This window comes from Papilio xuthus, unplaced genomic scaffold (genome assembly GCF_000836235.2).
Source record: "Papilio xuthus unplaced genomic scaffold, Pxut_1.1 DF827777.1, whole genome shotgun sequence".
NCBI classification, from domain to species: domain Eukaryota; kingdom Metazoa; phylum Arthropoda; class Insecta; order Lepidoptera; family Papilionidae; genus Papilio; species Papilio xuthus.
The window spans coordinates 2,763,258-2,898,844 of record NW_013530872.1 but is presented as its reverse complement, the minus strand read 5'-3'; the positions used below and the strand labels follow the sequence as shown (position 1 = coordinate 2,898,844).

At 33.1% G+C, this 135,587-nt stretch overlaps 11 protein-coding genes and 1 long non-coding RNA gene across 15 annotated transcripts; 7 read left to right on the top strand and 5 right to left on the bottom strand.

Moving 5' to 3' along the window:
* Positions 1-14,884: 14,884 nt before the first annotated feature.
* LOC106115664 (ras-related and estrogen-regulated growth inhibitor-like protein) lies at positions 14,885-27,801 on the bottom strand. The gene is made up of 6 exons (XM_013309113.1): positions 27,508-27,801; positions 19,715-19,771; positions 17,220-17,296; positions 16,175-16,356; positions 15,883-16,069; positions 14,885-15,578 (listed from the first exon to the last, which is right to left on the bottom strand). Exons 1-6 carry the CDS (start codon positions 27,569-27,571, stop codon positions 15,510-15,512), a joined length of 636 nt encoding a protein of 211 aa, XP_013164567.1. The 5' UTR covers positions 27,572-27,801; the 3' UTR covers positions 14,885-15,509.
* Positions 27,802-36,490: 8,689 nt separating this feature from the next.
* Positions 36,491-38,062, bottom strand: LOC106115650 (uncharacterized). The gene is made up of 2 exons (XR_001227765.1): positions 37,805-38,062; positions 36,491-37,026 (listed from the first exon to the last, which is right to left on the bottom strand). It is a non-coding gene; the product is annotated as an uncharacterized LOC106115650 (long non-coding RNA).
* Positions 38,063-42,704: 4,642 nt separating this feature from the next.
* On the bottom strand, positions 42,705-44,916 carry Adat1 (Adenosine deaminase, tRNA-specific 1). Its single transcript, XM_013309020.1, has 2 exons — positions 43,743-44,916; positions 42,705-43,175 (listed from the first exon to the last, which is right to left on the bottom strand). The coding sequence occupies exons 1-2, from the start codon at positions 44,675-44,677 to the stop codon at positions 42,776-42,778; spliced, it is 1,335 nt and encodes a 444-aa protein (XP_013164474.1). The 5' UTR covers positions 44,678-44,916; the 3' UTR covers positions 42,705-42,775.
* Positions 44,917-50,048: 5,132 nt separating this feature from the next.
* Positions 50,049-52,601, bottom strand: LOC106115595 (quinolone resistance protein NorA-like). Its single transcript, NM_001311837.1, is given in 5 exon segments — positions 50,049-50,785; positions 51,117-51,335; positions 51,722-51,851; positions 52,281-52,412; positions 52,508-52,601. Coding segments are annotated over 5 exon segments (1,224 nt in total). The 5' UTR covers positions 52,550-52,601; the 3' UTR covers positions 50,049-50,084.
* Positions 52,602-52,907: 306 nt separating this feature from the next.
* Positions 52,908-54,596, top strand: LOC106115596 (complex III assembly factor LYRM7). The gene is made up of 4 exons (XM_013309026.1): positions 52,908-53,092; positions 53,174-53,317; positions 53,746-53,827; positions 54,388-54,596. Exons 1-4 carry the CDS (start codon positions 53,072-53,074, stop codon positions 54,507-54,509), a joined length of 369 nt encoding a protein of 122 aa, XP_013164480.1. The 5' UTR covers positions 52,908-53,071; the 3' UTR covers positions 54,510-54,596.
* A 536-nt stretch (positions 54,597-55,132) lies between these two features.
* On the top strand, positions 55,133-56,349 carry LOC106115661 (NADH dehydrogenase [ubiquinone] 1 beta subcomplex subunit 2, mitochondrial-like). The gene is given in 3 exon segments (NM_001312098.1): positions 55,133-55,309; positions 55,814-55,940; positions 56,197-56,349. Coding segments are annotated over 3 exon segments (312 nt in total). The 5' UTR covers positions 55,133-55,211; the 3' UTR covers positions 56,284-56,349.
* A 657-nt stretch (positions 56,350-57,006) lies between these two features.
* On the top strand, positions 57,007-74,028 carry LOC106116001 (CIN85 and CD2AP related). 3 transcript variants are annotated; one of them, XM_013309699.1, is made up of 15 exons: positions 57,007-57,187; positions 58,633-58,813; positions 60,456-60,561; positions 63,011-63,149; positions 64,241-64,423; positions 66,917-67,046; positions 67,565-67,694; positions 68,269-68,372; positions 69,196-69,438; positions 70,267-70,352; positions 70,621-70,825; positions 71,255-71,366; positions 71,493-71,601; positions 72,030-72,364; positions 73,151-74,028. In XM_013309699.1, exons 1-15 carry the CDS (start codon positions 57,163-57,165, stop codon positions 73,301-73,303), a joined length of 2,241 nt encoding a protein of 746 aa, XP_013165153.1. In that variant the 5' UTR covers positions 57,007-57,162; the 3' UTR covers positions 73,304-74,028. The 3 variants fall into 3 exon arrangements, with proteins under 3 accessions (XP_013165153.1, XP_013165152.1, XP_013165155.1); XM_013309698.1 differs by having other exon boundaries at positions 60,450-60,561; XM_013309701.1 differs by lacking the exons at positions 57,007-57,187; positions 58,633-58,813 and adding an exon at positions 59,870-59,940 and having other exon boundaries at positions 60,450-60,561.
* A 6,662-nt stretch (positions 74,029-80,690) lies between these two features.
* Positions 80,691-85,351, top strand: LOC106116038 (retinal dehydrogenase 1-like). Its single transcript, XM_013309751.1, has 11 exons — positions 80,691-80,782; positions 81,363-81,467; positions 82,009-82,276; positions 82,485-82,601; positions 82,913-83,100; positions 83,182-83,284; positions 83,459-83,643; positions 83,878-84,042; positions 84,359-84,516; positions 85,078-85,152; positions 85,225-85,351. Exons 1-11 carry the CDS (start codon positions 80,756-80,758, stop codon positions 85,292-85,294), a joined length of 1,461 nt encoding a protein of 486 aa, XP_013165205.1. The 5' UTR covers positions 80,691-80,755; the 3' UTR covers positions 85,295-85,351.
* A 1,812-nt stretch (positions 85,352-87,163) lies between these two features.
* On the top strand, positions 87,164-91,577 carry LOC106115672 (aldehyde dehydrogenase, cytosolic 1-like). Its single transcript, XM_013309123.1, has 11 exons — positions 87,164-87,288; positions 87,971-88,075; positions 88,366-88,636; positions 88,716-88,832; positions 88,948-89,135; positions 89,214-89,316; positions 89,727-89,911; positions 90,090-90,254; positions 90,666-90,823; positions 91,262-91,336; positions 91,482-91,577. The coding sequence occupies exons 1-11, from the start codon at positions 87,187-87,189 to the stop codon at positions 91,549-91,551; spliced, it is 1,539 nt and encodes a 512-aa protein (XP_013164577.1). The 5' UTR covers positions 87,164-87,186; the 3' UTR covers positions 91,552-91,577.
* Positions 91,578-96,082: 4,505 nt separating this feature from the next.
* Positions 96,083-102,610, bottom strand: LOC106115999 (retinal dehydrogenase 1-like). The gene is made up of 11 exons (XM_013309696.1): positions 102,503-102,610; positions 100,781-100,885; positions 100,099-100,366; positions 99,664-99,780; positions 99,244-99,431; positions 98,041-98,143; positions 97,634-97,818; positions 97,265-97,429; positions 96,869-97,026; positions 96,580-96,654; positions 96,083-96,210 (listed from the first exon to the last, which is right to left on the bottom strand). The coding sequence occupies exons 1-11, from the start codon at positions 102,527-102,529 to the stop codon at positions 96,141-96,143; spliced, it is 1,461 nt and encodes a 486-aa protein (XP_013165150.1). The 5' UTR covers positions 102,530-102,610; the 3' UTR covers positions 96,083-96,140.
* A 2,255-nt stretch (positions 102,611-104,865) lies between these two features.
* On the top strand, positions 104,866-116,358 carry LOC106116047 (leucine-rich repeat-containing protein C10orf11). Of its 2 annotated transcripts, none has more exons than XM_013309767.1 (6): positions 104,866-105,055; positions 109,453-109,538; positions 111,021-111,162; positions 112,471-112,610; positions 115,356-115,496; positions 116,002-116,358. In XM_013309767.1, exons 1-5 carry the CDS (start codon positions 104,957-104,959, stop codon positions 115,492-115,494), a joined length of 606 nt encoding a protein of 201 aa, XP_013165221.1. In that variant the 5' UTR covers positions 104,866-104,956; the 3' UTR covers positions 115,495-115,496; positions 116,002-116,358. The 2 variants fall into 2 exon arrangements, with proteins under 2 accessions (XP_013165221.1, XP_013165220.1); XM_013309766.1 differs by having other exon boundaries at positions 115,291-115,496; positions 116,002-116,171.
* Positions 116,359-125,632: 9,274 nt separating this feature from the next.
* On the top strand, positions 125,633-132,230 carry LOC106115561 (neuropeptide Y receptor-like). The gene is made up of 7 exons (XM_013308990.1): positions 125,633-126,267; positions 127,011-127,209; positions 127,973-128,041; positions 129,108-129,266; positions 130,851-130,938; positions 131,559-131,690; positions 132,157-132,230. The coding sequence occupies exons 1-7, from the start codon at positions 125,633-125,635 to the stop codon at positions 132,228-132,230; spliced, it is 1,356 nt and encodes a 451-aa protein (XP_013164444.1).
* The last annotated feature ends 3,357 nt before the right edge of the window (positions 132,231-135,587 follow it).

Here is a 135,587-nt window from a genome sequence, read left to right as displayed (position 1 = left end):
TTAGATTAGATTAGATTAGATTAGATTAGATTAGATTAGATTAGATTAGATTAGATTAGATTAGATTAGATTAGATTAGATTAGATTAGATTAGATTAGATTAGATTAGATTAGATTAGATTAGGTTTCTTTACAGAGAGCTTTTATGATTTTTAAATAGCAATAAAAACGTTTGCTAAACTGGACACTCTATAAAATTCCCAGCTATAGTTGTTCTGTTATAGGACTCGAATCTTATCAATGTAGTGGAAACTTACAGCCAAATTGATTGATGAACACGTTCAATACAATCCTATAATGAGTACAAGGTTGTCAAATCAAATAGAGATATGAGTTCGCATTTCACCGCCACATCAACAACCTGATGCAATCGGGAGTCTATAATGTTTTGGCAAACACTAGCTTTATCTGCGACTTTGTTTATCTATTCAGGATTATTCTATTTCAAGATTATTCATTTACATTTCATTCATTTACTTAAATAACAAAAGAATAAATATCCTCTAATATATGCAACCAGTTGGTTACCACCAAGGTTAACACTCAAATTTTCATGACTGATCGAGAATTTGCCTACAAAATATGTTTCTCAACAAAAAATCTAACAAAGCTCAAATTTGTTAAACAACTCGTTTACGGACGTTGAATTAGAAGTTCAAGTTGTCTAATTTTCTGTCTGACGTTGCTTTTGAAAAGAAGAAAATTATTACTCCTTTACTCGACAACAACTGTCGTAGATTTTGAAAATTTTAAATATACACGTATTCAGACATACAGATTTTGATACCTCTATTATATTTATCATATTAAAATGTACATACTAGTAAGTACAAATCATACAATGCGACCTTCAGATCTCATGGACTCATTGCTACATGTCTTCGTGTAAGTACAATGTTTTGTTTCTAAAGCAAAACATCGATTTTGAAATGCTAAGGTCTGATGTTATCTGTGCTCGTGTGTTTCAACACACTGACAGACAGACTCTTTTCAAACTGGGAATCATATTCTTTTTGTTTCATTTGATAGAGACGTTTAATTTATGATCAAATTATTTTTAATGTTACAACACGGCGGCTTTGACTACGCATCCAGTGTATAAGCAATTTAGACCTTCCATTCAATACTACATACATTTTAATACTGTAGAGATATCCATTTTTTTTTTATAAAAGACAACCAAATTACTGCCTCAACCTCAAAATTATTTAAATCACTCTCAAAGATATCAATATAAAATACACCCACGCAAACATCCTTAAACTAAATAAAAGAATAAAATAAATAAACGTACTAATAACAATAAAAATAAACATAATAGCGGGTAAAAAAAACGGTTTCCGTAAACGATACGTACTAGTCATATAATAATATTTATAAAATAAGTTGGAAAGGAAACAAACAATGGCGGGTATCGGATGACCGGAGTCAGATTGTAATCAGTCGATCCCGGATTTATGTTGTGTCCTGGGGCTACCGTTATCTGGGATATCGACTCGTGAGCTCCCATGGCCTGCGAGCCAAGCATGCCACTAAGAACACCTGGTCTAGACCATGTACTACAATATTGAAATATTTTGGATGGATGGATAACATACTTTAACGTTTATTATTCAACAAACTAGCGACCGCAGACCTGAACATTTGATATAAATTCCAGCTTGATGCCTTCACGCGTTTTTGAGAAAAAGGGTCTTGACAGACGGACGGACGAACAACAAAGTGATCCTATAAGTGTTCCGTTTTTTCCTATGAGGTACGAAACTCTAAAAAATTTCGTAATGTCTCGTCTAAGTTTCAACAGTAACATCATTTAACACAATTAAAGTACGAATATACTATTGAACAATAGTACTAAATATATAATTGCGTTGTTTATAATGAAATTAAATATAGTCTTAATGTTTAATACGACACAACGCAACAATTAACGACTTATTTGTGAGACAATACAACTGCATGATAAAAAGGTTTAATATAACTGCATGTAGAGACAATTACAGAGGTACTAAACATTTTTTTGTCTTTTAAAACATTGCTATATGGAAGCTACTCATCGAACTAGACATAACGAAGATTAATTTAATATATTCGATGTTTCGTTAGAAATTGTATACGCCAAGAAAAAGTATAAGAAAAACTTTCAACAACTACACAATCTTAACACGTATAAATGACACGCCTACATTCACACATATTCATATTTTATGAATTGGTTATATCACAATTTTACAATCAGAACTACATATTTAATCCTTCGAAGCTATTTACTAAACCCGTCTTGAACAATTAGTGAACTCGATAACATTGTTTTATTTGTTTAATTAATTGAATTAATTCTAGCTCGCAGTGGTATCAGATGAAAAGAAAACAAAATACATATTAGTGCACGTTGTATGTGGGAACATAAGCCCCATTTCCATTAATGCGACTAACCGCGCGACTTCTATTCAACCACTATCATTAAAAGGAGTCGCGTGTAATGACCTTGAATGCTATGCCTATTCGTAACAACTATGGCCCGTGGAAGAGAGTGAGAAGTGGAAATAGGCTTTAAATACCATTGCTACTAAGGCCGCACACAAACAAATAGCATTTGCGCACAGATGACTGCTCAGTACTAGTGGAAAAAGGATGTTAAAGCTCGTGTCTACGGAATCTTAATTACCCGGCGTGCTGCCGGGGGAGCACGACGACATCATAAATCTTGCTCTAATTACCAACAGACTAACTGTGATATCTTTATTGCATCTACATTGAACTTAATAGCCCAACATCGTTCATAGTGAGACGTTAGAATATTAATTATGTAGCGAAACGGTCATCTTTTATAGGCAAGGTTAAGGCAGGTAAGACTTGATCGCATGTAATTATTCTTCTAAAAATAGATCGCTTTTCTCTTGTCTCCGTCGCATGAACGAGTTTCTCTATGGAAAAGTGGTTCTCCTTGAGACATTTTAAATTATATTTCTAAGCGTACTTTTAACTTATTCGTATCTATATTTGAAATGTATTATTTTTAAAGTATAGTAATATTAACAGCGTTAAAAGGTTATTAATATGTTTAATGAAAAGTCACATATCTAGTCTTTTTTGTATTCCACAAAGAAATTCACTTTATCGTTAACAAGCTGGCTTTCGAACATCGGTCGTCAAATCGTAAATCGTTTAACCATTGATAATAGTAAGAATGAGCTGTCTAGACAGTGCTACCACATTGTAGCGGTCAAAAGTAAACGTGTTTAATTTTTCATTTATTAGTTGCCACCCGCGATTTGGTCAGAGCGTTATAAATAAATAGCCTGAGTTACCCCTGAGTCCCGGTAAAATCAATCAAGCTGTTTAGAAGATTACCCTGAACAAACGAAGATTTACAGACAGCGATGAAAATAAAAAAAAAATAATAAGTAATGCAAATACATTGTGTTCTCGAAATATGATCTTTTTCGATGTTACATATAGTGATTTTATTTCATGCCAATAAAATAGCATTTGACTTTGATACTGTAATATTCCGAAAGGGAATAAGAATCGTACCAGAGGAACAAACGACTACGGAGGTAACCATAAAACTAACTAACAAATATTATACTATCGATCACATTAACGTCTTATGGTATTTCATACAAGATATTCATCAATGCTAGTTTATTCATTTTTCCTTAATAAAAAAATTTATCAGATTTTTTTTGTAATTTTACTAATATTTCTTTTACCACTCCAACTAAGCCGTAAAGCTTGTGCTAGGATATGGTTTACGAAAATAGTCGAATGGCGGGATTCGAACCCCCGACCTCGTGATCGGAAATCCGTACCCTTTATCATTAGGCTATTGACGCGTTTTTATCATTTGACATAGTAAAACAAAATAGACATATAATGTGCCCGTGTAAATGATTACCTTCCTGACAGTCATTCATAAAAAGTACAAACGCTCTTTCTAAAAATATCTTCACAATCTTTCATCTAAAATAGCAAAGCAACATTCCTTCAGCTTGTAAATCTACAATGAGAATCAGCAGAAAATTGCTTGTAGAGATACATCTCATAAAATACTACTTTATTATAAAATGTATACAGCCTCCTCGGATGAGAAGAGAAACAAAAAAGAGTCGTTATAAACATTGGAAGTGTGTATGTACTTATCTAGTCGTCTAATCCAGTGATTCTAAACAACTAATAACCCTAAGCTACAGGCTCACTGGACACTAAAGAACAGTAAAAAAATAAATTAAAAAGCGTACTAAAAATAAAATAAAATACATAAACATAAAAGTAGAACGGACAAAAATCGGTTTAAGAAAAAAGAATAGGAAATTATTTGTGTATTACAGAAGAACTTTTATAAAAAATGCAATAATAAAAAAAAATCTTTTAATTATTTACGAAACACTTTCCTACACCTAATCTGTATTTTCTAACATTGCATTCAAACTATTGTTTAAAAAAAACATTTTTTTTTTCATCATAAAAATATCGTAATAAAACAAAATGCAAATATCAAAAAGGTTGAGAAGCCCTGGTCTAAACAGACTATGAAATATGCCGTATGTATGTAATAGAGGTTGGCGCCAGTAAACGAGTACTTGATAAAATCACGGTGCGATGCGAGGCGTCAACAGACCTATAACAGATAAAATTACCGTAGACTTACACTGCCGTGATTCTTGTACACCTATGTATTGTCATCTCTTTCATTTTCTAGGAATTAAAAAAGACCACAATATGTTCTAATACTAGTGACATGGCCACAGTAATGTTGAATAATCTATTTTTGATTAAAGGAAGCTGTCAGGATGTTCAATTAATTTACTTGATATTGGGTATTTTTATAAAGTCATAGGACTTTTTTTTAATTTATCATTATTGACATTATCTAATGTTATTAATTGTAAGTCGTGAGTAAAGGATTTCTTAAAACGTAGATACGTATTGTAAAAAAACAAACATTAATCGAACAAAATTCCAAGCATACAACAATTTTTGGGATTTTATTTTAAAGTTTTGACCTTAATGACATAAGAATATACGTGTAATAGGTATCGCGCGCGACTCTGTACGCGCTTAATTAAAAACACTTAATTAGTAGCTTTTGTGTTCTTCCAGACTATGTTCTACGTCTATGCCATATTTCGCTGAGATCCATGCAGCTATTCTAGAGATACTTTCTAACAGACATCCATTCTACTTTGGCATTTATAATATTAGTAAGATTTATTATATTATGAAAAAAATGTTTTATTTCCAATTTTCCTGTGTATATGAGATTTCCAGGGTTTAATCTTGCCCTTAGATATAAATAACATAATTACAAAAGCTTCACCCAGCTGACGTTAATTAACTCAGATCAGTAATATGGTTTGTATATATTAAGAATAAACGAAAGTCCCTCTTTCGTTTGTATTACATTCAATCTCAAGGTGAAATAAAAGTAACATTTAACGTTCAATGTTAGCAAAGCAAATGAGTAATCAACCCTTTGTTTGTCCGTCTGTCTGTCGGCGCCAATATACGACGCAAGGACGTAGAGCTAATAAAAGTAAGCCAACAATGGCGAAATACGACGCGAAACAAAAACCCAGCGTTATGATTGGTCCGAAAAACCTTTAAAATATTTACCAACCAAATAACAATAAAAACTGAATGTCTCCGGACATATTTAATATTTAAAATATTATATTTAAAAGTTATAACAAATTAATATTTTCAAAAGCAACTAATAACTACTAACAAAGAAGAAAAACAATAACCTCGATAAAACTGCTTAATTCTATTTATTTAAAGTTAGAAACGCAGCATCCAGATTTAAAAAAGTTTTTTTTTAATGCGAGAAGGGCGCAAAGCGGCTAGAATACCAGGTGTCATGAACGCCTATAGACACCTGCAACACTGGAGGAACTTTAGATGAGTTACCGGCCTCATAGAAGGTATACTTGCTTCTTGAAGGACTGGAAAATTTGTAGTGGTATGGAAATACTACAGAGTGCGTATCACAACGTGGCTGTTCGACGGAAGGTTTTTGTTTAAAAAAATCAATAGTGACAGTACATATTTGATTTTTTTAATTTTCTGATTATAAAGATAAAGACAATTAATGTCATTTGTTTCAAGCAGTAAAGTTTCCTTTGTTATTTCAAATCTCTTTAAAATTGTATAAGTTTTTTACCGCATTGGTAATCGACAAGAAAACATAGTAAAGTGCAGTATTCACGTGTTCACATGATTTATAATTTCCTCTGGTTAATGAACTATTCAAGCGTATAATGAACTAATAGCTTTGCTCGTAAACTACATGTTTAAAGCCATAATTTTTATGTTACATAATATTTTATAAGTACATCTTTTGCGATTACTTTTTATTACACGATAGGCTTCTGTTACAAACTTTATTATAAAAAGAAATATCTACAATATATCTATAATAACATTATTACTTGATTTAAATTCTATACTTTTTTTATATCATAAGGTGGCAAACGAGCGAGTCACCTGAAGTCGCTAAAATAGCGAAGTGACCGTTGCCCAATAGACATACGCAATTGCATATGCGTTGCCTACCTTTAATCGACGGTGGAGAGGATGCACAGAAAGAATAGATCTTCCCTTCCCATGCATCCTCTCATCCGGAAAGTCCACTTCCACTTCCCATCCTTTCCTTATGAGAAAAAGGGTGGGAGGGGAAAGAGGACTAAATTAGGCCTCCGGGACGTACACTCAACAAACGAAACGCGGAATTGCTTCCACTTCACGCCTGTCTTCTGTGTGGTCGTGATATTTCGTGGTATGTTAAAGCGGACTCTACCACTGTTAACAACACTTATAATACTGTTATTGTCCGATATAAAAGATATTGATGTAAATTATCAACGTTTTTCTTTCTAACCATTATACATATGGACTTGTTCCTTTTTTATGAAGCGCTATACCTTATTTTGTTTTTAATTTCTTTGAGACTTTACAAGCTTCAATAAAAATCTGCATACACCTTCATCGTTTCCCTTTCCTTATTTATATATCCATAATTCTGCTACTGAAGCATCTCTTACTTGTTTTTTTGTAACTAAATCTTACTAATATTATAAATGTGAATGTTTAGATAAATGTTTGTTACAAGGTATCTCGAGAACGACTGCGTAGGTATCATAATCTGGAAGAACACATAGGCTACTAATTAAGTGTTTTTTTTATAATAATTCCGAGAAGACGGATTCGCGGTCGACAGCTAGTCTTTTTATTAAATATTAAGATGTAGAGCTACTACTAACGCAGAACTAACATTTATTGGCGTACCGTTTTCACTTAACATGTCCATTCTAATGAATTTAATATATCAATTTTAATAGTTCGATGTCTACGAAATACCGTACGTCGTATTAAAAATATAATTGCATATACATTACTTTGTTATTAATAACGGTCAATTAATTATATCTAATGTATTACAACAGTAGCTTGTCTGTCAGTACATACATCAATGTAACAATGTCTGTATTAAATTGTACTGAAGACAGAAGCCGGTTGGATTGGTTGGGTGACTTGTATGGTTTACGTAATGTACCATACAATTACAAATTAGATATTTAGTGTTATCTATTGATGGATATAAATTATATTATGAAATGAAGATGTATTATTGCGTACTAACTAGATATGGCTCTTATAACGATTTAAATTTCTAGGGACAATTTTTGTTAACTAAATTTCTTCGTGTTGATCTACTTATTTATAGATTACTCTTGAATTACATACTGCTATATTTTTATCACAATAGTTATTTATTATTTTCTAGTCCAAATAGTTCACTTTAATTGTAATAATGAGGACACAAAATACGGCAGCTGTACCTCATCGTACAAGGTCAAAGTAAAGCGAAGTGTAGGTCAAAGACGTATATCCTAGCTTAATAACCTACGGTAGTGGTTTGGAAAGATTACTCATTTTTCAAAGCCGAGGTGTTAAGGGTGCAATTTGCCTTAATGATAGCCATCGAAAGGATTTAATTTAACCATTCCAGTAACTATAATTCGACAATTTATTTTCTCCGATGAGCATTTGTCCCGCGTTTGTACCGCGAGTTCTCATTCGTCAAAGTTTGGACAGGTGGGCCACTGATTATATTAGAGTCCATTAGCGTTTAACTCGATACCATTTGCCTCAACGGTTACACAATTCGATTGTATATAATTTTAGATCTTATGAAACGTAAGGATTCAAATGAATTCGTCACTGTCAACTCAAGCTCACTTGGACCAGTTTTTTGTATGATGGATTTTTCGGTCTCTAAACGTATTCCTACATATTATTAACTAGCTGTCTGTGTAAATTAAAAAAAAAACACCTAATTAGCCAAGCCAATGTGCTCTTCCAGACTATGTTCTATATATCTGCCAAATTTTGGAAGATCCATTCAAGCGTTCTGGAAGGACCTTCTAACAAACATCCATCCATCCATCCATCTAAAATTTCGAATTTCTAATATTAATAAGATGTATATTTTAATATATATCCAACGTATTTTTTTTTTATTAATTTTTATATTTTGCAACTTTAATATGTTCTCTGCTAGCATTTCGAATTTAGACGCATTGTCACATTTACCTAATCCTACATTGATTTTGCTTTTTTCTTTATGAACCCACTTAGCTCGAATATCCAACGGATTTTTTTGTATAAGAAAAGTTTCTAAAGCATCTTAATAAATAATTTAAACTAAATATTATTAACTTCTATATAACCTGTTAATTTTACTATGGCGATGTCGTTGAAGTCTTTTCTAAGAATTTTTCTATTTATTTTGAAGGATTAGAATATTAATGATTATTTGCACAGACACACGTTTTTATATATTGATTTACAAATTAAATTCCATAAAAAAAGCTTTTGCGCAGCTTTCTTGCAACCATATCAAATAAGCTTAAAGCTTGTATTGGGAATTTTAGATATTGATAATTTCGCAAACCTTTTTACATACAAATTGTTTTGGCTGTGCAAATAACTTTCTTTTTAAAATTACTTATACTTTATTCTTTTAATAAATGTCATTGAATAGGCGCTAATTGAAGCCATCGCTTAAATTTATCAAACGCGGATGTCAGAAGTCACTTTTATTTTTATTTTATTGAATGTCGTAAGATATTAGTGTACGTCGCATTAGATAATCGTTGGAATAATGTCATGTCTGCTTCCTGTCATGCATGTGTATAGACGGACAAACTTATCTGACCCGGTGAGCATTAATCAAATTAATTTCAGTAGCTCATGAGCGCCCCCTGTAATATCACAAATACCTTAACGAACTATAGCTGCCTAGTCATATATTTTGTGTTTTTACTATGCCATAGTAGGTTAGCTACCGCGATAGTATTTTCTCTCACCGGGCCAGATTAGTTTGTCGTACTATACTTGCGGCGAGCAATTAGACGACATAGGTAATCGTTTAATCTAACTCAGGAGATGAAAGTGTAAGATAATGTTATCTGTTCTATCGACGGTCGCTTTGCACGAACTTCACGACGCAGCCATGTCTCCGCGTGTCAAATTCTTTAAGGTTACTTGAGGTCGCAACCGTTCGATCGATCGTATTTTTATTTTTCCTTATATCTATTTGTAGAGCATTTGTTATATTCAAATGTTTTTGTACGTAGTCTAAAAGGTAGTCGTTTTAAACATTATTATATAAAACTTTTAAAAGTAAAAATTTGTTCGATTTTTCGCAGTTCAAAGTCTGAAATTTTAAATCAAAATATATACTCTCTTACACTCGTTTGCTACATTAACAATGTTGTTAATATTTGCTGCTTCTATTATGCTTTAGATATAAATATGAGCATAAAACTAATTTTATGATGGTGAATAGAATTTCACTTTATTTCCATTATTAAATAAGCTAATTTTAAATCTGGGTCGAGAAGGATATTGTCGTAAATTTTAAATTACGCTAACTTCATGTTGTCAACACAACAGACAATTTCTATTTGAAATACCAAGCTCGAATTTAACTGTCAACATTCTGTTGGTTTTAACTTTATGAATATCGCCATTTAACACTACGATTTAAGATCTTTTCTATTTTCTTATAAGAGAAAACGAATACTCTAAAATACTCGTCGATTTAGTTCGGTATTATTATAAACTCTGCTAAGATCTTTTATACGAAAGAAAAATTCAGAATCGGATTGTGGAGGTTCGTTTGGCCACGCTAAATGGCGATCGGTGGTACTCTTCCTATCCCTCTGGGTTGACGTGAGTTGTGTGTGTGCAAAAACCGTCCGTCAATTTCTAACATTCCTTAGCAAATGCGGAAAGGTATGATATACTAAATTACGTCTAAAGATCTATAAGTTTGGACGTTCACAGAGATATTTATTCAATAAATCACCGTTATGATCTTGTAATTTTCCCGCCATTCTTCGCGCAATCAACTGAGCCACATTTAAATGACACGGGCCTCAAACATCGACCGACTTTTCTTATAGTTGTGGCTACCTCAATACATGATCCAACTAAGCTTCCAGCAATACTGTTGACACGTCACTGATAGTTTATGAATTTCGTAAATATAAAATTTGACTAAACTTATTACTATTCAATTATATCAGAAAAAACATCGGATTTGATTAACGTGTCGTTGAATATTGACTTGGACTTTACTAATATTTTACTTTCGCTATAAAATTTTAAAGTGAGTTAAACTGTAAATATACGCAAATCTAATAAAAAAATAATCAAAATAAATTATTAAAATACTTTGTGTCTGTAATCTCCTAAGTAATATCTAGATTAGTCAGTTTATAAATTATCGAAGTTCATAATCTATCGGTGACATATCCTATCTGATTATGAATGCTTTCACTTGAGCTATCAATTCATCATTAATTCATATATCACATACAATAATTGACGCTAAATTTGCGCGCAGGTCACGTGTTCATAACCTTTTCTATTGAATAAATTACAACAAACGAAAGTTATAACTATTCATTAAAATATTCAATTCACAATACAAGCATATGCGTAGATTTAATTATAATAATTGTTCAAATAATAAAGGTTAAAGACTTTATAACTGCTAAAGTTTTTTTTTTAAATCATAAGGTGGCAAACGAGCGAGCGGCCACCTGAAATCGCTGATATAGCGAAGTGACCGTTGCCCATAGACAGACAGGATGCACAGAAAGAAAATATATTCCCTTTCCATGCACCCTCTCATCCGGAAAGTCCACTTCCACTTCCCATCCTTTCCTTATAAGAAAAAGGTTGGAAGGGAAAGAGGACTAAATTAGGCCTCCGGGACGCACACTCATCAGACGAAACGCGGAATTGCTTCCACTTCACGCCTGTCTTCTGTGTGGTCGTGGTATTTCACCGGGCGAGCCGGGCCAATCCGTGCGAAGATGTTAAAGCGGGCTCTACCACTGTTTCTTAATACAATGTGTAAAGAGTAGCTGTAATGATAGACATTTCACTAGTATTAAGTCAAATGCAACTTATCATGCGTCTCCCGTCACCCAATGTTTTCATACCTAGTGTGCTTCATTGATATTAATCATTTCAAATAGAATGTCACAACTAATTACTCTATACAGAAATACCTATACCATGAACTTGCTATAACGAAAGTGCCCAACGTGCTCTTCTAAAAGTGATGTTCAGGTTGCCTTTCAAACATCCCACTGACGAACTTTACAACAAACATAATATTTTGAGAATTCGTAAAACTTTCATATTTGAATGCGTCAAGGCCCTTCATAAAAATAAAGATAGTAATACAACTACAAATAGTAAGAGAATTCATAGATTTAATTTATCTACTGTTAAAAGTACATTTGCCACAAAACATTTTAAATTCCTTGCACCCTACTTATATAATATTTTAGATAAAAAGTCCAATGTAAAAAACCTGGAAGCGTATAATTTAACAAAAAATTACAAAGGAATGGCTGATGGAGTTGGATTATAACACATGTGAAAATGTATTCCAATGTAAGATTTTCATTTTTCATGTACTGCATCAGTGCAGGGAAAATCTGCCCTAATGGTACAACAAAAATACGCGTTCTATCGTTTCGAGTGCCTAAAGTTCATATTGCTATAATGATCGCCAACATTCGTTGGCACCAAAAGAAGGACATCATGAACTTTTTGTGTTTCATCAAAAGATTTTCCAAAAATATCAACCTTTATAACGTTTGGAGTCAGGTGAATGAACCCTGCTAGCGCAGTATAGGTATTATACAGATAAAACCTTATTACTAATATTAAAAATGGAAACGTTAGTATTAATGGATGGATGGATGTTTCTTAGAAGTTATCTACAGAGCGGCTGCATGGATCGCTGAAATTTGGCATACATATAGAACATAGTCTGGAAGTACACATAGGTTACTTACTATTTTTTTTAATTCCGTCCGGTCGAAGTCGCGGGCGTCAGCTAGTAGGTTATTATTTTAAATAAATGTTAATTTTTATTATTACATGACATTATATCGTAAGCTATAGAGCATGTAAGATGCAACACTAGATAATTTATGAGGTGCAATAAATAGCTAAAAGTTGAACAGTTTCTGCGTCCGCATGCGCGGCGGAAAGCTGGCGCCACTACCACCATCTAGACACACCATTTATTTATTACTTTTATCTCGGCATCGAACAAACACCTGTATACGTAGAGTATCTAATAGATACAGGATGATATAAAAAATTAAAGAACTAAAAAAATTATTTGTTAAAACAATACAGATTTCGTGAACTACGAACATGTTAAAGCGTTGATGTCATACAAATCTTATCGTGTACTAGAATTTAAAATATGCATCATATCTCCTTGTTGTTTGTTCTATCACACTAATATTATAAATGCGAATGTTTAGATGGATGGATGTTTGTTTGAAGGTATCTTTAGAACGGCTGAACGAAGAAATTTGGCACACATATAGAACATAGTCTGGAAGAATGCATAGGCTATTAAATAAGTTTTTTTTTAATTCCGCGCAGACGGAGTCGCGGTCAACAGCTAGTAAAGAATAAATCATACATATATTTTTTTTCTCCTTAAATGCGACTGCTTATGCTCAACCATGGAACAAAATATTTTAAGGAACATTTAGCAAAGAATAAAACTAAATAAAAAAGACTTATTAAGAGGCATAAGACAAAGATTGAAAGATTAAAAATATCTATAGGTCTATGTTCGGACCTCCATGTTTGTATTCGATTTATATATGAAGCAGGGAACAAGTGAAGGAATTATTTATTGCATTACGCAACCGCGTCTCGCCAATTATTTACCGCTCTCATGCGCCCATTCATTCCTAACCCGCCAACCGAATAAATTACGAGCCAGTTCACAACTGACGTGCACTTGAACTTGTTAAGGCTTCCGCTTCCACGTCATCGGTTCGGTTATCGGTTATCTGTTCGCCTAAAGTTTCCGTTCAACTTAACCGTAACTATTGCCAGATACAACCAACACTTTCAAATCACATATATTAGACTATCTATTAACAAGCTTTTGCCTGCGACTTCTGCCCGGAATGTTTAACAATACTTAGCCTGTACGTATTCTCAAATAATACAGTGCAGTATACCGAACTCTACAGTTAAAAAAAATCTTCATGGTAAGGAACTCCTTGCTCTCTAGTCTAATTTTATTAAATAATACAGTACAGTATACCGAACTCTACAGTTAAAAAAATCTTCATGGTAAGGAACTCCTTGCTCTCTAGTCTAATTTTATTTTTATTATAAAAAATTGCCATATCGACACGTAAATGAACTTCGACCTAATGTAAATGTTTGTAAATTGTAAGCCAGATTAATTAAAATTAATTATACTTCATAGTCTTAGATTATGAAATTAATTGAGTTAGAATTTACGATGCAATATGTTATCGTTCTCTAACGGTTTATATAATTAAATTATTTTATTGCGCATCGGTAGTGTGCTTTGATAACCCGCCGATACATTCCATCTCAGCAAAATCAATGGAAGTTTTTCTTAACAGTTTCGATTGTCGAATCACTTGTGTAATATAATATTGATGTCCCTTTCATTCTCTTTGAAATAGACAGAGACAACATGTGTGTCATGGAGGGATTCAACGGTTGGAATCGTAAAATCAATTAGGTTTTACGACGCACTTGACAGCTCTGAACATTTCAACACTCTGTAGATATTACGTTAGATTTATATTATTCCTTTGCCAAATGGATAACAATTAAATACTGAACTAATGCACTGTAATAAAATAAACATAAAATTAATTAAATTATTAATACAACGCGATGTCTGTAAGGATTACTATAATTATAGGTTAAACATAAATTGCTAAATAAAATACTCTACTGAAAAATACAATTGCATTTCAATAATTTCATTTTCCTTTTTATCCTTAGAATAGAATAGGATATCCTTTTAGTGTCGCATAAAAGTATATAAACAAATTTAATAAAGCAAACATTAAAAAAAAACCAAATCTTGACAAAACACGGCCAAGGCCGATCCTGCGCTGGTTTCTGCTATCTCCTTTAGTTACTTACGCCCCCCATTGTTTCCCTGTTTTTAACACACTCTATGTAGAGACGTCTTTAAATCACCATTCCCTGTTTAGATTCTTCTTCTTCTGCAGTTCTGCTTCTAAATTTTATTTAAACTCTTCTCTTAAAAATGAGCTGGGAGACTGGTCAGATAATTCCTTTTTCATTTGTTTTAACGACAAGAAACAAGTAGTTTGTATTATGTCTGGTCTTATACTGTTCTAAAGAACAGGATTACTTAATTATTTTTTTTGTTTTTTTTTTAAGCCTGCGCGACATCGCGGGCAACAGCTAGTTTTAAATAAAAATGCTTAAGTAATAATATACAAATTTATTTCATAATCAGCCATCAAATTGTTCTCACATTTTTAATGAGACTTATTTTAATTATGTTTAACTTAATTTTAACTTACAAAAAGGCTCTTATTTCTTAATATTTACAATTATCAAAGTAATCGTTTACACTCCATCTATAACTAATGCGAGGTTTTTTTTACAAAAACAAAAAATAAACTATCGAGACAATGTTTTTATGCGACAAAAACTAAGTTACTAACTAAAAAATTTAAGGTGGATACAATCGTCTAACCTAGGCCCAAAAATCTGATGATTGTTGAACTATTAAACCAAATAGTTAAATCTATTTTATAGTTAACTGAACAAGGTTTTGATAAACTATGTACAAAAGTAGTTGAAGTCTATATTGCAGTTAAATAAATCAAAAAATTAAAATCAGTTATAAAATATCAATATTTCGCACATGTATTTAGGTAGCAAATTTTATAGTTTATTACTTAAATAGTAGAATCTTTTACAATATTTAAATTTTACTATCGAATCATAGACAAAAAAATAACGTATTGAACTCCACATTTAATATCAAGTAATGTTTGCAAAATATCCAACTATTCTAATATAAAAATTAAACAGTCTATGGTTTTAAAAATAATATTAAATTTATAAATAAAGTAAACTTAAATGCTTAACGATGGTCGTTTCTTTCGGACGCTTTTGCTGTTTTTGCCGAATATCGTGCCGATGACCTGTTGGGAACAAAAACATTGGATGCATTAGCTTGAATTACGGCTTCAGTGCGTGAAGGAATCTCGTTTATGGGAACCTTGTTTGCTACTACATGTACACAGGACTCTTTCAAAATGACCCTAACATTTTACTGCAGTTTTCCCTTACACGAAAACAAGAAACTACAAATTTAACTTAACTACAATGGCCCATCTTTAAATTGTCACATAATTCTACGAGATCCGGCAACCTTTTAGTAAATGTGCTTGACGGTTGTCCTGGACTCTTGCAGACACCTCGTAGATGTACTACGATTGGTCGTACCTTAGAGACGGAGTAGGCCGCAAGCTTGCGGCGCGGCGTGGGCAGTAACAACGCCAGCGCACGTGCCTCGCGTAGCAGCGCATGGAAGGCGAGCGCCGCACCCGCGCAAGACTCCGCCGCAGACACCTCGTAGAACTGGCAACCGAACCGCAACGACAACTCTTGACCCTCCTCTGCGTGGACCTCCCTAAAACATTCCAGTTTTATAGCAACACGGACTTCGAAGCCTAAAAGTCTCATACGACGATTGACAATGTGGTTGATTGGTTAATAAAAACTTTTCTATATTTACCTGGCGTGTTCGAGGTCTCGTTTATTCCCAAGGAGGGTGATTGCCGCACAGCCTGGCAGCCGGCTGCGCACCAGCAATGAGAGCAGCTCGGCAGCCGCCACGAACGAACGCCGTTCGCACACAGAGTACACCACCGCGAACGCATCGCCCCATCGTACGTGATCGCCGATGCAACCACGAATCTAAACAACAATAATCTGATTTATAAAACAAAAATTAATATACTATATGAACATAAGGAAGAAGAAGAGTGTACATTCTTGTTGTTAAAACCCGAATTCTCAACAAAAACAATCGACAAACGTTTTCATAGAACATTTCTTAAATGAAACTCTACTTGAGAATCTTTATAGCAGACCTTACATTAAATAATCGTTTTGTCTCTATGAAATATATGCATGCGTTCAAAATAGTGAACGTACAAAGGAAGCAACGCACTAAATCAGTAGAGTGCGCAGTATCAAAGGCATTAGTTAAATAAGCTGTCTCCCAGATGAAAACAAAGCACATTGCTCCGATCTTCATAACGATGACTAAGTATTTCGTTTGTTAAGAAGTATCGATGTTACGCAACCGTCGGTCAGTCGTGAAGACTTTAGACAATCGCATTGTAAATGCCGGTATGCATTGATGGTAAATAAGTTAGTTACAATAGAAACATTGCGACGGCTAATTAAGCAGTAGAAGCTAATATTTTCTCCAGGATTAATCTAGAAAGTTCTTTGATGCTCCCGACTCCAAACCACTACGTAAGGTACGCTACAAAACGAGCATAGTGTTTCGGAATGACTTTTCTACAGAGCCAGTATTATTTTTATAATTAAATCGTTCATCGTCTATCAGTGAACTGCCAGCCAGTGTTTATGATCTTTATCTACAGTTAAATTGCTGTTTGTCTTGTGAACTACGTAATTCTGAATGAGAATGCAACTATCCCTGCAAGCACGTAAAGTTTTTTATAATCTATAAGAAATAATCGACTCTATAACCAACAAACAATTGAAAGCTACAATAATAATGAATGAATTTTACAAGTGGTAGTTACCGCGCAATTTGAGGTGTCCAATATTTCTACTTCTGAAACCGCTCCATCGAATGCTACTCTATGTTGGTAGAGGAAATCTGAAACAAAGGAGAATGCTTTAATTTTAAGGTAATTTTAAAGACTCGTTATTCTTTTATGATCTAACTAACTGTCGCCCGCGACTTTGTCCGAGCGGGATTAATAAAAAGTTAATTAGTAGCCTATGTGTCCTTCCCGACTATGTTCTACGTGTATGCCAAATTTCATCGAGATCCGTTTAGCGGTTCTGGAAATACCTTCAAACAAACATCCATTCAAACGTTCGTATTTATAATATTAATAAAATAAACGAGAGAAAACATTGATCCATTTGCCGTTACAAAAACAAAACGATTTTTTATAGTATTTAAGTTAAAAGTTCATAAAAAATAATTAGATATCTGAAGGGTTCTCGACAACAAAACAAGTACTAAACTTTTATCCGTGTACATAGATGATATTGCCACTTAACACGGCATTGTTATGATATAAAAAACAAGAGAGCTGGTTTTTTACAAGCATATGACCTTAATGGGATGGTTAAAGGTGTGTACAACTTTAGTCGACTGTACCCACTTTTCACCGGAGCTTATTTGGACCGTGTAGGTAATGGTATTTCTACCGGTCTTGATAGCTCGTTTCTTTCCTTTCTTAATTAGGACAAACATAACATGTATTGACAATAATAGTGATTGAATATATGTTAAAATGTATACAAAAATACAAGTTTTTTTTTAAATATTAGCAGATTTTTTGTAAATTTACTAATATTTCTTTTACCTTGTACTAGGATATGGTTTACGACAATAGTCGAATGTCGGGATTCGAACCCACGACCTCGTGATCTGAAATCCGTACCCTTAACTATTAGGCTATTGACGCTTAATTATAATGTTACTTGAGAATTTTTATGTCAAACAACGTAATTTATCCTCCTCTAGTCTAGAGACGCTAGACTGTTTTAAGGAAGAAATTTAATATTATTTTTTCACTGTTTTTTATTTTAAAATTTTAATGCATTTTACGAGATGTTTTTAAGTAAAATATTAGCAGATTTTTTTTTGTTAATTTACTAATATTTCTTGTATCATTCCAACTAAGCTCTATATTTATGCTGAGATATGGCTTTTGACAATATTCGAATGGTGGGATTCGAACTCTCGACCACCTGATCAGGAATCCGTACCCTTTAACCATTAGGCTATTTGCGGTTCAATTTGTAAACTATACTTTTCTTAAGGATTGAAATTAAAAATTGTTTTCTTAGTGTCCACTTAGTGCACTTTGACCACTTACAACCATCCTTGACCATACAAACAGCCAATTAAAACTTTCTTATAATAATCGACATTGCAAAACGTAGCTTTCGTTTCGTAATACATTTACAATCACAAGAACATCATAAAACTGTGATAAAAAACAATCGTAAATGTTGTAATCGACGTATTCAATTTTAAAGTTATTTTAATTAAAAGTGAACAGAAATATCTGACTCAAAACATTATTTGGAAGGGAAGAGACAAATAGTACCAAAAAAAGGGTCCTGACAGACATACGGACAGACAACAAAGTGAGGGGGAATCCTATAAGGGTTCCGTTTTTGTCCTTTCGAGGCATGGAACCCTAAAAACTAACGTATAGGCCAAACGGTTGATTGTTGAAAAGTTTGTCTCACCGTAAATTTCCACTGCCATAAAACTTGTATACAAACATGTTGTCTCTTTTCTTTCAAAGGGAATGACAGATAATGCTTATACACAAATGTTTCGACAATGGAAACAGACATAAAAGCGGCCGAAATTCAAGTCATGTTTTACGGAAAATTATAATAAAATTAGTACTTATATTCAAGGATTATGTCCGGTTACAAGAAAGATGAGCGTCATTATTAAACGTGTCTGCCCTCACCTTATATATATTGTATATTTATAGAATATTGATTAATAATTTAAGGTCATTCAAGGTAAATATACGTGTTAACAAATAATTACAATGATAACATCGTACTGGCTATTTTTGACCATGATAAAGTGTTTTAAACATAACTATAATAGGCATTGGTGGTAAAATAATTATGCTTTTATCTTGAATTAAGGATTGAAGATTTTTAACCGATTTAATCTTACTAATATTATAAATGCAAAGGTTTAGATGGTTGGATGACTGGATGTTTGCTAGAAGGTATCGCCAGGACTTTGACAGCATGGATATCTTTGAAATTTGGCATTGGAAAGAACATAGTCTGGAAGAACAAATAAGCTACTAATTAAGTTTTTTTTTAATTCGCGGACGGAGTCGCAGGCTAGTTATTTTATAAAATTCTTGTATATAAATAGATTGTAAATATGTAAACGAAACTTGGTGCTTTGCTTAAATCTAACTGATGCATACATTCCACAAATTACTTAACTTAACTTAACTTCAAAATACAATAATATGTCGAAAAGATTATGTTAAAAAAATTATATAGAACTCACCCCCTGTCGAGCTGTACTCTCCGATGTACCGTTTTGTAAGATATCGCACAACCACCGCTGTAACAAACAGAAAAAAATATTATTAAAACTAACCAAACCTAGTCTTTAACAAAAGCGTCTATGTTTTTTTATTACAATTTCTAATCTATCATTTACGTATACCTTATAATATATAATAAACTTCCAAATGAATCATCAATTAGGAGGTTATTGACCTGTACTTTCTATTCATCTATTTATGTTTACAAAAGGAATGTATTGACTCCTGGAATTTAAATCATCAAGTACAAATAGTCAATGACAGCAAGAAGCTTGAATAGGACCGACCTTACTAAATGAAGTGTGGTGAATCCTGACAGTCCCATCAAAGGCTGAGCTGCGTATTCAAAAAGCTGATTACTACGGGTACGTGCTTGAAGTAATATTAGATTACAGTTACGGACATTAATTTCCTACCCATCAATGAAATATCATTTGACGACCATACTGCAAACGAAAAACTTGTCATACCTTCATACGTACTGAATTATAGCTCTTATTGTACAGTTGTATGAAATTCTATCCTAAGTGGGAAGCGAATTTAATTCTCTTGACTACGTCCTTTGATGGATAGTTATTATTGGAGTTAGTATACTTAGATAAAAACCTCATCACCTTTATTACACTAACGTATGAAGATACTGTAATGAATGTACGCCCGTTTAATAACTTCCCGCCTTTGGATAACAGTGTTGAGTTAGATATCTTTTTTATAAAGCTACTAGATTTTCTTAGATAAAGGGATGTGCAGGAATCTTTCGAACCGGTTTAAAAGTCAGGTTTTGAATAAGGAATTTCGAGAAATATTTCTTAAAGATTATTTGAGAAATAAAAATATAAGTAACACAAAAATTTATAAAGACTATATAAAATGCCACACAAATAAATAAGGAAGGTATAATAATAAAAAAATGGTACCTTTACATTCAAATACAAATAAAAAACGATAAATACTTTTAACAATTCAAACAAAAAAAAAATTTAAATGCCAATATTTAGTGATCCACATAAATTCTACAATATTTATATCTTGTTATTTTATATAAAAAAACACATATAAAAAGCAGTTGACAATTGTTGTAATGATACAAGAAGATCAAACATTGGCGACAAGCAAAGAAACTGGTCGTACCAAGTTCGGAGGAACAAGGGAACGGGTCCCGAGGAAATCGTTACCCATTCCCGACCCAAAATGGTTGCACAACCGGAGCGTCTACCTTACGTAAGTCAACTTACGATAGTTTCACACTAGGGTACAACAGTCACGCAGAGCAGTAGAGTGCGGTACAGCTATTGTTGGAACACACTACAACTACAGATCATTAACAAAGACATAGCATGTTTGTAATATACTCAAATATTAAGAAACAAATATAAGAAAGTTGTCACTTCCATACGTCTTTGAATTTTCAACTAACGATATCGCTAATCTAATTTTACTTTGTCTCGTCGGAGTACTGTTTTGAACGTTTCTGTCCTACTGTTCTACCCTCGTGTGAAACAAGTATGACAATGGACTTGAAGTGAATTCCTTCGACTTTCTAGTTCAATTCTCGAACTGAAGTAATAGCTTCCTGGTTTACCTTATATATGAATTAGTTAGGTTATCGATTTTATTGTTAGAAATATCGAGAAAATTGTATTTAAAAGAAACTAGTACATTGTTTTTTGTATAAAATGATCATCATTTCAAACAATTGTTAACATCAAAACTTATAATTTAAACTTATTAATATTATAAATTTGACAGATAGATGGATGGATGGATGTTACACGGTATCTCCGGAACGGTTCAACGGATCTTGATGAAATGTGGCTCAAATGTAGAACATAGTCTGGAAGAACACGTAGGTTACTTACTAAGTTTTAAAAAAAACAACACCACGCGGTCAGAGTCGCGGGCGACAGCTAGTTGTGGTTCTTCGCGTAATAAATTGTACCGTACTTATGTATAATTATATTTATTATAAAAATAAGCATCGTCATGATCACACTTAAAGGCCTTGGAGTTTGTTATTACAAAAATTATTGTGAATAAAAAATTACTTTCCCCTTTGCGGATATCGGTCCTTAAAACGGTCTCGTTAGTAAATTATTGCGGCGCGAAAATTACAACCGAAAAGGAAATTTTAACCTATAAATATTATTCGAAAGTACATCGTAATCAGGACTGCATTGCGCAGGACTTACCCATTATCTGGTCAATAAAAGTCAAACTTTTGCTAAACAATTTGTCATAAATTATTAAAATTTAATAACACGTAATAAAATCTTGGGACATAACATTACAATGTATTTAACGCAACAGTTTTACAATGGCAGAGAAACAACACTCTTATTTTCGATTTGATTTTAAGACTGTAATGGGTATAAGGAATTTTACTTTCTCCATTCGATCGGATTACGTGCAGTATGTGATAAAATTTCAACAGTCCTCCTTAATCGGGAAATCGTGAATTCCAATAAAATAATTAAAAAAACATTTCGTAGATGCTTGCGTACGTATTTAATTTTGCAAATATAAAAATCTTCCAAATATTTTGAATTATAAAGATTAATATAACTTTAATTTTAATTTTATTTTATTTTAATTTTAATCACAATGTATTTTTAAAAATTAAAAACTTAAAAGTGCACTCCGAAAAGTTTTAATTCTTTATTAATTTTAATTTAAGAATGCATAATTTTTACTAAATAAGTGTTCTTTAAACTAACGCTTATTTCCAGCTAGTTACAACATTGACGAAATAAAAAAAAACTTTATCTATGACTATCAACATTATCACTGATCGTGTTGTAATCGTGCTGTAATATATGACTGGCTGTAAACTGATTGACATTTGACACAAGTTTAAAAAAAAATCAAAAATCTATTAATAACTCATAGAGGCATGAAAGACAAATTACAACGGCGGAACAACATGGCATCACGTGGGTTGATAGATGGTGCACCATCAGAAGAAACAATGGTCGTTATACGAACAGGAATCTAAGGGTAATTAATAGATAGCCAACATAATCCATCACCTGTCGAAACGGAAAAAAATGGCGTTGACACGTGGCAATGGAAGTACTACACCAACCATAAAAAAATGCAGATTAGGTGATTTTTTCAACAACAAATTTTTACGGATTAAAGTCTGCCTGCCTTTAACATCGTCAGCTCACACCTTCAAGTTGTCTCCTGTGAGGGGCTTGAAGCCTACCCAAATTAGGGTGACAGGGCTTAATCAATCATGCTGGAATAGTGGATTGTTTGACCTCACACATAGCTCAGCTGCTAGTTATTACAAATGTACTGCCAAGTATATTAAACGTAACTCTTATATTGTTTGCGAAGGAATAAGCTTTGATAACTACGCATTCAAAGGAGTTTATTTATAATTTAACTTCTTGGTCATAAATAAATTATAGTATTCTAAACACGTAATTCGTAATTTACTAAAACGACTCTTCCACGATATTACGATTCTTTAGATATATGACGTAATATATATTTGTAATTCTTCTGCAGACCGTACATACCGTACTAACAAATTTGTCTGAATAAATTCATTACATAAATAAATTCAAATGCGATTTATTTATTCGTATTTTCATTAGAAAGTTAACCAACTTTTTATAAATATGAAATGATATTTTCTCTTAAATCGAATGTCATTTGTCAAGATGGCCGCGCTCTACCAACATATTTAATTCGCCGTGAATTATGAGCGTAAGTGTTACCATTTATAATAAAATTTATGTCCAACGAATAACCACAGGGTACACGAGATGCATATCATATTTCGTAAACGGACCTGTAATATGACCTAAATGTCGTAGGTGCATATATATTTTCCTCGGCGGTTAATGTTTACGTTAAAAGCTTTTATAGTATTGTTACTATGGAGAATTAAGTCGGAGTTTAAACGATGTTAGTCGGACAGATATCCGCGATAGCCCCTCCCATCTAATACGGCAGGAATAGAAAACAATTTAGCGTGTACGATGCGAATGAGTTAAGGTAAGACGCGACATGTCGCTTGTCGGTTGTCGGGCGGACCGACAATTAGGGCGGTGCAATTACGAGCAGTCGGCCGACAGGCGAGCCGGTGCAGTCCGTCCAGTCGGCCGGTGGGTCAGCGAAGCGATTTCCCGACGGCTCCGTTGGCTGGCGCCGGCGCGCACGTTGTGTAACTCTTAAACGACCACGCATTAACACGCCGGTAGTCGAGGTCGTTGCTCCACACACGGACACGGCCTACACTATGCAAAATACTTAATTATAACCTCTCGAAGCTATTTTTACATTATAGAGATCACAATCTTTACAGATTCCCAAACGAGGCGTAAACCCATAAAACTGTAAACGAACAAACATAAAATCAATCTACGAAAGCACCGAAATATGGGCCTTAACCTTTTAATATAAACTTTAGCTTACGTACCCTTGAAGGTTTATAACAAACAATTGTCTTGGTATTAAAAAAAATATAATTAGTAGACTATGTGTTCTTCCAGACTAAGTTCTCATGTATGTCAAATTTCAGCGGGATCCGTTCAGCCGTTATGGAGATACCTTCAAACAAACATCCATCTATCTGTACATGCGCATTTATAATATAAGTAAAATAGACAAATACTAGATTCAAACACGTCCTTGTTCTTAGTGTAAATCTTTGCGATACTGACGCATCACCTTTACAGTTACCTAAGTGCCTTAGGACGTAAGTTATCTTGGTCGTTGTAGAGGTATATAAAATGTTATGGATAGAATTGTGATATTCGATTCTCCGATACAACTTTGATTCCGTTACGCGTTTGTGGTAATCCGTTAATCTTTGTCGGCGTGGGTGTCGACATATGCGTTTGTCTCTCACAAATGTCTTGCCTTTTGAGTCATATTACTTGCCAAAATGAAAAAGAAAAGATTTACATCATACTAATCTTACTAATATAAATGCGAATGTTTACATGGATGGATGTTTGTTTGAAGTTATCTCTGGAACGGCTGAACGGATCTCCCTGAAATTTGGCATAGATGTAGACCATAGTCTAGAAGAAGACATACTTATTAACTTGGGGACGTAGTCGTGAGTGAAAGCTAGTTTTTAAAATAAAAGTTGTATATATTTGAAAGTAAAAATTACAAAATAAATATGACATGTTATTACAATTTACCCTACTGTGAGGAAGAATTTTGTTCATATATTATATGAAAACGTACAAATGAATATTAGAAACATAATGGTGCTGCAAACGCGTCTTTCGATTACTACTGTTAACATTTAACGATTTAAGTAATTCACATAATAACTAAGGTATTACTAAACGGTAATTATTGCAAATAGAGGAAACGTAAATTACCTCCTAGTCGTACGTATATTCTGACCATCTCAATATAGTGATTAAATAACCATTGTTTTCTGAAATAAAAATCTTTGTATAAAACATATTGTTATCCCTATCATTATCTTTGAGAAAACAGAGATAACGATATGTTTCACACGGGGATTTTAGTCTCAGAAATCCACAGTAACTCAGCTAAATATGAATAAGTCTCATACCATTACGATTATCACCAGATTTCACTTATAGACTTGAACATACCTCGCAATAGTATAAACGATGTAACTGGCGAATGATTGCTATTAAAAACTTCACACATAAATAAACACGCACAAACACCATTAGCTAGCCATGAGTTATCCACCGTACAAATTCCAACTATTATAAAACAAAAAGCGGTCATTGATCCCTTAAGTAATAAATTATTCAAAGATATTCTATAAAAATGCTTACCTACTTTTGTTTGATGGATGTAGGGATAAAAATAATTATTTATTTATTTATTTTCTCTCAAAATCTTTTAAAGTTGGCATAGTTAACACGGTACTTTGCGATCTAACTTTTACCAACTTTGTTATATTTCGGGATGATGTTAAATTACTTGTTCACAGTATTAATTATCATTCCCTCCATTCGTCTTGTCATGATCCATACTCGTACAATAGTAAAAACGTACACCTCGGTTTGAATGGTTACTTTATTTCTGTTTTTTTTTATAAATATAATGTATAAATAACGTATCATATAAGACGGCACTTACATTTCTTGGAATCAGTATCACGAATCACGATCTTCTCCTTCACAACAAAGAGTGGAATACATCGCTAAAGAATGTGATAACACATACTATGTGTAAATATTAGCACATAGTAATGCTATCACAAACGCATATCAATCTTATGATACATCTATACATATTTAATAAAAATGGACCGTCTGTACGTAATATAGAGGAAAAAATTATATTTCGTATGTCTGTCCGCTAGGCCGTGTTTGTTCCACGTAATCTCTGGAACGGCTGGACCGATTTTGACGAGACTTGGACTGGAAGGTAGCTTGCACGCGGACATGTTATAGGCTACTATTTTTATTTTTATTTGCGCTGTGGAAGTCGCGGGCGATCGCTAGTTCATTAATAAATATATTTTGTTACGGCATTTATAAGCTAGTAAAGATAAAAAGATAAATAAAATCGTATTTAATTTGCAGTTTACATTTGAGTAGTTGTTTTGCATTTGGGTTGGCAACCTCTTTACCATGAAACCCGCCAGGCCTTGACCTCGATAACTTGCAAATTATTCTACTTACGTCAAGCAAAAGTTCTTACGACTCCATCACGAATACGTTTCCAAATCGATTTATTTTCTTTTCTCGTAATTATACGTTGATAACACAGTCGTTATAAATTCTCATTAAATATACTAGACAAACTTAAAAATTGTATTTTTTTTTAAGTATTCTTACACTTGTAGTTGTTATTATTTTCTAAGGAGTTCATGGGACTAACATAATCAAAACAATGAAAATCCCTATAAAATAAAGAAAAAACTTTATATCGCATTTTATTTAAAATGTTATGAAGGTTTTAATTGAAAAATTAATGAATTTTATAAACCTTTTAGCATCTATTAAAAGCTACTTTTTCTAAAATTCATGTATATTCTAAAATTACGTATAATCTTACTAAAATTATAAATACGAATGTTTGGATGGATGGAAAAAATTTGGCATAGATGCAGAACATAATATGGAAGAACACATAGGCTACTAATTAGAACGGAATCGCGGGCGACAGATACTACTAAAAACATCTAATTATATACGGATGAATACTTCTAGTCTTTAAATTAAGCGTCCAAGTTACCGCTATTCGAATAAACAAACTAATATTTAGTAAAACGTTCTTTAAATATCGTAGAAAACAGAAAGGAACTAGAACAATAACAGTTCTTCGTATCGATTGTTTATTTAATAATACTCAGAACGTAATTTATCTATAAGCGTTATTTAATCTGTATTTATTTATTTGACTCCAGAGATAAGCGGGCAAATGCAACAAAAGAAAAACGAAATACAGGTAACTTGATTATATCAATAAGTCTGCAAACATTTTTATCAATCTAGTCTCATTTCACACATATGACACAATTTTTTTTTTATCGTAGACGACAAAAGTATTCTTACCCAACTTAACAACGCGAAAAATGTGTAAATTTTTCGCGTGAAATATTTTACTGTAGTATTTATTGCTTGTATTTAACCTTATTTTTTAAAATTTAATTTGTAACTTTTTATATTTTTTGTAATGGAATTATGACGAAGTTTTACCAAATACATTCCGTGGTGAAAAATATAGAAATTGTAGTTAAATATTTTTTGCAGCCAAGAAAAAATTAAATAGAGTTAAAGAAATAAATACTAACCCGATTTCCCGCTCCGCGGGCTTCCGAGCACCACTACCCTTATACGATTTACAGTCATCTTCATTTAGAAAGTTTATTTTTTCACGTGTAAATAAAAGTCTGGATTAACCGATCATATTTCTAGTATCCAATCACATCGGTCCGAATTAACACTTTAATATTCACGGTACACAAATTTTTACACGCGGATTATCGTAAATGATATCGTGAATACGGTGGTTGTGAAAGCGCGTGGCATGTGGGCTCGTCCGATCGCCGCGACGTTCCCCGTGCGACTGACTGGAAACCTCGCATCTCGCATCAGCCTGCGCAGCCTCCGTTCTAGATCTGCGTACGCGCATACAATAAGGAATGCATCACCGTTTAATTTAAAATCCGCGTCGACGTCGACACCGAGACATTCTTACGATAATTTATTCAAAAATATTTTTTACTGTCCGATTGTGTTCCGATAACATTCTTTCTTTTCGCTGATGGTCGAAGATAAGCAGAAAATTAGTTTCACATGTGATTTTCATTAAAATATTTACATGTTTTCCTTCCCTTATATCTGAAACGGAATTTGAAAGTATATGATTTTTGAAAACGATTTTGCCTCTAATAGAAAGGGAACCATGCACCCGTCTCTATACCTATTAACCATTGGGAATATAAGTCCTTTCTGTATATTCATTCAATAAACAACTGCTACGTTACACGAGCACGGAAGCGGAACGAGTTTAACCATCTAAACACGACTCTTAGATATTTAACAAGAGAGAGTGCAATTTGGTATATCTAGTAAAAGCTTGTATACAAACCGTTTAGTTGTCGGAAGGTCTGGCCATCATCTAGATGTCGTGTCTCAATGTGAGAGCGACTCGGAGGCGCCTTTTGCAATAAATTAATTCACACTAAGCCGTAATTGGATCTGATCCGCCTACGCCAACCTGCGCTAAAGTCAGATTAACACCGGCAGTGCGCAGCGCCCTCTGCGGGGGCAATTTGTAATTGTATTGATGCTAGACGATCATGCAATGCTTTTCGATATAAAATAATAATTATGCTAGAAAATATCTTATATATAAAGTTATTGTGTCACAATGTTAGTTATACTCCTTCGAAACCGCTTGACCGATTTTTATGAAATTTAATATGCATATACTGTCGGTCTGAAACTCTGCTACTCTCTCTCTCTGCCTAGCTTGCATCTCACAAGGTGCTGGGATCAGCTTTCCCAATCAGTCTCTCCCACTTCGCTCTGTCCATGACATCTTCTTCTGAAACTTGGCACTCACACATGTCTTTTATTTACTACATCTTTCCATCTCGTTTTGGGTCTGCCTCTGGTTCTGCGACCAAGGAGGGTAAGTTGGAGTGCTAAATTACCGACGTAGTCCGGCGGCCACCTCCTTACATGACCATACATCGCAGCCTACTCTCCTGCATCTTGTCGGCGATGTAGAATCTGCTACTATCTACTTTTTAAAACCCGCGCGAGCGGAGCCGCAGGAGAAAGCTAGTTTACAAATATACTGAGAGAGAGACATAGAGTTACAAAGTAATATACATGAACAAATAGAAAGATTAAGTGTTACTTACTATTACTGAAATCCTAGACAAACATTGATCTGTTCTAAAACTTCCTAATTCTATATTAACGGTACGCCTTTTACCGATTCCTCTAATAGATTTAACATCAAAGCTAATTCATTGAATATTTATTCCTAATTACCGTTACCCGATATTCCATTTAAAAATTAATTAATTACTTTATTTATGCTCTTATAAAGTAATTTCGATTAATTAACATCATCTCAATGACTCACGGTCGTATAATCCGAGAATTCTCAAAATAGATAACTGTAAAAGGAAGAATCACTTCACCTATCTCTTCCACGTACTGTTCTCACTGGCTTTCTGTTAGGTTTCTAAGCGTGTTTCCACTGCTAAAAACATTAGTTCAAAACATATTGCCACCTCTCTCATCCTGTCTAAAAGAAGTGCGATAACACGATTTTAATAGAAATCTACGGTTAACGACAGTTAATGCCCTCACTCGTCCACCAACGATCTTTAAATGTTACAATTTAAACGTAATTGTTTTGCAAAGTCTTTAATAATGCCCTAACTTTTTGTACATGTCGCATACGGGGTTATTAATTGTTTTAAAGTGTTCACTTTACGTCTCTGCGTGTCTCTAAACTTTAAAATTATGTTTGTATTGATTACAATCACTTTAATAAATACACAAACCAAAACTCAACAACAAACAACTCAAAACGAATCTATTTTTATACCTATATAGTTATGTTATCCAACACTTTCAAAGGGCATTATTTATGTGTTCAAACTATTTAATAATACAGCTACAATGATTACGTCACAATACGTTATTATAATAATGCAACATAGCAGATATTTTTAAAACTTGTATTGCATAAACACGACGAAGCTGTTTTCGAGGAAGTCGCGCAGCCACGATCAATTTGCGTCGCCGACCAGGCGGCCAGCTTGACTTTTTTCCCGTCGCTGCCTGCCCTAATGAGTAAAGAAACATATAACAATATATAAACTTTATCATCATATGATTAAAGTTCATAATTCTTTGATGTTTAAATAACGTAAATCTGGAGAACCCGGATGGCGCCTATCAATGACTTTTTCAGAACTTATTTACCAATGAAATAACTTTATGGCGACGATAAGGTAAAATATACAACCTAGAGACTAATATGACAATTCGATAATATAAAACTCTACCGAATATAAAAAATGTAATCGTTACTCTGGTATAAATATCATAAGGAAGCTGGGTTATTGTTTTAATATCTAAAATATTGTTTTCAACCGTAACTATGTTAATATCTGATCTGGGGACATTGTACCGACCTCGTCATCCTTCACCTATGTTATGATCTACTTGTCTAGTTTACGGAAATTGGAGTAACGGATATATTCCTCTTTGACCTTCCGTAAGATAAACTTATTTGTTTGTTGTACCAGACTAAGAATTACATGTTTTATATTGGATAGAGTTTTATATTTAAAATGCGTACATTTAAATGGGAATCAAGTCCAAACCTTTGTTACTTTAAGATTGTGCAAGAAATCGTACCAAGTTGTTCGTCGTTAGTTTCGTCATCATCAACAACAAGAAGGTCTACATGATGCAGGCTTTTCTCCTTCTTCGATAGATTTCAACACCTTCAATCTTATTTTCTTAATCTTGACATGACCTTGAAACTTCATCGTCTTATTCTTGGCATTCTAGAACTTATCGCCAGTTCTAAAAACCATGCCCGCTTATTGCCTTTTGGTTTGGACAATGTGTAGCAATATCTACCAAAATTGTTGATGTTATTATATAAAAATCGAAATATTTCCAATCGATATGAACTAAATCCTTTTTTTGGTTAATTGTGCCATAAGTTTGCATTGTGAAAGGATTTTATTGTGTTGTTTGTTATTGAGTTTGTGTCGCGGCCGGGCGTTTCGGTAACACAATTCTTAATGTAATAATTTAGCATTTTATAATGCATATCGTGTTAAATATTTAATACAATTTATTTCCTTTGTTAATGTTCAGTCGGCAACATTTCGTAAGATCGTCTCGTAGAGTGGCGCTTGAGTTAAATAGGGCTGTCGAATCAGAGTTAAATTTACAGCCAAGGCTTGAGATAAGCTGAAAAGTTTATTAACTAAACAATGAGTAATACTATTTTGTTAGAAGTAGAGAAACTGTAGGAAAAGCAAGCGTTTCTTGAGCTTTGTAACGATAACTAAACAAAAGATATTTTGATTATAGTGTTCTTCCAAAAAAATATATAAGTAATCTGTAATAATTATTGACTAATATGACATTTGAGAACCAACACACAGATATAGGTTTTTTATTATTACGGTATTTCAACCCTGACGGCAAAAGACCTAACTAGAAACAAGGCTTAAGTAGACATAAGAACCTAACTTACAATGCCGCTGATTTGGACAAACTTTAAGCTTCACAACAAACAAATCGTGACTATTTTCAATTTGTGTACACGAAATCATAACTTTGATATCAAATATTTATACATCATGTATTTTCATTGCCTCATCCTGTTGAATTATGAATCAACCTGTATATGAAACATTGGTATCCGCTGCTGAAATATCTCTACAAAAACGTATTGTTACCTCTAATTTTTTAATGAGAATGAAAGAGATGACTATCTATTTATGTGTGACTACTAAGGATTCATCAGTGTTTACGGTTAGATTGACAACACTCATCAGAAGATTGTCAGCCCTCTTCGCGTATGAGAACCGCTAGCGTGTAAATCATATTTGATTAATTCGTTGCGACATCGCCGTCGCAGGGCCATGTTATTTCCAATATTCAATTAAAGCCGTTCTAATTAAATTACTTATCAGCTGCTTGGGCAACAATGTCAATACGAGACTATTTATTTAGTTTTAGTCGTGAGCGGGGCGTTTCGCAAAGCAATCGCGTGTCAGAACTCGTTTATAATATTCAACAATAGCGGCCATGTTCACACTTGCCTATGAAACAATTGATATCTATTCATCTTTAACCTTTTAGGGTTCTTTAGTTGAATGCTGAACGAGAAATGATCGGCCAATTTATCTAAGTTGCTTGTTCTATAAGTGTACATTTTGTCTTGTCTATAAATAGTATTTGTGATAATTTTATGTCTACATTGTTAAATTCAATGCAACAAATATATTAAGTGTGAACGATTGTATCGTTTGCAAATCAAATACATTTTAACAATATTTGTGTAAGGAACCCAAAAAAAAACTAAGTTTTTTATAGCTATATTTCCGTTGTGTTTCAAATCTTTGACGTTAAAAATTCTTGCTAAAATTATGAAAAGCTACAATGAAGAAAGAAAGCAAAAATGAAGGCTTTCATAGTAAAAGTTGAATTGTTAAATTTAGTAGAAGTTATTATTGAATGGTTTGCAACATACGAGAATTTACCAAAGAGTAGATTTGCGTAGATTTATAATCTTTAATTTTGGTATTATAAAAATACTTTCGCTGACCTTGCACAATAAGAGAATTACATTCACAAAATAATAAGGTTATAAAGTAGTTATCAAGATTATTATGTCGCAGATGTACACAATTTTGATCTTTATCAGAATACATACCATTACAAAGATATCGGATCTTTATTGAATAATCGGTTACTTCATTTTACCTTCTCACTTAAATCGTAATTTTTATTAATAATAGTATTGACACAATTCTCTTTTAGTAATTGTTAAATAAGAACATGCGAATAAAAAAGAATTTAAATGTTGAAAGATTGTGACCATCTTAAGAAAAATTCTACACTGATCTAGTTATGAAAAAAAAACATATTTTAAACCATACTATCTTTGAAAGCGGGGATAGTTGATGGATCTTCAAATTTATCGTTCAAGTTTTTAATTTTTTTTATTTATTTAAAAACAACTGCATAGCGTCGTTATTGTATACAACTAATGTGACACTATACACGCTTTACATAAGAGTTTACATGATAACATATTTTATAATAACAGTAAATAACACATAACAATGACATAAAAAAATACATAGATAAACACAGTTATAGCTGAATTCTCCTGTGTAAAAAAGTTTGCAATATGGAAGCTCTGTATCTCCGTGTACCATAGAGAGATTTCATAATCCAAAATGTATTTACAAATGTGCACTTTCATAATTCAGTACACGAAATTCAAAACATAGAACTTTGTACTAAGTTAGGACCCTTTCATGTAATGAGGTAAACGTGAATAAATTTTCATCACAAAACCTAAACATTCGTGACTTACTTGCACCAAAATGAATGCGACATTTCGTCCACGTTTCTTTATGCAAAGTTCAAAGGGTATTTGGGGCGTTGTTTTATTTTTAAAAGAATCCTCGTGTTCAGAGATGAGGTCGGATGATTATACCACAGATTTATTACTCCGGTCCTCCCCTCTTCCTTTAAACTAACATTTCAAATTTCGCAGGACCATGCCACTTTCGTTAACATCATTGACCCAGTGCCTTACGAATACATTTAATAAATCGAGAGCGTCAAATCACAAAGAGTATTTGATTTCCATGACACGGGTTTACCGTGGTATTGACAATGGAGGTCGACGTTAAAGTAACATCTCATCATGTCAAATATCTGGACGTTGCTAAAATGTACTTCTCAAGCTATCAGTTTATCTTAAAATGGAACATTTAAAGCCGTAAACGCAATCATGAACCTTGATCGCGTACGTACAAGTCACTTAAAATAAATAGCGATATAAAACCGTTGTCATCCAATGATTGAAGACTATAAATTCATAAAATGAAATGCAAAATGGCATGATTATTTTAAATATTGACCTTCAGCTTTTTTTAATTACGACGATATCGGTCAGTTTTAACTGCCGATTTTTATTATTATACAATGGTCCATTTAGGGCGAATTAAAATGTATTGTGCAATACGTACCAGCAATTTAAATCTATATTAATTAATTCTTATAACATTTAATAAATTTAATTAAAATAGTTACACGAAGGCTTTATATTATAGATTATAGATTTACTTATTTAAGTAAATTCAAGCGTCCATGGCCTAATGGTTAAGGGTACGGATTTCCAATCACGAGGTCGGGGGTTCGAATCCCGCCATTCGACTATTGCTTAGTTGGAATGGTAAAAGAAATATTAGTAAATTTTTTATTTAAAAAAAAATCTGCTAATATTAAAACAAAAATCAACATTTATGTAAACAAATTACAAGTTTGTTAAAAATTAAGATTTACAAAGAAAAAAAAACATTTGAACTGCGACAACACAATGAATCCTTTACTTATTTTTGTGAAATAAGTTCAACTTGTAAAATTAGTCGATATTATTTATTTAATTTAATTATTCGTAGAAATCTTTCTAGATTTAATTATTATTTTTGTGTTTAATTTGATTTCAATGTGTTCGATGACAATAATATCTACGGAACCATTGGCTCTGAAATAGCCAATAAGTAATAAAGTCGTCGAAACGGAGACACTAATTATAATTTTTACTTTTAAAATTGGCAACCAGTTAACAACGCGCCGGCCGAGTACACGAAAAAAAAATTTTACTTTTTCGATATCGATTTAATTACGTAAGTTTTAAGAAAACCAACTACATGTTTCTTTTATTGTCTTGTTCAGTTGATAAAGACATTTTATTTCATCTCCAGTGTGTATCTTCATAAGTTGCGTATGGTCCCATTACATTTCTTGAACATCTACACCGACAAACATATATAAACATTATGTTATAGCCGAAAATATAAAGCCAAAGATTTAATTGAAGACTAGCCACTTTAATAATAATAAAAAAAATACTTTTATTTCATACACACGTCTATACAAAATCAAATAAGAAATTAAATAGGAGTACACCACATAGACGCGTCCACATGGCTAATACTGGACAGTCCAAACCCACTTTATCAATAATACGTTGCAGGTTAATGCCTGATGATTTATACGTATACCTTAAAACTTAATTGTAATTATGACTCTATTGTAGAGGCTTGGATTTCCTCAACATCACAGCTAGCGCGTATTTTGCTTGTAAACAGGACATAGTTTCTTTCCAGACCAACACTCCGAAGAATTGCAACAGCCTTTATATTAAAACTATTTTTTAATATTTTTTACATCGATGCTTAATCACTTTTTTGACTAATGAACATAGTAAATTTTACTTTATCAAAGTAAAATTCATATATTCAGCCCTTGTCTACCAACCTCTGGACATGCCGTCCTCCACAATTTTATTATTATAGTAACAAAATCAATTGTAATTAAAAGTTTAATGCTTATAGCCTTGTCTATATTTTTTATAATCTTTGGTAACATCTTGACATTCCACAATAAAGCAGAAGACATCGTTATTTCACTTGTAACATCGGGCAGTATGTCACGCGGAATTTCGAACATCGCATAATCAGTTTGGTATTTCTTACGTTAACAATGCATTCTTTGTTACTGGAGCTATCAAAGGTTTTGAAGTATCTTAATCAAGCACACTTTCCATACGCTGCAATTGTGTCATATTTTGTTACCCTTTACCTTCGTTTACGTCGTTAAGAAATGATACATGACCTATTGTTACTTTTCTTTCGTTGTAACGTTATTTTGTTATGTATTGACCAATCCAGTGTTTACTTTTAAAACAACAATATTAGCTGTTCATGTCATTTTCAACAGCTTTTTTCTATACATAAAAGTTTCTTTCATGAAAAAAAAATCGACTTTTGACACAGAAATCCCTTGTCCTTTTAGTAAAGGTGTTGTAAGATAAAAAATATATTAACAATACAATAAACACCCACACAAATGCATTTCGACTGAAAATTCGTATCATAAATCTGTATAAATAAGTGATGTCATCCAAGTTTTCACCATATAATCCTCACCCGTGGCCATCAATTCATAATGATGAAGTAGGTATCGTAACCCCGTTAAACATTCGACATATCTTTCAACGTTTCGAAAAGGCGCTATTAAGAACTTTTCAATAATAAAACGTTATTTAATATATGATAAATCGCAACTACTTCAAAACCGTCCGCCACAAATACGAACCACGGCAACAACAGTACTCTTGAGTTATTTTAGTATCTGTCTCGAGTTACGAAAAGGGATATCTCACAATGTATCTGTTAGTAAAATAAATACCTTTGACCCAAAAGCGTCAGAGTGAGCGGGAAACCGTTTTGTTGATGCGATGGCCCCGGGAGCGTTGGGCGCCGGATAATAATCCGGTACGGTAATCCGGGAAAATGTTTACTTGATCAGTCCAAACGTACCCCGGCTCGTTTTCCCCGTGAACCTCGAGGCTACGTAACTGTTACTTGCTGTACATGGCCATACAACTGGATCTCTTCCTTAAAAGCTCTATCGAGCAAATACAGTTGTCTATCGACATTTTTCTTCGAACTATTAAGATCAAGAAAAACAACATCGAAAGCTTTGGAATAAATTCTCTTCTATTTATAGGTCGCTGTAAAAAAAACATATACCAGTGGAATAGTGGATGAATGATTATAAAGCAGAAGAGTTATCAGGAGCGCGCTAAATGAAAGTCTGTTTCTGCCTACACCACTTGGTTACATTATTGTTGTAGTCGATGAAAAGTATAAATATTTATTTATCCATAAAGTATGTCAAGCAATATAACACTTCAATCCTTACTTTGAATGAGACAGAGAAACTTTTCTTCGTAGTAGGCCTACCAGTGGGTTTAATTCAACCATATAGAGACACCATGAAATACAATTTTTAAGTTACAATGTTATGAACATAACTCTTTGGTCGACAAACATAAAATATTGTTAGCAACGGAGATGTTATAAGATACGTATTGCAAACAGAACAGTTAGGTCGTAAATTGGCCGCAGTTCGTTGAGGCCGCATCAAGGGGTGTGTCCTGTCACGACTCATTGTTCAACCACGATAAATCTCCACGGTCAAATTCCGAAGAAAGCTGACACCACTTAACACTGAAATAATATTTACAACAAACAATTTGAAAATGTAATTTTGCAATGATTTAATGTATGATAAAACGTTTTGAATGATATGTTTACGGTGATATCATAGTTTGTTCAAACTTGATTGTATTGACATATTATGATACCTTGAATGCACTTAAAATGAGCTGACTATAGTAGCCTTACTTTTAAAATAGGCTAAAGCGTAATAATAATAAGCGTATAATTCATAATAGGACATACACCTGCCAAAAATTATTTTCCTTTCAGTAGGTTCCTAAATCTTTATATATATAATTCTTTTGTGCGTGTGTATGTCACTGAACTTCTCTCAAACGACTGGACCGATTTTGATGAAATTTTTTGTGTGTGTTCATGGGGATCTGGGAATGGCTTAGATTCACAATTTTGTCCACTGGACAATGATTTTTTAATTAATTTTTAATTTATTAGTAGTTGTTGATTTTGGAATGTTTTACATTGGATCCGACAGACGGCGCTACCGTCGCAGTATCAAATTTTAAATAATATTCGAATTAAAGACGTGTAGACAGGACAACGTCTGTCGGGTCCGCTAGTAACTATATAAGGCACTGAAACTAAATGATTTACCTTTGTCTATAACTCGAAAAAAAATACTATTAACATAAAATATTAATAATACCTACATGTAGTTTTATAAAAGATGTACTAAAAATATAGAATAGACTCCTAAACTAATACGTCTATGGTATTACACCGTTACGAAACCTAGTAAGCTTAAGCCCAAACGAAATCGAGTACCAACCTGCTCATAGCGACCCGTACACGATCACCTGCTATGATTTATACCACGGAGCCGGCATTGTGCTGTCACGGCGACTGGGACAACTAGACAGACTAAACTTATGAACTATCTAACCTCAAATATCTTGCGTTCGAAATAAACAAATCACTACGATCCTTACAAGCGCAGCCAATTGCAAATGACTTAAATCAAACATAGGTATATACATCTATAATACTATCACATTATTTATAATAATAACTGTTTTATTATAGCGCTCATAAGACCTCTCTTATCATTGGTTTCAGACACCACTCTCATGATCTTTGACAAAACAGAGATAACAATATGATTAATAGGGATGTTGTTCTCAGAACATAACGTTTAATTTACTTTTAATACGAAATACACTAAGGGACCGCTTAAGTAACCATTTAACCCTTATTAGCCTAGAGTTTCAATTTTGATACCAATCTTTTAAACCGAATGTTCACACTACTATTAGTTTTTTATAGGTTGGCTGTACCTATTTTACTGTTGTATAATATTCTTTCCAACGACAATAAAAAAAACAAATTTCATTATTGTTTTATTTTATCAAGCAAACACAGTAGTATTAAAAATAAATCACTTTCGTTTGTAAATCAGGCTACTAAGGGTTAAACTAGGGTCGCAGTTAGACAATTAAAGACAACAATTTCATGATACAGAGAGATTTTGAAAAAAAAATTAAACAAGGAGGGTCTAAAATAGCGCGTGGATTTATTTTAATGACGTAAATTTAATAAATAAATAAATATTTTAAAAATAATAACATAAAAATAAGAAAATAAAATAGCTTCAGGATATTAAGCATTTAACATATCTCTACGAATTCCGATGAAAGTTGAATACCTTTTAAACTGTTGTATTAATTTATACCGTAAATGGTTAACTCCCTATACGGAAATGCTTGAAACAAAGAACGAGAAAATCAAGGCGGCGAAATCGGAGCACTCATTAATTAACTATAGAGAGACGGATCACAACACAATAAGACAAAATGACAGTGTAAACAATTCACCTTTTTACTCATTCAAATAAATTTACCAAGAAAAATATATTAAACACTGAAGCGTTTAACTGCGTTTTTATACAAAAAGAGCGATCGGCTACGACTTCGTCCGCCCGGAATAAAAAAAAACATAATTAGTAGCCTATTCTTCCAGACCATCTTCTATATATGCCAAATTACATCGAGATCCGTTCTGCCTTTCTAACAAAGATCTATCCATCTAAACATTCACATTTAAAATATTAGTAGGATTAAATAATTTCGTTACCAGGTGTCTCGTTAGACCGGATTGGTTTTCCAAATTGTTCTAAAAGAATTTACACCGCTCGAGATGCTTCCCTAAATTGACTAGAGGGTTTTTATTTACGAGTAAACGAGGTTGTTTAACCTAATAAGACAAGACATAATACTCGTAACAAATGCGAATATATACGATTAAAGAACTTCGAAGTGTATCTATCGTATTTACCGTAATCATAAGCTTCATTTGTCGAAACAAATGTCACTCTTCTGTTTTTCAACAAGTTTTATATTAGTGAAAACTTACGCTTAACACAATCTTGTAATTTAAAAAGCAATAAAGACATTATACATTACTGTCGTGAGTAAATATAAAACATTCCAACACTGATAACTATACTTACGGTCATTTGATGGATGATTAAGTAGAACAATTAAAATTATATATACAAGATTTACCTTATTTACATTACAGACAGCAGTAACTTCCCGGGGCGGTGTTCTTAAATGGTTCTTTGTTCAAGTTACATTTAAATAGTGTAAATGGTCCATTATCTTACTTTTAACATTTAAATTAAGAAATAAAAGAAGATCGACGAACATTCAATCGGATGAATAATAAAAGAAATTTTTTAGACTTTACTGTTTTTAATCGTCATACGTCATATAATATAAAAGTTACAAGATGACGTCGTGTGCCTTCTAGTAACACTGCACTCTGTAAGATTAACTGTGGGTTTCTAAGAACAAAACGTCTACATGAAACATATCATCACTCCTGTCAACTTTGATAAGACGTAAAAAATATATATCTATCGGTATCACCAGAACAGCTGCATGGATCTCGATGAAATTTGGCATAGATGTAGAACATAGACTGCAAGAACACATAGGATACTAATTAAGTATTTAATTCCCCCCGGAAGGAGTTGCGGACGACAACTAGTCTATCATAAAATACGGAGTTTTGGTTTAAGTGCCCACCTTCATTGTTAAATTTGTTACAATCATAAATTTTTATGAAAACTTACTGTTACATGACAAACAGGAAACAGGCCTTATACTAACTTCGTAGAAAAACTAACCAAACATTATCCCGTTCACGCAATACATTTAAATAAATATGTACATTATTTATTTTTATAATTTGACCATAACATCATATAATTTCATCGAAATATTTCCTGTTCGCGAAAATTAAATTCAAATTAACTTACACATCATCATCATCATCATCAGCTCACTATACGTCCCCACCGAGGGGCTCGGAGCCTACCCTAAGTTAAGGGTGATTAGGCCATAGTCAACCACGCTGGCCAAGTGCGAGTTGGTTGACTTCACACATATCTTTAAATTTCTTCTCAGATATGTGCAGGTTGCATCACGATGTTTTCCTTCGCCGTAAGAACGTCGGATAAATGTACATATGTAAATCGGAAATCGAAAAACACATTGTGGTACATGGCGGGATTCGAACCCACGACCTGCAGATAGCAAGTCAAGTGCTTGACTCCTGAGCCACCGACGCTCTCTAACTTACATAATAAATATTAAATAATACTTAATATTTTGTCGCAAATTGCTCATTTCCCATTTAACACGCAATAATCATTTATTACTATTCTCATTACAAAACTTCCGTTACTGTTCATAATTTCTCAATTGAAAACATTAATAATTTGTTTATTGATATTATTTAAATGACATTACTGCATACTTTTAGCGCAATGCCCTACGGCCAGAGTATTGAAAAACAATATAGTAGTCGAAATATTACTAATATTATAAATGCGAATGTTTGGATGAATGTTAAAAGGTATCTCCAGAATAGCTGCTCGGATCTTGTTGGAATTTGGCATAGATATCGAAATTAGCCTTTAAGAACACATAGGCGACTTAAGTTTTGTTTTATATCGCGGACGGAGTCACAGGCGGTAGCTAGTAATTAATAAATCAAACTGGGTTATAAAATACGGTCCAATTTTTTTTTTATTATTTGTAACATTGGCCCCAAAGATGACGTGTGTAAATACATAAAGAGAAATGCAAATTATTTTTAATTGCCTTCCGGTAGAAAGTGGGTGAACCTGAAACAAGGTACTGGACGATACGTTTTGTATCCGAAGTACTACAAAGAGTTAATACTTGGCATCGTATTCGCACTTAGCAACCATTTATACTATTGAGGTCGATTATTCAATGTCATATTTTCTCCATGGCAACACTGAGTCATGAGGAATGCGGTGTACACGGCAGAATATAAATATCTAGCTGTCGCCCGCAACTCTGTTCGCCAGTTATTAAAAAGAAACATAATTAGTAGCCTATGTGTTCTTCCAGACTATGTTCTACATCGAGATCCATGCAGCAGTTCTGGATATACCATCCATCAATCCATCTAAACATTCGCATTTATAATATTAGTGAGATATTAAGATTAACACTACCATACCATAGATATCAAGCGTAACGTAACGAAATAGAAAAATTGCAGGCTTACAAATATCCAAATTGTTCGAACTATTTCAAATATCGATTTCAGTTTATCATATTCCTTTGTCGGGGCCCACCTTATTGAATGATCAACGTTATTGTCTAATGCAAAATCCGTAGGCGTTTGAGATACACAGTGAACTCATTTGTTTTACTTATAAATACAGAGCCAACCAAACTTTATGGTGGCTCGGAATATCTTATTACACACATAAATACAAAAATGGCTATATTCAATTACCTGCATCGACTAGTTTTAAGTCCATCTCCGGCCTTATTCAGAGTGACTACGACTTTGAAAATTCCGCAGTCGTAGCCCGTCTGTCAATTGTGAGAAAGTTGCATCGATACCGACGCTGGATTTTTTTGTATTTACTTTATAATACCTTACAAGTTCACAAAAAGTTTAAATAACGCTATAAAGAATACCATTTTATCTGTAGTGGAACGTAAAGGCGAGCATGTGCGCGCAATTTTCTCTACTCGCAGCGGTCGCAACTAAACACAAGCTTCAATAAAGTTTGAATCTTATAATACCTTTAATACTCTTACATGATACGGTTCCTCTTACGTCGGATTCGTTATCTAATTTCATGGTGGTCCTTTCAGGCTTTAGGGAGACAGTCGGAAGGTGTAATGCAAGATTAAATAAAATTATGACCTGCATAAAACACACGTAAATACAAACATAACAAAAACTATTAGAAACAACGACTTACATGATTCCATTCCCTCAAATTGCTATGAAATACATATTAAACAGAAATAAAATGGCACACAGAAGGAATTAAATAAAAATCAGCAAGAAGGAAGCCGATATTTTTTATGTGTTGTGAATGCGTTTTCCGATAAATAATACACAAAAATAATATTTAATTTTTTATTAAACATTCAAAACATAATTACATAATGTATTTAACTTAATGGAAAAAATTTGCCTTTATTATTAAAAGTAGTTTTATACACTTCTACACAATAATAACTGTGCCAATGTTCATCCGTTCGCTCAATTTTCTTATAGAGTACAAAGTTTTTTTTCCACATATTAATGTTTTACACAAGCATATAATTGTATACAGCATATAATAAACAATATAAAATTATCACTTAAAACTATATTTCTCGCACAGCTGTTTAGCAAATCTCAAAGTCATGTTACTTAGATGCTCTTATTAGATTTAATAAATCTACAGTAATAAACACCTTTAGAAAACAATAGGTGTGTCAAAATTTGGGATCATTATGCTTCTTCTGGGATCCGTATAATGAATCATTTTGTTTAGCTCAATAACATTTACCGCTAACTCGTCTTCTGTTATACAGAAAGACCACATATCCGGTTTAACTGTCCAAGATTTAAAGAAATTTTCTTTCGCTTTATGCCAGTTTTCATAATAACGTTGAGATTTCCTTTTCATAACGTTATATGGTATACACTCTAGTTTATCGAGTGCATATTTTTCTTTTAAACTTGGATCAAGTTGAAATAGAAATAAGAATCTTCTATACAAATAATATTTCGATATGCTTAACGCGATTCTCCTTGTTCTTTCCATTTTCTTTGTTACACCTATCCTTTTACCATGGACTGCAACCTCAACCAGACTGGAATCAAGACATTAAATCAAATACATGAAAAATTGTTTATAATTAATTAAATGACGTCTAATAGAGGGTTAGTGGCTCAGGGGTTAAGCACTTGACTTACAATCTACAGATACCGAGTTTGAGTCCTGCTATGTACCAATGTGCTTTTAAATTTTCGATTTGCATACGTACATTTATCCGACATTCTTACAGTGAAGGAAAACATCGTAAAGCAACCTGCACATATATGATGAGATGTTCAAAGATATGTGTGAAGTTAACCAACCCTTAGCGGGCAAGTGTGTTTGACTATGTCCTGGTCACCCCTAATGTAGGCTCTGAGCCCCTCAGTGGGGACGAATAGTGAGCTAATGATGATGAAATAAAATCTACAAGTTTAGAAGTGAGTAAACACCAAGTTTACGTTTGGATAAAAGCATAGTTAAAGCTATAAATGAATTAAATATTGTTCTATACATATTTCAAATTTAAGAATATATCAAATATGCTTCTGCACTTGTAAGTCTATGATTTAATTCCTTCATTCATCCAGTATGTAAATTGATGACAAAATTTAAAACTTACCCAAAATTAAATACTAAAATACTAGTGTGAGCAGGCCGAGCTCTCTGTTCACTTTTCATATAATAAAAAATTGCTGTAGCTTGATAAATATATGGAATAACAGGTACTGTTATCTGTTCCTCGCCATTTCTGTTCAGAAAAGCCCGAGTGAGTGATTCTTTAGAGTATGGTACTCCACCGCCAAAGATAAAATGTTTGATATAAATAGGTTCAGTTAGCAGCATGTCCAAAAGTGCTCCTTGGATGCCAACATGAATCCATCTAGCAATTTTGTCACTACATGATACAGAAAGAGTTCGGTCACCTAATCCTGGTTTAGTCCGAACCTGACCTAGCAAGTGATACTTTGCACCCGGCTCCTTAGGATCCTGTTCATTGTGTGGCAAGCATTTTGCTCCAGTCCTATGAATATCATCTATATCATCACTCTTTAATATTTTACGTTCTTCCTCATCGTGACCATCCTCGGCTTCACGTTTACGTGAAGTTACAACGTTTCCATGGTTATTGTCATTTGATTTAGGAATAATAGAAGCATCTCCACAAGGCATTTGGGATGAATAAAATATAAATTGAATATTTTCTTTCAATCGAAATTTTCCATTTTCTTTTATAAATATACTCTCCTCTGGTGATGTTATTGCCATTTCTAGGTTTTTATAAATGTATAACATAAATCCTCTTCTTGCAAACACTTCAGCATGACTATCATGGACTTTAACCCCTTCGGGTGACATTTTTGTGGCTCCAATACATTTCGAACCAGTACCTAATGATACAACATCGAACTTTTGAGTTTCTGTATTTAACCGTACGACGCTGGATAAAACGTTCCATTCTCCTGCGGCGGGTTTACCAATTTTCGGTACCTTTCTATATAATTCTATACATTCTAGTGCAATTTTATCTACTAATTCTTTAGAAAGCGCTTCCATATTGCACTTTTATAATGTATTCCGGTTACGAATTATTCCATAGTTCAATTTCTTATGGTAAAGAATAGAGTCTAGGTAAAACGCGGAACAATAAACTAAAAGTGTAATTACATCACACACACAATCTCACAATTATAATAATAAATTGTAAGTTTAAATTAAATAGAAATTGTGAATTTATTTGTAGCAAACAGCATCGTTCATTTTATTAACCAAATAAAAACCGAATAATGATAACAAAGAACTCTCCTCGTTGTGTCACTGTCATCAGTGACGTATGTCGTCGCTGCGTTCATATTTCACTATATTACTGCGTATCACAACTAATTGTTTTTTTAAAGATTTATGTTTTTTTTACCTTAAACGCCTTGAATAATACATGAACTTCGTATTTTAATGCGTTTATACTTTTTAACTATAACTTTTTTATTGAAAGGAAAATAACAAGTTCATTTACATTTAAAAAAAGACCAAAAATATGTATTACAAAAGATAGACCTAGTAACACTATGTTAGGGATTACCCGCTAATTATGGTCCAGTTGTGCATGATCAAGTGCTGACATACAACTGGAATAAGGTTAACATTATCTGGCGCCAGTGAATTCATATCGTCCTAGGCAGGCCAGCAATACTATTCTACTGTATACTAGCATAATGTAAACCAGGCATTAAAAAAACTGGTTAGCTTAATTACAATAGTACCAAGGATATATTTGACAAAATTTCTTTTTCGTTCTCAACAATTAAATTATTTAATTTTTTTTTTAACAGCTTAATTATTTCTATTAATTTCCTTAATTATACGCTTCGGCGTAAATACTATTTTTTTATTTTTAAATATTTCTCATCGCTACAATATAAAATGATACAGTAGTCTACGTAATGTTGCTGGCCGCTCGAGTGCACGTCTGCTATATCCATTGTACTGAAAATATGTGGGCGGTGATAAAGCAGGGTAGTTTCTCATTTCACGCCTCATTATATTACGTTGTGATATGGTCTATCCTTATTCCAATTTAAATTGTAATATATTCATACCCATACCTAGATACCCAGATACCCAGTAATGAAGACATCGTGGCTTAATAAATAATTTATATTTATATGTATTTCAAAACTTGGCTTATATGGCAACACTGCATTTCTTTATTTTCTTATCATCTTTTTTTTATTACAATGTCCTTTGTGATAAATGCAGTATAAATAAAACAATTGGACAAAAACAAATAGAGGGAGCGTGGCTATAGAAAATTTATTCAAACATTTAACATATCTTTATGTTTCTAATAGTAAAATTGATTACGGAAGAAATTGATGAAGTAATAAGACAAACAATAAAGCGACTCATAGAAATCTCTAGGAAACAATCAGATCGTCGTGTGCCTTATTTCCTTTCCTTTCACTGTTCGCCCTAAGCTATGTTTTGATTTTACCATCGATTAATCTTTTTCGTGAGGCAACGCAGCTGATTAACGCAATTCTGTATTTTTATATATGTAAGTATATAATCACATCTGTTACTGCTCGTTCGTTTGCCGCTTTATGATACAAAAAAAATACTATGAAATCAGATCACCTATTCAAAGGTGTTAATGCAACATGAATAATTCAGTTTCCCAAAATTTATGCAATAGTACAAATTGAATTAATTTCGATGTGGTTGGAATTAAAGTTACCCCCCGCTGAGTGAGATAGCTGGGAATATATAAATAACAAAAGGCTCAATGTCATCGATCGGAATCGATAAATTGGCTGGTGATATTTCATATTGAAAAAGCTTTACAAATCACTTTGTAGCTGTTTGAAGGTTAAATTGTGGCGCTTTTGTTAAAGCTTTCAAATATATGTTTTATATTTGCTTTAAGTATTTATCTATGATTTTTTATACGTTAACCGTGTAACTAGCAGCCTTAAAGCAAAATAACATCTCTATTCCACAGAGCTCCGGCAAAACCCTTCATAACTTACTTCAATCTTATCAGATTCGCTCTTACATTCTCTCAGTTCAATGGAATTGGAATAAAACCACATACACTTAAGTGTCTCTTGGATAGTACGTGTAATAACTTCTACTAAATGTCATGATAGTAATAAAAACAACAAAAATATACAAGTTTCAATAACGGCGATAACAAATCGGAATCGTGACGAGCTCGCATTAGCACGCGGCACGTTCCGGAGCGCACGGCATCAGATACCGCGTGGTGTTGCCACACGCCAACCATTTCCCAAGACCCTTATCGATTATACAGTATTTTTTAATTTTTAGAATATTTTTTTTTTGTAATTATCTCCTATACCGTAAATTATAGTAGTGGCTTAGTCATTTTAATCTTGTAATCGAACAGTTCTGACTGTTTTGGAGGTCATCGAAAAGGACTCCTATTACATTTTATAAGTGAATTAAGGCACTGACAGAAGTTTATCAAAGTAAAGAAAAAAAATTATTCATAGCAGCGATGACAGTCGCAAAAGAAGAATGAGCTAAAGTAAAAGACTGACACTAAATAGAAAAGTCTTAAATAATTTATCCTGGTTATAGTGTAAGCATTGCACCGGCAGTAATGCGCTCTCTGATATACTATTTCATGCTATTACAGTTGTTGTGTGTTCGTACCGCGTAGACAGCTAATATCGTTTGCAATGATCGCAGCCTCCGCTGCCCGCTCCTATCCGATGTAAAACGTATATTTCACGAAACGAGGATTGCGTGGGGCGGAAGCATAAAGCACTTTATTTAAATAAAAGTATTTTTATTTGGAATCGACAAAAAATAGTACCTACGATAATAATAGTCACGCAATTCGAATGTTTTAATGATGGTCAGTTTGAAAAATCCTAAATATATTATACTATATACATACCTTTTTAATTTATATGTAAAATTTAATTGATTAAATTATATTATACAAAAATATATACGCCTTTGATAATGTTATCTGCAAATCTATGATCAAATACATATGTAAGTATTATTTTCGTAGGTGTTTAACTTTGTCAATGCACCAACATACTCAGTTTTTATTCGTATAGAATTTCTTATGTCTACTTTCCAAGAAATTTCACAGCGAGTCGCTAAGATATCAACTGAATTATACAATATTAGCGGTCACCCATGACAAGTGGATTAAAAAAAAGACATAATTAGTAGTTAATAGCCTTTGTGTTCTTCCAGACTATGTTCTATACTATGCCAAATTTGATTGAAATCCGTTCAACCTTTCTGGAGGTACCTTCTAACATACATTCATTCACCAATCCATTCATACATCTAAACAGTCGTATTTATAATTTTAGCATGATAAGTAAAATATTATCCAATAGGGAAATGCGTATGGAATCTTATTTTCAGTCGATTTACTCTAAAGTTAATATAACTTAATCCGATTACGTTATAATAGATTAAGTAGGAACTATTTAACAGGACAATTTACGAGCGCACCTAACATGTCTCAGTATATGAAAATAGGGTTGTGACATCCATGGTTAAATGTATTTTATTTATTAAAGAGTTATATACAACACTTTGTTCTTAATTACATTTGTAATATTATACTCATATGAGCGGTATACGAATAGTAGTTAGTATTATCCGTAGAGAAAAGGGCTGCTGAGAAAGTTTAAAAAAGCACATTTCGATACGTTGAAAACACTGACAATACTTTTTTATGACATTTAATGCTATCCTGTTTCTTGAACAGTCGTTAATCAAATAAATTGAAGATTCTTAAAAGCGATGTTTACGTGATGACTTTAGAAAAATCCAACTATAGAATATTAAATAATACTAATATAATAAGCAAAGTAAAGGGTTCTAATGAGGATAATTTATTAAGTCATGTGTAGCAGCCCTGTGTAAAAGGGCAAAGCCGCTAAAGTTACCGGTGATCAATTAATTCCACACTTACTATAGAAGGACATCTTTATGCCCGACGCTAACGGTTCTTTGCTTTAAGTATCCAGCCATATTGGTAATCTGTCAACAAGGTATTACCGTTTTAAGATACACTTAAACAAAAAAATGTACTTTAAACGACTTATAAACCTTGGAGCAACAAAGTTTATTAAGTCTTAATTCTTTGGACTTAGTTACAAATTGACTTCTTTAAAATCGGTCGGTATAACCACTACCATAAAACTGCTAAGCTGCCTTATTGCAAAAATTCTAATATATTATATATGTATATACTTTTAAATATATTTACCTAATTGATATAACATGAACATGAAGTATGTGTTTTGAGCGAAAAACCTACTTATAAAACTTTTGTCTATCTGCTAGGAAGTCCACTTTTGTTATAGGTAATCGCCGAAAAGACTTGACCGATTTTGATAGGACTTTAAAGAAAAGGTGTGCTGCGGGAGAGACTTAGGATGTTTCCATTTTTATTTATTATTACGCTGAGGAAGTTGCGAGCGATTTTTTTTAATGCCGCGGACAAACTACCAACTGACAGCTAAAACCCACATAAAAGTAACCTTTAACATATTTAATGTTTTTCCGTTACATCATTCAATAAATAATTTCTATATTAATATTTTCCAACTTTAAGCAGTATTAAACAAACTAAATGAAATCACCTTTGCTAGACATGGAATTATGACCCGTGTTTGTAATAAAAAAAATATTATTTAGGTCATAAAAACCCTTAAATTATTTGAAAAGGTCTTCTGATTAACGTGAAAATGTTATTTAATTCAATAACAAAGTAAAATTAGTTAAAAACGCTAAAAAGAAAGGGCAGGTAGGATAGTAGCATTACTTACATAGGGTATGGTAACATTTTTATCACAACAGCTGACTGAACTGTCAAATCCAAAACTTCAAATAAATAAATTTAATCACATTTTACAAGCTGGGTAGAATAATATTGTTAAAAAATTTATTACATCTTACGTTACAACAAAATGGGTAACTGGAAACTAGAGGTTGGGAGGATGGCAATGTATACCACATTTCCCGTGGTACTCTTTTTCGTGTTCAACCAACCAAAATACTTTGAAGAATGGGTTACAAATACGAAACGCCAGATATTTCCTCCTGAAAACAAACAGGACAGAGAGGCCATTCAAAATCTAATAAAAGATATGAGAAAGAAACAAATGCGCGCATTGGAAGGAGAATGATTGGTATATTAACATATATAGACTTAATATTTCTTGTTTATTTAAATTAAAATTTAGTTGATACGCATTTTTATATTTTATTTTAAGTAACCTTTATAAAAATTAACAATTTCACAAATTAGGTATTTACAATTCAAAGTAGAAATTAAATAATATATTCACATGTCATGATGATGAAGATTCAAAAATTAAACAAAATTGTCTAAAACATGTATAAATTTATTAAATTTACAATATATTCAAACCAACATTATGTAAATCTATAATTATATTTTATCTTAATCAACTTTGTTTTTCCTTCTATATTGATAGCTCAATGCAACTCCGAGTAGTGTTGCAAATAATGATGCATATAAACCATATGCAACCCCAAAGTATTGACCAATAAATCCCGCCACCATTGGAGCAACAACTCCAGATAAAGATGTCACACTATTTGTAGCTCCAATAAGAGTTCCTCTATGTTTCCCTTTACATCTTGTTAATACCATTTCTAAGGAAACTAACCTACCTACAGCACTACCAACAGCTAAAGGTAGCAGACATACAATAAACATATAAACATTTGTAGCTAAAATCATTCCCGTCAATGAAACACCAACAAGAATAAACATATGTAAGTTTCTTACACTATAATCAGTATCATAAGAATAAAACTTATTTATATAACCTATAAAGAAACTAGAAACAGATGATATTACTCCTTGAATTGATATAACATACCCTATATATTTAGGAGACAGTTCATATATTGTTTTTAAATATAATGAATAGTTAGAGAAATAAACAGCCATTGCAAAACTTATTAAGGCCTTTAGTAGAAATACATCCCAGTATTCAGCCCAAGGTATTTTTGACAGTTCAACTACAGATTGCTTGCTGCTGGTTATAATTTTATTCATTACACTTTCATGTTCTGACTTGCTCTTTGTTTCTTTTGATGTTTTCTTAATGGTTGCTGGCAGGAAATAAACCAGTCCTGAAAATTATCATTAATTACTAATGCTTATAATTATGAAGACAAACAAGTCGCAAGTGGGAGTGGTAATAGTAACTGACTGATATAAATGCAAATTTTTGTCAATTATATTGGACTGTCTTATGAATAAAGTTACATGACTTATCGGATGTCTAAATAAGATGTAACTCTTTTCATTGACTTGTGTTGTTGAGTTATTTACAAAATTAAATCAATTTATTTCTTGAATATGCGTATGTGCATTGTCTTATTATATTATTTTTCGTTTATAAATCTAGCAATTTTATTTCATAATTTTACTACATCTAAAATCAAATAAAAAATGTCTTACCGGCATTAACAAGGAAACAAAACCCGACTATAATTGCAATATACATAAAACCATTCTCTGGATGATCTTCCACTATGTGTCCTCCAATAACAGGTCCTAAGGTAATCCCAACACCAGATATGGCTGCCATTTTACCATATATTACAGACTGTTTTTGTTGATTACTCTCATAATCCGGCACTAAAGCCTTTGTCAACAACTGTGTTTGTTTAAATAGACCTGAAAAATATATATATTGTAAGGCCAATATTATACATCACATTCAATACTTCTAGATTCAACAATGTGTGTACCTTATGTGCATTAAATATTCATTTTTTTGAAATAAGAACTGCACAATTGCTTAATGTTTTTTTTTAATTATATGTACATTTGATTGTGATACCTCAAATTGATTAAAAGTGTGTTTGTACAGTTCTTAATATGTTTGAAAAACAGATTATAATGTTCCATTTTAAAGTTATGTAATTGTACAACTTATTAATTAATTACCATCACATTTATGACCACAAAATTGTAATAAAATAAGAATATTAGGCAACAAGTATAAGCATCAGCAAAATGTCTTTCCATTTATAAAAAAAAGTAAATAGCATTTTAATTACCAAGCATTCCTCTTAATATTAAAATTACAGCTATTGATGAAATGAATCCCATAATTGAATAAACTCCTGCACACAAGAGCAGTGTAAACATTAGTATAGTTCTACGACCTTTTAGGTCACTTAGACTTCCCTAAAAAAGAAAAATACAAGTTATTAGTTTTAATTTAAGGTAACCTGATTTTTATTTACATCCATAGATAAGGTGTAAAATTGCATTATTGCAAATAGCATTGCATCTGAAATAATGTGATCCTTAAAATAAATCAAGGTCTTCATCTTTGCCAGCAGTATTCCGTAACTTAGTGTTAATAGTATAAAATATATAGTATGTTGGTTGCAAACTGAAACACAAATTTTAAGTAAATAGAATTGAATATTGAGCTAAATGCAATTTACATACATCAAATTTAGAATCATGTAACACAGAATTTTAATTAATGTTATGCAGATAATTTTAATTCAAGTTTTTAAATGCCAAATGTCAAATACATTCACTTTTAAAATTGTTACATTGGTTCTGGCCTTCATATATAGTTTAAAAAAACCTCATTATACTTACTATGAGAGGACCTGATCCTAATTGAAATCCTGAATATATTGAGCCTAACAAGCCAACATATATGTGATTTCCACCCAATTGGCGAATATGATTAGGGACCAAGGGAACAATTAAGCCAACGGCTAATAAATCCTGCAAATAAATGAGTGTGTTTGAAAACATATTACTTTCTACTAAAATTGAGTTATTTTTCATATATTAAATTGTACAAAATAAAAATTACTTACTAGGAAAGCAACAAATTGTAAGAGAAATATAGAAAGATCCATCTTGATTAATATATACAATTAAAATCACCGAATAAACCTTAACATATTTTTGTGTAAATAATACAGAGGAACGTTTAGGCTTACTACAGATGACCCAGCAAATAATTCAGTTCGAAACGGCATTTAAAGTTGAACTTTTAAAACTTGTGATTTTACGATACAATCCTGCTGTCACTGTCAAGTGTCAAAACGTCATTACAATGTCATTTTACTTTATGGATTTCTATTCTATATAGGGAGCGGCTGTTTTTAAGTGATGTTCAATCAGTTAATAGTTTGATAGTCTGTGCTGCATGTTAAATGTCAATCAATATGAATCCAAAGTACTGAACATTTTCCAAATAAGACATGACCTAAAGGTCTATGGTACAAGGTCATAAAATTAAAAAAAATCAATCAATATGACATTTGTCACCTTGTTATTGTTGTCATCTGTCAAGAGCTTGGTAGAAAAATCAAATAACCAAAACAGTATTTCTATTCTTGTGAGAATTATAAATTAATTATTCTAAAATTAATAAAATGAGTGGCCTTCGGAATAGTGTAATGTTAATTTCTTACGAAAAAGATTTGCGATATTTGTGTAAAATAAAATTTATTATCTCATGCTCAATGTAATTTTAGGTATTACAAAGCTTTAAAAAATTACATCGCACTAGACTCAAAGTTTTCGAGGGAGATTTAAAAGCATTGATTGCAGCTAGAGCAAAAATTAATGAGGAGTATAAAAAGAACAAACATGTTACAGAAGAAGGTTCAATAAGGGCTGTAAGTATATGTTCAAATTTGAATTAGGAAATATTGTTTTCTTAATACTAACATTATTTAAAGTGTATCTATAAATACTTTACGGTTATGTAACATTTATTTAAACATTGTTGCAAGCACCATAACATTATAACTCAATAGTATAATAGTGAGGATTGATCTTTATACAAAAAAGTGTCTAGTAAACCCAGTAGAACTTAGATTTCATGCCAGAATGATTAATTTAATCTCTACTAGACAAATATATAAGAAGAACAACATTCCCAAAACACAACAATTTTTTATTATAACCCAGTATGGTTATTGAGATGTTTCCAATACATCCTATATGTTATTAAAATCTTACGTTAACATTAAATGCTTTTATCCTTAAATAAATTACATAAATGTATGATTTATTTTCAATATAATGGTAAAATATGTTTCAGATGATTAAATTTAGCAAAGATGTAGAAACTGAATTAAGAACACAAGTTATACAAGCTCGGGAAGTGAGGCCTGGTGTATTTGGTAATACCATTTATTTAATCATTTAATCAAGGGAACAAACATTCTTTGGGGCATGTCTTAATAAATTTACATTATTTATCGTCTTTTATATTATAAGGTGGCAAATAAGCAATCAGCCACTTGAATATTACAAAATAGTGAATTAACCTCTGCCCATAGACAATTGCAGAAGCTTTGCCTAATTTTACTCAATACTAGAAGGGACACACATACAAAGGATATTTACCCTTCCTCGACTCTTAAAACAAATTCCACTTCACATCCTTTCCTTAAAAGAGTTGGGTGGGAATGTGAAAGAGTCTATTTTTTTTTAATTGACATGGGTTTTGACAAGAAATGTTTTTTTACATATTAATTCTTTCCACACATTATATACTTACAAATAACATTTTTTTTTTCATGAACATCCTTATGTAACCTTTGACCAAATTTAAATGTAATTGCAGAGGGCTTTTATTTCAGATCATCAATTTTGCCGAAACATACTAAAGCTAATTAGATAGTACCAACACGGACTAGGTTTTGAAATTGAAAATATAAGACTCATTTTTTTTTTTCAGAGGCAAAGATAACCGAAGATACTCTAAAATTGGATAATATTCCTTATAATGACAGTGCTGTACCAGATGATAAATTAGATGGTCCCAGACCTTGTTGTAAGGATCAAGCAAGAAGTAAATGAATATTTTTGGTATCACTAGGATATTGAAGTTTTGTTATATAGAATGAGTTATATAGTTGACAGTTATTTATGTTATCATTAGTAGTAAATAGTTAAAGATAACTTTAAGTAAATTTGATTTTAATCATGTTTGATTTTATTTACCTACTTATAATTAGTAGCATTTCGAGATATATATCTCATTTCTTTTCAGAGCACCATCACATAACATGAATATATTTGCAAATGCATGTAGTTATAAAGTGTGTTATAAACATTTAGAAAGATAAAGGAAAATAAATCCAATAATATTTATATCTCTTGAATAAGTTTGGAAAAAAAGTAAGAGATCATTATTAGTATTTGGATGTTAGAAATTTGTGTGCCAAATTAATAAAAACCTTACAATGCTAATCAAAACGTAATAGGGAAGAAAGCGTATAAGATAATCAAGAAATAAGTCACAGAGTACTTTATAACATACTAAAAGGAATGCCCCAAGAGCTTTGCAACCTAGGTAATTTTTTAAAGTGCAGATTTTAATTTTGTTGACTTGGGCAGAATCGTTTTACCTTTTTCCAAATTCGACCTCGAAACAAAAAAAGATAAATTTTGACAATACAAGATATTTTGACAGTGACATTACGTTTTAAGAAGATCGAATATATATTTTGCAAAAGGATTTCAAAATTGTTATTATTGCGGGCCCGAAAACCCTAGAAAATGTTGGCACGAACTTTAGTTTCGAGAGCCCTTTTATCTAGATCCGCAAAAGTAGCTGCCGACCATGTTAAGCAAGTGAAGAGAAACGCAGGACATGGGTAATCATCTATGCTGTTATGTCATACCAAAGCTTAATTTTGTCACGGAAACAAAAAACAATTAGAATGCATATTTAGGTTATTACTTTAATTAAGTTGCAATTTAATTGAACAACACAATTTAAACTAGATATGATTGATAAAGCTTAGTATATTAAAAAATATCATGCAATAGCTATTAGTACAGGTACAGTAGTAGTAGTAACTATATTTTACATGCGCTAATCTTACTTTTGAGTCAGTCATTTATTTAAGTAGTAGTCCAACAATCCTTACTTAGACATTCATCCCATACTGAACTTATAATTTCTATATGCTATACATTTAAGAGAGATTGGAGCCATTTCATAAGCAAAACATGTGCCATAGTTTTTAGTTTACATATATTTGAAACGATTCAGTTCTATGAATAAAAGCATATTTAAATATATACTGATGGCAAAATCATTGACATGTTTTAAAATAATTGTGCTATATTCAAATTGGTTTTTTGTATGTTTTCAGGGTTTGGACATACCGAGTACCACCTCCTTTACCTTCCAAAAGATCGTTATGTTTAGCTCAAGTGCTTGGGGGACTCTGCTGGTACTGGATTCTTTATCATTGTGCAACCGAACCGGAACATATTTATGTTAGTACATATAATTCATAGAAAACATTTACTGTTTACTTAAAGTCCTTTTGGTGAAATTAGTATAAGAAATATAAATTAAGTTCCCCTAAGTGACCAATTAACAAATGTGATCTTAGCAGAACTATAAGAATTTTAAATAAGTTTTCATCTTGTTAATAATTTGATAAAATTACCTTTAATTAGTTTTTATCTTATAAAGCCATGTATTCTAACTCCTGTTTCCTTGTTATATAATTTGTATTTTTTTATATAGGGTGAATGGCCTTATATTGATCCCATCACTTGGACCGATGAAGAGCTGGGCATCCCTCCGGATTCTGAAGGACCATTGAGAAAGTAATGGAGAAATGCCAGAATGGAAGTGATTGATTACTTTAGCAAAATATAGTTTAAAGTCTTTGTTATTTAATTGCTTATTTTTCCTGTCATTATTTATTCTCAAATAAAAAATCCCTCTTAAGAAAATGTCATGGTATACCATGTTTATTTGTTACATTTCAAAGGTTTACACAAGTTCTAAGAATTAAAAAATATACATTAATCAATGGTATTTAAGAACCTTGGAATGTCTCTTAAAAACCTCTCAATCTTGGCACATTCAGTTCACTAACTCCTGACTTAAAATTTGGATATGGACATGAAAAATGTGTAAAGTGGAATATTTTGCTGTCTATTAACAATGTCTGTAAGATTATCATAATACTAACATTATATAAGCAGAATTAATCCTAGCTTATGTCCTTAGCTGATTTATAATTAAAACAAAGGGCAAAAACTTTTATCTTAACTAATTTGTATTAATGATTTTTTTACCCATACCTACTCCAAGCCACATTTGAAATTCGTGGTAAAGGAATATCTGTCCGAATTATACCTATTCCAATATAAGATGAAACCTGAACAAAACTACTTCGATTTGTTAAAAAAGGAATTCCATTATTGAATTACATTTTTACTACCTTTTCCTACTGACATGATGTCATGTCAAGTTAAAATTTGTAGTCTGTGTTTAGCTTTCGAAATACTTTTTTGTTATCTGTATTTAGCTAGTGACTTCTTTGATTTGACGTGAACGGTTGGTGTTGGTGAATGGAAAATATTTTTCATGAGATCGCCCTCATTGAATTATTTAGTGAATTTTGGTGATTTATTATAATAAATTAAACATATTTCGTGAAAATGTTGTGATGATGTGATGTGTCGTATATTTTAATAAAAAATGGAGTCTACAACAAGCCAAAAAGGTAAGTAATCGTCATCAGGTCCAAGTTAGGGCTAACTCTTGTTTGTGTATGAATAACTGTAACTTGCGACATTATTTAGGCTGACGTACGGCACCTGCCTCAAAATATAATTTAGTTTCATGACGAGTAAGATGTGAGAATATTGATAAAGCGCTTAGCCGTACCATTATATTACAAAAATGTATTATCTTTTGTCGAGTTATAAAAACGATAATCAAAGATGCTAAGCTTTATAAGCATTGCGCTTTCCATTAGTGTATCGAAGTGTATGACTCATTTTCTTGACAATGTGATGTCATGTGCATGTTAAAAATATTAAAATCCAATCCTCATTGTTTGACTATATACTTAAACCATCTATAATTAATATCCATCAAAATAAGCTGCTTCGTAACCCCTCTCTTCTCTGTTTGTTGTGAATTGTGTCAATAATATATTAAAGGCCATTATTGCTTAAATTTAAAAAGAATATAAATACATTCATAATTTGAAAAATACATTGCAGAAATTTAACTATAAGTTTTCCTGTGCTCATATAAATTCTTATAATGAATTACATATATACTTTTATAGGTTTTAAATCTAGTATCTAGAAAGGGGTCCAAATAGTGGAAAAAAAAATCAAAATAAAATACTTTTAAAACTTACTTTAATTAAAGAAAACTAATTGAGGTCAATATTTTCATACATATGATGACCTATATAAAGTAAACTTTGCACATATGGTCATTAGGACTAACGTTACCAATAAGCAAACTCATACAACACTTTAAACTAAATTATACAAAAAACTTGAATATCACTATAAACCAAAATAAGGAATATATAGAAATATTAAGGAGTATGTATTAAGTATAGGAAACAATGACTGCCACCTGGTCCTTTTAAATATATTGATACAATGCATATTTCTAGAATGATAAAGTACACAAAAAGAATGGCATCCTACAAATTCTTTAATAACAATAGCATATTAAGATATGGTCACTGATTTCATATTTAAAATATTCCTGAAATTAAAGTATTCATTTTAGTTAATCATTAAAATTATTTATTACTTGTAAGTACAATCACATTCATTGTATTCATCAACAACTCACTATATGTCCTCAACAAGGGGCTTAGAGCTTACCATAAGTTAGTTGTTTAGCCCATAGTCAACCACGCAGGACCAGCCCTAGATATGTAGTCAGTAAATTTTGTAACATTGGCATTTTACATAATAGTGTTACATTGAGGTACCAGTGTTTTTTATTTTATCGAAACATTGGTAGTATCTGTGAGAAGAGGCAGAGTTTTGTTTATGGCAAGGAAAATTTTCTGTAACTGGAACATGGTGAATGAAGCTCACTGTATGATTTCCACTGGTCTAGCAGACTAAAATAAATGACATGCAGTCAGGTAATTAGTTAAAAAGGGGTCTAAATGTCAATATTGTTTTGCAGTGACATGTGTGGCAAACTATGCATATGATGCATCCGAGCCAGATGAGCTAAGCATCCGGCCGGGGGACGTGGTGCGCGAGGTGGAGCGTCTACCGGGTGGCTGGTGGCGCGGAGAGCTGCGTGGCCGCCGCGGCATGTTCCCAGATAACTTTGTCTCTGTCAACAATGAACATAACTCCAGGTATGTACTTGATATCACATATTCTATGTATTTTAGATAACTTATGATTCCTGATTTTCAAGAACGTAGTATTTTACCTGGTATTGCTTTAATTGTATGACAAGTTCAAAGAGGTATACTTCATTTGTTTTGCATCTGGATAAGGCCCTAGCTTGGGGTAGGCCCAAAAGTGTCAGGATACACATCCATAAGTTACATCTATTACTTACTAGCTGTCGTTTTTTTTAAATTAAAACAAAATGAATAAGTAGCTTATGTTCTTCCAGACTATGTTCTATATCTATGCCGAATTTCACCAAGATTCATGCAGCCGTTCCGGAGAAACTTTGAAACAAACATCCATCCATCTATCCATCTAAATATTCGCATTTATAATATTAGTAAGATACTTATTTTAAAATATCATCCTAATTGAAATGCTTTTTGTATTTTAAAGTTTAAGGAGTATTTCTCATTCGATCCGATGAGAGATAAGATAATTATGTTACATTATGAATATTTTGTTTCGATCTTAATAATTAAAGACTGATAAAGAAATAATATGATAAGCACATACTATAACTTCGCAATATAAGTGATTCATAAATAAAGGAATCGATACATTTCGCTACTTATTGATATTGGTTTTCAAGTTTCGGCTCGGCCGTAGACGTAATAATGCGTGACTTAAATTTAAATCCAATAGCAGCTGACCAGCAGCTGTGCCTGTATTTTAATAAAACTGTTTCTTTAATAGATTTCTCTAATTATGATAAAGTAATGAAATATAAACAAATAATATAACAATTTTTTGCTTGAAGTTGTTCTTTTAGGATTTAGGAAATCACTTAAGATGCCATGTAGATGTAGGGAGATTGTGTCATCAAAGACTGTTTGTTTTTTGATCTAACAATTATCCAAATAATGTAGCTACGAAAGTCGTTTTTATATGTATATTATCTTACCAAATATTAATATGTTTCTACGATTAGTGGAATCAAAATTATTGCCTCTAATCTAATCAGTTCAGATAAGATCGTCGCACGTTGTTGTAGCCGTCAGTTTGATTTTGTGTCCGGTCTTTGGTACTCTATGAAATGCTATAAGCATATTATTAAGAAAATTGGTAGCGGATTTAAAAATTCAAGGTATAATAAATTGTGGTTGTAGTCTTGTCTATTAGTTTTTATTCGTAGCGTGCGATGGAGCCCTGTTATCACTATTCTGGTTTAAAAGTAACATACACTTTTCTGTATTTTGTTAAGGTGTGTGCAAAATTTTATTATGAAAGGTTGACTCATTAATTTGATAGAGTAACAAACTTACGTTTGTATCTAAAAGTGTATTTACATGTTCGAGGTGTGGTAATGTATATGGATTGTGATAGTTTTTTTTTTATGTTTATTAAGTACTAGCTGTCGCCCGCGACTCCGTCTGTGTGGTATTAAAAAAAAGCTATTGATCGCAGCGTAATGTTATATAGCCTAAAGCCTTCCTCTATAAATGGACTATACAACAAAAAAATAATTTTCCAAATCGGACCAGTAGTTCTTGAGATTAGCGCGTTGAAACAAACAAACTCTTCCATTTTATATTAGGATAGTTTTATGACTGGTAATATTTGCTTGTCTGTTTATTAATATGTTTTTACGGTCAGCAACAGATCGGTGAGTGCACAAGGCCGATGCCGTGCTGTCTTCAGCTACCAGCCCGCTAATCCCGATGAGTTACCACTCTGTGTTGGTGACGTCTTAGAGGTTCTTGGTGAGGTAAGTCTGATATATTTCTCTTAATTATTTATTAGCGAAATTATTATTTTAAATACGTGTAACGTTCCATTGTCATACAAATTATTTTTCGATGTTTATATAAAACACGCTTACGTATAAATCCTTTTTTCCAGTTCCGTCACATTTTTTAATTATAAATTTACTTCATCCTGTATCAAAGACAACGTAACCACAATTTTATTGTTGAACATTTTTAGGGAAACCCCCTTTTATTGTAATTTTGAATCATACTGTTGTTAAGTAAAAACAAGCAATAATATTCAATAAAAATTTGACGTTGGATTGAAATTTGTACCCCTTAAGATCTTGTGTTTTCTAATCCTAGCTTCCTATCGTATTTATTAGTTCATTAGTTCTTGACTGTCTACTATTAGTAATGTAGTAATGTTTACTTAGTGACCATTTAAGGAGTCTATAAATATTTGTTGTCAAGATTAGTTACAAGGATAAACGTACGTGCTATAAAGATGACGTAATTGTTTTCATAAGCAACTATGTCTTTCGATCGTTATCTGAATTAATCATTTATATTGTTTGTTTATGATTGTACGTATTATTCGTTTTATAATTTCTTGGTTAAATGTTCGATTCACTTGACGATTTACATTATATATAAGTTTTTAGGGAGATTTGTACATACTTATCAGTCCCATCTGTGCCGTGACTTGGTGCAGCAATTATATCTATGTATTTAGATCTATCTCTAGCCATGGTCTACCAATTTACATTGCCAGCTAGACTCGTGTCACGATTTACGTCGTCTTTCTACTAGATCTTTGGTTTCCCTTGACTGAGATGCCTTTCTGGATTACTTACCATGTTGCACTTTTGTACTCTTGTAAGTAAAAAAGATAGACTCAGAAAAAACACAAGTTCAAAGTTATAAATATCATATTTTAAAGTGATCTTTGTATAAAATAGATTGATTTAACTTTCTAACCATCATCTAGCGTCAGTTATTCAACGTAACAGCACCGGTCGACCGTAACGATTTGCCGGAGATGGCTGTGGTTGCAATTCGCTATTGCCTCGCTTTCCAATGTCTTTACACCTGAAGCAGTAATCTTTAATCATCTAGTTAGTAGTCTTACTCCAATTCGAAGGTATCCGCATGGAACTTGCTGAATTTTCATGTAGAACATAGTCTGGAAGTGTACATAGGCTACGTTCAGTTTTTTTTTTAATTCCGTGAAGATGGAGTCGCAGGCGATAGCTGGTAACTTTATAAATGTAATGCTTATCATTATGGTATTTATTTTAATATATTCATCAAAAATTACTTTTTATAAATTGTAAGAGATATAAAAACCTTTCGTGAAATGCAATGTCTTTGATCGTGGTGAAATTTTTTTTGTTAAATTATTACCAGATAAATATTTTTTTTTTAAATATTTTTAACCTTGTTTAACATTTCACGGAACCGAATGTAATTTTACGACATTGTGATAGTTGTGAGCCTTTCGAAATTATTTGTATTGTGTTTCAGAATTAATTACTTAAAGATCACGTTTTATGTATACATATCCGGTTTGTATACTTAAAGAGTAAAAGGTATAATAATATGACATACATGTTCAAAAATATTCACATAAATAATGTTTATAATATAATCCGGCACTGCGCCGGTGTACCGGTGCAATAAAAGCCGTATTAAAATGTCGTTTATGCCCCCTCAGTAATCATTCTGCACTTGACTTTGTAATAAAACGTCCTATTCGCGCCAAATGATTCTAACTAATAAAGTCCAAAAATACTTATCGAATATTTTGTTCGTTATATATTTCAAGTTTTGCCACATAAACCTCACATAATTAAGCATATAGAGTACAATTAGACTGAAAAAACAACAAATCTGTGTGGATCTGAGAGGAAAGATATAGATTAATATTAAAAATAAGGGACGCAACATCACAATTCCAACCAATCTGTGTTTAAAATAGACTAATTAATATAAGTAAGGAAGGATGTTGTACCCAATTATAGGTCGTAAATGTATCGGGTCGGGATTACCGAGCGGTTATTATTAAAATGGTCGATACCAAGGCAATATTGATGCTGTAATTCTTTAATATGCAATAAAGAATCTGTATTATTATTATTATTAATGTCTTATTCGGTCAGTCCGCAAACCGGCGCGAGCGCTGTCTCTAGACCAACTCTATCACTTGTCAAACGGCCAAACGCACTAATGACTTGCAGTGACACTGACAGACGTCAATCACACATCGTACAAGCGATGTCGCCATTCGAATAAAATAATTAACGTCATAAATTGATATTCTCCGACATATAATATGTAAACCGCGAGTCATATTAACTGGATAGTGATACTTTCGAATTACACAAATGTTTCTTTTTTAAACAATGTTACTTCAAACGCCACACGAATACCAAATAAATAATTGTAGAAATGTGTACCGTTTCGTAGGTAGAGGAGGGTTGGTGGCAGGGGCGCCGCCAGGGCCGTGTGGGCGTGTTCCCCTCCAACTTTGTGGTGATGTTGGAGCCCTCGCAGACCCAGCCCGCGCACCCATATGAGCCCGCGCCCGCTCTGCCGCCAAAACCTGGTAACTGATACTATGATATATTCTCAAAATATACATTGGTAAAGAATTAAATTCCCTCTTCACTTAAGATGGAAAAGATACAAATTAGCACGTATGAGTGTTGCTATGATTAAGGAACATCCCCATACTACGTTACCCGTTTAGGGGGGGAGCGGTGTCTTTAAAATACTACGGTAAGTCACAGGAGCGAGTGGGGTGGGGTGGCTCTGGCTTTTGTCACGTAGTCGATTTTACTGAGAGAAATCTTGTATTTATTCGACCTGTATTCGAATATAGCGCGAAGTGTTTAGCGCTTTGTAAACTCACAGGTAGTGGCGCTGGCGCACATATGCCGAGCGAGCGTTGAAATGATTAAAGATCATAATTTGAATTACCACGTAAAACTAAAGGGGCAGAGGGGGTATTGGCATATACTACGAGTGGTCACCGAGGGGTGGGAGGGGCTGAAAAAACTAAAATAATATGTTACGAAGTATGGGTATGTTCCCTTAGTTGTAGTTGCTATATTTCGCTGGAATGGCTAGAAGGATAAACATTCTCGACATATATAAAATGTCGACGAATAACCCACATCCTTTTTATACACATATATTATCATAGTTTAAATTATGGTAAATTAAAAAACGAACAATACCATTGTGTCCGTATTAAATATTCTGTGCCGCAGTAAATGGAGATGGGTTTTCATTATTATTCCCTGGGGAAAAAATACTTAAGAGCCGACGTTGCAGTGAGTTGACACTCTCGGCGTAAAGCTCTTAAGTCGCTTAGAGCTGTATTTGTATATCTAGGACCTAGTTCTAGGTGAACCCCGCTTGCGTTGCAAACGCGACGCAAGTTAAATATGTCAAAAACTCACTGTTATATTAATTTTTATGCCATAAACCTTCAAAGGGGTCCTTAAAAACCCCTAATATTTCTTCACAATCTCTCTAGTTGATCAATTTCGGAACTTATAAGCGACAAACATTGATTTTTTTCTTAGAAAAAGACGGCTTTAGCTTAAAAAGTTTAAGGCTCTAACTTTAATATCATAGTCCCAGATGTGTTCGATGTATCGAGGTCCAAGTGTAGTATTGTATGATGCGTAGTGAAGGAGCAATGCCGCGTGCTGTTTCCGTACACGGCGGTGAACGAGGACGAGCTGACGCTGGCGGAGGGCGAAGTGGTCACCATCCTGTCCAAGGATGCGCCCGACCGCGGCTGGTGGCGCGGCGAGTTGCACGGCCGTGTCGGACTATTCCCCGACAACTTCGTGCAGCTTCTCCCTCCTGGTGAGTACCCACGAATCGGAATTCAGATCATGATTTTTTTATAGTTGCTACATTTTTATTTTAATAATATTATAAATGCGAATATTGGTTTTGGATCGATGGATGTATGTTAGAAGATATTTCCAGAATAGCTGCATGGATCTCGCTGAAATTTGACATAGATGTAGAACATAGCCGGAAGAATACATAGGTTACTAATTTAGCATTTTTTTTATTCCGCGCGGACGGAGTCGCGTGGTTTTTTCATATTGCAGTATTTTGGTCCTTCGAGTCTATTGTCTCTGAAGTTGAAATTGCTCCAATAAACTTAAATTTTCTTTCAGAGACTTTGTTTTTTTTTTATTTTATTTAACTGTTGCTAGCTTTAAACTTATCACATTTCTCTCCTTTACTCATAGTTTTGACTTTTCTACGATAGACACTGGCTTAAAGAAATAAGATTGATTCTTCTTGTTGAGGATCCTCTCCGAGTAACGTAGGTTGGCGATCAATTCTCCATATTTTCTCTTGTCTCTTGCAAGGCGAAATAGTTGAGCGGAACTCGCAACCAAGATTGATTACAAGTACTTATATTAATAATTTAATAAATACTTATGTGTTAAACGTACAATTTACCGTCTTATATCATATATCTCGTATCGAAGCTTACACAAGCTATGTGTCACCTGCTCTGATGTAATTTATATGTTATTTTTAGTCATGTGCGAACAATTACATAAAGTACTAATGACAATGTGATTTTTTTAATTAGTAATATACTACGAACTACAACTTAAGAAAACTTATGATAAAGAAAATGCAGTAAAGTTATTGAATAATTTCGTTTGATACTGTCTGGATAACTGTTGGTTTCTGAGACTACCCTGTATAAAACATACTGTTATTTCTGTTTTTATATTGAGGTTTTAATCTCAGAAACCAACGGTAAGGACAAGATAGTCATGTCTGTTTATTTTGTAGTTATCAAACTGTTAGCACTTCAAAGGAAATTTTATTAAATTTTTAATTTTGCCGTCTCGACGTTAGTACTTTACGTGCGATGATATGGTTTTAAAGAATGACGTTAGTTTAAGATTATAATTTATTTTTATAAAAGATACTTAAATCGAAGATTAATATTTAAATTACCGTTAGTAAAAATTTTATATCTATATTTAATAAATTAAATATATGTATATTAATATATCCGATTTGTCTTGATCCACTTTCGTTATGAATTTAGCCTACGCAAATAATAAGACTGTTTGATTTAGTTGTGCTTTAGTATTTGATTGAATTTTAAATATAACTTGATAGTAATAATATTTATTTATTATATCTCTAATATTATATATATTATCAACTCAAATTAAAGCTACCAAACGGGATTTCCCTTTTTTATCGCATCCTTTGCAAATATCAAATTATTAAAATACTGTGATATTTAGTTCCTGTATCATTTACTTCATAACCGTCTGTATATTAATTAGTAATAATTAATTTAAATATTAATGTTTAGTGCGCATCACTAATTAACTAAAGTTAGTAAACTTAACTATTTAGTAAGTCGGTGTCACTATTGACATTTCGTATGAAGGTCGAACGAGTGGAGTCGTGATTTTGCGTAACTTACCTCATCGACTTGCTTAGTCGTATTTTTATAGTTGGACAGTATTGACAATCAGTTGAAACTATTACAAACTTTTTTTTTGTGTTGAAAAATGGGTGTTGAAAGTGAGTTTAGTGAAAATTTTACTCGTTTTTTGTAATACTGGCAAGTTGTAGGTTTTACTTTGTATTATGTTATTATATTGGTATTATAATTTATTTTTATTTCGTTTTCATTTTAAATGTTGCTCACCTTGATAATGTGAATTGATTTAAAGTTATCAATATATAAATATTTTGTTTTGGTTTTGTCTTGCTTCAGAGTCAACTCTTTAATATATGTAATTGTAAAACATTAAAAAAAATAACGTGGCAAAGGTAACCATATGTCTAATTTTATTCGTGTTTAATTGTTATTAGTTTTTTTATTGTTTTTATTTTAAACAACACCGAAATATGTCTTGTCGAAATTCTTCCAACGCAAAATTCATATTATGTATGAATATATTGTTTGAAATATCATCGTATCAAGACGTCTATGTTTCTATAATATACGTGTTAAATACTTCGTGATTTTGAAGTAGGTTTTTTTTAAATTATTGGGTGTCAAAGGAGCAAGTGGCCTGAATTCGCTGAAACCGCGAAGCGACCGCTACCCATAGACATTCACAATAGCAGATGTATAGCTTTAATCGACAAAGGATAGTCGAAATCTATATTATGTTAGGAAGAAAATCCGACACTGTGCTGGTGTACTGGCGCAGTACTAGCCTTACTAAAATGTCGACGTTTATGTCCCCTCACTAATCATTCTGACACTTCGCTTCACTGCTGACAAAGGATTCTAACTAATAATGTGTAAAAATTAAGAAATGTCAATAATTTTCCTAATTATTTAATTTTCAGTAACACAAGAAGTAGACGAGAAAAAGCCGGACAGGCCGCCAGTTAAGACAACAAACGCCATATATCCAGTACTAAACAAGTATTCAGAGAAAACGGCGTCAGTGAAGGAGCTGAGTACATCGAAAATAAGGTCAGTTTAATATACAGCGATTTTACAACCGTTTTACTGCTACTGTTATGTTTGAAAACGGTTTTTAATAATACGTTATTGATGCTGTCCGTACAAAGTAATAGGTCCGTTTTGACAGCTGTCAGTTTGAAGTAATTATTGACAGTAAGACATTTAAATCTGTATGTTTTTATATATTAGTATGTAGTAGCTTTTTCATCAATGTTTTGTACGTTTTTTTGACAATTGTTAATGATTTATTTCTCATACAAGGATATGAGTAATTCTTTTTTTTGTTTGAAATTCAATATTTCTGAATATTGTTTTTTTTTTGCTTTTTTAAATTCCTAATTGTAACTAAATACATAATGTTTTGTTGTTTTAATTCATAGTAACCGATCAATTAAAAAAAACGCTTTGTTTTCTATATTTTTCAACAAGTTTATAAAAATAATCTGATTTTTTTTGTTAGGGTTTGTTTTTTTTTTATTTTTATATGGTAAGCAATAAGTTATTCAAAATGTATGTAATAATTTCAGCCTGCACAAAGAGAGCACGACTAGCAAAGAAAGCAGTACAAGCAGTGCAAGTACAGTGACACACTCCAGTAAGCTGGAATCAGAGAAGATCGTACACAATGACACCGTCAATGACACCCCAGATGGACAAGTTAGTAATTTTCATATGTCACCGCCCTTCCGCTTGATCGTTTGTTACGAAGAATATAAAAAATATTAATAACTCGATATAACGTCCACTCCATATAACGACCTAAATTACACGATCGCATGACCCGACGTTATATAGAGTTGACATAACAAAATGAAATTTTGATAAATCGAACTAATCATTACCTATTACAAAGTAATTACGTATTTAATTTTAAAATTCATTAACAAATGGCGGTTTACTTTGTTGAACAATCATGTCACTGATCAACTATCATTGTTGATAACAGACTGTGATTTGTGATTGATAAGTCATTTTGATTACTTCAAGTGTGGAACTGTCAATATTTTAACATTAAAAAAACGTGAAAAAAATAATAATTCACTTTAATTAAAATAGATTAAGTGTTAAAATCGCCGTAAACAATTAATAATTATAAATGTACTTAGTTGTGTATTCTGACGAATAACGAACATCTTAATATGTTATGAAGACATTTGAATTTTATGAAAAGTTATTCAAACTGTTTAAAATGAATAATCCGTATATTGATAAGTTTATAAATCGTTTGAAGGTAAAGAAGCCACCTGTTCCCTTGAAGAAAAGTCCGACTCCATCGTCCGGAGTCAGCGGACTGTTTAGTGGTCTCAAGAATAAAATGTTGTCATCCTCCGACAAGTGAGTTTTAATACTTTTTTTTTCGTTTATTAATTGATAAGGTATACATGGTGATTGTGTAATTTAAAATGTTCAATGAAATAATTAATATTAAATTATCTAATTATTGTGTTGCAATTTGAAAGCAATTAAGAAGTTAGTAAATTGGTTGTCGAGCTGAAATTACCTTACCTTAGCAGAAATTACGTCTATTCTTGTCACATATATCTTAAATACGGTATTATTTTTTTAATTATATTGTAGTAAAATACACCAGATTAATTTTTTTTATTAATGTTTCTTTTACCTTGTGCTAGAATTTTTTACAATGGTTGATATGGATTCGAACCCACTACTAAGTAATCGAATGATACTTAACTATTAGGCTATTGGTGTTTCATTATAATTAAATTTTACATATTACTAATATTATAAATATTAATGTTTGGATATATGAATTGTTCGTTAAAATGTATTTCTAGAACGGTTTAACAGATCTCAATGAAATTTGACATAGATGTAGAACATAGTCTATACCAGTGGTTCTCAAACTTATTTTGTCTATTGCTCACTTTGAGAATAAATATTTTTTTAGCGCCCCCATATTTTCACATATTTTAAAACCACTATAACTTCAAATTAAATTAATTATTTATTGTGACCTATATATAACGGTGAATTCTAAAGGAAACTTTTACTATAACCCGCAACTTGATACCTGCAGCGCCCACAAGGGGGCGTTATCGCCCACTTTGAGAAGGACTGGTCTAGAAGAATACATAGTTTTTTTTTAATTCGCGTTTATTCGCAGGCAAAAGCTGATTGAATATATTTCCTGTTTCAGAGAGAAGTCATCAACTATATCGAGTGGTAGTAGCAGTAGTGGAGAGTGGGATAAGATTGATGGTGGTGTTTCAAGCAAGGCAACCACTAATGCCACTGCTAATGCCACACCTAATGCCACACCTAATGCCACACCTAATGCCACGCCCAATGCCAATGTACCGAACAATGTAACAGCAAATAATGTCAATACATTCGACCATGTTGAAAGAAATTCTATACTGAATGACCCTAGAGCTGGAAGGTATGTTATTTTTATTTTTTTATTTATAAAATTAAATAAAACAGTCAGGTATTCTTAAGTATATTAAGCTAGGATAGGATAACAATATTTAATTTTAAAAAAAAATAAAGTTTTCTGTTTAATTCTAGAGAAATTGTCAGCTTAAATGTATGAATTTTTATGTTTTTTTTCTTTGTGTATGTTTTATGTATTATAACATAAATTGTGGAAAATGAGTTTATTAAAAAATATATATATTTTATTTTATTGCGCAATATTGCAGTAAGAAAGTGCGCATTCGCCGTCGTAAGTCCGATCGGCGATTACATAGGAGTAAGGCCCCGTAAGGTTCATTTTTAATATTTCTGTGTGGAAATTGCCGAAAAACGCAACGAAAAGTAGAAATTATTATTTTTTATTAGTCATAGAGTATGTAATTTTGCACCATAGACTAATATATGGAGTTACAGATAAAAAAGAATAGGATCAAAAATGTTTATGGGTCCTTAACTTTAGGATTTATGTTGTGTGCTATGTGATTAATTTATTAAAATTATTTTGAGTGTTATAGTTATATATCTAATAAAATGTACTTATATAGAATTATACTATAGTTTTTTTTTCAGCTGGCCATTAAGTGCCATATAAAATGATAATATTTTTTTTCTTAAAAAAACAAAATTGTTTCATACTGTCCATAGTAATGACATTAGCTTCATGTTTTGAAATCTGAATTTCTATTATATCAATTTTTATATGTTTTTTTTTATTTTTCTTGGTCCTTCGAGTCGGCAAAATAGTATATGAATCTATCAAATGTTAGTTTAGATTTTTTTTTGATAATTTCAGAGTGAAAGCTCCCAGACGCCGGCCGCCCAGTCAGGCACTACGCGACGACACGCCGCAACAAATCGGACTTAGTAACGGACATGAAGGTAGTTTTAAAAATAAATCTGTAAAACCTAATTCCTTATAAAAAAAAAACTAAACATTGCATCGGTGTTCAATATTCATCATGAACTCACTATAATTCCCCACTAAGGGCCTCGGAGTCAACCCTCAGTTGGTGACTAGGCCATAATCAAGCACGCTAGCCAAATATGGGTTAACTTCACACATATCTTTGAATTTCTTCACTAATATGGGCAGGTTTCATCACAATGTTTTCCTTCGTCTTATTTTAATGTGATTTATTAATTTCAGTTCCCACAGAAAAGCCCAGCGGTGACAAATTAGACGAAATAAGGCCACGGGCTCGCGAGTGGGAGAAGCATCGGGTGCCTTGGATGGACGAGCTGAAAATGAGCCAGGCTAAAAAGACCAGCTTCACTGATACCAAGTCTCGCTCCGTCTCCACCTCCTCGGACACCGGCGTCGCCAGCAAAGCTGGTGGTGGCAGCACCGACAGGTACCATAAATTTTTCAATCATTCATTCTTACTCTTTCATTCGTTCATTCTCGTCAACTGACTTACCGTTGGTTTAATGTAATATCGCGGTTTTAAACGGAAATTTTGGTCTTAGAAACCTACGGTTACTGATCCATTCATTCCTGCTCACTGATTGTCTTATTTATTGATTAATTTTCAATCTGTTACTCACTCATTAGTTCATTCGCTAATAATTATCACTCGTTACCTCAGTTGTTCTTTCGTTCAATTATTAATTATTACTCACTGACACCGGATGGATGGATGGATGTTTATTTAAAGGTATCTCCAGAACGGCTATAACATAGTCGGGAGTACACATAGGCTACTAATTAAAGTTTTCTTTTAATTCCTTGTGGAGGAAGTCGCGGGCGATAGTTTAAAGTAATAAACATTTGAATGTTACAGAATACTTGAATGCGGTCTAGAAGAAAGGAAAACGTCAACACACTCTATGGAAATGTCGAAGAGCACCTCCTCTATAAGCAATAGAATATCGGTACTCGAAAGCTTTGAAGAGGTAACGTAAAAATACAGTTATTTGTTATTTTCCTCTTTATTAAGTAAATTGAATTAATTATTAAGAGATAATAAAATATAGAGTCGTATAACTGTGTTTATTATAAATAATGTAAAAACTTTCCAGACAAAGACGCGACACTCGCTCGAGTCAAAGAATGTGAATAGTAACTCGCGGGACGAGTCAGTTAACTTGAACAAAACTGTTCCTCCTCTGCCCTCCCCCACCGCCGCTGGTAAGTACTCGTAACATACATGTGTTACTATGAAAATCTCGCAGAATTAAAAAATATATAAAACCGATGGGGATAAAATATGGCTTATGTTATAGTCTAAAACTTAATATATTTCTGTTCAAAATGTCATCCAGTTCAATTTTGCCGTGAAGTTAGATGGTAACAAACATCCATCCATCCATTCATTCATTCAAATACCTATAATATTACTAGCTGTCGCCCGCGATTCTGTCCGTGCGGAATAAAAAAAAACTTAATTAGTGTCCTATGTGTCCTTCCGGGTTATGTTTTACATTTAAACCAAATTTCAGACAGATCCATACAGCCGTTCTGGAGATATTTTCTAACAAACATCCATCCATCCATTCATTCCCATTTAAAATATTAGTTAGATTAAGAAATAACACTTTGAATTTATTATGTTTCAGGACGGACGTTAACAGCGATGCTAGAAGAACTAAAAAAACCTTCCACACCGCCGATGACAGCCGCTCGAAGCGAACCCCTCACAGACAGATCGCCTAAATACGACAAGATTGTCACAAGTACGGAGAAAATCAGCGAAATCAACTCTATAACCAAGTCTTCAGCGATTATAGAGAAGACCAGCGTTATAGAGAGACCAGAGAAGACCGAGGAGAAGACGGAAAGACCGGCCGCGTTGTCTGTCGGCGCGAGCACATTGGAGAGGCGATCTCATTCTGTCAAATCGGACTCTAAGATTGAGGCTACTGATGCGTTAATCGCACAACTTAATTGCAGGGTAAGTCTCATTTTAAAATTAATTATTTTTCATCCAAATGCAAACCTAAAATGTTTTCACCATAGACATTAGCCCCTAAAAGTGAAATTAAAAATATTTTTGTAAAACACTTTTTTTTACATAATTAAATAATACTAGATCATCCGCGACTCAGTCTGCGTTAAATTAAAAAGAAAACAGTTCTTCAAGGCTATTTGCTTCATCGAGCGTCGGTGGCTCAGTGGTCAAGCACTTGACTTGCAATCTGCAGGTCCTGGGTTCGAATCCCGCCATGTACCGATGTGTTTTTCGGTTTCCGATTTACATATGTACATTTATCCGACGTTCTTACGGTGAAGGAAAACATCGTGATGCAACCTGCACATATCTGACAAGAAATTCAAAGATATGTGTGAAGTCAACCAACCCGCACCTTGCCAGCGTGGTTGACTATGGCCTAATCACCCTTAACTTAGGGTAGGCTCCGAGCCCCTCGGTGGGGACGTATAGTGAGCTGATGATGATGATGATTTGCTACATCTGTACCATATTTAATAGACTACCGTTGAGCCATTCCGGAGACATTCTTACAATCATCTATTTAAACATTCACATTTATAATATAAGTAAGATTAGATACACTTATTTAACAATACATCATAATAATATCCCACAATTTTCGCAAGATATCTAAGAAAAAATTTAAATAGCGTCAGAGCAATGTATGGAATTTGTCATTATTATGTTTATTTGGACATTTCATTGAAAAATATAGCTATCGAATAAAACCTTATTTCTTGTCCACAGATAACAAACCTAGAGAAGCTATTAGAAGTACAGAACGCAAAGTTCAATGCGGCCATTGAAGAACTGACATACAAATTAACAGTGGAAACGGAGAAGAGACAGACGCTGCAATCAGAACTGGAGAAATTAGCGCAGTGTGTCACACAAGTCTAGCCCATACATACATTGATATGGATTATGTGGCATGATATAGTGAATTAGTGTATGAAAACAGTTTTATTGTGAGATGTGGAATTATGTGAAATATTTGGCAAGTGTCAGTGTTGGCAAGTTACTACGCGTGCACACCCGGATGACGTCATGTACGTAATGTAAGTTTACATTGGAAACTGAACTCTAATGAAAGCTACATTAGATTTCTTTTACATTTTTTATTGTGAACATGTATAAATTTTTTAAATGTGCAACCTATTTACATATCTGATTTAAAACTTTAAGTTTCTCTAACAAAAATGTTATGCAGTTTCCATGTTACTTGTGGCTATCATTCTATTCAGAGAGACCGGACAGTTGGTCAGATTTTTTACAAATCAAATTAAGCTTTATAAGATTGGAACAAGGTTTAATTTTACTTTTCATGTCTTTTTGACATTTGCACTTGATAAAAATCGAGATGCAAATTAAACACTATTTCAATTGTATAAAGCTTAATTTTATTTGCAACAATAAAATCCAAACCGGTCTATCTGAAAGGAGAATAACAGTCTCTTTAAAAGAACAGTCTACAGTATGTTTTTGTAAAAGTTATTGGACAGTGGAAACTTATGATAAAGCAATGTGGTTTGTACAACCAATGTATGAGTTATAACTAAATATAACAATTTATTATTTTAAATAATTTTATTTATAACTGTGGTACTGCTTTTAAATTTATATTGTTTTTTAGTACATTAACATTCCTTACTAATATTTTAAAGTATCATTTGTGTTGTATTATTTTTATAAAGCAGTTTTTAACATCTCCGTTGTGCTTCTCTTATATACTTATGTACTTAAAATACATATAATGTTATTGATAACATTTTATTAGCTTTAAGGCGTTGTTATTTAATAGCAGGGTTTATTCACTATTTCCTGTACTTATTTGCAATATTTTAGTGCTCACTAAAATTGAATAAATATAGATTTCACAGATTAAATAGCACAAGGTAAAAAATTTAAAGTAATAATTTTTCGATTAGACATATCTATGTTATTTCTACAGTTCCAATTGTTACGATCATTTTATATCGACGCAATTTTATATATTTCGTAGTTATTCAATATATAGGATTAGGTATCTTATGTAATTTCTTAAAGTTTAATTTTTTTTTGTTCTCGATTTATAATAGCTTAACGTACATGCAGCCTAATCGTATTTATAATTAATATTAATTTATATTTAAGTGTCAGTGCGTAAATTATGATTACAAAATTTTGTGCCATTTTTGATTGAAAACTGCGTAATTTAAGGTCTGGTATTATAAGATTCAAACTTTATAGCGGCTCGTGCGTAGCTTAGACCACATTGTACAGATGTGTAAGGCCAATTGTTGCCAATTGCAGTGTTCTTAGACTTTCAGGCAAACAAATTGTAAAATCTTCTACGGCCTAGGGCCCCAACTCTATGGACAAGTCTGCGGCTTTTCGATGATCTTTAGTATTTTTTTTTACAAATTCCCTTTTAAATGTAAACTGTGAAATATTTGGCGACTCAAGGTCACAGCGCGCTGTGCAGTACAGTTATAGTGTTCTGCGCAGCGACATATCCAAACTTCCGTGTTGTGAAGATATTTAAAACAATTATACAAATTCCTAAAATTATGTTCATAGCCGCCGTAAAGTTTGAATGGCACTGTATATGTATGAATATTGAAGAGTTTATGATGTAATGCAGGATGTGTGACGGCCTCGTAAGCGATGAATTTTTACATTCCAGGAACCAATGGCTTTGTGTCATTTAGGATAAATTTAGTCGTAGTAGTAAAATTTTGGTACATACGATTCTTTACGATCATGAAAGATATTAGTTTATTTTAAATATTGTGTTGTTTTTGTCATATTTTGATACATATCATTTGTGATTTCCACATTCCATGTTTATGTATGATTTTACATACTTATTATATATTGGTAAAAGATATATTTTAACCAAAGTATTATTTTCCATCATCATTATTACGCATAATATACGCCGAGAGCCATATTTTCTATTTGTAGTAATTAATATATTTTTGTATTTTGTACAGAGATTGATTAAAACCATTTTCACTATGTAACAATGTACCTTTTTGTCGAAACATATCTTTTATGTTTTTTTTCTTCTGTTCACTAAACACATCTAGATTTAATAACTCGATGTATGTTAGTTCCACCTTTTTGATTGTAAGTATTAAATAAAAAAAGCTTATTTTGTAAATTGTAATAAGGTTGTGTTTCGCCATCCAATGTTTTAAACATTTATTCCATACGAGATTCGTAGCAAAGGCGTCTTTATGATTTTTTTATTCTATAATTGTAAACAAGTAAATGGAGGTCAAATCAAATATTTAAAAGTATAGACAACTGTCTCATTTTCCTCACACACAAACAAAATCATCAAATGTCATTTAATTTTGGCTAATCTTTTTTTGTTTAAAAATAAATCAAAAATTAAATTGAATTGTACGCCTCTGATTTAGGTCTGTTTGAAATACGCGATTGAATAAGGCTCGTAGAATCGTCGAAGTTGAAATATTAGATTTAAAACTATAGAGAATAGTTTATAGATAAAATTGTGATAGACATTGTCTAAATATACGTTACTAAATCGTTTAAAAGACTTTAATTGTGCACAAATACACTGATGTGAATGTTTAGTTATGAAATGTACAGATAAAAAAATAGTCTATTTGTGTCGACAAACAAAAAATATATTATTGTTAAGTTGTCATAGCCGGTACAATTAGCTGCATAATTTTATCGATAAAATTAATTTTGTACAATAAATTTATCTTATCTGTCAGTAATTGCACACTCATGAAAAATAATAGTAAACGAAATAACGATAGCTTCAGACTAGGGATGTAACATGTTAATAAAATCGATTTGTATTTTTGAATCGATTCTCTAAATCAATTTAAAAATAATACAAATATCTATTATTAGAATCGATTAGAGCAATTTCTCAAATTTTACGTAACCTTTAGTCAATGTTTTTTTTAATTTATTAACGGCGGAGAGTACATATAGAAATTTTGTTATTTCATAGTGAACACATTTGTTTTAGATGCATAATTTTGGCTTTCGGAATATTTTTTTAAATTGCTTTAATTATTAAAAAAAAATATTTTTTAAATAGCAAGGCACAAGTTTTATTCAACAAAGACAAAGTGATATTTCGCTTTATTATTGTGCTTTTATCAAACGACCGTGCGATAAATTTATTTAGAATTTTAATAGTTAAAAATTAACATTCTAACAATACAGTTAATACCAGAAAACTAGTGATGTACCTGTGTAGTGAAATGCCTTTAAAAAGTCCGGTTAGGCGTTACCTATTTCACTTAAGGCTCGTTCGTACCTGAGATATATTGTATTAAAGAAGTCGATTCTATTTATATTTAAAATGACGAATAAATATTATTGTCCATATACTGACATATTTGTCCAGTTTAAACTCCCAAGTATTAAAACTCTCATAAGCGGCTTTAATGATTTTTATACTGGCCAGATATATTCTTTTGGTCGAATTCTTTCTACAATTTGAAAGGAGAGGTATTAGGGATGTTCGATGAATTGTCAAACATAAGTATTATGATTCGAAAAAAGGCAACATTTGTTCCGTTTTTTTAATGTATGTCAACAAAGATTAATTTTCGTTATAATAAATATCGATATTTTTGTCGATAAGTCGGGCATCCCTAAAGTGAAGTAATACGGCGATACGTACGATTGCGAAGCCAATAGATGCATTTATATTATTTCCTGGTGTACATAAATTTATAAATAAAGGCGTAGATAATAAAATGTACATAAATAAAAAAAAGCTTGGTGGAAAGTACACGTCGAGTTGGGAATGGAGGGGTTTATATGATAAACCGAAGTTATTTTGTATTATAATAAAGATATTTCGATATAATTTTTTTAGTACTTAAATTTTTTTATGTACGCTGTTCTCACTCCATGCATTCCCGAGCTCTAAAAGGTTCAATATATTCATCTTATGAATAATAAAATAAATATACTATGTAATAAACAGAGTTTTTTCTTTATATATAAATTTTGTATATATAAAACCTTTTTATCTTTTAGAGGAATAACACATTATAATCCTTTACATCTTTGACACTCACTGCAGTTGAGATTCACAGTTGCTTGTCATACATACAAAGAAAATATTTGAACTCGCAATTTCGTCGATGCAGCAAAAAGCAACCTATAATCATCATCATCATCAGCTCACTATACGTACCCCACCGAGGGGCTCGGAGCCTACCCTAAGTGTGTAAGGGTGATTAGGCCAACCACGCTGGCCAATTTGAATTTCTTCTCAGATATGTGCAGATTGCATCACGATGTTTTCCTTCACCGTAAGAACGTCGGATAAATGTACATATATAATATATATCGGAAATCGAATTATTTATATAACATTGGTACATGCCGGGATTCGAACCCAGGATCTGCAGGTTGCAAGTCAAGTGCTTGACCACTGAGCCACCGACGCTCCTATAATATGTCCTCGTAATAATTGGTCCAGCAGTTTTGGAGATTTCCCGGTAAACATGCGGCCTTGCTGACAGGCAGACGAAGAGGCAAATACAAAAGGAATGTTTTGTTGTCAAGAACACAAATACAGCATGTGTCCGAAGTACGATGTAGTAATACGTATAGATGGATATAAATAGAATTTGGTGAATTCGTAACTTGGTAACTGCTGTAGATATTTTTTTTTATATCACAAGGTGGCAAACGAGCGAGCGGCCACTTGAAATCGCTGAAATAGCGAAGTGACCGTTGCCCATAGACATACGCAATTGCATATGCGTTGCCTACCTTTAATCGACGGAGGAGAGGATGCACAGAAAGAAAATATTTTCTCTTTCCATGCATCCTCTCATCCGGAAAACCCACTTCTACTTCCCATCCTTTCCTTATAAGAAAAAGGGCGGGAAGGGAAAGAGGACTAATTTTGGCTAATAAACTGATACATTTCTTTTGGGGTTGCCATAACAGTGTCTGACTCAAAAATTTGATCTGAGTAGGTAACTAAATTCGTCTTGTAAAGAAATTATCCAATATGAAGAATATTATAGCTACGTAATACTTATCTAATACTTTTCACTTTAACAAGAAACTAAATTACTTATAAACAAATTTAAATGCACTAATTAAAAGTAAAATTAACAATTTACCGTTTCGTCGCTTCCGGCTGTTTCAAATTAGTTTGATGTCATCTTGTTCCAGTTCCGACTAAAGAAAATACTTATTTCTTGTATATTTTAAAACACAATTTCCATTTTCAATTATTTTACAGAAATTGTAACCTAATACTGGTCGGTAAACGGTTTTAAATATTGAACGAGGTATGCTCTTTAACAATTTTTTTCTTTCATATTAAAAGACATATAATAAACTTGCTAGTAAATACATTGCACATAAAATTATAATTAATTAGCTGTCGCCCGCGACTCCGTCCGCGCGGGATTAAAAATAGATGTTGGCCGATTCTCAGACCTACTCAATATGTTCACAAAATTTCATGAGAATCGGTCAAGCCGTTTCGGAGGAGTATGGGAACGAAAATTGTGACACGAGAATTTTATATAAGATTTGTCGTTTTTCGCACAACTATAGATCCAGTAGCGTATAAAAAATCCTTTTAATCCCCTACTAAGCGTAGTACGTAATGAAAATGCCGAAGAACTTTAATATCCGGCTGAAATAAGACAATCAACTCGGCAATTTGTCCCTAAGTAAGCAGAACTGACCGTAAAACAGTAAGGGTCGCCATACACGGGCTTCAGTCATTTAATATCGACAACTTCAAGTTGTCGGCTAAAAATAGAGTCGTATGATCGCTTGTAGTCGTCTGTGTATGGCGGCTTTAGGATTGTAATTAGGAACAAGGAGTAATTTAAAAAGTAATGAACCGCTATAGTTAAATAACCAACGAAGAAACTTGGTCAAAATATAACGGTTATTCCCAATAACTATTGCCAATTAGTTATTAAGAATTTTGCTCTTTTAAAAACCTAATACAGATTTATGTACCATAATAAAATGGCCTTGGCTTCTATAGGTATATCAAAATGTTATCTTACACGTACGTATTTGATTAAAATTGTATAATATTGTGCAACACGGTCCATAGTTCACAATGTTAAGAAAGGAAATCCTTTTAATAATGACTTGCTTTGATCACAACGCTTACAATTTGAAACTCAAAATCCTTACAACAATGACTCAACGCAATAAACGTGATTACAATGACTTGGATCTTTTAACACGTTGACGGACAGTAGGAACAAGCGAAGTTCGAAAATTGACACTATATGTTTTTGTGATTTTTAGAATGTTAGAAGTATAGTTTTACTCTTTCTGCTTAAATAAACTTAATTTTGATTAATTTAGTACCTTTAATTAGGTTGCGGCTATAACCGTCATGGCGCCAGCGGACTCTATACACTAAGTGATAGGACGATATATAACAGGTGAAATATGAACTTCAACCTAAAAAGATGTTTTCAAAACACGACACTATGCTTCTACGTATACGCCAGTAAGTGCACATTTGTGCTGCTATAGCCGTAGTGTCTAAAAACGACCGTTTCGTTTTGGACGGCTATAGCAGTCATGCCACATTGTGAACTTCGCTTTGACGGCTATAGCCGCAATTGTCCGTCAACGTGTTAATAATGACTTGCTTTGCTTTGATCACAACGCTTACAATTTGAAACTCAAAATCCTTACAATGACTCAACGCAATAAACGTGATTACAATGACTTGGATCTTTTAACAATTTAAATATTTAACATATTAAAACAAAATTTAACGAACTTCATCATTATATTACTTTTGCTATATGTACTCAAGTTTTCTTATGAAAAACAAAAACCTTATTAGTTCTGTATTTCATTTAAAATGCACTAAACATTGTTTCGTTTATTTTTATTGATTGCCAGTTTGTAGTAGATGTTATGAAAAAGATTTTTTTAAGAAAATTAAAAGAAGAAGAAGTTTAAATAATTTACCTGTATCGTTTTAGGTTAGTTTGCGTAAGGTAATTACGAATGTTTTTGTGTTCTTAATAAACTAGCTGTCGCCCGCAACTTCGTCCGCGCGGAATTAAAAAAAAACTTAATAAGTACCCTATACGTTCCTTCAGACTATGTTCTATGTCTATGCCAAATTTCATCAAACATACATCCATCGATTTCTATCCATTACCATGACATTTGCATTTATAATATTAGTAAGAAGTAATATTTGTAAGATCTGCAATTTTGAATATCATCATGACTGGCATTTTTTAACTTGTCATCATGAACAACATTAGATAAACGTTGGTAGTAGGTATAAAATGGTGTATTAATTTTCTTATCAAATATTTGTGTTTTGAAAATCGTGTGTTACAGACAGATATGGCTCCACAGATTAAATATACAAAGGTAGTGTTTAATAAAATTTCAAATGTCACGTTAAAAAAACGTGTTTTATTGTGAAATGTGAGCGTAAAAATGGTTTAAAATATTTTTACCCAACTGACTAAGAAGGGTAATGTTTTTTGCGTGTTTGTAAGTTGTTACGAATGAGGGTTTGTAACTATAGAAGTTCTATTGTGACAGTAAACTTAAAAATTGAATGACGATTTTGACGAGTGTGACTCGAATCTAATACCTTTCATAAGTTTCATAGGAGTACAGTTAAGGTCCGTTCACATACACTGGAGATATATACTCTTTCGTACTTGCGTAATGGAACCGTCTGGCTCCGAGGGGATATGCTGAATAGAGTTCCAGCCGCTCTATGTGAAACGGTTTGGTTGGTAATCCGCGCCTGTTTATGTGAATAGCGCCGTCCGATGATCTCCGAACCGGATTGTATGAACGGACCCTTCCTCGTGCATTCCGTGACAGCTGCAAAATGAGATATATAGGTTCTGCCGTTTTAAAGAAAGAAGGAGAAGCGAACTCTTAAAAACAATTTTGTACGGTAGTTGATTTCTTAATCTTCATATTATTTCAACAGCTGTTCATCGACAACCAGTGGGTGGACGCCGTCAGTGGCAAAACTTTTGAAACCTACAACCCTCATGACGGCTCCGTTATCGCTAGAGTGGCTGAAGGTGATGAGGTAATTACTTAAATATGTACATTATAAAAAAAAATATTGGACTTTTAGATATACGGCAGATCATCCTTCCAAAGTCGATGTTCCGCTTCTTCAAACGCAACAATTTGAATGTTCGTTCTTTCTACATACAGCCAAGGAGTGGAACAAGTTGACGTGAGGATCTTCGACAGTAGGAAAAAAATATTCTTGCTACATCAGACTTAAAATAACTTTTTATATGCAGTGACTATAACAAAAGGTGTTCGGTTTAAAATAATACTCATCATATGGTTTGGTGATAATTATAAATTTTTAAATATATGCAATTCAGTCGCGATTTGATTCTTATCATATGACCAGATAAAGTCTATATATACATCAATTTATGGTACAAAAAGTATTGCCTTTAAGACAATAATCTAACGTATCATAGTTCTTGGCGATGTTCATGGAAATAGGCATACCAGAATAACAACCAAATGCAAAACTGTAATTATTTTCTGCTAATCTTCTTTTTAGTTACATGAGAGCATTTATTTAGTTTTAATAATTTGTTTACCAGGCGGACATAAATTTAGCGGTAGCAGCTGCGAAGCGTGCCTTCCATCGGAACTCGGAATGGCGTTTACTTGACGCGTCCCAAAGAGGTTACATACTCTACAAATTCGCCGACCTGGTGGAAAGAGACTTCGATTACCTCGCTGAACTTGAGTCCTACAACAATGGCATGGTTGTGAGTTTGTCAAAAGGATTCAATCGATATGGTATTGATTATATTCGATACTTGGCCAGTTTGGCTGACAAAGTTCAAGGAGATACTATTCCTCTTAGTAAGTATTTGTGATTAAAATATACTATCTGTAGCCCGAGACCTAGTCGATAGTGAATAAAAAAAAACCTAATTAGTAGCCTATGTATAACTCTTACTCTAATTTTATTAGTGTGTACCAACAAATGTTTGATTTGAAATTTCACTGACGATCGTGCAATATATTTAAAGATGATTGTATGACAAATTAAATTGTGTATTAATTTCAGATGGTGACGTATTTTCATACACTTTGAAGCAACCCGTGGGCGTGTGCGGTTTGATCCTGCCGTGGAATGGACCAATTATGATGTTCATCCACAAAGTAGTCACTGCTCTCGCGGCTGGTAATCTTTGTTTTATTTAAAATATATTAAATGAAATAAGCAGTTTCTAACAAAAATTGGTTTATGATCAATTGAATCTCATAAATCCAATGTTTTGTTTATTTCCATAAACATTTTGTTCATTTCTTAGTTTTCTGACTGAGAGTTTCTGCGATCAGAAACTTTGTATAAAACATATCGTCATCCCTTTCTTTGACAGGGATTTCGATTTTGAATTTCATATTTATTTCATGATGAGTATTATCGGCAATAAGTAACACTATTTTACGTAAGTAATTAAAATGTAACCCTGTATTTACGTGATGTTTCAGGTTGTACGGTGGTGGTGAAGCCGGCGGAACAGACGCCGCTAACTGCACTGGCGCTAGCCGCGCTGCTGCAGGAGGCCGGCGCGCCAGCAGGTGTTGTCAACGTCGTCAACGGCTTCGGAGTCGGCGCCGGCACCACACTCACTCATCACCCTGACGTCGCCAAGATCTCATTCACTGGATCACTTGAAGTAGAGCAACTTTATATCTTATTCAATACTAGAGATATCTCTGAACCTATAGAACACAATTTAAACAACTGTATATTTTAGGTTGGAAAGCTGATTCAACAAGCAGCTGGAGCTAACAACCTGAAGCGAGTGACACTCGAGCTCGGCGGCAAGAGTCCTTTGGTTATCATGGACGATGCAGATTGTAAGATAATCCATTAAATTACTATACCAGACAATTCACAAGTTAAAAAAATATCAATTAATTAGCTTGGAAAGCATTTGACATTAGAATTTGAAACCGCTTAGTTCATGAACAAACCATAAGAAAGGAACTCCACGAGATGTATGTTTTGATTTCTTATTCTTATATTTTCAGTAAATACTGCTATAGCCGTCGCCGCCAATAGTATTTTTGCTCACCAAGGCCAGATTTGCGTGGCAGCTTCTCGTTTGTTCGTGCAATCGGGTATCTACGACAAATTCGTGCAAGGCTGCGTCGCATTCGCTAAGAACCGAGTTGTTGGTGACCCATCAGACCCATCAACAGAACAGGGACCACAAGTAAGTACTAAATAATCTTTTGTGTTAAAATGGTAGTCAATAATCTTATTAGATACAAGATTGTCCTAATACTGCTTTGAGCAAAACTATTTGTCTTTCTTCCAAGTTAAGCTGGGATGGATATTACTCCTGCTGATAAGAAACGAACGAACGAACGAATATAACAGAACTCTTTTTAGTTGCAAAGAGATAATACAAATTTGATATATCTATTATTGTTATTTAATTTCACAGATAGATGAGGAGATGATGAAAAAAATATTAGGTTATATAGAGAAGGGTAAGAAGGAGGGAGCAAAACTGATGACTGGAGGCAAGCGCATTGGCAACTCAGGTTTCTACATCGAGCCGACAGTCTTTGCAAATGTCACTGATGATATGACCATCGCTAAAGAAGAGGTAATTTGTTTCATACGCATACTTCATTCAGTACTTCCTTTGTTGAGTACCAACGACATGACTCTATAAAGGAACTTATCTTTTATGTATTAATTATTCCATAATTTAGTACTAGGTTACGGGACGTGACTAACGTCATGCGACGGGACACACTATGGGTTTATGACACCAAAATTTTTGTATAAAAAGTATCGCCATCCCTGTAATTATTTTTGCAAAACAGAGAGAGTATGCATCGCCTCCAAATAAAGTAGAACTTAACTAAGTATATCTCCGGGAAGTTTTGTACAGTGGACTCACGAACCTATGATTTTAGATCTTTGGACCGGTGCAAAGCATTATTAAGTTCGATAAACTGGAAGAAGTTATCGATAGAGCGAATGCTACGAACTACGGTCTTGCTGCCGGCATCTTTACGAATAACCTTAACAACGCTTTGCAGTACACTAAGCATATAGAGGCAGGGAATGTATGGTACGTCATAATTTACATAAGAAAAATCAGCTATATACTTACCACAAACTATGAAACTTTTAAAAACATGATTTCTTGCGACTGTGAGATATTAAATTTTTTTTAAAGTGATGGCATTAACTAGTAAATTCTCACATTGTTAGTCGCCAGCGATATCATCTGTTGCACCAATGTCTCTCCTTTTGCAATATCACGACCGCTCAGACAATAGGGTGAAGTGGAAGCAATTCCGCGTAAAGTCTGATTAATGTGAGCGTTAGAGGCCCAATTTCGTCGTCTTTCACTAACTTTTCTTATAAGGGATTGGAAGGGGAAGTGGATTTAATGGTAGTAGAGACGCATAAGAAGGAAAAACAGTATCTGTCTGTGTCAATTAAAATTAAGCATTGCATCTGCAATTGCTGATATCTATGGGCAGCGGTCGCTTCAAAATTTCAGAGAACTTGGGGCCACTTGTTCGTTTGCCACCTAATAATAGAAAAAAACAAATATTGGAACAAGTGTCTTATATAATAAGCGTTTTGTTTAAACCTTTCAATATCTTCAATCTATATTTTCCAGGGTAAATACGTACTTATTGTCTGGACCACAAGGACCTTTTGGCGGCTTTAAAGATTCTGGGCTCGGAAGGGAAAAGTAAGTGCATTTTATTGTTTTTTTTTTTACTTTTTGTTAGAGTGTGGATTTTAATTTTTTTTTTAATTTCAGTGGTATCAACGCCTTGGATGCTTATTTAGAAGTGAAGACTGTTGCCATTAGCCTGCCAAAGAAATTCTAATTTATGTAATTTAAACAAAAGAAATGTGATACCTAATAAACTTAATCTAAGATTTTATCTTCTTATTCATTTATTAACCTTATATATTATATTTCATATATAAAATAAAAAATTATATTATACAAAATATAGTGTATTAAAAATAATGTACCACCGGCTGCGGAGTCCCATGACTCAAACAAACAGTGGTCAGGGCTGCAGAGACAGGAACCTTCTCACGATGCGTGCGGTTTCTAGGATAACTGCCTTTTCTATCGGGCACTTAATCCAACTGTTTAGCGAGAGCTTCTTGAGATGTTGAAATTAAAACATAACCTTATACATTTATTTATCATATTTTTAAAACAATTATTATGATTTTTTTTTTATCCTAAGATGGCAAACGAGCGAGCGGCCACCTGAAATCGCTGAAATAGCGAAGTGACCGTTGCCCATAGGCATACGCAATTGCATATGCGTTGCCTACCTTTAATCGACGGAGGAGAGGATGCACAGAAAGAAAATATTTTCCCTTTCCATGCATCCTCTCATCCGGAAAGTCCACTTCCACGTCGCATCCTTTCCTTATAAGAAAAGGGTGGGAAGGGAAAGAGGACTAAATTAGGCCTCCGGGACGCACACTCATCAGACGAAACGCGGAATTGCTTCCACTTGACGCCTGTCTTCTGTGTGGTCGTGGTATTTCACCGGGCGAGCCGGGCCAATTCCTGTTAAAGCGTGCGAAGATGTTAAAGCGGGCTCTACCACTGTTACCTTATTATTGAATATTTTTCTGATACAATTTACATATTGTATTTAAATAAAATTTATTATTTTCTTATTTCATGGCTTTTATTTCTGCACCGTACTCTCTTTGGTAGCCAAAGACTTCATAAACAATAGCCAAGATGGCAAAACTAGCCACCTGCATACTTCGTCATACAAAAATGTATCAAAAGTTATGTAGAGTTAGTGTAGAACAAGAGACGATCGGGAGAAGACAATTTTGGGGTCTCATTGTAAATCCTACTTCTTACTCATATGATAAATGCGAATGTCTAGATGGATGGATGTTTGAAGGTATCTCTAGAACGACTGAACAGATTAGGATGAAATTTGGCATACATATAGAACATAGTCTGGAAGTACACATAGTCTACTAATTATGTTTTTTTTTTAATTTCGGGCGTTCAACTGCTGCTATAAATATGATTGAGAAGGTGTTAATCTATATTTCTTCTTCTTCTTGACGTGCCTCTCCGACTAGCGAAGGTTGGCGATCAGTTCTCCATATTTTCCTTTGTCTCTTGCGAGGCGAAAAAGTTGGGCGGCACTCGCAAATATAGATTTGCGACATTAGAAAACGAATCTTTCCTTATACACTTACAGAGGATTCCACAGTACTTATCAGCTTTAACAAGAGATACTAGTATAATTTTATCTTGTATAGTATCTTTTTAAGTTCCGTGATATTGCGTCAACATTTTAGGGTTGTGCTACACTATCAAATAGTTACTAGCTTATAACGGGTTTATAGAAAGTGACCAGCCTCTATATCTTACAATAATGTTATAGTTTTCTTTTATTTAAATCAACGGAATTATTTTAAATATGACCTTAAAGTTATAGGTATAAACCAATGTAAAGTTTTTTAGTTTAAAACTTGTTTATACTAATTTTAAACAAGTATGAAAAGCAAGAATTACAAATGAAGAAAAATTGTAACATTAAATTGATATTTGCATTAAAAAAACCCTAAAAAATTGGTGAATATTTAATTGTGTTTCATAAAATCACTGATAATTGTTATCGAAATATTTGATAATAAAACTTATATAATAAATTAGAGAAGATTCGTAATACTGTAATCTGATTAGTGTTAAATGGTTATCTAAGATAAACACACATACATAATGTCAGACTTTCGAAAATCGTTGGGTTGTAGTTTTTCGCTTTTAACGAGGTGTTTATCGCGTACCCGTTCAACAATGGCACCGGAGATCAAGTATACAAAGGTTTATATTTTTATCTCTACTTCTTGGACTGCAATTTGAAACATTATTAATAGAGGTGTTTTAACACAGATTTTTAGATAGTCTTAAGCTCGTCGACTGCGTCGGTGGTTCAGTGGTCAAGCACTTGACTTGCAATCTGCAGGTCCTGGGTTCGAATCCCGCCATGTACCAATGTGTTTTTCGATTTCCGATTTACATATGTACATTTATCCGATGTTCTTACGGTGAAAGAAAACATCGTGATGCAACCTGCACGTATCTGAGAAGAAATTCAAAGATATGTGTGAAGTCAACCAACCCGCACTTGGCTAGCGTGGTTGACTATGGCCTAATCACCCTTAACTTAGGGTAGGCTCCGAGCCCCTCGGAGGGGACGTATAGTGAACTGATGATGGCTTAAGCTCGCTACACACCTACAGTTATAACTGAAAGAGTAGACCTGTGCAGTTGAATTGTGCAGTTGAAACTAAAGTGTGTAGCGGGCTTAAATAAATATCTAAAGTAAAAAACATGCGTTTTCTATAATAATTGTTAAGATCCGAACTTTACTAAGCGTGGTTATTTCCTTTGACTAAAAATGCGCTAAATCCCTTATATTCAGTTACTGTGTTCAGCTCCCTAATTTAATCAAGTTATAGATAGTATAATATTACTTAAGTAGTAATTTTTTCCTTGTTTTCAGCTCTTTATCGACAACAAGTGGGTTGACGCTGTCAGCGGCAAGACTTTTGATACGTACAATCCTCACGATGGTTCCGTTATCGCAACGGTGGCTGAGGGTGACGAGGTAATCGAAAACATACATACAAAACAGTATCAAATATTAATAAAAAACTAGCAAAAAGTCTAAACATTGCGCTTGTAGTATTTACGAATAGCAGTTCCAAAAAGGTTTTAATTTTCTACACTTAAAAAGGAGAAACAAAAAATAAGATGGCATAAATTAGGGTAGATCTAATGAAAAGGGCGATGTTATAAGTGGAAAACCAAGTTTGGAAGGTTTAAACACAGCGTAATCTTGGACCAGACAGACAGATGAATTAGTTGGTGGTAAATCTTTCGTTAATTTTATTTTAGGCCGACATCAACTTAGCGGTGGCGGCAGCAAAGCGTGCATTTCATCGCAACTCTGAGTGGAGACTAATGGACGCCGCCCAGCGCTGGGCTATCCTGGACAAGTTCGCCGACCTGGTACAACGAGACACGCAGTATCTGGCTGAATTAGAGTGTTACAATAATGGAATGTTGCTTTCGTCTGCCATTTTGTCGCTTAAGTACAATGTTGTTGAAAATATCCGATACTTAGCCAGTTTAGCTGACAAAATACAGGGTGATACAATTCCTTTGAGTAAGTATTCTAGCCTAAGTATGACTATGTGAAAGTCAAATATCTGACGAGGAAAGTGATTGATTTATTTTTTCTTAAGGTGGAGAAGTCTTCGCGTACACACTGAAGCAACCTATTGGAGTATGTGGCCTTATTCTACCATGGAACGGACCTATCCTTCTATTTATAGTGAAAGTTGTGGCTGCCTTGGCTGCAGGTAAATTACTGATTACTAAGGTATATTAAACACGGCGAAATTATTGTGAAGCAGGTGATATTAATTCTGTCACTGAGTGGGTTTCAGATATTTTTATACAACTGCAATGTGTCAGGTTGTACGGTGGTGGTGAAGCCGGCAGAGCAGACGCCGCTGACTGCACTAGCGCTGGCTGCGTTGCTGCAGGAGGCGGGTTTGCCGGCGGGTGTTGTTAACGTCGTCAACGGTTTCGGAGTCGGCGCCGGCACCACACTCACTCATCACCCTGACGTCGCCAAGATCTCATTCACTGGATCACTTGAAGTAGACGAACTTTATTTATTTTTCAATGCTAGATATATCTTGAATTGAATAGAGCATTAAAACTACTGTATATTTTAGGTTGGAAAGCTGATTCAACAAGCAGCTGGAGCTAACAACCTGAAGCGAGTGACACTCGAGCTCGGCGGCAAGAGTCCTCTGGTTATCATGGACGATGCGGATTGTAAGATAAATGTTTATCTTCTCATGTTGATAGTAGCAATGATAACAATAATCTACCGCATCCAAAGTATCAAATTTCATGCCTATTTCTTTATCAACGCAACCAGTTTTATGAAGAATTTTTCGACTGTACATACACAATTATAACACCAAATTACAACAAATGTGTAAATTTCTACTAATGTTTTCATAATTTAAAAAAAATAATGAATTCTGAAAATCCTTTTGCCATTAGTAACCCTACATTATCAAAACGAAACATAGGCTATATTTATTAGTAGTAATAGTAGTAGAAGGGGCTATGGTTTCCGCAACTCCACATCTAGGGCAGCATATTTTGCGTGGAAGTTTTTTACCAGATTTATTTTATTGCGCGCGGACGGAGTGACAATTTGTTTGTTCTATTTTCAGTAAATGCAGCGATTCCTTACGCTGCGTATTCAATCTTCTCGCATCAGGGCCAAATGTGTATCGCGGCTTCCCGCGTCTACGTACAGTCCGGTGTCTACGACAAGTTTGTGCAGGGAGCCGTCGCTATGGCTAAGAAGAGGGTCATTGGCAACCCTACAGACCCGGCTACCGAACACGGACCTCAAGTTAGTACATGATACCAATATTACTGCTAAAAATCATGTGTCTGAGATGTTTCTACCCCAAAGATTTTTTGAGATCGGAGAGATTTTTATAATAATCCATTTTCACAAATTCGGTCACTAACATTTATCACAACTATAAACCATTTTATGAACAAACATTTTTTTTTTCAATTACCAGATTGACGCTGAAATGTTTAACAAAGTACTGGGTTACATTGAAGCGGGTAAAAAGGAGGGTGCCAAAGTACTAACTGGCGGAAAGAGAGTTGGCAATACTGGCTACTACATCGAACCAACTGTTTTTGTTGACGTTACAGATGATATGAAAATTGCTAAGGAAGAAGTAAGTCCGTTGTTGACGTCATCACCTATTTAACATGATTTTCTTTCAACCTTATTTCGTCTCAGCTTTCGATATCGTCCAGGCCATTGGCCATCAGTAACATAATAAGTCAGGTAACATACTAGTTACGACGCCATAAAGGAAAAGATGCGTAATGTCGATTCTTCAAAATATATTTGAATTAGGGTTCAATCAAAAGCTGGGTTCCGCAGATATTATAAAAAAAACCTTGATTTCACTGGTGCCCTACACTGCACTTATATCCAGGCAGCGATCCAGTCATCGGTGACCGGAGTGGCGTTTAACGTGTTAATTTAAATATTAACATATATCTTTTCCACAAGCTAGAACTAACAAAGATTTTAAATAAGTAGTTTTATCTTGTCTCTAAGAATATGTCAAATATTTCAGATTTTCGGTCCAGTCCAATGCATTCTCAAGTTCGACACACTTGAAGAAGTTATAGAGAGATGTAATAACACCAATTACGGCCTTGCCGCTGGCATCTTTACCAGCAACCTAAACACAGCTCTACAGTTCAGTAAACACGCGGAAGTCGGCAAAGTTTGGTAAGTCCTTCTAGAAATGTCTCTACGATAACCAGTCAGTTTACTATACATCCGAATGCTAATCAAAACTCTAAGCTATAAACAAAACTCCTAAATTCCGAAACATTTCTGGTAAAACAAAATTTCTCTTAACTAAGATGAACAAGAACAAATTGATTAACAACTAGCTGTTGCGCGACTCCGACCGCGCGGAATTAAATAAAAAACTTAACTAGTAGCCTATGCGTTCTGCCAGACTATGTTCTATACGTACACCAATTTTAATCGAAATCGAGTTCAGTCGTTCTGGAGATAACTTCAAACAAACATCCATCCATCTAAACATTCGCATTTATAAGAGTAAGAAAATTGTTATAGGCTGTAGAAATAAATATAAAAGCCGTTTAAATAAATAGATACGGTATGCAACATAGAGTAATAATACAATTTTCTTTTCAGGATAAACACATATTTGATGATGGGACCACAAGCTCCTTCTGGAGGTTGGAAAGATTCATCTATTGGAATAGAAAAGTATGTAAAAAATCATATTTTACTTTTTTGTATTATAAGGTTGCCAATGAGTGGTCACCAATTCTCTACAAGGTGACCGCTGGATAAATATCGGATTAGGGGATGTATACTCGTATAATATTGAATTTACGTTTTTTTATTGCAGTGGTCTTCAAGCTGTCGATGCCTTTTTGGAACAGAAAACTGTGGCTATCAACTTACCAAAGAAGTTTTAAATATTTGTTAATTTTGTTATAATTTTAATTTGTAAATAAAATGTTACTTTAAATTAAAAAAATACACTTTCCATTTAATTTTTTTCTTCGATAATATTTTTAAAATAAGGCGGAATCTATTCAATTAACCTGTGGTTTTCTTGACAAAAATATGATTTTGTTGTGTTTATGTCAGGAAAAGGTTCTTATGAAAGAAAAAATTACAAAATCAGGATCTCGATTAAATTCGGCATGAATATAAAACAAAGTTTTTAAGTTTGTTTTTTAATTCCTCGCGGACAAAGTCTAGGGCAAAAGCTAGTGTATATAATTATGAGAAAAGCTTTTTTATATAAATTATTTTCGATTTTAAGCATATGTTGTACAAGGTTTTGGAAGAAAAAGAATATTAATATAAAGAAGAAGAAAAAGAAGATTATAGGAATAAGAATATAGAACAAGAATGCCAATCTTGGAACAAGAGATTCAATCCATGTGTGATGAAATTTTTAACTTGTGACAGATTAACAAAAACAATCCGGAATACTATTTGTTTACATTTATTTCAAGGCCAGATGATAATATTATCTAGTTGATATGCGGTCCTTTTCATGTTATATTTTTCGGTTAAGTGCGTCCCTGGCACATTGTAGTGTCACCACGTGTAATTACGAACAACAAACATAAAGGTATCGATTATTCCTTCTTTTAACACTTTGAACGCCACGTTAGCCATCAGTGGCTGACACTAGGCTTTCCGTTTAGGCCGCATCAGCCATCGGTGTCTGACACTAGATTTTCTGTTTGGTCGCGTCAACCACCGGTGGCTGACAGCGTGTAACATGAGAACTATATTTTTTTTTACTATTTTGCGTTAAAAATGCAAACTACTTTGTACTGCGATCGGAAACACCGGCCCTTTAATACCGGTGCGTATAAGCGGCGCTTGTGGCCTGAATGGGATTGCCTTAGAAATACGCGTGGCGCTCAACGTGTTAACGGAATAGATAAGTTATTTTAATTAACAACACATCTGTTGTTTTTTTCTGCTGATAATACAACTAATGAATATTTCTTGTTTATGTCGTTGCATAAACATTATTCATCACGGGAATTCATATCAAATTGATTTAAAAGCTGTGTAAGTAACTTATTGGACTTGTATCAAGTTCTTCAACCGAAACATGTACTTTTAGACAATACTAGCTGTCGCCCGCGACTGCGTCCGCGTGGTTATATAAAAAAACTTAACTATTAAAACTTAATTAGTGTAGTCTATGTGTTCTTTCAGACTATGTTCTATAAGTATGCCTAATTTAATCGAGATCCGTTCAGAAGTTCTAGACATATCTTCAAACACCCATTCATCCATCCACATCACATCCATCTAAACATTCGCATTTATAATATTAGTAAGTTAAATAAAAAGCATCTCTTCAAGGCATAAATTCGAAATAAAAATGAATAAATAGTATCCCATATCCTTCTCCTGGCTCTAAGCTACCTCCTCACCAATTTTCAGCCACATCGGTAAAGCCGTTCTTGAGTTATAAATAGTGTAACTAACACGACTTTCTTTTATATATAAGATTAGTAAGATCCTTTGGCGCGAATGGCGCGTTTTCGTTTCAAAGTCAAGTGTCAGATTGATTAGTGAGGAGACATAAACGTTGAAATTTTAAGGCTAGTGTTGCGCCGATACACCGGCACAGTGTCGAATTTTCTTCCAAACACATACATGAGAATGAACTTTATGGATAATACGTCATCGTGTGCATGAAAATATACTACTCCTTATATTATATAATAGATAAATCTTTCAACTAGCTATTGCCGATTTCATACGCGGGGAATTTAAACTCAGTAACCTATGTGTTCTTCCAGACTGTGTTCTACATATATGTTCAACGAGATCTACATATGTAGCCGTTCTAGAGATAACTTCTAACAAACATCCATCCATCCAAACATTCACATTTCTAATGTTAATGAGACTAAGATTAGAAAGAAGAAATAAACATTCGAATTGGTGAAAATCGATTAACTTATTCTAAACTGATATATAAACACGGCTAAACACTCACGTATATTCGTCCGGTGGCGGCACCGACTAGTTTCGAGCCCATCGGGGGCCCTTCATCAGGATGAGTGGTACTGGTATTATTTCGCGGACGCTGCTCGTCAGTGAGCGACGTGAGCGTATATACGTGAGTGTTTAGCCTTGTTTATATATCAATTTAGTATAATGTCTCACGAAAGTTTGAATAATTTAACTTATTATAACTTTAAGAAGTCTGATGTCACATTTTGTCTATTTTGATTGTTTTTATTATTGAATTAATAAAATTGGTATCTATTCGGGGTGAAATTTATTGAATTTAGGAACAAAAGGCAGAATTTGTCGGTTCAGTTGCAAATTTCCAATTTAAGCTTTTAGGGTACTTCGTTGAACCGAAAAGGTGTGATTTCATTAAGAATTGCGCACTAAAGAAATACTTATAGGTACGAAATACTAAGTACTAGGTTCTAGTTTTAAAGGAGAAGCGAATTTTCAAACTTATCTATTTCACTATTTATTTATTTTTTCAACATAAAAATGTCAAAACTATTTTCACTTACTATAGCAGGACCTCTTTAACGGTTACATTTGAGATCCATCATTTTTAGTTTTGCAGTCAGATGATCTGCTTAAAAACGTAGAAGAAATCTACTCGGGCTTCAAACGTGGCTTGAATGAAACCTTTCGTTAGAAATGACAAAGTTTTTCGTTAAATTTTTTCTAACCTCCTTAGTGTTTAAAAAGAATAAGATTTCATTAAAGCAATACAACATAACATATCATACTGTAAATTCGAATGTTTGGATAGATGGATGGATGTTTGAAGGTTGCTGCATAGATCTTGCTGAGATTTGGCATATGTAGAACATAGTCTACAAAACCACGAAGTTTTTTTTAATCCGCGCGGACGGAGTCGTAGGCGATAGCTAGTAATACCATAATGTTTTAAATTAACGTATTATAAGTTAATTTCATACATTATACTATTTTTATCCCAAAGGACTGTCGAGTAATTACATGATAGTCCATCTCCAGTAGACAAGATAATTGGCATTGATTTTCGAAGCGTACCGTTGTTCACTGAATCATAATTAGCAATTACTTAATTCGTACTTTTGTAAGACTTATTCTGACACTAGATTAATAGCAATTCAATTTTTAAAAAAAAACCTTGCTTCTTTTTAACTTAACCATGAGTTTTCGAGACCATAGTATCCGTTTATAACATATTTTTATCTCAATTTTCTCTAATATCATGACAGGGATGACGGTATGTTTTATACAGAGATTTTGGTGTCATAAACCAACGACGACTGTTCTAAAAGCTAAGGTGATCTAAAAGAAAAAAAACTATAATAGTTTCGAAGCCTACAACGCAGACAAAAAATCAAATCTTTCCTCTTTACGTAATCCTTACATTATGGTTCATTTCCTTTCCCTCAGTTATTAATTTTATTTAAATCAAAATGATTATTATTTTGAACTAATGTTAAATCAACTTTTTAATTTGAATAATTTATTTATCATAATTGTCAGTTGGCAATTAAAATAAATGAAAAGCTTAAAAAGATTTATTAATAAACAAGCGGCCAATTTTACGTTTCATGAGTAACTCAATTTTATTGAGTTAAGCCATTGGATTGTCGAATAATTAAATTTTGATCTTGCTTCTGTGAAATATTTACTCGGTGAATATTTTTTTATCTTGGTAGCAATAAAACGAATTACCTCAATAACGTAGAATATCAATTTTAAAGCTATGGTAGAGAAAGAACGAAGAAAGTATAATTGGCTTCGAAAACCAGACGTTGGCAGAATCTTCCGTGGACTAAGACGGTAACAATGCCATAAGTAAAAAAAAATGAATGGATTAGGTGAAAGAGGATATACTTACGTAAGAAAAGAATAAATCCAGATATATCGCCTAATAGAGAAGTATGGAAGGAAAAGTTCTGGCTGATGATAATATAATGTGATGAATATGTACAAATAAAATATTACGTTCGAAAAAATAAAAAAATAACAGTTTGTATTTACGTTTTCCATTTGGATGTATCGACTTCTATTGTTAAAACCTACATGAAGAAGTAGTTTTCACTCTGTCTTTATTAGGGAAATAGACAAGGATGACTCTATATACAGTTGTTTCTATAATGAAATCCATGTTACACAATATTTGGTTTTATAAAAGAGGTAGGAGTAATGATAATTTTAATAACACATCTGCACGTGTTAACAAAGAATTAATTGTTAAGTTCAGACTAGTAAGTAAATAATCCGATTCAATTGTAAATTTAAATTGGAAAATATTCATTACAAGCTTCAGGAAATTAAAAGGTAGTTACACACTTTTCAACTATTACTTTGATGTTTTTACGCATCACTGCAGTAGGTCTATGGCCTTATGGCCTTTTAAATAAAATTAATTTAAATAATAAGTCCAGTTTTATGTAATAATTTCGTTTAATCCAGACATATATTATGATTTATATAATTAAAATCTGATAAAACGTAACAGATAATTAAACTTAATCATAAGAGATGCAATAATTTAAAATTTCTTCGGCAGGTTTATGGTAACAGTCTTCACTTCCAAGTAAGCGTCCACGCAGTGTAGACCACTGAAAAAATTATCAATATTAGATTCAGACCGTCGGTAGCTCAGGGGTCAAGCACTTGACTTGCAATCTGCAGGTCCTGGGTTCGAATCCTGCCATGTACCAATGTGCTTTTCGATTTCCGATTTACATATGTACATTTATCCGACGTTCTTACGGTGAAGGAAAACATCATGATGCAACCTGCACATATCTGAGAAGTAATTCAAAGATGGCCAGCGTGGTTGACTATGGCCTAATCACCCTTAACATAGGGTAGGCTCCGATCCCCTCCGTGGGGACGTATAGTGAGCTGATGATGAATGGATGAAAATTATATTTAGGGTATAATGACCGAATATTTTGGCCATAAACTAAATTTATAACACTCACTTTTCCCTTCCGAGACCTGAATCCTTGAAACCACCGAAGACAGCCTGGGGACCGCTAGCCAAGTAAGTGTTAACCCTGGAAAATTTATACACTTGGTAAAATTTGATTTGTAGATAAACTGATGTAAATTGCTAACAGGATCAGTGACGAATATTTTTTTTTTCGTTCGATCGTTATATCGTTCGTGTATTAACAATCGTAGCTGATTACTTAAAGTGACTTCGTTTTTTCTACACAATTGTAGATTTGTACTACCAATATTATTAGAAATTAAGTTGAAACTTCTTACCATACAACTCCTGCTTCAGCGTGTTTGCTGAACTGTAGAGCTGTATTTAAGTTGGTTGTGAAGATACCCGCAGAAAGACCATAGTTGGTGGCATTAGCTCTGTCGATGACCTCTTCAAGTGTGTCGAACTTAAGGATACTTTGTACGGGTCCGAAGATCTGTTATAAAAATTACGATAAGTGTGAAATAGAAAATACAAATATACCAATCAGGACAAGATCTCATTTGGATCGTCTCAATTTAACTGGTTTCGGAGCTCGTTCAAATGGAAAAGAATTTAGGTTATATTGTCCACCTTTCTTCTATTTATTTACGCCTGTATCAAATTTAGAAGACTCAAGTAATTTATAATTTGAATGAAACCTACATAAAATACTTTTGTTAGTTAATAGTTACCTCTTCCTTGGCGATGGTCATATCATCAGTGACATCTGCAAAGACTGTCGGCTCGATGTAGAAACCTGAGTTGCCAATGCGCTTGCCTCCTGTCATCAGCTTTGCTCCCTCCTTCTTACCCTTCTCAATATATCCAAGCACTTTGTTCATCATCTCTCCATCAATCTGTGCAATACGAACGACATAAAACTTTGTTAGTAGGAATCTCATCTATCTCATTCCCTAAATAAACGTGATTCGGAGTTGCGGATCTAAATTTTGATATGTATTGGAATCAATTAAGTTTTATGGAGTATAATTTACTTTTTTGTTTGAATAAGTAAGCGGCTTTTTTTAAATTTATATAATCTTTAGGATTTGGGATCTTACCTGAGGTCCTTGTTGTGTAGCGGGGTCATTAGGATTTCCAACTGTCCTCTGCTTAGCGAATTCGACAGCACCCTGAACGAATTTATCATAGATGTCTGACTGGACGTAGAGACGAGACGCGGCAACGCATATTTGTCCTTGATGAGTGAAGACACCAAACGCAGCGTAAGGAATAGCGATATTCACTGCAAAGAAATAAATATATTTCAAAATAACGTAAGCGATAGACGTTCCTAGACATATAATTGGCGTTTTTGAAGAAGTGGGGTATAAAACCTAGACCACACGGCATGATCAATTTAAAGGACTAAGGTCTTTAAATGATAGTTTTCTTTGTAGTTTCATAGGGGCAGTTACAGTCTGACTGGTTTATTGTTTTTAAGCTTTAGAATGAAAGAGTATCTCACAGTCTGCGTCGTTCATGATGATGAGGGGACTCTTGCCGCCAAGCTCGAGTGTGACGCGCTTTAGGTTGGTGGCGCCCGCGGCTTGCTGGATTAGCTTGCCTACCTTGCAAAATACAATTAAAAATTTATAACATGTTCCTTGTTGTTAGGTAGCGGAGAGATTACCTTGATTCTTAGAGAATAATTAGTAGAAAAGTTATAATTTCACAAACAACTACGTAACAGGTTAAGCTTTCTTGGGAACATTGTGACAAGTTACCGTATTACGGAATGTGTAGACTGATACTTGAAGTATTCAGTAAGACCAAGCTTAGTTAGACTTTACAAGTAATGTATAACTAGAAATTTAAAAGAAAATTAATTAGTAGCTTTTGTATTCTTCCAGTTGTCCATCTATGTCAAATTTCAGCGAAATCCATGCAGCTGTTCTATAGATACCCTCTAACGAACATCCATCCATCGATACAAATATTTGATTATATTAATAATAAGTAAGATTAAGTAGTATTTAAATCTCACATTTCTCAATTGACAGTTTTTCTTTTATATAATAATTATGTGGCAATACACATAAATAATACAGACGAGTTGATGATATGCTTCTTCTTTTTGAAGTATATTAAAACACGCTTCCTAAATCGCTGGCATTATAATTATTTTTGGAGATAAAACATAGCTTCAAACGTTAAATAATGACTTAATTGTGTTTCTTGAACGAGTTGATTTTAGTTCAAAGTACAAATATGACAAAAACAAAATTGTAATCACGTAGTCACGCAATGTTGCGATAAAATTATCAAGCAAAATCGATAACGATGCTTGTTTTAGGCAGAGTTATTTGAATCTTGATGCTTTAAAAAGACATTTTAAATTTGTCGTAACTTCACATGTTACTTATATTATAAATGCGAATGTTTGTTAGAAAATATACCCAACACGACTGAACGTATCTCAGGAATCGTCAGATCGTCCGGAAGAACTGAAACACTACAATTTTTTGTTTAATTCTGCGCGGACAGAGTCGCAAACGACAGCTAGTATGAAATATCACAAGGCCGACTCGAGCCAAACACGGACTCACGATGAGTCATCATTTAGCGGTGTTTATTAAACTGAAACGTGTGATGACAATCATAAAAATTGTTACGGATGTACATACTCTACTACTCTTCTTAAAGATAAACGCGCTTTGTGCTTACTTACTTCCATAGATCCAGTGAATGAGATTTTAGCGACATCTCGGTGGTGGGTGAGCGCTGTGCCGGCTCCGACACCAAAGCCATTGACGATATTAACAACACCCGCCGGTACGCCGGCCTCCTGCAATAGCGCGGCCAACGCGAGTGCAGTCAGCGGTGTCTGCTCCGCGGGTTTCACAACCACCGTGCAACCTGACATATTGTAGTTGCAAGAAATTTAATCCTCCGCCACCTCCAGTGCAACAAGTACAAACAACGATACCAAAAAAAATTTGAACACTGAACGCTCTTTATCATGAGACAAATTGTTCAATCAATGAGATACAAAAATTCAAGATTAACGTCGCAAAGAGTCCAAAGAAATAAGTTTATTAACAGGATAGAAAAATAACAAATTATGCTGAATTAGATATAAAAAGCTTACCAGCAGCAAGGGCAGTGACGACTTTGTTGATGAACATCAACATAGGTACGTTCCATGGCAAAATTAGTCCGCACACGCCTACGGGTTGCTTCAGAGTGTAGGAGAACACTTCGCCACCTGCATACGGAAATACAAATAAAGTTACATACTTATCTTTTGTATATTTTGTAGCATAGCAAGAATTTCCAAAACAACTCTGATTAATGAGCCATAACATACTGATTATGGAAATGTAACGATGATAATCTGAATCTCTGTAATTAGTTCATCACTTAGTCCATCATCACATTCATATTATTGAACTATTATAACAAATTGCACAATATTGTGCTATCGAACTTATCATATGCTATATCGATCTAACGACAAATTCCAGGTAAAGTAAACAAATGAATAATGACTAAGTAAAGCGTACATTGAAACAATAATACTCACTTAAGGGAATAGTGTCGCCTTGAATTTTGTCAGCCAAACTGGCTAAGTAACGGATTGACTGTACGCCGGATTGAGTAATATTTTTTGAGAAGGACAGCACAGCTCCATTGTTATAGGATTCTAGTTCAGCGAGGTACTCAACGTCGCGTTGCACCAGGTCTGCGAATTTGTACAGTATGGCACCGCGCTGCGCCGCGTCTAGCAGCCGCCATTCAGAGTTACGGTGGAAGGCACGTTTTGCCGCCGCTACAGCTAGGTTGATGTCAGCCTGCAAGAAATGACCATAAATCGTAATATTACCCAACGAATATGATACAAATCAAGCTATTTACATCTTTTATTAGTCAGATCTGTTAGCCTCCACACATGTACCAATTGTTGCAAAGGCACTCGGAGAGACCAGAAAAGTTCGTTTTAAAAGGTGCCCTAGCGTTTGATGTCTCTTCTCTATTCCCTTATCACCCTTTTATTGGATTTGTTAGATGCCAATTCAGTTCATAAATATGTCCCCACCGAAGCTTATAGCCTACCCAAGATGACTAGTGTTCATGGATTTCACAAATTTCTATCTTTCAATCTCTTCGCAGCATATGGAGGTTGCATCGCAATTTTTTCCTCCACCGTAAGTTCGTCGAATAAATGTACACATGGAAATCCTACAAATATATGAAAATAATATTACCTCATCACCCTCAGCCACTTTAGCGATAACGGAGCCGTCATGAGGGCTGTAGGTATCGAAAGTTTTGCCACTGACGGCGTCCACCCACTGGTTGTCGATGAACAGCTGTAAATTAAAATACATGTATTATTATCGTTCAAATAAAGAATCATTGCCTTATTAAAATAAGTGGGTTATTCTGCCATGTAACATGTAAAAAAACATACATCAAGAATGAAAGGGATGACATATCGTTATCTTTTTCATTTTACTTGTCAAACCATAGACTACAAAGATACGTTAATACATGTTGCACGATATTAGGAGTACTTATATTTACTTATTTGCTTCTCCTATAATCGTACTTGCATTCTAGTGTAGCAACAGATTTTACATAAATTACGTTTTGATTTAGTGACCTTTGATCAGCTTATTCGCTTTTTTTCAATCTAGTTAACTGTTCTATTTTATTTGTGTTCGTTACCTTTAGTTCGAAATGCTTCCATGGTGGGATTTGAAACCGATTTCTCATAGCGTATTGTTACATTATATATTATATTATATATATATATATTACATTGTCAGAGTAATTAACCGATCTAAATACCCTAAAGTTTTAACTCAAATTTCGATCAGTATTATTATTGACAAGAGTTATCAACTAATTTATCGAAGGAAGAAAAACAAAGATACGAGAAAGAGTTATCATTCATATTTATAATCAAAAAGTGGCTTATGATAATCTTAACGTTGTTATGCACATCCAAATGAATGGTTCTTTGAAAACGATTCCATTTACTGGGGATTTGTTTCGAAAAAAATGTAATGAATAATTTGTTATTTGTCTTGACATATGCAAAACATATTTCCGCTTCATTAATCCGATACTGGTGAGAAAATAACCGATTTGTTGGAAAGCGTAGGTCAAATTTATAGAGAAACGCAAAAAAATATATAATATATATCTTATAATTTTAGTAAAATTGGAGTCAAAATCGGGCCAGGGCAGTCGAAGATTAAATTAAAAAAAAAAAATTAAATTTGTTCTTCGTTTAATACGGACGTTTGCTACGAACGAACGATACGAACAGACACACATACAGGCAAACATTTTAGTATTTGAATTTTATAAATAACGCAAATACATCATCGTCGCGAAATATGATTTTTCTTTTTCTTTGTAATCAAAGTGATTTTTTTTATTGTAAAGATTATTGGTGTACTGTTTTTTGGTCAGATAACTTCATTTTAAATATATTACAAAAAAAATATTACAGAGGTTAGGGAGATTTATTTTAAACAATAGGACTAAACAACACGAAGCTTTTTTGAGAATTATTTTAATTTTATGTTGATTATTTCATTTAATTGTAAAAAATAAGTCTTTTTTACGTAGATAATTAACAAAAAAATCGTATATATATTAATTTTGAAAACTTTTAGCTGACAATATTAATTGGATTGATAAGATTTAACGCATAAACTAATTAATACATCTCTTAGCTGTTATTTCTCATCGATTAAATTACGATATATTAATGTTTTTCGGACCATGCGAGTTAATCGTGAATACGAACATAATTACGCGATCGTCACATTTGAAAAATGTTATCACATATTATCATCCAATTGTATTTTTAATCATTTTTCGATTTTCAAAACACTTTATGTAATAGAAAAAACACTATTAAAATTAATGTAAAATCGATAACTAATTTAACTAATTCTTTTAAATAAACCTACCTTTGTATATTTAATTTGCGGTGCCATTTTTTTTGATTGCACGTCTTGAAAAACAGAAATCGTACCTTCGATACGAAAAACGACTCCGCGGTTATATAGCGTTCGTTTATCTAAGATTTCTTAGAGTCACGCTGATAAACGCAAGTCATGGTTTTTATGAGTGTTCTAACATTTCTATACACTAAAAATAATTTTGATGACGTTATAATTTCGTTCTTAAGCGCATAGTAATAACGATTTTTATAATCGAAGCGAGTAGAAAGTCCAAAATAATATATATTATTAAAAAAAAATGGAAAGGAAATTGCAATATTGTACACTTTTCGTATCATGTAAAACGCATAATTTTGAGGTCTGAGTACCTGCAAGTTGCTCCATATTTCTGGATCCTACGTATTTCCTATCCGAAGATTTTCTTGTATCATCTGCCGTCGCTAGCTTTGCAAATGACCTACCCATTGCCTATTTGGTGTACTGACGTAGAACACTGAGTCTAATTTTGGCTTCCGACGCTTCGTTTTTTCTAACAATAAGTCTGTTTTAATGGTTGCTTCGAATGAAATTGTTAAAAAACAACACACAACAACAACAATAAAGAAAAATAAAAAAAATCTATGGATTCCTCCCTTTGTAAAAAAATTGTTAAACAAACTTTTTAAGTTTAATATTAAGTATGTTTTTTAATACGTTAAAAGCATAAGAGGATACATAGAGACGATTTCAAAAGGATCTCGAAAACTTTATTACGTAAATAATTCCCTACTTCGTTTTTCTTTGCCTTAGAAAAATAATTTACGAAATAAATACATATCAACATGAAATTGGATTTCACAGAACAATACTTAACTCAATGTAGGGCTTTGATACTTTACATAATGCTATCACGTCTCAAAAACACGTTTCTTTTGTGTTCACAACCAAATCTCTTATTAGGGTAATCGAATTAATTTAGGTTTGTTAAATTTTGTTTTTTCATTGTACATTTTTGTTAACAATGAAGGTTTTAATGGTTTAAAAGGTTATTATTTTCATAATACATATGTACACTATTTGCAAATGACACTATATATCTTATATTTGCTCATATTGTCTTTAACAGCTGCCCCCATGTAGCTGACGTCATAAGATGATTAAGCGCTTTTCAACAATTACGACACAGGAGGCTAATTCTTCGTTTCGTATTAGTATCTGTTGATAATGCGACCGCTTGGTCGTTACCACTTATAGTATAAAAAGTCTGACGTGTAGAAGACGACTCTTGCATTCAAGTTCTGTAACGAATGGATGTTTAACACCTATATCACTTAGCCATATTTAGACCTTCAAACCATATTATCGCATGTTTAATAAAAACATAATAAGGATTGTGTTGGCGTTAAAATAATACATCAAAAAGCATTAGCTTAACATAAAATTTAAGGGCCTCTATACACTGACTGCTCAAGCAGTAGGTAAAGATTTAGGCCCTGTTTGCAAATTATGTACCGTGTGTGGTGCACGTCAACTACTCATATTTATTAAACACTAGCCTCGTGAAACTGTCACTACCTACTTGAGGTAGTCACGCGAAGACCCTTATTACATCACATTAGAATCAAGTATCAAGAAACTACATTATAATTTTAAAAAGTCCAAATATATTTCTTTTGTAAGCAAAGTGCTAAAAACAAGTAGCATCAATTCGACCAATATTGAAAATTGAGTATCGAATTACGAAACTGGAACACTATAATGAAATCACTTCATTCTCTTGTCTCTCTGTCCTCCTATCCAGTATTGTCTCCAAAATGTCAACAACTTAAAAAGTTGTACGATTTTTTCAATAATAATTAAAAGTTAATATTTTAAATTTTTTATTATTATATATTTTTATAACCAGAATTAAATATAACGTCCACCGTCAGTACTAATAATAAGTAGACGTCTATCAAAATGCAATTCTATATAATTTTTTTTAGGGTTTCGTACCTCATAGGAAATAAGCGGAACCCTTATAAGATCTCTTTGTTGGCCGTCCGTGTGTCAAGACCCTTTTTTATGATTTTTTTTAACATAAATATTAATGAATGAAACCTGACACACGACTGTTATGCAAGTATGTTGGAAAAATGGTACCTATTGCTCTTTAAAAAAAAATTGTTCCTCTACATGTTTTACGACAGTTAAAATTCTCGGTAATTAATGTTTTTGGTTGTTATAAAGTTGAAACGAGATATTCTAAATACTATTCCCTTCATTCCCTTTGTAACATAAAACCGGTTTATCATCATTTCATAAGATAGCAACATTGTATTTAATGTCAAAAAGTTAGTGACACCATGTTGACACATATAATCTTAGCTGTCACAGTATATGTTGTCGAATGAAATCAAACACTTCAAAATTAATTTCAAAACAATACAAAGTTTTTTACTTCTACGAACGTGTAACAGAGAAACTTATTTAAACTTATGAATGTATGAGTTGTGTGTTTGTTATTTTTTATCTTGTTTTCGTGTTAAAATGGAAGAAGTACATATAAATAATTTTGCGTTATCATTTCAAAATAATCGCGTAAGTATAAATTATAAATACTAAAAATATATATTTATTACTATAAATAATATTACGTCAAGAAAACTCATTTAATTCAGTTTAATAAATTGGTATTAGGCATTCTTTTGCTTTATATTTCGAAGTTTTGTTTTATATTTTAATATTTACTCACCCCTTACTATTTTATTAATTACTACAACTTTTAAAACTTAAAAACATATTTTTATTGTACAGTAATCAATTACAGTTACTAATTTAGTAAAGTTAGGTAATTCTAATTATAAATAGAAGTGGTCTAAACACTAAACTTTTGCTTGACTAGCATGATAGTTTATCTAATTATGCCTCTTGTAATTTAATAAAGACTATATCAATTTAGTAGTGTGATGGCCCACACACACACAAAATGTAATTGAATTAACAAAACTGTGTTCCAAAAATGTTGAAAGATTTGCTTATATGTTTTAACATAAGCATAGTTCTATGTTCCATTCTTGAATTATATTTTTCATTGTTCTCTTTTATTAAATGGATCATAGTTGTGATGAAGTATGGTGGTGTTAGGAAACAAATTAATGAAAAAGTTCCTAATAAAGTGAATAAGACTACAAATTATTATTACAATTTGACACTAGTGACAATATGTAAATCAGCTAAACAAGTATCTAATCTTAGTGTTATAGAAGTGGATAATAACTTAGAAAAATGTCTTAAGGTAACATTACAATTCATTTATCATCCTGTATAAGCCTACTTATGTACATACACCTTATCACTCTTGTACACAATTTACATTCCTCTTTGAACAGCATAATCTTACTAATATTATATTTAAGAACAATATTAATATAAGCATAAAAAGGAAAATATTTTCTTTCTGTGGATCCTATCCTCCGTCGATTAAAGGTAGGCAATGCATATGCAATTGTTTCTATGGGCAACGGTCACTTCGCTATTTCAGCGATTTCAGGTGGCTGCTCGCTCGTTTGCCAACCTTCTGATATAAAAAAAAAATAAGAATGTTTTGATGGATGGATGATTGTATCATGTATCTCCAGAGTGGCTGATTAGATCTGGATGGAATTTGGAATATGGTTAGATTACAGTCTGGAATAGTGTATAGGCAACTAATTAAGTTTTTTAATGTAAAGATGTGGGTGACAGAAGAAATAGAACATAAAATACATACAACACACATATATACTTGAACTAGGATATGTGAGAAACCTTTATAGATAAAAATAACAATATTATTAATATTATAAATGGGAATGTTTAGATGGATGGATGATTGTTTATTTCTTTGAAGGTACCTCCAGTACAGCTAAACCGATCTCGATGTAATTTGGCATACATATAGAATATAGCCTGGAAGAACACATATGCTACTAATAATTTTTTTTAGTCCCGCGCTGATGAATTATTATTGTGTAATTTTAGGATGTTTCACGTTTAAAAATTGTCAGAAAAATGTTCTTAAAGATAAATGTCTTCTAAATGTTATCCTTAATGGAAAATAAGCATTACTGTATTAAAATCCTTCCTGAAAAGTTTACTAAAAACCTTATTTCATAGAAATGGGCCAAGGTTAATTTGATCCTTTATAATGTTTACGAAGGTTCCTAGTATCAATATTAAAATTCATAGCACTACAGAGTAAAAATATTTTTCAATGGAAATGTATTCTAAAATTGTATTATAATTACTATGAAAGGGTTTACGATCAGAACCTATTTTAAATGTAGGTGGTATATTGTGTCATACAGCGTTACTAAAGAAATTAGGTCATAGAATACACGAATAAAGAATTTTGGCAAGTTTATGTTTGCAAAGATCAACATAGAGTTCATCTTGTTTTTTTTGTGCTATTCATATTTTATCTTTTATTTTTATGTAGTACAGCATATGAATATGACTTGACTAAAGTTTAGAAAATGATTGATACTGAATAATTAAAAAAACCTAATTGTTTACAAAGTAAGATTGCGTGTTGCTTTAATGAAGTTTTATAATCGTATTTACTTTTTAATTTATTAGTATTATATAATTACATATTTATCTAATTAAATGACAACGAAATATGAAAATAATTTATGATTTTAATTATATTTTTGTAAAAATCAGAACGTACTTATAATATCGTAATCGTAATGTTTAATTAATTATAACGCTACATACAATAAACCGAAATGTAACAATTTTTACGTATCAGTAGGAAATTAATCTATTTACTTTTGAATAATAATTTCTGTATTCGTATTTAAGCGATTGTAGATATCTTTAACTTAGTTTAAACGGTGTTTCCCCACTATCATTGTCTTTGTTTCTGTCTTGAATCATTTAATTTAAATTGTTGTATAATTAATTGGATGCAGTACAATTGCAAATGTGCATATATATATATATATATATATATATGTTAAGATACGTATTCTTCCCTGATAAGCTGATCTGCATTAAGGTTAAATTTGTATTACAATGTTATTTTATCGTACTTTATTTATATATACTAGAATTACTAACTTCCTAACATTTTATATCTGTGGTATGGATTGCTAAAATACTCATAGAAAATATGGGTTACATCTGTTTTTGTATAAAATTTAATGTCAATCATAACGTCATTTTTGCAATTAATTAATTAAGTAATAATAATTTTCCGCGACTACGTGCGGAATTAAAAAAAACTTAATAAGTAGCTTATGTGTTCTATATCTATGCCAAATTTCCATTCTAAAGATACCATCTAACAAACTTTCATCCATCCATTCGCATTAACAATATTAGTAAAAAGTAAGATTGTTATTGAAGGCTGTTATGCACCCAAAGTATTTTGTTTCCATATTGTAAAGTTATTTTGTGTCAGAAATTCTTGTATCCCACTCTCTATTACTGTTTATGTAAATATTAGACAAAAATAACTGTGTCATAATAAAACCGGGTTAAGATATACCGACAAGATTTTCCAGTTGAATCAGGAAATAAAGATATGCAAATATAATACATGTGAATAATCTTCGATAATTTTAACTCATTGGCTGTGTGAATGATTCGAAGGTCAGTAAGACAAATCACTTTCTGTTTTGCAATGGTTACCGTAATGTTGTCAATATGGTACGTTCTTTAACAACAAATGTTTTATTTGATATGTAGATTTTAGTGTAACTTCGGCCTGCTCTGGACGCACCGCAAACATAATCCGCAAATGCCGTCTTTCGATGCGGGCGGCACGGGATAATGGACGCAGAGCTATGTAAAATACAAACCAAAATAAAATCCATAAGGCCGTGCACGCGGTGCGTCCCGCGCGAGCTAACTTAGGTATACCTTTAAAGGAAGACATCGCTTTTGTTACTAAATTTAGAATTTTGTTGACAAATATTAGATGAATTGCGTATTCTGTGTTGGGTTCTAATGGTTGCGGTTACGTGATTACTTATCTATTAGCTACCTATAAAATAAATCACTTTACTTCATCTAGACTCGTTTGCCTTGAAGTGGCCACAGTTGTCTGCGCTTTTTGAAGTTGTTAGCATACACATCTTAGTAATATTATAAATGCGAGTGTTTTGATGTGTGGACGGATAAATGGATGGATGGGTTGACGGCTGGATGGATAAGACTGCTTGGCATAGATGTAGAACATAGTCTGCAAGAACACATAAGCTACTAATATTTTTTTTCGTTTATTACGTGTGGACGATGTCGCGTGCGACTGCTATAATAATAAATTTATAACAGATAATAAATTCAAAAAACTGAGGATGTTCTTTTTTTTAAAGTTGTGACCGTAACGTTTTATGAAGCAAAATAAATGCAAAAGGAGTTTTTAATTTAAATCTATAAAGCTCGAAATAAGCGATAATTAATAGTCAATGTTGCCAATCTCAAGAGAATACTTTGTGTTTAATTAATAGAACTGCCTCGAGCTACTGGGAATAAGACTTTCCTAATTTGACAACGTCTTTTCGTGAACTCCGTCTTATGCTTATTGTACACAATCACAAAGCGAACTTAAAACGAAATAGAGCGATATAAAACTGACAGTATTTTTGTTCTTAAAACTCTAGTTTTTTGCCCTAGCCTCAGCAACGCTCACTACGTACCACCGAATGTAATAATATCAGGTTTCGTTTATTTTCGGTGTCTCTGTATGCTACGATATGTTCGTTTTGGTTTCGGTTCGCTTACGCATCTATGTGTTACAGGCGTTAATTGTCGCTTCAATTGAAAGACTTCGATACTTTGCATCGAAATTGAATTTCTCCTGTCGTCTTGCCTTAAATATTTCAATTAAAATTGTGCGTAGATCAAGAAAATGTCGTCAATACTTTTGCTGGAATTATTAAGATAAATGATCTGATTTAATTGGGTCAATATTTTGGTAAGCTTTATTGAATAGTTTTTTGTTTCAGTTAAGTTATTGTGGACAAGATTGTCAGAGAATTCCTTCGGCGTTATGGAAAATGTACGGCACTAAAGTTCATTATCTGGATTTAAGGTATGTTGTACAAATCGACTTAGTACAAGCTTATATTATTTTCATTATCATTTAAATACAAGTAGATTACTGTAATATTACTAAAAAAACTTATAGATGAGCAAAGCCTTTGTTTTCAGTTTAGAATAGTTCTTTTTTTGGTTTGTAATGGCATAATAAATTATATAAATGTTTTTTTAAGTTTTTTTGGGATCGTAGTAAGACACTCATGAATTTTAGACGATTCCACTTTAACTTTTTCATTTAAAAGTTCAAAGAACCATGTCCAGGTTTTATAAAGTAATTCATAAGAAAAAATGCTTTGAACATTTTTATAAAAACAAACATATTTATTATGTCAAGTGTTTTCAATCTTTTCTTTTTATTAAGCTATATTTCTTTGCTTATTTTTTTTCATTATGTATGTTAGGATAGTAAGTGATAAGAGTATAGTCAGTCTATTGATTTTTAAATTAACGACTGTTGAATTATAATTTTTGAAGAGAAACAAAAAAATATGTTTTAATACATGTATTGGCAGTGAAAACTCAAGGTTAGCATAATTTAACGTATATTTTTAACAGGAAAATTTCTATACTCTTCAAGTTTTGTTTAAAATTTCATCTAAAATTCTCTCTATTTAAAATACACATATTCAAAAGTTGTATCCAGCTGTTAAAGGGAATTGTTTTGTATAACAATGTCTCGTGCTATGATTTATTCATTCATTGAATTTAACACCGGTGGAACTGACGGCTTGTTTGTTACTTAGAAATGGTAAGAAGCTTTGTACGCATCAACGTTTGCATAGTTGATTTCCATTGAAACTTAGCGATTAGTTACGTCTCTCATTGTTTTGGAATATAATTCATTGGAATTAATTTAAATTCATTCACATTACAGGTTTGTGGAGAAAGTTTTCTTATGAATTATGTCAACTATCATATTCAAAATTTTCTCGGAATATCTGATATAGATTTTCTATTTAAATATCATAATCAACCCTTATTAGCCTAGAGTTTCAATTTTGATACCAACCTTTCAAACCGAATGTTCACATTACTATTAGTTTTTTTTATAGGTTGGCTGTACCTATTTTACTGTTGTATTATATTCTTTTCAACAAAATTAAAAAAAAAATCATTATTGTTTTATTTTATCAAGCAAACACAGTAATATTAAAAATAAATCACTTTCGTATGTAAATCAGGCTACTAAGGGTTAAAATGATGGTTCTTATTTAAATAGGAGAGAGACGACTGATTACAGTAGATCGGTTTGAAAGACGATAATCTATAGTGTCAATAAAAAAGTGGGGAAAGGGAGAAGGAAACAGTAAATTAAGATTATCCAACATAGAGCTATAAAAGTTTAGAATGGAACACATATTGTTCGATTTCGAACCTTCGTTCTGCAGAATAAAAGTTTCCAACCCATGTACTATTCTAGCAATTTATTATCTTAGGTAAATATTATTTGATAAAATACAGTATTTGTTTGCAGCTATAACAATATAGAAACACTTAAAGGATTAGATAACTTCACAAGACTACAGGAATTGATACTGGACAATAATAAACTAGAGGACAATATAAGGTTTCCTTTCATGCCTAACTTGAGGACACTTTCTTTAAATAACAATAAGGTATGTATTTCTATAATAAAGTAAAGTAAGCTCTTTGTTAGCGTTATACCTAAGATTTTTTATTGTGGGCTTGTACTTAAGCATCCGACGAATTTTACATCTGGTGAAATCATGATTCACTATTAAAAATCATAATTTTTATCACGCGTAAGTAAACATGTTTCTGGGTGCCAGAGTTTCTATGTATGTAAGTTCAATTGTGACTGCCTGGAGCCTAAGAGAATCGATTTTTGTTACCGAGATGTGAATCGATTCTTATTCATCCAACTAGTCAGGTTTTGTTTTTTTTAAATGCCAAATGGTAAAATAATCTTTCAGCACAGAAGTGCCAACATTCTCTAACATTACTACCAACATTACCGTGTGCTGTGAAGTGTTTGTGGTCGAATAAATGCAATAATTAAATTACTGATAAAAATTCATAACAGTTTGCTATTAAATTATTCAAACTTTCGTGAGACATTATACTAAACTGATATTTAAACACGGCTAAACACTCACGTATATTCGTCCGGTGGCGGCACCGACTAGTTTCAAGCCCATCGTGGGCCCTTCATCAGGATGAGTGGTACTGGTATTATTTCGCGGACGCGAGTGAGCGAAGGACCGCGTCCGCGAAATAATACCAGTACCACTCATCCTGATGAAGGGCCCCCGATGGGCTTGAAACTAGTCGGTGCCGCCACCGGACGAATATACGTGAGTGTTTAGCCGTGTTTTTATATCAAATTCATAACAGCAATATTTTTTTAAATTTCTTTTAGTACTGTCAACTTAACAAAATATTCTTACAACGTATATATATATGTGAAATACTTAAAGTCATATAACAGTATTAACAAAGGAATGTATTCCATTAGCAAGTAATTGTGTGTGGTCAAAATCGTTCTGTTCAAAGGAAGCTATATAGGTACCAGTAGTTCAATTTGCTAATGCGCGTTGCTTATTGCATTCCATTAGTAATAGTACCTACATTACTAGAATGTTGTAAAATGAACACTTAATTGTTATTACAAAGATGACTATATCATGACATTTTTTTATTTACAATTTCATTCATTTCTTTTGGCAAACAAAACGAAAAATATGTTTTTAAAATCGAACGAATAAAGCTTTTAAAAAACAAAAAAAAAAAACTAAAACTTGTTAGCAACAGATAAATTATTCGTTCGGAATAAATTTTAGCTTACCCTTTGACTTACAATTTCAACAACGAAATGTTAATAAATCCTTCAAATAAATCCAACATCAATAAATCTAAATACGATGTTTCCTTTGTGACGAAATATTTATGTTTTGTACTCGAAGCTGACGGATTTAGAAGGGCTGATACAAAAGATCAATGAAAACATGCCGAAACTCTCTTATTTGAGTATACTGAGAAACAAAGCCTGCCCCAACCAGCTCTCAGACTCCGATAAAGATGACTCCGACTACCAAAGATACAGGTAAAGTAAATTCTTTATATCTTAACAACCTTTCTATAGTCCCTTTCCCACCCTTTTCTTATACCGAAAGGATAGGAAATTAAATTAGAAACGGCCGAAGAGGGGACGTATAGGATACCCTCTTCCTATGCGTTCCTCTCTTCAGTCGGTTTAAGTTTGACAACGTTACAATTTTTTGGAGAGACAGTTGGAGATGTCTCATCGCCAATTTAGTGAATTCAGATGGTCGCTTGCTCCTTTGCCACCCCATATTATAAACATCGATGAAAAGTTACATGTCTTATAAGATCCTTTAAGAATATTTACCCATTTGTCAGAAAGATCGATTCTATCTAAATATTATCTCCACAACGGCTGAACGAATCTAGATCAAATTTAGCACAACGAGAGATTACGGTTCGGAATAATGCATAGGTTACATATCTCGCAAAAATGTAATATTCCTGTCCCTGATTTGTTTTCACATGTCACACATCACACAAGTCGCAGGTCACAGCTAGTTAAATCTTTATAAATTTTAAAATCAAATTAGAGAAGTTCAATATATTTTTTTACGGAATACGTTGGCAAACGAACAATGGTCACCAAATATTAAGCGAAAGCAGCAAGACTATATACAGGTTAGACAAGGAGCGCGACAATCTCGTAACTTGTCGAAAGTTATCGTCAATTCTATACATTTACTAGCTGTCGCCCGCGACTCCGTCCGCGTGTTTGTCTAAAAAAAATAGGGGTGGACTACCCTTAACATTTAGGGGGATGAAAAATAGATGTTTGCCGATTCTCAGACCTACTCAATATGCTCACAAAATTTCACGAGATTCGGTCAAGTCTTTTCGGAGGAGTATGGGAACGAAAATTGTGACACAAGAATTTTATATAGAAGATGAAGTTCTTTATGGAATCGATTCGTAGCGAATACATCTTGTCTTACCAAATAAACACTAGATAAATAGATAAAATATATTCTCTTCATCCCCTCTACCATTAAAGACATACACACATTGTGAAATCAATTTTAATATCTACTTTTATAGTGGTATATAAAAAGGAAAAGTAGCGATAACGCTTCGAAGGTATCCTTGCGCAATCTAATACTCGATCCCCTCCATAATAAGGAAGTAAAACGTCAATAAGCATCCTTTTATCACCGTCACCTCAACATAAGTAGGCTATCATGTTTCCACGACGTACGGAATTTATTCTTTATATTCATACTAGCTGTTGCCCGCGACTCCATATTCGCGGGCTTAAAAAATACTTAATTAATAGTGTATGTATTCTTCCTGACTATGTTCTAGATCTATGAAAGATTTTACCTAGATCCGTTAAACTGTTATGGAGTTACTATCTAACAAACATATATCCATACATTTATACATCCAAACATTAGCATTTATAATATTAGTAAGATTAATATTCAACATGAAAATGTAAAATTTTAATAGTGTCTACGACAAAAAATTTAGAATCTTTGGTATAGACCATTATTTGTTTGCTAAATATATTACAAACACATTGCAGACGGTTTTTGCAAAGTCCAATATTACGTGACTAGCGTACTCTACTTAAGAATTTTCTCATATCTGACATAAACATTATGTTAGGCAATCATCCACGTAAACCTTATCGAATCCTTTAACCAATAATTCCTTTTGACTTGATATTCCATCGTTACAGTGGTTTTTACTATCAAAAATATCGGTTTATAACAATGAAAGGTGACGCTCCAAAAATCTCTACTTCGCTTTATTTTTACTGCTTTCTTTTTTCATCAACCTGCCCTTATCCCTATCGAGGGTCGGCACAGTATGTACTACTCCTCCATACATCTCTATCAGCCGTCATATCCGAGTCTACCCCCTTCTTACGCATATCCTCTTTCACACAGTCATTCCATACTTTTTTTGGTCTTCCCCTACCCGTGTAGCCATCCACATTCAATCTCATTACTTTTTTGCTTATATCATCATCATCCCTCCTCATAACATGTCCAAACCACGCTAATCTTTTACTCCTCAATTTCTCGATCACTGGCGCTACTTTCAAACTTCCTCTAGTATACACATTTTACTGCTTTCTTTTTTATGATAAGGTAAAATTCTTGAGGATGTTAACAAAGTACAGTATCATTGAACTATCTAAGTCTGAATATTTAATGTGGGGAGAAAAGTTATAAAGTTTTCCTCACACGTTGATTGTTGCAGAATTAAAATCAAATAATTAAATTTGCATCTTGTTTTTAGTTCAGGTTAAATAGTAAATAATAAAATTTTGTATTTTTTTTTAATATAAAAGACAAATATTCTGAGAAGCAAAACATCGTGATGACAATGAACAAAGACATGTGTAGTATAACAATTCGTACTGCGCCACTGTGGTTGTGAACTATCCCTTAGGGTAGGCACTAGGCCCGAGAGGGAGCTGCCTCGGCAGCTGGCGCAGACGGGGCCGCGGACGAGAGCGAAAGCGTGCCCGTGTTCCCGTCCCGATGCGTTGGAGGAACAGAGAGGTATAGTGGGTATTCCTCCGCTATGGAGGAGAATCCCACATAACTACCGCGTCCCCCCCGGGGCGCGGAGTATGCATAAAGCATTCCTTTCTGGAAAAAAGGGGTTGGCACTAGCCCTTTTATGTAGACGTACATGATCTGATGATGATGGATTTGTGTACATCTTAGATACTACGTGATCTACAAGGTCCCTCGGCTGCGGTTCCTCGACTCACGCTGTATATCGCCGTCAGAGCGTTCGGAGGCAGCCGTCCGTGGCGAGTTCATGCGCGTACGCCGCCCACCCGAACCGCCCGGGACACAGACTCGACAAGACACGACCACAGTAGTACGACCATTACCTGTCGACTTCTCATCGCTTGGCAAACATAAAGGTACGTATACTGAATTCCAATCCAATCTGTAAATTGAAAATTTAAATCTGTCAATAATGTGCATGCCTCCTTTTTCATATCTTTGTAATTAATAACTTTATATTTATGTACTAGCTGTCGCCCGTGACTCCGTCCGCGCGGAATTACAAAAAAACTTAATAAGTAGTCTGGGAGAACATATTCTCCTAGACTATGTTTTACATATATGCCAAATTTCAGCGATATCTGTTTAGTCGTTTTGGAGATACATTCAAAGAAACATCCATCTAAACATTCGCATTTATAATATTAGTAAGATATAGTAGGATTTGGATAAAGTTACCACATTTTGACATTGGTTGCTATTAAAATTATTCCGCGAATTATAGTTTTTGTTTACTGTTATGACCTCATGTAGCTTAAATAAATCTATATTCAAATATCCTCATTCGTATTCATCGGAATGTTCGTCATATTGTTTTTAAAGTCAGTTTAATTGGGTTATTAAAGTAGAATTTTTTCACAGGCGCCTACGGAAAATGTCGATACAAATACACGGGCAAACATTCTGAAGGAAACAGATTCATTCTAAATAGCGATTTGTGACGGCGATTATCTGCTTAATGTTGCAATATATTTTATACAGGCGCTTTAATATTGTTTTTTAATATATCAATATTGTTTTGTAATTTTTTATTTATATGTTTTCATACATCTTATGAATGGAAATTACACAAGAACTGTTATAATTTTTAACATTTCTCATCACATGTTAAAAGCTATGTTTAATGAAATATGAAAGTAAATTTTTTCAAGGTTATTTGAAGATCCATCGTGAATGTGACTTGAATGGGACTAATTTTCAATGCTTAATTATGTACTATATAAAATGTACATGTATAAATGTAAAAAATACATATTTATTTATACGTTTGTTTGGTTTTATTTTATACTATCCACCCTGTTGTTATATAAGCTATATTTACACGAGGACAGAACAAAAAGGTAAAGCAATAGATAGTACGGTATTTTTATTATTGGAACGGCCACAGTCATAACAGTACAGTACGAATGTAAGCTTTCATACTGCATTATATTACTCTAATTACTGTGCTGCCCTCGTGTGAAATTTGCAGAATTTGTAAAATACAGTATTTGACGTAATACCATCTCTAATTTCGACGGGTCGAAAATGAATGATGCGTAGGTCTTTGCAAAATGAATATTCAGTTCGTTAAATCCTACGCAGTCATTAGTTTGAACGCGGCAATTTCTAAATGCCATAGCAAAAGTTCAGCTTTATTCCACATGGATTCGTCGCACCGGCTGGGACGGGACAGTGACGAGTTTTTAAACTGGTTCAAATAGACATAGAAAACTTTTCATTTTAAAAGGTGTCAAAACAAGCAGCCATTTGTATTCGCCCAAATAGTCTGGCGACCGCTCCACATAGAGGTTCGCAATTGCAGATGCGTTGCCTATCTTAAATCGACGGAGTAGAGGACGCACAGTAAGATATTTTCCCTTACCCTCCCTTATCAGTCCTCTCCTCCTAAGAATCCACTTCCCTTACCCATCTTATAAGGATGGGAAGGGAAAGAGGACTAAAATTAGACCTCCGGCACGCACACTCGTCAAATAAAGCGCGAAATTACTTTCAATTCATGCTTTCGTTGTCACCCTTTATACAGACTCTTGAGAAGATTCCGACAGATTCTAGTTTATAGACAAGTGCAAAGTTTCTGTTTTTGCACAATAGTTTACAAAAGAAAACTAGCGTAGTATTATGTTTTGCACAAATAAAAGATGAAAATAAGTTTTCCAACATAGTAACTCTATTGTTGAGTCTACTTTAGTTACAAACGAAGATTCCCAGCCGTCTCTGTGAGGAAACTATATTGTATGTAGTACACAAAAAGTTCAAATTACTTTTCCGAAAGTTTCATTCAATGCGAAAATGTTCCGGGACCTTTGATGGCAAAACAAATGAAATCAAACATAATTTGTATAACAAATATATTAAGTGAAATTATTTTATCTGACGAAATTATCAAAGTTAAATTTTAACGACCTTCCGCTTATTAGGTTGAGTAAATGATTGCTCAATTCGATATTGACTTTACATTTTCAATGTTTATAAAATTTAACAAAAGGCCCCTTAATTAATAGACTCTGTTAATTAATCAGTTATAATTATGAAGAAAGAGTATTTTATTACACGAGCATGTGTTTGGATCTACTGTTTAAGTTAAAGGCACACATAAACGAAAGCGATTTGGAACCAAGACGAAATGTTACTAGCGAGACTTAGAAATAATGCACCACGTCGTTGTATTAAATAAAATCTGCTTATATTCTTGTTGGTTGAGTTAAAAATGACAATCACACACGAATGCGAATACAAAAGCAAGTATTGTCGTAATTATTCGTTTTAAACTCAAGGTTGGAACAAACTGAATTTATGCGAGGTACATATCGCTTTTATATCAGTGTGCTACAGACCTCTAGCCTTTTAATGTAATTTTTACATGGAAACTATTTCAAAGTTTTTAGGGAAATTGCAACTCTAAGCTATCCTAAAAGCTTCCTCAAGTTTTAATTAAACTTTTGTTTTTAAAACTTTTCGTTTCGTTCAAATAAACTTCTCTTGAACTAATGGAGTCACCGGAAAAACTCCGGACGTTATTGTTTACAATCCATTAACGTGAGAATTTTGTAGTTTAATTGAAATATTATTTAATAAGAGTGCCGATGGCTCAGGGGTTAAGAACTTGACATGTGATCTGCAGGCCCTGAGTTCAATTCTCGTTGTGTACCAATTTGTTATTTGCTTTAAAATATACCTCTACAGCGTTAACGGCTACGTTAACGGCGTTGATGACTAAATCATAGTCATCCCTAACTTAGGGTAGGGGTAGAAGCCCTCAGTGGGGATGTATTCATTGTTGTTTTCAAAATATGAAAGTGTTTTTAAGTTCGAAGGCGAGATTCGAACTCTCGACCACGAGATCGGATTTCCGTACACTTAACCATTAGGCTATTGGTGTTTTAATAATTTATTTAGTGACTTAAAAAATTAAATATTTATTTGTCGTAGTTTTTTTAATAAGTGTTTATTTTATTAACTTATAAAGTATTACATTTGGTAAAAAAAAAACCATTTTTTATCCACTTTCGTATTTTCTATATTCTACATCTTCTAATCTCAAAGAGAACATGATGTGTCAGCGAAAAATCGTTTACGCAGCCCGTTTTTAATTTGACTAGGCAAATCGTAAGCTTTTATTCAAACCTTAAAACAGAATATAATATGTAAATGTTAATCAATTTTATTTGAGAATGTCAAACTCGTTGCCTTAATTTAAAAGTAAGTTATTATTGAATTAACCCGGAATTAATATTCAAAGGTCTTACAAAATAATAATAGCTACCGTAAGCCGTGCGTTCGTGCCGCGGACACAATTAACCATTGGTTCTCACTGTCAAAAGACTTGTATAAAAGACTTTGAAAATGTTAATATTTTAGATTCAAGATTAGGAAACTTCTTGTTTTGGTATCGGGGGAAATTTTCAAATTATACCCTACCTTCTGTTGGAAGGACAGAATTTTGTGATACTTGTCTCACCAAAGCTCCCTCGGTGGCCATCCTCTAGTGCTAGTCAGAGTCCTTGGATCTCCAAAGGAACGCATTGGGATTCTACACAAGCCTTCTGCATGACCCAGGTATACTCTACTAATTGTCGCCCGCGACTCCGTCCGCGTGGATGTAAAAAAAAAACTTAATTAGTGTAGCACACCCATCCATCCATCCACATTAAATCGATCTAAACATTCGCATTTATAATATTAGTAAGTTAAATAAAAAGTAACTCTTCAAGGCATAAATTCGAAAACAAAAAATTTATAAATAGTATCTTACGTCCGTCTCCTGGCTCTAAGCTACCTTCTCAGAGAATTTCAGACATATCGGTAAAGCCGTTCTTGAGTTATAAATAGTGTAACTAACCGACTTTCTTTTATATATATATAAATAAAAAGATATAAGCAGTGTAGACTCACGGTTATTAATATGGCTGATGTAATATTGCCTACACGGAATTCAGTGTAAAGGAGCAAGGAGATTAATTTGTACATAAATAGGTGTGTCTAATTAAGTGATTAGCCTAATTAATTTCTGTACAGGTTAGTGAAGGTGTTTTAATATACGGCTATGTAATTTCAGTGTATAATATATAAGTGAAGTAGTTATGTAAATAAGATTAATAAAAATAAAACAAGTTATATATTTATAAATTATGTGTTTTGTATAATTTTTTATATGAAATGTAATATATTAAGGTAAATAAATGAATAAGTGTTAAAAACATTTTTTTTTTATTTTGATAATTTATTTTTTGTCTTACTTATGCGTAAAAATATATATTCTATAGTATAGATTTTAGACTTTATCGTAAGTCTAATCCTATAATATTTATTTAAGATCAACATAGTAACTAATTATTGGTTAAGTTTAACTTTTAGTTAAATCAAACTTGTAATAATTTCTAATGTAAACGTTATCATCGGTTTCGCAATAAAGTGATTAAACTTTAGGGCTCTTGATTACATTTTAGATATAGACTATCGAACGTAGAGAATACACAGTTTGTTTCCATTGTACAAACATATCGCTGTCTCTATTTTCTTAAAGAATCTAAAATGAATAAAAACATAATTTTATACAGGAATTAGTGCAATGGAAACATATAATCCTTAATTATTATAACATTTAGAATGTACAATTATTAATTACAATTCGAAAAACATTTTTACGGACATATTAAATTTACAACGCAAAAACAAGTTATGACATTAATTTCAAAACTTGAATCGTTAAGAAATTATAGGATTTAAATATTTACGCAACGACATACGTGACGACGTCGCGTTCGAATTAAACAGGACGAACAAAGCAGTGAAAGTAAAATAAACAAGACTTCAAAGTCAAAATTTACTATTGAAAAAAATAATGTTTATTATTACACATAAAAGGCACAAACTTGATATAAAAATGAGGCAAAAGGAAGGACATATTTGCCATAGGCTTGTATAACCGTATTACAGATCTGTTCAGAGAATCTTATCATTTATTACAACACAAAACTATAACAATAAATAGAGTATTCACGTTGCTATGTTATCTGCTTATAAATGTACCTTTTTTTATTTTTCTATCATATATATTAGTATTTGTTAGAGATAAAGTTTATTTGTTAAAGTTAGGATTTACGGAGCATGCGCTGTTGTATGTAAAGGCCGATTTCATTTGTGCCGTCGCGCCGCACGTCACAGACCAGCGAACTTTCAGGACGATATACATAATACTTAAATCCGCGTAAATAAAACATAAACATAACACAAAATACTTATCTTAAAATCCTTAAAAATAATATCAGTGAATGTTTTAAAGAAATTAAACTTTTAGTACAAGTTTAAGTTAAAAAACGTATATAGTTTTGAACAATATTTAAGAATTTTTCCTTACAAAGTTGAGTTGCAGCTTGGTGAAAGCAAAGTAAATACAAAGGTAAGTCTATTTCATTATTACTAGTTGTAGCCCGCGACTCCGTGCTCGTTATAAATGAAAATTAATTAGTAGACTATGTGTTCAAGACTATGTTCAACATCTGTGTCAAATTGCATCGAGATGAAACGTTATGCAAATACCTTCTAAGTCATGTAAGCTTTCGTATTTATATCATTAGTAAGATGTGCGCCGACACCACGTGAGTGGAATAAGGCCAGAGAGATGATGATATTAAAAATCTATACACAACATGCTACACTTTTCTTAAATTACAATTTATAAACTGTGACACGATAGAAATCTTCGCAAGCCCTCCTAATCCACAGCTTTTGCTAATTCTTAACTGAAATAAGCTTACATTACTGACTGAGAGATAAATTAATACGTACCAGGTTGTTAGCGTTAATTAATCTTGTTAAATCCAGACTTCTATAGCAAACACATATGTTAAACATATTACTGTCTCAGTTTTCCTAAAGACAATGAAAGAGATGACAATATGTTGGTGAAATGTTGTTGCGATAGTAAAAGTCACTTTATGAAAATAATTTTCTTTCTGGTACCTCAGTTTGTTGGTAGTTATACCAACATTTAAATTTTTAATTTATGTTTACCTTCGTCTTTGATCACACAAACATAATCTAATTATTTTTTTTACTCAAATGGCTATTATGTTTTTTTCTTCATGACTGCAGTAAAATGCCGAGTTGACCTTTAGAAAGGGTTTGGGCAAATGCCCAGTCCAAACGTCCAACCCAAACGATGACCCAAATGGGTTTGGTTTAGTATATAAGAGCAGTTTAAGTTAAGATATTTTAATATTCTACTGATTTTATATAAACTAAATAAAGGTTTGTAAAACACTAAAACATTGCAACACTAAATCAATTTTTTTAAGTAAAAAAGTGTTTTTTTTTTATAAAAAACAAAAGCTGTTTTCCTGCCATTGTGTTTTGTTCTAAATAGCGTAATTAATATTTATGGCGCCAGTATAAGTCGACATTACACCGGAACTTTTTATACTCTGTATATTTATAGCATTCTGTCGTAAACCTTCAAGCTTTTCCACTCAACGCTTTTTATCGTAGTGAAAAAATAAACAAAGAAATGCCACTGGACGTTTACATACTTGCCTAGAATCATAACGTCAATTTAAAAAAAAAAACTTTGAAAGCGGTAACGATTTTTTTTATATATAAGACGGTTGCCCGTTGTCTCTGAGAGGCAATATTATTAGAAATAGCTGTCGCCCGCTACTCCAGCGGAATAAAAACATAATTAGTAGCTATGAGCTCTTCCAGATTATGTTCTACATTTATGCCAAACTATAGCGACACAGTTCAGCCGTTTTAAAGATACCTTCTAACAAACATCCATCCATCTAAACTTTCGCATTTGCACATTAGTAAGATGTGGTCTTTCCAGTTGTAGTATGTTCTCAATAGCCCAAATTAACTTTGGTATTCAAACAAAAATTAACTTAAACGTTTGTATTTATTTACCCCTTGTGAAATCGTGGTTCCGTCTTCGATACACGCAATATACATAAAATAATATTAAACTAGTTCCTGGTAATTATTAGAATTTTTCTCACCTTTTAAACCTTCCCTAGACCTCTACGAACATTTCATGACCATTGTAAGATAAATCCGTTCATCCGTTCTCGAGTTTTAGCGAGACTAACAAACAGCTATTAATTTTTATATGTATAGAATATTACTACTATATAATATAGCGAATGCAATATCGTTACCGTAGAACTTACGAATACCATTCCTTTGAATACGACGATATTATCCAATAAAGTAACACAATGATTCTTAACAACCATTACAAATCATAATGTATACAAAAACAATATCAATAAAGCAAAGCACTCAAAGAGTGATATGACGCAAATTTGCATGTTGAATTAGGAAAGGAAACAAATAAAAGAGCAAATAATTTTTTTTTGTATTATTTTCTCTTGTGAGATTATTTTTACATAAATACATATAAAATAATTGTAATACAAAAAAGATTACGTTAATAATGAAGTCAATAAATCTATGTTCTAAGTCACTAGCTTTAACCCGAGACTCCGTCCGCGAGGAATTAAAGAAAAAACTTAATGAGTAACCTACGGGTTCTTCTAGATTATGTTCTACATCTGTGCCAAATTTAATCAAAACCGGTTGATCTGTTCCGGAGATACCTTCAAACAAACATCCATCCATCTAAACATTCGCATTTATAATATTAGTAAGATTTACCGTAAGTTTCTGAGATCAAAATCCGTGTTTAATACTTATTTTTATCTCTGTTTTGTCAAAGTTAAGGACAAGGATGACGATATGTTTTATACAGAAATCTTGGTTTCAGGAACTCACAGTAAGTACGATTTCTAATTAATTGTCGCTTAAGTGATATAAAAACGACTAAACAATCACGTATATTCGTCCGGTGGCAGCACCGACTAGTTTCGAGCCCATCAGGGGCCCTTCATCAGGATGAGTGGTACTGGACGAATATACGTGAGTGTTTAGCCGTTTTTATATCAGTTTAGTATAATGTCTCACGAAAGTTTGAATAATTTAATTGTCGCTTGTTAAACTATTTTTAAGACGTACTCACCTTAATAATTATTTTATTTATAGGTCAAAGGTTTCTTTATCTTCTTTTCATCTCATAATAAGTGTAGTTATATACTGTATACATAAATAATTCCATTGTTTATTTATTCAAGTAGTCCACAAATGTCCGAAAACAATGGAGGTCGGCGGGTGCCATGATTTTCTCTGCGGCAATGATTCGCAACATTTTAAGGCCCCGCATTTAGTATATTGCAAACCAAACCTTTTGTAGTATTAAAGTAACGAAACCCATGACTTTGCAAGAAAATTGTAACACAAAACCTATTATCTATTAAATACAACATTTTTAGTAACTTCTATTGTAGATACGATAGCTTTTAGCTTTATTTGAATTTAGTTTTAGCTGTTTGTAGCTAAGATTTATAATAATATTAATACGTATAGCGGAAACTTTGTATTCCTTTGAAATTGCATCAACGGTTAAACGACAGACACAGTTAAAGTTAAAATGAAGCATTTATCCGACGTTCTTACGCTGACGGAAAACATTGTGATGCAACCTGCACATATCTGCGAAGAAATTTAAAGATATGTGTAAAGTCAACCAAATCTTATGGGCCAGCGTGGTTGAATATGGGCCCAGTCACCCCTAATTTTGGGTACGCTCCGAACCCCTCAATGGGGACGTATAGTAATGATAATGGGCAACCACTTATTCTAAATGAGACACGATTAACCTTCGCTAAACGATAAGATTTACTGTAGTCCCTGGCCCAAATATGTTAGGGGAACGAGAGGGCGGCATAGCGCCGCCAAGAAAAAAAGAGACTCGATTACTAGTAATTTACTGATAGTAAGTGTTTATAAGTAAACAAGGTTTAATTATATTTTTATTACGGCCTTCAAAAGCAATATGTCGTTCTAATTATTCCTGTATTACGTGACTTGGTTTTGGCAGTAAAAATAACATACGTGTCAAATATTGTAGCTTAAGGTTTAAGTAACTAACAGTTACAACAAGCTTTAGATTCGATTAAATATAATAAGACTAGCTATCGTTCGCGATCCCATCCGTAAAGAATTTAAAAAAAATAAGTAGGTAGTCTATGTCTTCTACCAGATTACGTGCTAATAAACTTAAGCCCTTGAGCCTTCCCGGAGATACCGAGGTATAAATGACCAATGCATAGTAAATTGTAAAAATCACCTAACCCTGGTTTTCTGAGACCAAAATATCTGTATAAAACATGTCATCTCTATAAATAATTTTGACAAAACAGAGATAATATAATTATCCTCGTAATTTTATAAAATGTCACGTATCTTTTGTTAGCACACTTATCGTGCTTTTCTGAGACCTAAATCTCGGCTTAAAAATTATAATTTTATTTATATCAGACAACATAGATCCATATTTTTAAAATGTAAGTAAATTTAATTTATAATTTTTGATTTTAGTATTTGTTATAGAAATATATATTTATAGGCTTTTATAACATTTATTTAATGTGATTAGAAGTTTGAGTGTTTTGGATGTTTTCCAAACTAACTTTTCTTTTACGACCCTTTTTTGACTTTGATTGATTCATGGTAGCATGACGCACTTTCCCGTTTTGATATTTATATAGTTTTATGAAAGGTTTTTGCTGTAATCTTGATGGCCACATTAATATTTAGAAATATGAGGTTTAATCACAAAAATCTAGACGTCATCTTAATTTCTAACTTGGTTGGTTTTTATTTTGTAAATCTTACTTCTTGCTATCTTACTAGGGTTATAAATGTGAAAGTTTGTTTGAATGTACGGATGTTTGTAAGTAGGAATGTCCAGAACAGTATCAATGGATCTCGATAAAATTTGGCATATGTAAAACATAGTTTGGACGAACCTATTGGTTTCTAATTAATCCTTTTTTTAAAACATCTAGTCAGTTTCATAATTATAATATTTGTTACAGATAATCCAAAGCAACTAAGTAACATGGAAAAGAAACAATTGAATGTAAAATAAAAGAGGATGGTCAACACCGGTCATTCGACAATCCAAAGTTACATACAAAAATATCCACATGTGTTATTTGAAGATGGTATATCTGAAATTAACATCTCCCTGTATAACTTCACGTGGGTACAAGATGGCTTGTCGTGCATATTCGATGAAAACATCGGGGAGTTTGTTACATCATCATTATTCAAAATTTTCATATTTATTATGTATACTGTTATATTTGCGTTCGCGCTTACTGGCAATGGATTGGTTTGTTTCGTCGTCTACTCATCGCCTAGGATGAAAACGGTGACAAATTATTTCATAGTGAATCTTGCAGTCGGTGACATATTGATGACAGTATTTTGTGTTCCATTTTCCTTTGTACCCGTATTAGTTCTACGTTACTGGCCCTTTGGATCTATAATGTGTCGTGTGGTTAACTATACACAAGCGGTATCAGTAATGGTCAGTGCGTATACAATGTTTGCAATATCAATTGATAGATATCTAGCTATTGTTCAACCTTTGAAACCTCGTTTGGGGAAAGCTGCGGCCAAAGTCGTCGTGATGGCTGTATGGGCGGGTGCGGCTGCTACTGCCACTCCGATCGGTGTGGTGGCTCAACTGCATAAACCATCGCTTTGGCATGTAGCATGTAATGTGTAAGTATTATTTTAATTATTAGGTGGCAAATGAGCTTAATTTTCCGAAATAGTGAAGCCATCGCTACCCGTAGATATTCGCAATTTCAGATGCGTTGCCTACAGACGACAGAAAAGGGAAGCGAAGAACGATAATATTTCCTCTTTATAGGCGTTCCCTTCTCCATTAAATCTACTTCGCATCCTTACCTTATAAAAAAAATGCATGGTAAGGAAAAAGGTCTAAATTAGACCTCTGGCACGCACACTCATGAAACGCGGACTTGCTTACTCTTCACGTCTGTCTCCTGTGTGGTCATGGTTACGACTGTGAAAGCTACATGTGCCGTACCAAATTTTTCTTTGTTTTTATATTCGTTTGAAGTTAAAGCACGTACGCCGGTATATAGGCACGTAGGTGGTTAAAAATAATAGACTCACACTTTAGTAACTAAATAATCCGTGATAAAATTATATTTAACTGTTACTGTCAATGTATGTGTTATAGCGTCGGTGCCATAATGACTTGGCACTGGACTTGTTATACTGGGTTCGAATCCCGACATGTACTCTGTTTTAAGGTTTTAAATAAATAAATTAACATTTAATCTTTTCACTTTAACAACACAAGTGACAAAATCATCAAAAAATAATTTTGATTTATATGGGAAGAAATTCAAAGAAGCGACTAAAACAGTCACTTCTAATTTAGTGCAAGCTTCCCCTCGGTGGTTATATTAATTTCTTATTTATTATCCTATCAGAGGCGTTTGTGGTGAAATGTGGAGCGATTTGAAAAGCAGTGAGCGTTATTCTCTCGCTCTGCTGATCCTGCAGTTCGGTTTGCCGCTGAGCGCGCTCGTGGCGACGTATGCCCGTATCGCTTGCGTAGTGTGGGCGGAACGGACGCCCGGGGAAGCTCAGTCTGAACGTGACGTCAGAGTACAAAAGTCCAAACGTAAGGTAAGGATCTTGCCCCAATGCCTTGCACAGTATGCGATCATCCGCCTTCGCTGCAACGACATCTCGCCGTTCGAACTAAGGCGCCGGACCAACTGTACGTGTCCTGGTCCCCATTTAGCGTCTCTATCCCAGGACTTTCCTCCCCACGTGACGTCCCTGGCGCGACAGATGTAGTCAGACTCTATAGATGTAAATCTTACTTAAGAAAAGTACTCGAAATTGTTGCCGCTTTTAGAAGTGTTGATTCGATAGTAGGTTAAAGCTAACATCGAGATCTCTCGTACAAAACCTAAATTGAGAGAAACTACTAAAAGACCCTGGCAATTATAATATCACAAAGCAAGAATAAATAACCTACAGGATCGTGGGAACCGTATTTTAAAAAAAGTTTTGTGTTTTAGCTTAACATATAAATTAAACAGAGGTCATGAAAGCGACTTTCTTTTATAAGATTTATAGAAGTTAGATTAGTTAATAAGTTTTACACGTAAACACGAACTTAAAAAGTGGATTAGACGTTGCGGATGTAATATAACTTTAAATAGACGCTGATTTATAAGAAGAAGAAGAAGTCCACGCGAAATTAAACAAAAAATTAATCAGTAGTCTATGTGTTCTTCCAGACTATGCTCTACATCTATGCCAAATTTTAAGCGAGATTCATGCAGTCATTCTGAAGATACCATCTAACAAAAATGCATCCATCCATTCCCATTTATAATACTAGTAAGAAGATAAAAACTTATTTTATATTTCTGTTCAGATGATTAAGATGATGGTGGCCGTCGTGGTAGTATTTATCGTCTGCTGGCTACCGTTGAACATATTCATTGTAAGTACATAATATATACGTTAATAATATTTTTATTATTCTTTATTCATAAAAAAGCAATTTAACATTGTTCATAAATCAGGCACATCAAAACCATATAAACTGTTTATCTACGGGTGCTGAGTACTTTCAACATGACAATTTACAAGTAGGTAATTACACAATATCATTAATCACAGGCTATTGTCAAAAGGAGTCTACAAACGCCTTACAATTTCTATTTACGACTAGTGGTCGGCCGCGACTTCGTCAGCGCAGAATTTAAAAATTAGCCTATCACATGTTTTTTTTATAACAGAAGGGGGCAAACGAGCAGCGGGAACACCGAGGTGTTCAACGACGCCCATGCACATCAGCAATACCAGAGTGTAGCATTCGTTGTGCTATATTTGGCTCGTTCACGTACCGACACGTGTTGCCGGCTCAAAGGTCTGATATCGACTGACGTCCCCTCTCTCCGGCATGTACTTATGGCGTGTACGCTCGAGACAAACAACACTACGTTTATGCATACACTACACAGAGGAACCGCAGATGCGTTACCGGCCTTTGAGGTGGTGATAGGCTCGCTTCTTGACAGACACCGGACAGACCGTTCCACAACGCGACTGTGCGAGGCAAGAAGTTGCGCGAGATGTGTATCAACTACCTTCCAGTCTAAGTCCCGTTAAAATCGGTCCAGACGTTCCGGAGATCCGGAACAAACGGCCTTGCGGACAAACATACAAACAGATAAAAAAAATTTAAAATTGGTTTTTCGTTATAAAGTATGCAAATACATCATACGTACGATTTTTTTCGATGTTACATACAAACATTCCAATTTTATTTTACGTATAGAGTTAAAATCTCAGGTAGCAAACTGTGCAGTTTGCGCGAAGCTTCCTGCCTCGCACAGCAGCGTTGTGGAATGATCTATCCTCGGCGGTATTTACAAACCGCTACTCTTGGGGTCCTTCAAGACGCGAGCTTATCACCACCTCAAAGGCCGGCAACGCATCTGCGTATTGCTGATACAAATTAGTAGGCACTTGTCCAGCTTAAATATAATATATGTTTTTTTTAGTTGCTATGGGTGTTGAATGCTGACAATGAGGCTTGGCACGCTTGGCCAGGTATGCCGTACGTGTGGTTTGCCGCACACTGGCTCGCTATGTCACACACCTGTTACAACCCCATCATTTACTGCTACATGAACAGCAAGTATCGACACGGATTCAAACAGGTAAAATTCTTCCTCGTTCATCGTTTTATCAGACAACATGTGCCCCACCGCTACGCCTAGCCTCCAAAGATTGTTACATTCATCGGTCTTGGGCCTCTCTTATCTGGCAAAATTAACTAGATAGACTAGACTAGAAACATTTAGGCAATCAAACATATAAAAATAAACTTACATAAAGCACAAGAAACCCGACCTTTATTCTTTGAAGATTTTTGTGTATATCACCAAAAAACATGCTGATGTTGGTGGAGCAAAATAATAAGGTTGAAATAAAAGAATGAAAAAAGAGCGTTGGTGGCTCAGGGGTCAAGTACTTGACTTGCAATCTTCAGGTCCCCGGTTTGAATCCCGCCGTGTACCAATGTGTTTTTCGATTTCCGATTTACATATGTACATTTATCCGACGTTCTTACGGTGAAGGAAAACATCGTGATGCAACCTGCACATATCTGAGAAGGCCGAGTCACCCTTAACTTAGGGGACCCTCGATGGTGACTTATAGTGTGCTGGAGAAGAAGAAGTTATGAATACAATTGTTGACGGATACAAACTTAGTAATAAATTATAATAATAATATTAATATTTTTTTATTTGCATAGACACACACAATATTACATAACAGTTTAGTTTACAAATTAAAAAAAAAAAAACAAGTTTCAGAAATATTTTCACAAATTAGTTGTTAACATTCCAAATAAGCTGGAAGCTTGTGCTAAGACATGGTTATCTACTAGACCATTAGGCTATTGTTGCTCGGTTTTATGTTATATCAGTGCGCACCCGCTTACAAATTTTAGGTGTTATTATAAACTAAGGAAACGTTACAGTGATGTCAAAATAAAAAAATAAAACAGGGAGAATTATAAATCAGAGATGAAAAATATTATTATATTTTGTATATTTATTTGAATACATAAAAGCGGATCTATTGAAAGCTTTACAATGCATAGTCCACTCAGACGAGTCATACACAGGTGTACACAGTTGACACGACACGTTCCCACATGACACGATTCAGTACCACTCGAAAATTCAATTGAATAGAGCATTGAATTTGGAGTCAGATTTACACCGTTAATTATAGTTGATTGTAAATACTGAGGATTTTCCACTGGACAGTACTAAATGTAAAATATATTTATTTATTTGAAAATATAATATAATAACACTTTTTTTTGTGATAGTACTAATGACAATAAAATGACAGTGTATATGTAAATGATGTCATAATTTTTTTCTTTGTTATCTATACCCTGTAGGGAAATAGATATGTGGTAATAGGGGGACTTACTCTAAATATTTTGTCTGATTTATCGTTGATTTCTAAGACCCTTAATAAAACATATTAAAAAAACTTAATTTGTAGCATGTGTTCTACCACCCATTTATGCCAAGTTCCGTTGATACTTTTTAACCAATTATTCATCAAACCATCCATACATTCAAACATTTGCATTTTTAATATTAGTAAGATTTGACGTGAATTTCCTTTTCAAAATAATGAGAGGAATTGTACTTTATGTTATTATAGATGTGTTTTGTTAGGAAACTTACAGCTGTAACAAAAATAAGTTATTTTGCCAGGTATTGGACAATCTTATGTGTATCAAATTAAATTCTACTAACCGCTCCTGTCAGCGCTCGAGTATGTGTGAAGGAATACCGATGTCAGGTGAGAAATGTTTTGTATATTCTAGCAACGGTCGTAAATTTAAAGCCCTTCGTACACAAGGCAACGTAAAGCTAAGAACTCACGGAGCGATTACGTACCGTGCCCACCGCGCTACAGCCCTACCATCAGCCACGCCCGCCAACTGACTACAGAGCGCGACTCCCGCCGAGGCTGCATACGGCGGGCGTAAAAGATGTCGTGTCGTACGTGTCGTATGTTTTTTTTTTTTATATATACATATCTGCATTTTACAGAAGCTGCGGGTGAAGATAGCTCCATGAGTTCTTAAGCTAAAATATTACATTAATAGCGTCGATACTAGTATTGTAGGGTCGCGTAGCAGGAATCGGCATTGCGCGCACTCCGTACACCTGACGTAGAATCGCCTTGTGTACGAAGAGCCTTATTCTGCTACTAAATTTGTTAACAAAAACATTTTATATCAGTGCTAATTTTAATATTCTATGTCCAGACAGAACAAATATATATTTTGACTTAACAAACAAATAACTGGTTTGCGTCATTAAGTGCACATTAAACACTAACGTTTTAGGGGTGTCATATATTGTGATGTAATTCCGACCCTTCCTAAATTTAACTTGTGATATACTGTTTCGCAGAACTGATGGGTGTGAATGGCGCTCAAGGTCGCCGGCTCGCTGTCGGTAAAATACGTATATCACGAACAAGTAACGAAGATTGTAAATGTTCAAGATGTATTAGTATACGTAGTGAAAAGATTATAATGGCTGGTAATGTAGCACGGTCACCCATCCCACCTGCACAACAACGTAATTAATAAATATATGTTTATTAAGCAATTTAATTCAATAAAAAATTGTCCTCAAATCAATGTATTTTTATTGTCAACATAGAATGAAGTATGAAAGTATTCATTGCTATTTGACGTCTAAATTACAGTTTAATGCAAACTAAAATTTATTTGCTATGATATATATTAGGACTTTTCAGTCTTCTTCTTCAGATATGTGTAAAGTCAACCAACCCGCACTTGGTCAGTGTGGTTGACTATGGCCTAATCACCCTTAACTTAGGGTAGGCTCCTAGCCCCTCGGTGGGGACGTATAGTAAGCTGATGATGAGTCTTCTTAATTTATTAATCTCAAATTCGCTTGAAAAATAGCGATGGAAGTGTTTTCAATATTCATACTATTATATTATTGTGATCTTGTGTGATAATATTAATTTATGTAACAGAAAATGAGGAACGCATTCATCAAAGAAACGATGACAACCCAGAAGCACACTATCGAATCAAATCGACGCCGTGAAGGTCTGAATTCCAGTTCTATACGCTGACTGATATGTTTTAATACTTAAACAAACAACTACATACAAACAAAGCGACTGTTGAAAGAAATGAGTCTGTTATATTTTAACCTTCTGTCAGATTCATTGTATTTCTATATAAGAATGTTTAAAGTAAGCCAAATATATGACTGAGGTGATACTTGCGCTATCAATAAAATCTCCATTTAAAACATATGTTTATCTCTGTTTTGTCAAAGATAATGACAGAGATGACGATATGTTTTATTCAGATTGGTATATTATACATGGTGATGCAACCTACATATATCTGCTAAGAAATTCTAATATATGTATGAAGTCAAACCGCACTAGAACAGCGTAGTTAACTATGGCCTAGTCACTGCTAACTTAGAGTAGACTCCGAGCCCCTCAATGGGGACGTATAGTGCGCTGATATCGAACTAAAAAAGCAAAATGGCCGCCATGTATGAAATTTGACGTAACTGTTTTTAAATTAGGCTTTTAATCGAAACTTATAATATAAATAACCTGTAAGAACTAGCCAATTGAATTTGATATATACTTTCTGCATTTGACAGTTCGATTAATTATTGTTGGACCGCACTAACCACATTGAGAATGTAACTGTCAGACAAATCTACTCACAGATAAAAGGAACAGAGTCTTTCCTACCAATAAAAAATATAATGTACTCATAAAATGCAAAACCAACTTGAGATATGTTTTAAGGCCATTTGTTTTTATCCTTACGACTCTGCCCGAGCTATAAAGCGTATCGTTAAATTGGATTTTTCAGATAATGTCTTTATGTTAATGCTCGAAGATAATTATCATTTATTTTGTCGTATCTCAGCGATTGATATCAAATAAAACTGTTTCAAAGAAGTTTACTTTCTCACAAATACTCATGCTAGGCCCATAGTACTATTAGACAGTAAATGTGCGTCAAAACAGCGTTAATGCACTGTCCACTCTTTCTTACTATTCTGTCTTCGTGTAAAACTCTCATATCGATCAGAAACGTATTGACCTTTTTTGCTTACAATGTCATCTTACTTGTCGACTACTTCAACTAAACAACTGAAGAGAGTTGGTTTCTGTAAAGACTACATTTTGATTGGTTTAAAAAATAACAAATTCATTTATATTGTACTTGGTGTCGCCTGCGAGTCTGTCCGCGTGGAATGAAAACAAACTTAATTAGTAGCCTAAGTGTTCTTCCAGGCTATGCTCTACATGTATGCCAAATTTCATCAAGATCCATGAAGCCGTTCAGGAGATACCTTCAAAGAAATATTCGCATTTATAATATTAATAAGATTTTCATTGCAGAGAAAACCTTGTAACTGTCAGCATCTTACCAAGATTTGTGTTGCTATTCCAAGTTTTATTGAGACATCTTCCTTGCTCCGGAAGGGACAACGATCGTTTTGTAGACAATATTTAGTTATCTTAACTACACCACATTCTAAAACGGGATGATTTTGTCAAATTATTTGATCATGTAAACGGAGCATAACAACATGAGCACTGAGAAGATCAAAATTTCTCATGAATAATAATGTTATTTAATACCAAGATACGACAGAATTCTCATCACATTACCAAGTATGCTTTTATATTAAACTAAATAGTATCCATACATTCCAATAGAGCTTCGATGGCTCAGAGGTTTAAGCTTTTGACTTATAATCTGCAGGTCCTGGGTTCGAATTCCGCCATGTACCAATGTGTTTTTCGATTTTCGTGAAGGAAAACAACGTGAGGCAATCTGTAAATATCTGCGAAGAAATTCAAAGATATGTGTGAAGTCAACCAACCCGCACTGGACCAACGTGGTTGATTATGGCCTTGTCACCCCTAGCTTAGGGTACTCTCCGAGCCCCTCGGTGTGGACGTATAGTAAGCTGATTATGATTCCGATAGTATTTTCGTATATGTTTTTGACAAGCTACTTATCCTATCTATAAATAAAAATTGTAAATTCATTTAAGCTCGAAACAAATTGTTTTTAATAAATCTTTTCTTTGATGGTATCACCCATCAGTACAAAGTAAAAAGAACATCTGTGAAACATCTATCAAACATACTTATATCAAAGTTTAGTAACAAACAAAAATATGCAATTGTAATGGCTTAAAAATAAACTATTATACTTTAAGTTGAAGCAATAAACGTTTTATTTAATTGTATATTTCATAAAGCTAAAATTATCATGTCTGTCTTTACTCTATGTCCAAGAAAAAAAAATTGTCGTCCAAATCGATCTATCATTCGTTACTTAATAAATTAGGAACGGTTCAACTGACGTATGACTGGTGACGGCACCGACTAGTCTTGGACCCATCAGGGGTCCAGATTTAGTTCACTGTCAGTGCAAAAGTAACGCGACCGCGAAGAACCTTAACCCTTGATTTGACAATGTATGTTGTGACATACATAAGTTTTCAGGAAAACTAAGCTTTTCAGATTTTTTTTTTATTTTTTTTATGATAGTTTCATATGTATCAATTACAATAACAACAAAAAAAGCTTTTTACTGCATTTTATATTTTATCAAATTAAGGGTTAAATAAACAATCACCCTCAAGAAACCCCTGACGCGTCCGAAATCATACGTGATTTAAGCCGTTCCTATTAAATTCATATATATCTTACAAAAGTTAAAAAATTTAATTGTTAACCACTGTCTTCCGTTATTTCAAATGTCATCCGCTCCTTAATTAAGTAGAAAAAGTTTAAAAAATCAAAACATTCAATAGATTTTACATCAAAATTTTTCAATATAAGTAATGTACCACAGATAATAAAAGTGTATACAATAAAAATGTACCGTATCAGGTATACGTTTGCGTAGTAAAAACTTCAAGTTGGGGCCACTTAAGCGACTAAAGTGCTTTGATCCCATTCCATTAAATTTCGTTCACTCATAAATTGGTATTACAACTTGTTGACATAATGTTTTCTTTGTTTTTCTTTTATTTAAGTCGAAATAAATTGTACTCTACTTTGCTTAATGTAAAAAACTTGAAGACCATGTCTCTTTTAAGGACTGGCTTTTTAATCAAGAGTTTCGAGACATTAAGCATCTTTGAGACTACAATTATTATGATAACAAAGTAAAGAAATATTTTATGTAGCAATATGTAAATTTTGAGGCTAAGAATTTGGGAATTGTATAGATTGAAATTACCTACTTATTATTCTGTGCCACATGAAAATATCTAAATGCTGGGAATACAAGTGACATTTGGCAGCCGATCTATCAGTAATTTGGCAGACGTATGATTTTTTTTGAGAGCGTCGGTGGCTCAGGGGTCAAGCACTTGACTTGCAATCTGCAGGTCCTGGGTTCG

Coding starts and splice junctions, on each gene's coding strand:
- LOC106115664 (XM_013309113.1), bottom strand. CDS start 27,571: ATGAAGATGACTGTAAATCGTATAAGGGTAGTGGTGCTCGGAAGCCCG. Junction 19,772..27,507: donor CCCGCGGAGCGGGAAATCGG/GTTAGTATTTAT, acceptor TGTTTGTTACAG/CGGTGGTTGTGCGATATCTT. Junction 16,070..16,174: donor CGAGACCTCGAACACGCCAG/GTAAATATAGAA, acceptor GGAATGTTTTAG/GGAGGTCCACGCAGAGGAGG.
- Adat1 (XM_013309020.1), bottom strand. CDS start 44,677: ATGGAAGCGCTTTCTAAAGAATTAGTAGATAAAATTGCACTAGAATGT. Junction 43,176..43,742: donor ATTTTAGTATTTAATTTTGG/GTAAGTTTTAAA, acceptor TCTTGATTCCAG/TCTGGTTGAGGTTGCAGTCC.
- LOC106115596 (XM_013309026.1), top strand. CDS start 53,072: ATGAGTGGCCTTCGGAATAGT. Junction 53,093..53,173: donor TGAGTGGCCTTCGGAATAGT/GTAATGTTAATT, acceptor ATGTAATTTTAG/GTATTACAAAGCTTTAAAAA. Junction 53,318..53,745: donor AAGAAGGTTCAATAAGGGCT/GTAAGTATATGT, acceptor AATATGTTTCAG/ATGATTAAATTTAGCAAAGA.
- LOC106116001 (XM_013309698.1), top strand. CDS start 57,163: ATGGAGTCTACAACAAGCCAAAAAG. Junction 64,424..66,916: donor CGTGCAGCTTCTCCCTCCTG/GTGAGTACCCAC, acceptor TTTAATTTTCAG/TAACACAAGAAGTAGACGAG. Junction 71,602..72,029: donor GCCCTCCCCCACCGCCGCTG/GTAAGTACTCGT, acceptor ATTATGTTTCAG/GACGGACGTTAACAGCGATG.
- LOC106116038 (XM_013309751.1), top strand. CDS start 80,756: ATGGCTCCACAGATTAAATATACAAAG. Junction 82,277..82,484: donor AGGAGATACTATTCCTCTTA/GTAAGTATTTGT, acceptor TATTAATTTCAG/ATGGTGACGTATTTTCATAC. Junction 82,602..82,912: donor AGTCACTGCTCTCGCGGCTG/GTAATCTTTGTT, acceptor GTGATGTTTCAG/GTTGTACGGTGGTGGTGAAG.
- LOC106115672 (XM_013309123.1), top strand. CDS start 87,187: ATGTCAGACTTTCGAAAATCGTTGGGTTGTAGTTTTTCGCTTTTAACG. Junction 87,289..87,970: donor CGGAGATCAAGTATACAAAG/GTTTATATTTTT, acceptor CCTTGTTTTCAG/CTCTTTATCGACAACAAGTG. Junction 89,317..89,726: donor TATCATGGACGATGCGGATT/GTAAGATAAATG, acceptor TTCTATTTTCAG/TAAATGCAGCGATTCCTTAC.
- LOC106115999 (XM_013309696.1), bottom strand. CDS start 102,529: ATGGCACCGCAAATTAAATATACAAAG. Junction 100,886..102,502: donor CGCAAATTAAATATACAAAG/GTAGGTTTATTT, acceptor TTTAATTTACAG/CTGTTCATCGACAACCAGTG. Junction 99,781..100,098: donor AGGCGACACTATTCCCTTAA/GTGAGTATTATT, acceptor TTCCGTATGCAG/GTGGCGAAGTGTTCTCCTAC.
- LOC106116047 (XM_013309766.1), top strand. CDS start 104,957: ATGTATGAGTTGTGTGTTTGTTATTTTTTATCTTGTTTTCGTGTTAAA. Junction 105,056..109,452: donor TATCATTTCAAAATAATCGC/GTAAGTATAAAT, acceptor TTTTTGTTTCAG/TTAAGTTATTGTGGACAAGA. Junction 109,539..111,020: donor GTTCATTATCTGGATTTAAG/GTATGTTGTACA, acceptor ATTTGTTTGCAG/CTATAACAATATAGAAACAC.
- LOC106115561 (XM_013308990.1), top strand. CDS start 125,633: ATGGTCAACACCGGTCATTCGACAATCCAAAGTTACATACAAAAATAT. Junction 127,210..127,972: donor TACAAAAGTCCAAACGTAAG/GTAAGGATCTTG, acceptor ATTTCTGTTCAG/ATGATTAAGATGATGGTGGC. Junction 128,042..129,107: donor TACCGTTGAACATATTCATT/GTAAGTACATAA, acceptor TGTTTTTTTTAG/TTGCTATGGGTGTTGAATGC.